This window comes from Quercus robur, chromosome 3 (genome assembly GCF_932294415.1).
Source record: "Quercus robur chromosome 3, dhQueRobu3.1, whole genome shotgun sequence".
Lineage (NCBI taxonomy): Eukaryota > Viridiplantae > Streptophyta > Magnoliopsida > Fagales > Fagaceae > Quercus > Quercus robur.
The window spans coordinates 12921395-13065045 of record NC_065536.1 but is presented as its reverse complement, the minus strand read 5'-3'; the positions used below and the strand labels follow the sequence as shown (position 1 = coordinate 13065045).

The following is a 143651-nucleotide window of genomic DNA, read 5'->3' as shown; positions in this document are numbered from 1 at the left end:
TATTCTTGAAAGAAAAAAGTGACCAAATTTTATATTAGTTATCACAATCCTTCTCTAGGCTTGAGAGTTGAGATAACCCTAGAAGACATAAGTTATTGAACATACTTTCAATTACACCTAAGGGCATTTGATTCGCTGTGATGTGTCTTTGATGTGATACACATTACGATTATATGACATTAAGATTTTTGGTAAATGTTATTTTTTCCAACATTACTATAATCTAAAATTACAAAATATATCACATCACCTTACCTTAATCCTTCCTAAATAATGTAATGTTATATTCTTATATTGAGATTGCATTAATATAAGATTACAATAATGTAATATTACGATATAATGTAACATCACGGCCCTTGATTTACTTTTAGAGCATCTTGTATTTATATGTTTTAAAAATAAAAATTAGTTGTATGTCTTTTCTAGTTTAAATCACCTTTTTTAGGTGGTTTGGGCTTATGCTTATAAACTTTAACTACCAAGATATAAGTTTCTTCTTTTCTTACACACTGTTTCATAGGTGGGTTTGGATTTATGTTTGTAAATTTCATCTACTCATCTCTTTTATTATTAGCAAAATTCATGCTGAAATGGCAAAGAGGGTGTTGTTTGCACCCAATTCATATATAACTTATTTGGCATTTCTGCCATTTGGGCTAAGAACAACCAAACAATTTATCCTTACAACCTAATATGTCAAAAGTTACCCTATTTGTTAAACGGTATATCGTTTATGATCAAAGATGTAAAAAATTGTGTTGGTTCATGTCATTTAGATCTAAGTTCAATAAACAGTATGCTGATTGCACTGTATACTTGAGTAGTAGACGTGAGACTTTGGATTGGATGCTAGATCCTAGAAGCATTAGCATTGCACTAGTTAATTAACTATGGATTGGATGTGGAATTAGTAGTAGTTGGTTGCAGGTGTGGGTAGTGACATTAGCAAAGGTGCGCGGTGCAGTGTAGCATAGTGGAGTTGAAGTGTGCATTAGCAAAGACAAAGTGAGAAAAATGTAAAGAGAAAGATTAAAAAAAACCAAGGAAATAATATTTTGATAGATGGAGAAAATAAATATTGAGTCTAGCAAATGGATATATTTGAAAATGATTAGTTAAAAACAAAAGAGCGGAGGCTAATTGGATGCTTTTAGTAAATATTAATTATGTTGCATAAAACCAGCGTTGTCCTATTCACAGTGTCCTTAATCCTTACTTTTTAGATAATGACTGGTGGCCAAGACTTCTCTTAAAATGAATAGATTATTAAATATATAGATAAAACAATGAAAAACTAATAAAGTACATTTTGGCTCTTAAAATTCGGAGTTGTTTTCATTTTGTTCCTCTACGACTCAAAATTTTATTTTGGCCTTTCATGTTTAATTCCATTTTCAAATTGGCTATTTATGTTTTAAAATTTTGTTTTGGCTCTTCATGTTTGATTCAATTTTTTGTTTGCTCTTTTTAAGTTTTGAATTTTCATTTTGACATTTTATTTTAGCTATTCATGAAAATAAAATTATATCCAAAAACTAAAGTAGCTTGTTTCTTTTGATTATGGCTTTTTGATATATATATATATATATATATATATATATATATATATATATATGTATGTATATATATATATTTTAATCCTCTCTGAAATGTGGTGTGAACAAAATCTTTCAAACACTACAAGCATAATGTTCCAAAAGTCCCGTGGAACACCCTTTTTTTTTTTTTTTTTTTTTTTTTTAATTTTTTTTATCCATTTGGAATTTGACCACTATGGCTTTGCAGAAATGGCCATATTTTTAGACAATCCATCATGTCTATGTAGGAGCTCAAACACAAAACAATCCACTTAACACGGATGGTAGTAGAAAAGGAAATACAACAAGTGTGTCCTTAGGAATGTGAAGAGAACCTAAATTTATGGCTTTTCCCTTCGTTTGGGTACCACAACGAACAGTATTGTATAATTGTAAGCGATTCTTTAAGGGAACCTTCTCATTTTTGCTTTTCAATTGCGTTTTTTGGGGGGTAAACTGTGGCTTTCTAGTTTCTAGCGACTTTAATAAACTAATGTACTTACCTTTTGGGGGGAAAAAAAAGGTACTTTACTTATTTCCTAAATTATATTTCTCTATATATTAAAAAAATTGTGAAAAAGTATATTAAAATAAATAAAATAGCTTTTATTAAAAAGAGAGTGTTAGAGCCAAAAGCCTTGTAACTGAATTGGCACCTCTCCAAGTACAAAGTACTTGGGGATCTAAGGAGGAAAGAGTTCGAGCTGCGGGGTTAGCAGCATATTATAATTATTTCTCAAAAAAAAAAAAAAAAAAGAGTGTTAGAGAGATCCAAAATTGTCAAAACATTCCATCATAAAAAAAAACAAGGGAATGTTTGAGAGAGAGTCACTCGACAAACCAACCAACCACACCACCAGATTCACCACCTTACTCCAAATCCCACTTCACCTTCGGATTCTATGCAGACTATTTTTTTTCTCATGTTCTCCATGTCTGCAAAATTTACAAAAGATCAAAATAAAAATTATATTATCAATTAAATGTTTAAATTTTAATTTTTTGTAGTATAATATTATTAAAAAAAAAGTTTATAAATCGAATAGTAAATAAAATTGATTGATATGAAATTTTATGTATGTTAAAAATATAAAGAACATGTATTCCAATGATTAAATTTTCAAAATCTGTAATCATGTTATAATTTTAAAGTAGGAGTTGTAACCTTAAATTACAATCAACTCTATACCCAAACTTCATTCTTTAACTAAAAGAAATTCATAGAATATTTACAAAATAGGACAATGTCAATATTGTTCCACGCGGATTCCTCCTGCCTTAACCTCTCGGAAGGCTTTATTTAGTATCATTGTACTAGTTTCTCAAAAAAAAAAAAAAAAAAAAATTAGTATCATTGTACTAAATATTTTTTTCTAAAACATAATGCATTGTCCAATGCCAATAGCTAAGAAAAATCGTTTTCTTTATAAGGGGACACATTTTAACCTTACTGTATGGACAAAATTTAAATACACTTTCTTAGGTACAAATAAACTCAAAAGGCAATTTCAGAGATTTTCGATATTTAACAAATGTACAGAAAATCTCTTTGACGGGTTTCTCTCTGCCTAAGAAGCTAGTGCCTTGTTCTAACTTCTTTGGCTTTGTAGAATTGGGGTGTCACTTCATTGGAGGTGTGGATTGTATCCTTGGGATAGTAAGACTATCTCTAGGTTTGTTGGGTTCTCTTTCAGGGGATTGGGAAACAGTTTGTGGGGTAAGTGATCATGGATGAGCTAGCAAATTCTTGGAACCGCCTTACCCTCTCCGAGAGAGAAGGGCCAGGGTGTAGTCTCACTCACGAGGAAACTGTCAAGGAATTCTCCATCGCTGCGAAATTCTTGACAAGGAGAGCTCTCAGTGTGGATGTAATAGCTAAAACTTTTACACCATTGTGGAGAGCCAGGAGTGGGTTCAAGATTCAGAAGTTTGAGGACCATAAAATTTTATTCACTTTTGATAACGAAGAGGATGTGGAAAGAATTATTAGTAGCGAACCATGGAGTTTTGATAAACACCTGGTAGTAATGGAGCGTTATGAAGGTGATAAACCTTTGAATGAGATCAGGTTCGAGAGGACGATCCTATGGGTGCAAGTGCATGGACTTCCTGTCAAGTACATGAGTGTGGAAGCCGGGATAAAAATATGTGAGGTTATAGGTCAGGTGTTTCGGCCAAAGGAAAATAGGGTGTTTGATGCGAGTCACTTCATCCGTCTACAGGTATCCATTGATTTATCTCTACCATTGTGTCGTGGTCGCCTTATATCACTGCATGATGGGAAAGAGATTTGGGTGTCCTTCAAATATGAAAGATTGCCCAATATTTGCTATTGGTGTGGCCGGTTAACTCATGACGATCGAGATTGCGATCTCTGGATTGAGAGTGAAGGGACGCTGAGCATTGATCAAAGAGAGTTTGGTCCACAGCTGAGAGCTCCACCATTTATTCCATCAAAGAGGAATGTTATCAAGGTTCCTGGGTATTATGCTGAAAAAAAGAAAGGCAGCACGACCACCATGGCAAGCCAAGCTTCAGGCAAGCCGCCACAGCAGGGGAGGGGAAGAGGGTTGGACCGTGCGTGCAGTGAGGATGAACGTTACGTGGGAAGCATTAACTCACCATTAAAGTGCAACGGATTCTCTGGAGTAAACACCTCGGCTGAAACTGAAAATTAGTAATCATATCCAGTTAATACCGTGATTGAAGGAGCATTTAAGGGACCTAATGAGGATCAGCCGGTGCAAAATAATATTGATGATGATCTAGCTGAAGAGTTATGTTTGGAAAAGGAGTGTGACTCAGCAGCTGAAGTAATAATGGACTCTAGCTCACGTGAATATTTAAAAGATACCAACCAGCAACTAAGCAACGCACGTGTTGATCAGGATCCATCTAGGGCTTCACCATCAATTGTGAAAACACGCAGCCCTCATTGCTGGACACGAAAAAGCAGACCGGTTAACTCAGTGGGGCAATTTACAGAGCAGAAAATCTCAGGGCAAAAAAGAACAAATGTTGAAGCAGAATGTCAGTTTGAGGTACCTTCGAAACGCATTCAAGTATCGAATACTGATGAGAAATCAACTTCTTTATTGGTGGAGGCTGATAGTCAGCCCCGCCAACAACAATGAGTTGCTTAGTATGGAACTGTCGTGGGCTTGGGAACCTACGTATAGGAAGAGAGCTCGTGGAATTAATACGGGCAAAAGATCCCTCTGTAGTGTTTTTAGCCGAAACACTTACAGACGAAGCAAGGATAGAGTTCATTCAAAATAGTATCAATTTTGATCATCGATGGGTAGTTCCAAAAGTGGGGCGCAGTGGTGGTCTGGTTCTTTACTGGAGATCATCAATTAATTTGACTATAGAAGGATCAGATAAAAATTTTATTCATGCTGTTATTGACAAAGGTTTGGAAAGTGAATGGTTTTTTACAGGATTTTATGGTGAACCTGAAACAGGAAGACGGTCTGAAGCTTGGGAGAAACTTAGGAGATTGAATTCAAGTCCAGAGAGGCCATGGTTGTGTTATGGCGATTTCAATGAAATAGTTCGTCAGGATGAAAAGTTGGGAGGAGCAATTCGGTCCCATAACCAGATGCAACAGTTCAGAGATGTGATTGATGAGTGCGGTTTTATGGATTTGGGCTTTGTAGGCCCAAAATACACTTGGAGTAGACATTTCGAGAATGGTAATTCAATATGGGAAAGATTAGATAGATGTTTGGCAACTAACAGCTGGTTTTTAAGGTTTCCGGGAACAAAAGTCTATCATCTCAGATGTGACTTTTCAGACCATATCCCTCTCCATATTGTTTTTTCGGGAATTGATCCACCTTCCCGGAAAAAATTGTTTCGATTTGAAGAGATGTGGCTGTCACACACGGGATGTGAAGAGGTGGTGCAGGCTGCATGGACTAGTGTTGGTGATTTCGGGTTCGAAGGTTCTATTCTAGCAAAGGTTGAAAAATGTGGGAAAGATTTGTGTTGGTGGAATAAAAATGTCTTTGGTAGTGTGAGGAAGGATTTGGACCGATTGAAGAAAAACTTAGCAAAAGCCGAAGTTGAAGCTATGGCTAGTGGCAACAACAATCGAGTGAGGCAGTTAAAAAGGGAGATTGAGGTGCTGTTGGAGAGAGAAGCCATTATGTGGGCCCAACGATCACGAGTACTATGGGCAAGGCAAGGGGATAGAAATACCAAATATTTCCATAGTTGTGCTACAAGGAGATATAGGAAAAATCTGATTGAAGGAATTAGAGATGAGGAGGATAGGTGGAGAGACCAACCGACTGATATCGCCACAATTCTGGTAAATTATTTCCAGAATCTTTTTACCTCAACTGAGCACAATATGCCCCAACATGTATTATCATGTGTACAACCTATCATTGATGATGAGATGAATGCCGCCCTAAGCCAAGAATTTGATGAGAAAGAAGTGGAGGAAGCACTACACCAAATGGCACCACTTAAAGCTCCTGGGCCCGATGGAATGCCACCCCTTTTTTACCAGCATTTTTGGGACACAGTAAGAGAGGATGTCACCTCCTCCATCCTGGCATGGTTGAATTCAGGTACTCTACCATCCCCCCTCAACCATACGTTTATCACTCTCATACCAAAAATAAATAAGCCTGAATATGCTCATCAATTCCGCCCTATTAGTCTTTGTAATGTACTTTACAAAGTATATTCCAAAGTATTGGCCAACCGTTTGAAAAAATTATTACCATCTATTATCACTGAACACCAATCAGCTTTTACAAAAGATAGATTAATTTCTGATAATATCCTTGTTGCATTTGAGACCCTTCATAGTTTGCAAAATTTCAAGTCTACTACTCATGGTTTTATGGCTATTAAATTGGATATGAGTAAGGCTTACGATCGGGTTGATTGGAATTTCTTGGAAAAACTGATGAGACAAATGGGTTTTAATGAAAGGTGGATCCAACTGATAATGGGGTGTGTTAAAACTGTTTCATATTCGGTGTTGGTCAATGGGGAGCCTTGTGGTATGATTCAGCCTACTCGGGGGATAAGACAAGGCGATCCTCTATCACCTTTTCTTTTCTTGCTTTGTACTGAAGGCCTAAATGGGCTAATCAAGAAAGCGGAAAATAATGGAGAAATACACGGTTTTTCACTGTGTAGGAGAGGGCCCAAACTAACCCATCTGCTTTTTGCAGATGATAGTCTTCTTTTTTGCAGGGTAACCATAGAAGAATGTGAAAAGGTGTTGGAGGTCTTGAATATGTATGAGGAGGCATCGGGGCAAAAAGTCAATAAAAACAAAACTGCATTATTTTTTAGCAAATGTACTCCAAGTGATGTGAGGCATGCAATAAAGGTGGCTTTTGGTGTTCCAGAGATCATGCAATATGAGAGGTATTTGGGGCTACCTTCCTTTGTGGGTAAAAGGAAAAAAGCAAGTTTCAACTACATCAAAGAAAAAATATGGAGGAAGTTACAAGGTTGGGAAGGTAAATTGCTCTCGCAAGCAGGTAGGGAGGTGCTACTAAAATCAATCATACAAGCTATCCCCACCTACACAATGGGTTGTTTTAAATTACCCATTGGATTGTGTCATGAAATTGAAGCTCTAATTAAAAAATTTTGGTGGGGGCAACGTGGTGATCATAGAAAGATTCATTGGATCAAGTGGGAGGAAATGACAAAATCCAAATCAGTGGGTGGAATGGGCTTCCGGGATCTAACCATGTACAATGACTCCCTACTAGCAAAGCAAGCATGGCGACTTTTGCACAATAAAACTTCTCTTTTCTACAAGGTTTTCAAGGCCCGATTTTTTCCAAATACTACAATCATGGAAGCGGTTGACTCAAGAATGGGTTCGTATGCATGGAAGAGTATTATTAGAGGAAGGGATGTTATTCAAAGGGGAGTTAGGTGGAGGGTTGGAAATGGGGAGAAAATCAACATATGGCAGCAAAGATGGTTGCCAAGGAAACATCCTCCATATCTACCGATTTGCCCCATACAGGACTTTGAAAACTCCTCGGTGTCCTGCTTGATTGATCAATCCACGCGGCAATGGAGGGCAGACTTGGTGAATGGGCTATTCAATGAAGAAGATGCTGAGCTAGTTAAGTCAATTCCACTGAGCCATGTTGAAGCAGAGGACGTCCTGTTCTGGCCGTACACAAAAAATGGGGTTTATACATGCAAATCGGGCTACCATTTCCTCAAGGAAGAAGCTGAAAGGGAAGTCTCAAACCAGGTTCCACCTCTTCGAGATAAAAATATATGGAAAGCAATTTGGTCGATGCAAGTTCCGCAGAAGGTTAAAATGTTTATATGGAGGGCCTGTCGAAATGCAATGCCGACAAAACACGCGTTGATGAAACGCACTATCACTGAAGATTCCACATGTGAACGCTGCCAAACCGATGTCGAAGACCCTCTTCATGCATTATGGACCTGCACCAAGCTTGATGTCGTCTGGGTTGATCACGCAGAATGGGATTTCAGAAACTCTACTGGTTTTCTGGACTTCACAGACCTGGTTTCTTGGTTAATCACGGAAGGGAAGAACTTGGATCTTTTTGCACTCACGGCTTGGTCAGTTTGGAATCAACGGAACCGGGCTCGGATACAAGAACCTGCCACTGATCTTCAGCAGGTAGCAGTTGCTGCAAAATCCAGTTTGGAGGATTTTCACAGGTCAATACAGAGGCGGGAATCTCAGGGGCGACGGGCTACTCATACAGCCCAAAACCACTGGCGTCCTCCTCCAAGGGAAGTGGTTAAAGTAAATTTTGATGGGGCGACTTGTTCACAGGAGAAAAAGTCTGGAGTTGGAGTGGTTGTACGGGACATGAACGGTTTGGCTCTAGCTTCATGTGCGAAGAAAATACATCAGTCCGTTAAGGCAGTGGAGATAGAGGCCATGGCAGCTGCTACGGCTCTAACATTTGCAAAAGATCTTGGCTTTCAGCGCCTTATACTGGAGGGTGACTCACTGGAAGTGATACAAGCACTACTGGAAAGAACAGAGACATTAACACCTACGGGTTTACTGCTTGAGGATGTCAGAAGTTTGTCCCAAAATTTTGATTTATTGCTATATTCTCATACAAAAAGAGATGGCAATGCTGTAGCTCATAGTCTGGCCAAATATGCTCTACGCATACCAGATTTTTTAGCTTGGATGGAGGATGTTCCATCACACATTCAATCTATTGTACAAGCTGATTTGGCTCTTTTACATCAATAAAGTTTCAGCTATTTCCCCCTCAAAAAAAAAAAAAAAAAACTTCCCTAATTAAATTCAAATTTTCCATCACCTAGTTGCATTAAATTCAATTAAAAAATGTAATAAACTTTATCTAAAAACATATTGATTTACAATGATAATAAGACTATAAAAAAATATCTCATGCAAGAGATATATATGTATGAATAAAATTTGGCTACAAATTTAGTTGTAGCCTAAGGTTACAACTTCTATTTAAAAAATTAATATTGTAATATATTTCAAAAATCTAGTCGTTGAATTACACATTTTTAATGTTCTTAACACATATAAAATTTCGTGTTAATTGGATTTAATTTTCTATTCAATTTATATACTTATATTTTATGTGTGTATATATATATATATATATTTTTTTTTTGAGAATTTATTTTATATATAATTTTAGACTACAAAAATTTGAAATTTGAATATCTATTTGATAACAAGTTATTGATTTTTGATCTTCTAAAAATTTTAAAAACATAGAGGATATGAGAAGAAAATATAATCCAAATGTGAATTTATCAAAATTCACATCCAATAAAAAAAAAATATTGAGTGAAGTTGTAGACATAGACTACTACCAAGTTTGTTGCAAAATTTTTTCCAATATGTATTTTCCATTTTGTAGTATGTATTGCAAAATTTAAAAAAAAAAAAATTTATAAATCCAACTCATAAGATAATGGAAAATTTTTGAAATTCTTAAAACTTCTTCTATATATATTTTTCTTAAATGTAAATTTTGAAAATTTAATCGTTAGATTATATGTTTTTATTATTTCCCCATGCTTGAAAAATTTCAAGAAGAATAACGTTAAAATTTCAAAATTTGTATGTTAATAACATACATTATGGACCAGTAAAATTTTCAAAATTTACATTTAATAAAAAAATAAGAAGAGTCTTTTTTTTTTTTTTTTTTTGAGAGAGTTTTAATCTTTGGCGTCCGCTCCTAATGATAGCTCTTTATCCTCAGACCAAGACACCAATCGATTTTTGGTGTAGACGGAGATTGAACCCAAGATCTTTTATACAAACCATCAGAGACTTTACCAGTTGAACTAACTGAATAGTTTTTTTTTTTTTTTTTTTTTTTTTTTTGAGAAAGAGGTAAGTAAATTTATTGAACTAAATCAGATCGGAATATAGCATCCAAATCATTGGGTAGCTCTTCTACCCGTACAAGTTTTTCTATGAACCAGTTTGGGAAAAAAACCTTTGTCCTAAGATGATTATTATGGATCAATTAAATTTTCAAAATTTACATTTAATAAAAAATAAAAATAAAAAGTAAAGAAGAGTCCGAAGCGTTTTTCTATGAACCAGTTTGGGAAAAAAATCTTGGTCCCAAGATGATTATTATGGACCACTATCACACACTTTAGCAAAAAAAAAAAAAAAATGGACCACTATCACACACATGACACATCCTTTCCTAGAGTACCGATATATCATTGAACAGGTGCAGGATATAGCTATCCAGAGAGAGGAGTATGTCTGTCAAAACATCCAAACAGCCACCACAGTGTTCTTCGTAAATCCATTCTCGCAAGTCACACCTCGAAGTTTCTCTTCTTCTTCTCTCTCTCTCTGCGATTTCTCTCCACAAATCAAAGGTACGAAACCCTAATCTCTAACTATTTCTCTATATCAGAACGCACACGCACACGCACACGCACACGCACACATACGTTACATAATAAAAGAATGGAATTAGCTTATTTTCTGTTGGTTACTGAGAAAGAGTAGGAAATGGAAAAAAAAAGAAAAAAAAAAAAGAAAAAGAAAAAAAACCCTTTGAATCTGAAATTTTTTATTTCATCTTTGTTATACTATTCGTCTAGTTCAATTTTAACTTTGCTATCGTTCCTGTTCTCTAATTAGCTTCACTTATTCTGGCTTTATTTATTTATTTTTTTTAGAATCGGAATTCGAAAATTTAAATCTAGCAGTAGATAAACGAAATACTAATAGTGCACGAATTTTGTTAATGGAATCTCTAATGTTGGAATTGTAGCTTGGATTAGTATATTCTGGGTGTATTTGCTTCATGTGATCAGCTAATTAGAGTTGTAGTGTTGTGATTTTTTACATGCTAGAGAGGGTTAGTGCTAGAATTTTAGTTAATCTCTTTATTTGATTGAACTAATTAGGATTTTAAGTTGTAATTGGAAGTAATCTTGCAATTTTGGATTGGTACGTTTTTGGTGTATTCGCTTATTTGATAGACTAATTGGAGTTGTAAATTGTAGTCTTATAATGTAGGGTGAATTCCATTAACCCACCCTAAGGTTTGGTTCATCATTCCTCATTGCTTAATGTGGTGTCTTTGGAGGGAGAGAAATAGTAGATGTTTTGAAGATATTGAGAGATCTATTCCGGACCTCAAACTTCTCTTTTTTAGAACTTTAAGGGATTGGTTGTTTGCTTTGCAAAGACAATCATTCCCTTCTTTTATTGATTTCCTAGACTCTTGCAATTTTTGTATTTGATTTCTTTTCCCTTGTTCACTCCCTGTGTACTAGGGTGTTCCTTTTCTTTATCAATATAATCTTATTACTTATCAAAAAAATATTTCAAAATTGACCAATTTGGTCCCTAAGAGAGAAGAGAAAAATGACTAATGAACCTAACAATGTTTATTGTTTACGCACCAAATTGGTTAGTTTTGAAATGTCTTGGACCCGGTTAACATTTACTCAAACCTCAGGGTAAGTTAATGAAATTTACCCTATAATATATTTGAAATTGATATTTGAAACCAAATGTTAGAGAGGGTTTAGTGTTTTGAATATTAGCTTGGATTAGTGTGTTTTTAGTGTATTTTCTTCATTTAATCAACTAAGTAGTATTTAAATTGCGAAAACACTAAAGCTACTGCTAAATTTACTATAAAGGCTTGCAAATGGACACGATAATGAATGTGTTTAGTGCCACAACAACATAATAAATGAATTTATGAACTTTTGTGTGTGTGTGTGTTTAAAAGGTGACATATCCATTTGTAAGACTTATGTTGTAAAATTTGTAGCATCACTCATTTAAAATGTACTCTTGATTTTTGAAAGAGTTAAGCATGTTGAAATAGTGTGCAGACCTTTGGCATACTTGGTTTGGAATTTTGGTTAACTCATCCTTTTGTGTACCACATATAATTGAATATTTTCCCCCTCTTTCATTTTCTATCGGTTTTCTCGAGAATTAAACAAGGTGTTAGTATGTATAATTTGAGCTGGAATTTTACGGTAGTATCTCTTTATTATCTTCATTTTGATAGTTGATTTGGGTTTGAATTTTTATTTTGCAATTATAGAGTTCCTAAAATATTTTACATTCATTTTTAAATGAGTAGATTAGATTCTATGATGTAAATTTTAAGAAAATATTGACTATCACCATTTTGGTATCTATTTAAATTATTGATGATGTGTCATAAGCAATTCACTCAATTCAGAACAAATAGGTAAGATTTTAGGAATTCCATGATGAAGTTAGCCTAAGAACTCTGGAGGATCCTAAACATTGGTATAATCAGTGTGTTAGCTTCAATGATCACTAGTTTGAGTTTGAATTGTTAAACGAATTGAAACAGGTGTGCAATCTTATTTATGGGTTTCAGATATTTCTGGTGAATTTGAATTTTCCACCTCTACAGCTAAGGACTAGGTTGACTTATTGTTTATGCATTGGAAGCATAGCATGTAAAAGGACTCTTATCACTAGAATGATAGTCTCAATGTTGTAGGGGAAGAAATGGGCATCCAAATGCCTGCATGTAGTGATCGGACAAGGACAAACTGGACACCAGCGATGGAGTGCTATTTTATTGATCTTTTATTAGATCAGGTGCATAGGGGGAATAGGATGGGCCATACATTCAACAAACAAGCTTGGACTGATATGCTGACCATGTTCAATGCCTATTTTGGATCTCCATATGATGAAAAGGTCTTGAAAAGTCATTACACTAATTTGTGGACTCAATTCAATGATGTAAAGAGTCTACTTGATCAGAATGGATTTTCATGGGATGATACTAAACAAATGGTGGTCGCCAGTCATCATGTTTGGGATGCTTACATCAAGGTGCATTAGTTTTGTTAATGTTTTGATTTGATCTACACCTTTGGTGTCATAGTGAGTGGTGACTTGACATTATATACATGCAGGCTCACCCAGAGGCACAGTTTTATAGAAACAAAGCCTTGATGAACTTCAATGATTTGTGCTTGATATATGCACATACAACAGCAGATGGAAGATACAGCCTATCAAGTCGTGATATAGACTTTGATGATGACATTCAAGGAGTGAATACTGGTGTGTTTTTATATCCTGACATGGATCAGCAGAAATGATGCATATGCCATTGGCATTGGAATGTATGCTATTGGGTTTTTTTGCTTAAATTACCATTTTTCATTGTGATTGATTTGGTTATACTATCTAATTCTTTATTATTTATTATTACTACTATTTTATTCTAGAGAGTATGCATAAAACAAGAAAGGGCCATAAGCAACAACCCCCTCCCCCTTTTTCTCTTGAGTCTATCCAGAGATAGATTGGACTCTATGCCCCTTAGAATTTAATAAATTTTGAAGTAATAATGGCCTTTTACCATCTTTGAAATTTGTACACTGCAATCTCTCTTTTAGCCAATCTTTGGGCATTCAACCATGGTATGCTTTCCACAAGAATCAGAATTGTGGTTACTGCTGATTCTGAACTTAGCCAATTATGACCTAAGTAGTACCTAATTATAAGACTTGTAGTTGCTGTTGTTTTGCAAACCGGTCTGTATTATGGGAGAAACAAGCACCTTTATTCCCATCCATGGAAAAGAGAAAAAAATGTTGCAGAGAAATGAGCACATTGTTCTTGGCTTTGTGTGAACACTTGACTGAACTGGTCCTGATGGTTTATTTTTTTGGATTTTGCATATCTTACTTTATTTGATAGCTAGGAATTGGGTGCAGCAAGATTGATTGAAATTACATATGTTCTATGTTAGCTTACAGTAATGAGTATTTCAAGAAGAATAATCTATTTTTGATGAATAAATACTACTTTTACTGATTAGGTGTTGCAATGAATAGCCTTGTACTGGCAAGTAAAGAGCATTCAAAAATAGATTGGACACCAGCCATGGACCGATATTTTGTCAAGCTTTTGCTGGACCAACTTAAAAAAGGCAATAAGATCTGTAATACATTCAAGAAACAAGCATGGAATGATATGCTCTCCTCGTTCAATGGAAAATTTGGCTCTAAATATGGAAAGAGTTTCTTAAAACACCGTTTTAAGAAATTATTGAAATATTATATTGATGTGAAGAGTCTACTTGAGGTGAAGGGATTTTCTTGGGATGAAATTCAACAAAAGATATCAGCAGATGATTATCTATGGGATAATTACATCAAGGTACACTATCATATATATTTGGTTATTGGTATTCATTTTTACTGTATTTCATTCGTACAATTGCTGATGTAGGCACACCCAGATGCGCATTTGTATCGTAGGAAGACCTTGCTAAACTATTGCGATTTGAAATTGATATTTGGAAATGCAGTAAGCAATGGACATTGCAGTCATTTATTGCAAGGGAGAAACTTTGAAGATGATATCATACAGATCAAGACAGGTGAGGTTCATTTCTTGTATTAAAAGGAGGACCTTTAGACGGAACCTGTATTCTTGAGGATACTCCTCTCCAATTTATTAGTATAATTCAGTTTACCTATCAAAATAAAAAATCTGGTTTCGTTTTTATACATGCCACTTGGGATTTATTGATAATCACAATTAAGACTTTGGTTAATATTCGGGTGTCCAGTAGGTCTTTAAGCTTCACAAAATGGAATTTGATCAGATATGTTTAATTGGAGAGATTTGTATACTGTATAACAGTTATTATTTTCTCATGTTTGCAATCCTTAAATGGAAATTTGATTTATAGGTTCTAGTTTTTTCATTATGTGCTTGTAGGGATGCCCAGTTCATTTAAGATCCATGAGATTTTAATTCATTTTAATAATTTCTTTAAATTTTCTCTTAGGGTTAGGACAGATTTACGGGGCTGTGGATATTGTCTGTACCCCATCTTATTGCTATCCAATGATGTTAAAGTATATGAATTACTGTTTGTCAATTAATGGCAAGTATAATGTTCTTCTAGCTTAATTTATGTTTAAAAGTCTGAAACGTTTTGATGAATGAGAAGTTGTCTATTATCCTCATAAATCAGTCAGTTTTACCTATCCTGTAGCTGAAGAAAAGGAGGGCCATACCTCTTCTGATAGTGAATGTCGGAGAACAAATTGGACATCAACAATGGATCGTTTCCTTATTGAATTGTTACAAGACCAGGTGCTTAGAGGGAATAAAATTGGTCATGGATTTGTGGCTGAGGCATGGATCGAAATGCTTAGACTGTTCAATGCAAAATTTGGATCTCACCATGACAAAGATGGTCTGAGGAATAGATACAAACATTTAAGGGGACAGTATAATGATATAAAGGTTCTTCTTGATCACAGTGGGTTTTCTTGGGATGAAACAGGAGAAATGGTAACTGCTGAGGACTATGTCTGGGATTCTTATACCAAGGTGAATTTTATTTACTCATTCTTGTATCCTTTAGATATTTGTAGTTTTATTATGTGGCTTATGTATAAAATATGCAGGTGCATCCTGATGCTCAGTCATATAGAAATAAATCTGTTCCCAGCTATCACAAATTATGTGTTATATATGGTGAAGAAGTTTGTAATGGAAGATACAGCATTTCAACGTGCAATGCAGATCTTGACAGTGAAGAACCAGATTTGAGAATTGGTAGGTTTCTTGTTTCAGCAGCGAGAGCTTCCCAAATAATTTAAGGAAGTTATTATCTGCTTATTTATTGTCTTATTTTCTTTGTTGTGTTCTTAACCTACTATATCAGTCTTCCTTCAGTTGCATTATTTCCTTTTCTTTCATTGCTATCCTAATTCTGATGTACCAGAACCCATGCAGTTATCATTCTAAATATTTCTACATGGTTGTTGACTGGGGTTGACAATGCTGATCTATCTAACTTTGGCTAAAACGAGAGTGTTACCCCTGCATTTAATTAAAAAAAAAAAAAAGTATAAGTTGTCTCATTGGACTTATCATCTTTGAAATACATATTTCTTATTGCATGAATTAACAAAATCTTTGGTTTGTAATAGGGGAGGATATCCAATGCTATGCAAACAGTGGTTGTTCAACAACAGATTGGACACCTTCAATGGACCGTTATCTCATAGATGTAATGCTAGAGGAAGTGCATAAGGGGAAGAAGATTGATTTCACTTTCAACAATCAAGCATGGATAGATATGTTTATGTTGTTCAGGGAATGATTCTCATTACAACATGACAAAGATTTTCTGAAAAGTCGTTATAGAAGTTTGGAAAAGCAGTACTTTGATATGAAAAATCTTCTTGAACAGAGACAATTTTCATGGGATGAAACACAGCAAATGGTCACAGCTTTTGATGATGTTTGGGATGCATATGTGAAGGTGCCTTGTCAACTTATTTTAGTCTTAAATGTCAGTTCGAGTATACATAGCTATTGGCTAAAACTTTGTTTATGTAGGAACACCCAGATGCAAAACCATACCGAATCATGCCGATGCCAAATTATAATGACTTGTGCTTGATTTATAGAAATCCAGCTTCTGATGAACGGTGTAATGAAGCGCGTCAAGATCTAGGATGTAACGGTTTTGGTGAGATTTTGGTTCAACAAGCTTATAAGCAATCTCAGCATTTGCCTGTGTTTTCCCTATTTAAGTATTTGGTCTTTAGTCAATGAGCAATTAGATATATGTGTTCAATGTGTCTGGATATATATACCTGTGCTATTTCATATTGCATTGATTGCAATAGCATTTTGTCAAGATATGTTTAAATGCTTTCTTGAACCAAGGGAAAAAAACAGAAAGAGAACAAGTCCCTACTCCCTCTTTAATATGAAACATAGTGATCATTGAAGTCAAAAGAAGAATCTTTTTTTTTTTTTAATGAGCAAATAAAGATTACCTTTCCCCATATTTACGTTATTTATAATTCTCTGAAGGTGCCAGACTTAACAATAGCTATCACCAAAGAACTGATTGGACACCATCGATGGACCGATATTTTATTGATCTAATGTTAGAGCAAGTTCGCAATGGAAGTATGGTTGATAAAAAATTCAACAAGCTAGCCTGGAGTGATATGATTGCAAAGTTTAGTGCAGAATTTGGGTCTCAGCATGACAAAGATGTCCTAAAAAGTCATTTTGTGAACTTGAGGAAGCGGTTCAATGATATGAAAACTCTACTTGATCAGAGTGGTTTTTCTTGGAATGAAATGCAACAGATTATACGTGCTGAAGATGATGTCTGGGATGCTTATGTTAAGGTGATATTTTCTTCTGAATTTCCATTACATAAATATTCTTTTTGGTCCCAACAACTTATAGATAATTTCTATAGGTACATCCTGATGCAAGAACATACCGCAATAGAACTCTCCCAAATGTCAACGATTTGTTTTTGATATATGGAAATGACAACACTGAGCAAAGGCAAAATTACTCTGGTCACTCTATGGATGCTGAGGACTATTAGCTGGGAGTAAATATTGGTCTCTCTCTCTCTCTCTCTCTCTCTCTCTTATTGCAATATTACCTTTAGGTAGACAAGATTGGTACAATCAGTTAAGGACTTCTCAGAAAATGTTTGAATTACAGGTGTGATATTAGGGGAGGACCATCTGAAAACTGCACTAGCATGTTTAATTTACAGGTGCAATAGTTGTCCATTTGCTAGAATAATTACTATAAATAAATTGTCAACTTTGTTGTTGTAATTAATTTGTCACTATCCATGCAAAAAGGAAGTTTTAATTTGATGCTAATACATCTACTTGACTCAGTTTTCCTGAAAGTTTGATACAAAAGAACTGAAATTTGTCCATTTCAAGTAATGTTTGAAGCTATTAAATTTTGTCAAACAGTATGAAACAACATTATTATTACTTTTTTTTTTTTTTTTTTTGTACTGTATGGCTCCAGAATAAATCCTCTCATGTAATGACAGTTATTTTTAAAGTTGTAGGTGAAGAGAATTACCAGTCCCCTGCTAATAATGATTCTCTGAGGATAAATTGGACAAGGGAAATGGACCGTTATTTTATTGACCTTATGTTAGAACAGTTGCACAGAGGGAATAAGATTGGTCGTACGTACGATGCTCAAGCTTGGACCTGGATGAATGCAACATTTAGTAAAAAATTTGGATTCCTTTGTGATAAAGATGTACTAGAAGATCGGTATTGGAGTTTGAGGAAAGAGTATACGGACATCACAGATACCCTGAATCATAATGGCTTTGCTTGGGATGGAATTCACCAAACAATGACAGCTGATGATGATGTTTGGGAAGCTTATATCAAGGTGCTATTTTTTCTTATTTGTAATCTTGCTAGGATAAAGTGTTATCTCCTTTTGTTTCCTTTGGTTATCACTAAAGAGCACTGAGCATGCCACAGTATGGTAAACATGTGTGCGTGCACACATATTCTTTCTTTCTCTCCCCCTTGATGAAATGATTAACAGTATTCATGAAGTAAACTATATGTTGGTGCATAATGTAGGGTGCAGAACATAATCTTATTGATAGTTGAACATTGAACTCTATAATTTTGATCAGCTTTTATTTAAAAATGGCATTTTGCAGGATCATCCAGATGCAGTTACATACAGATATAAGATCTTGGATGATTATTGTGATTTGTGCTTGATTTATGGTAATGAAAGTCAGCATAGTAGATCAAGTTATTTCGATGTAAAAATGGAGATCAACACCAACACCCTGGGGATGGGGATTGACGATATAATTGGAGATACACAATCTCCAATTATGGAGTTAGAAATATCTCATCTGAGAAGAAAGCGAAAATCTGCTTCTTCATCAACCTCAGGATGTATCCAAAAAGTTCGGAGAACCATCAAGAAAGAGACACAAGAGGCAGTTGAGGGGAAGCCATGTGTAGTAAAAACATATTTGGGTACTGAGGAAGACAAAGACTACAGCTCAATAGAATGTATAGTTGCAGCACTTCAAACCGTTCCTGACATGGATGATGAGATCTTCTTGGAGGCTTGTGAACTTTTAGAAGATGAGAGAAAGGCCAAGATGTTCGTGGCCATGGATGTCACAGCACGGAGGAAGTGGTTATTGAAAAAGCTTAGACGGTAGCATCTATTTTTCTTGTTAATGTCAGATATAATTTTGGTACTTTTTTATTGGGGAGTTTTTCCAATGTAAATCAGATCCTATATTAATGTAAAGGCATTTTTCAATGCAATTTCCTGTTTGATTTCCTTATTGAAATTGGGAAAAAAAAGGGAATTGAATTTGTTTTTGCTGGGAGGTCCTGCGCATGTTGTAGCTGGATTTATGGTTGATTGCCTTGAAAGTTGATGAAAAATACATTCTCAATTGATATTTTTCCCAAAACAAAAATAGATTGAAGCTTTAACATGTGTTGCGCGTTTATATCTTTTAATGCTTATATGACAGTAAATGGACTTATTTGTGTCCATGTTTTAGGGCATAACATTTTATCTACAAGTGAAAAGGATTTTTAGCTATTTAGCTAGCATATTGATATACAATAAATCTATATGCACTATATCTTTTAGTGGACTTTTCATACATCCCCTTTCCCCGTTTGAGTGTGAGATTTTTGATAAAAAATTATTGTGGTGAGTGGATTCTACTTTCTTCACTTTTTCATTTTTCTCCTCTCCTAATAACCAAACAAAGGAAAGTTTAATATTTCCCTTCCCTTCTTTCTTCTTTACACCATCAGTGTCATGGAAAAAGAGGGGAATCTGTAGGAAAATGAGAAACTTCACTTTTTATAAAGAAATCTTACCTGACATGGTGCTAGACTAAAGATAGCTACTTTTCCAGAAAGTCATAAACGTGTGGACCTCTCTTTCAACTTTGTTGGATTGCATGGAAGAGGGATATCTACTTTTATTAACATTTCCCTTTGTTTATTACATCTCACTTTCGAATGACTAATAAGATAGGAAATTACCATTTTGTTTGACCACAATTACCGGTATGGTGCTTAGAAAGTTCCAAAATTTATTTTAGGTTTCACATGGAAACTTGCATGATATTGCAATAAAAAAAGCATCTATGGTTGTTGGAAAGTTCAAAGAGTTACTGGTCACACCAAAAGCAATGTAAAAAGCATCAATATGGCACTTTAAAGTTCAAAGAGTTGCTGGACACACAGAAAGCAAGCCACCTTTAAAGGCTCCTCTTGCTTGCATTCACTCCTTCCTAATTTGTCATTCACTTTCCTGAGTTATATTGCAATCCTTTCACAGTTTTCTTTCTCCTCATTTCAGATCTTTACAACTGTTTGCTCATAAATCTCGATGGCTCTTGTGACCTGCAAAGGAGCCTCATCTTCTTCTTTCACCCACCAACTCAAGAAGTTTGATGTCTTCTTGAGTTTTAGAGGTGAAGATACCCGTTTTGGTTTTATAAGCCATTTGTATGACGCTTTGCGTTTGAGGGGTATTCACACTTTCATTGATGATAAGCTTCCAAGGGGAGAAGAAATTTCTATAGAGCTTCTCCAAACCATTGAGAACTCAATGATGTCAATAATTGTATTTTCTGAAAACTATGCATCTTCCACTTGGTGTTTGGATGAGCTTGCCAAGATTGTTGAGTGCAAAAAGAATGACCAGTTGGTGCGACCGGTTTTTTACAAGGTGGATCCATCAGAAATTCGTAACCAAAATGAAAAGTTCGGGGAAGCCCTAGCTAAACATGAAAGAAAACTTAAGGATAGCAAGAAAGTAGAAAGATGGAGAAAAGCTCTCCATGAAGCCGCTAATATATCTGGTTGGCATTACAAGCATAGGTATGTATTTAATGACAACTATTGTACTTTTTATAATTGTCAATGGTCTGATCATTAATTTTATTGTTAAACAACAATTACCACTAATTTATCAATGTTAGTCTTTTGGCCAAATTATGTATGTATTTTTTTTTTCTTCATATCTATGACTGTAGAGGTTAATTAGCTAGCAATATTGAAATAGAAGGATTAAAAAAAAAAAAAAAAGTTACTAATTAAATTGGAGTGTCACAACAAATCATAGATGGTTAGTTGTTATTGGTTCAAATTTGAATCTAACACTAAGATTACTTTTTTTCCATAACAATAACAACCAGTAATAACCTGCCACTTAGGATTTGTTGTAAAAATGTTATGGACATAGCATCTTATATATATATATATATATATATATAAGATGCTATGTCCACAACATTTTTACAATATTTTCAAAACAAATTATAGGTGGTTAGTTATTACTGGTTTAAATTTGAACCTAACACTAAGATTACTTTTTTGCCCCAACAATAACAACTAGTAACAACCTGCCACTTATGATTTGTTGTAAAAATGTTATAAAAATGTTTTGAACATATCATTTCTATATATATATATATATATATATATAGGAGTTTCCTTCTCCCACATATTATTTATTTAAAAATTTTCCCAAAAATATCCTTAATGATTTAGTTCTAGTATTTTTTTTTTTTTTTGAGAAACATTTAGTTCTAGTATTAAAACTGAGCTTTTCCATGCAACTTCATTCTAGACATATTAGTAGTACGCAGAATTGCACTGAATCAAGGGTTGAACCGTCAAAATGGTAAACCATATGAAAATCCGGATTGTACTGACAGAAACTTTAGCTTTAGTTTCACAACTAAAAAAATGTTTCACAACCAAAAAAAAAAAAAAAACCTGATTAAATCATGAAAATTTGACTTTAAAAAAAAACAAAACACATTGGCTTTACTCAAACGGTTTTGTTTTTAATGTTAAGTCATTTTGATCAAATAACCATACTTTCCTTCAATTTTACACTTTTATTTATTGTCTTTTAAGTCTTTAACTTTCAAACTTGAAATAAGTAGGCAAATGATCAATTCAAGTATCTTATTATTTAGTCTTTTTTTTTTTTTTTTTAATATAAACACATATAAATTCTATATATAAATAAATTTTCTAAACAATAATATCCTATTAATTTCAAATTATGTTATGCCTGCATATTTATGTTTAAATTGAATGTCATATATATGGGAATTAATACAAGCCACTTACTTTAATTGTCAATATTTAAAATTTTTATGCACAAGCGGAGCATCTTAAATTTAGTTGATCTTCACATTTCTATTTTCTAGTCTAACTCATTATATATATTTTTTAATGTTATGCGAATGACAGTTGCAACGAGTTCAAATTTATCCAAGGAATTGTTGAAGAGATTTCAAATTCTAAATTTAATAGAACACCATTATTTGTCACACGATACCCAGTTGGAATAGATTATCGTGTAAAGACCATACTTTCAGATATTAAGTCAAATGATGGTCATATAATAGGTATCTATGGCCCTGGTGGAATTGGGAAGACAACAATCGCAAAAGCTATTTTTAATAGAATTTGTGATGAATTTGATGGATTTTGTTATCTAGAAAATTTAAGAGAAAGATCGGGGACAAATGCTGGTGTAATCGAACTACAAGAGACACTTCTTTTTGAGATCTTAAGGAATACAAATTTAAAGGTGGGTAACAAATCGAGAGGAATCAATATGATAAAGGAAAGACTTTCATTTATGAGGATCCTTTTAGCTCTTGATGATGTGGATAAACGGATCCAAATAGAAAATTTGCTTGGAAGATGTGATTGGTTTGCTTCTGGAAGCAAAATCATTATAACAACAAGAGACAAACACTTGGCAGCTACTCTTGGAAATTGTCGTTCAACCTACTCGGTTAAGGAATTAGATCAAGATGAAGCTCTCGAACTTTTTAGTATGCACGCCTTCCAAAGCAACAAACCCAAAGATGATTATTTGAAACTTGCAGACAGAGTTATACAATATGCCAAGGGATTGCCGTTGGCTCTAGTAATAATTGGTGCTGATTTGTATGGAAGAACTAAACCTGAATGGAGAAGTGCAGTAGATAAGTATGAAAGAATTCCTAATGAAGAAATTCAAAAAATTCTCGAAATAAGCTATGGAGGATTGGATGAAATTGAAAAAGATATTTTCCTTGATATCGCATGCTTCTTTAAGGGATATTTTAAGGAGTATGTCATGGATATATTGAATGCTTGCGATTTACATCCAATTTGTGGAATTCAAAAACTTTTCGATAAGTGCCTAATAACTGTTGATCACTATGATAGATTGTTGATGCATGACTTGCTCCAACAAATGGGTAGGGACATTATTCGACGGGAATCGCCACAAATGCCCGGAGAGCGTAGTAGGCTATGGTGTTATGAGGATGTTTATAAAGTACTAACACAAAATACGGTATGCATTATCTTGGTTCATTTTCTACCTTTTTTTCAAATGGCAAATGTAGTGATTATTTTTCATTTAAATGTTGAAGAAAATTTAAGTTTATTAGTTTAGTTCTTGTTTAAATTAATCGTCATTACACTTTAGTGAATTTTATTGTATAGTGTGATTGACTTGATGCTTTGTCTAATTAGGGATCAGAAAAAATTCGAGGCATAAGGATATGCTCACCTGAATCATCAAAGATGAAATTAGAACCTAAATGTCTTGAAAAGATGAAAAATCTCAAGTTCCTCATAGTTAGTAATGTAGATATTTGTAGAGGTCTCAAATATCTTCCTAACGAATTAAGGGTTCTTGATTGGTCCGGATTTCCTTTATCTTCCTTACCACCTAATTTTGATCCTCAAAATCTCATTGCACTGAACATGCCAGAAAGTCGAGTTACATTGGACAAGCTTTTCAAGGTATAATCATTTTTATTTATTTATAATTATTATTACTTTATTAAACTATATTTTAATAACGTTTGTTGGAGTTAAAAATTTTGATTTTCTTTTTTCTACAGAGGATACAATGCAAAAACTTGACATATATGAATTTCAATTCCAATCAATACATTAGGGAATTACCCGACTTATTGAGTGCCACCCCAAATGTAAAGAAATTGGATCTCCAAAGGTGTAAAAAATTAGTCAAGATTCATGACTCTGTTGGATATCTTGATAAGCTTGAAAGCTGGGACCTCTGGAACTGCAGTGAACTTCAAATTCTTCCAAGTTGTATCGTGATGAAATCTCTTAAATATTTACGTCTTTTTAATTGCAAAAGGGTTAAGAGGTTCCCTGATATTCCACAAGAAATGGAAAATTTAAAGCTTCTAAGTCTGGGACACACTGCTATTAGAGAGCTTCCTCCATCAATTGGGAATCTCACTGGACTTGAGCGATTAGATATAGGTTCCACTTTCTATTTGTGTCATCTTCCAAGTAGTATTTATAAATTGCAACAACTTCGCACACTCCACCTTTATGGTAATGTCAAATTTCCAAAGGACGTGGGGATTGGTAGACAAGCAGCAGCGTGCAATTCTTACAGTGGATTTTCAAAATATTGTTTTCCAAAGTTGAATTTTCTAAAAAAGTTGACTTCTTGCTTCACCCACTCAGAGAAATGTTTATTATCAGGGAGTAAAGATTTGAACTTCAGAGAAAGCATTATCAGATTCAATAGATTAAATTGGCTTCTAATTAAGAATTCCAAGTTCCTTAAGAAAATTCCAAAGCTTCCAGAAAGTATAAGACAAGTAGATGCAACAAACTGCATCTCGTTGAATTCAGAATCATTAAGAAAATTAATCCTTCAGGTACCCATCTCTCTCTCTCTCTTAAAGTAATAATAGAAACAATTTTGGTTACCTTTGCAAATACATTTACTAGATTTGCTAAACTTCAATTTCTTAAAATTCCTAATTTCATGCAGTTTGGAAGAAATTTAGGGCTTTCACCAAATATGAAATGTTCAGGTGTGAAACACAGAGTATTAATGGATTCGCATTCACATCGCAATTTATCAAATCAGATTGATTGCTCTTCCCGGGTCTCCCTCTCTAAGCTCAACGCAATTCAAGATGAGTCCTTTCCCACTCTAGATACGTATCTGGTTGATTATGGAGAGACATATAATATTACAGTACCAGGAAAGAAGATTCCGAATTGGATCAATCATCAAAGCATTGAAAGTTCCATATCATTCTGGGTTGGTCCTGAGTTTCCATCAATTGCTGTCTGTGTTGCTTTTCATCTAATTCCGTTGAAGGACAGTTACGCTAATAATGATAAGTACGGTTCTATTCGTGATGATATAATCGATTGTTATTTCGATATCCACATTTCTACCGATAGTCGTAAGCGACGTCACATGGTTGGGTGGCGTTTATATGAATTGAAGTGTGATCATCTGTGGTTTCACGGTGAACCTCATAGCCGATTACAGAGGAGTTTCGGAGACTTGATGCAAGGTGATCGGAATCATGTTGAGATTTCATGTAAAATCGCTCACTGGGTAAGTACAAACGGAAAATACGCTCCTGTGATTGCAAGGATGGGAGTACATGTGGAATGCGTATGTCCTCCTCAGAATTCCGTTATCATCCAACACAATTCTCAAAATGTTGCTGACGACACAGAGCTGCTCGCACCTTTACTATCTCCAAATGGTTCACATATGGACTCAGACGCGGGAGACCTTTCGAGCTCCTCTAGTCCCTGAAGACATCTGATTCAAGGCGTTCAGTGGGTATAGCAAATGGTAATGGGTTTGATTTGGGTTCTTCTTCAATAGCCAATCCCTTTATAAAAAGATGACTCCATTTTCAATCTGTATCCACCGTCAAAGAAACCGAGTTCGATGCGAAGAAATATGCCCAGGTATTATTTTTACATTGAAACTATTTTCCACTAGAAGACTTAATTCAAAACAATGCACTGTTAAATTTTAGAAGTTGGAGTAGGAGTGGATCGCTGAGTTGAAATTTTAGAATTATATAGTTTGCTCATAAAGTCATTGCCCTGTTAAATTTGGTACAATTTCAAAGTCATTTGAGGGTTAAGCATTTGGTAGAACTAACTCTGCATAAGTTGTTAGCCTTAGAGCTCATTCCTAGGTCTTTTCTTTCCATTAAAACTTTTTAGACTTTGAACTAACAATTTTTTCCTCTGTTTTAGTGTGGAGTGTGGATTGTCATTATGATGGAGGAGGGGTGTTGAGGCAAGTTTCATCAGGGGAAGGTGAGGTGGAGAGAGGTTTGGTTGAACAAGACTGCTAGATTAGAGAGGTTTCAGGAAATTTGGAGGAAGTGAAACCTGATTTAGGTCCTGTCGAGCTCTTGGAATGGTATGTTTGAGATGTGACTTTTGTTTTTGTTTGAATGTTTTTAGAGTTTATGTATATATCTGGTGCTCTTTGTGTTCTACTACTTTATTTTCTATGAGAATGAGCTTAATTTAGTAATGACGTATCCTTTGGAAACTGGCTTTGGGGAATTAGATGGGAGTTACATGATTACATTACTTGGTAACCCGGCTATTGGAGTGGAAAAAAGTTTGGAGATGGGGTCTATGTTAAATGATATCTTGCTAAATATATTCAATCGTTACAAACTCGACAGTCTGATTCCCTCTCTCTTTTTCACACACACAAACATGCATACATGTACGTATTTCTATGTATATCTGCCTTTTTGTTTTGGTATATAGGTGAATGTTATTTTCTTAAAGGCAGTTCCATAATAAGGCTTTTAAAACCTCTGAATTATAGTAAAATTAAGACTATCAAATGCAGGATGTTGAGTAGTAGAGAAATTAGGAACATCAAGTTGACTATGTAAATGATGCTAATGCAGGGGAAAAAAAGAAGGTTCTTCTTTGACTAAAGAAAATATGAACAAGGGCATATGTGATTCTTTGGAGCCAAAGCATGAAAGATAATTCAATTTTTAGGTCTCTCTGTATACGAGGGTCATGGAAACAATACAATGTTATTCAATATATTATTTGAGGTAAAACATCGTTAAAGTACCTGGTGTGCGATATAAATTGAAGGCTTATTCTTTAGATGGATTCAAGAAGAGGCAGTTCTATGGTGAAAATATTTTTCTTAATTTTTGAGATTTAGGGTTTGAAGAAAGAATGCAGCTGTAAGGTGATTTTGAAAGGTGTACCTTGATATTTTCTTGCTCCTAGATATGCCCAGCTTGACTAAGTAGATAGAATAAACGTTAATAAGAGAATTTTCACTTGAAATATTAGTAGGCCTCATGCACTGGATCATGTGGAACATTGTTAATCTGCTTTGATGCTGATTCAGCAGAAACTATTTCGGAATTTTGGTTTTTTGTGTACTGAGTCTGTGAAAATTGGAATGACATTATGAAGAAGTGTGGAAGGCATTGTGAAATTAATTCAATGGAAGATAAAGGGTAGAATTAAATTTGATAATGGAGGCTACTGTAATTCCATTTAAAACAAGGTCCTTTGTAGCCTGTGGGATATCTCCTGTTCTGTTCTCACATTCAGCTTGTGACTGGTTATGTGTTGCAGTTTGGCATAACTGCTAAGACTTTAGTCCTACTTTAGTTGTTAACTATAGCTTCTGCTATACCTTGTTACTCATTTATCAGAAGAAGAAAAAACAGATGTAACTCTGTTGTTTGTTGATAATGATCAACAAAGCTAGATGCCTATTTGGAACTGCTGGTAGAATACGTGTATGCATCAAATAAACTTCTTGAAATGTTCCTTAAGTGCTTGGTCAATGTATTGGCCTTGAAATGTCAATGGGGTCTCCTGATTAGTAACTTCGCTTACTTTGTTTGAGTCAATAAATTTTATTACGTGCCTGCTTTTGAGTTTGTATATGGGAGCTTGTGGTGATGCATAGACTTATATTAATGAAATGAAGGTTAACAAAACAATAATTTTTTAAAATTTTATTTTATTATCTTGATATATTTCACCCTCAGCTAGCAATCCCTTCCAAATTCCACCCTAATATTCCCCAAATCAAGCAAGCAATAGAAAAGTGATAAAGGAAAATGCTAGCAATTTTGGAACTGTAACTTTATATATTATTAGTACTTCTCTTCTAATCTCCTTGCATAGGGACGTACCATGAAACTCATGTTCAGGTTCAGAATGTTTTATATTTAGAGGAATCAACTGGAAGTAGCTTTCTTCAAATGATTTGGGTAATTTTTTTCTTTAAATTGCATATTCAGATCTTAAAACTTTGGTGGCTTCTTTTCTCATTTCTTTTAAAGCTCACAATTCCTCAAGCTGCACCTTCAGAATGAAGCAAGTTATTTATATCAGCCAATATTGCTCTTTGGCCCTTATCCCTTCCATATTCTTGCAAATAATTTGATCATCCTATTGTTGTCCTCCTTTAATGCACCTGTTTTCCTCTCTGATCTAGGGTAGTCTTTTGCCAGCTCCTCTTGAAGTTGTTCACTTTAGCCCCTAAAAACTGAGCAGATGCTAGTACTGTTCAGAGCATGTGTTATGAGTTTGTTATGGGCAAATTGGATCAGGATTTTTGTTGCTGATATGACCATTGCAAAAGCAGGTCAGCCAACAGTGGCCATGGCTAGCTGCTTTGCTGAGCCATGTTTGACATGCTTGCTGGGCTTGGAACAGCTTTGATAATACAAAACCCAATGTTTATCCAAATGCTTACGGGAATGGTGACTGCATTGTCTTCCTGTTATTGGGCTTGATGGGGTCTATACTGATTTCGAGTTCAATGTTTATCCAAATACAAACAATGGCCATTGCCAAAGCAGGTCTAAATCTGTATTTTGTTTATACTGAAAAGGTCATAGGTAGAAGGTTGAATATGTAAGACTGGAAGTGGGCTTAAGGAAGAAGATGTGTATTGGTTAGTCTACAGATAAGATAACTACAGCACATTAGCTCCACCAAATAACTCCAGACTATATAACCACATCAAGCGGTAAAAATTATCAACATGAATTGAAGATCGCAAGTGATGTAAAGAGTGTAAACTATTCATAAAGTATAAAAATAAAGTGTATAAACATATTCTTTTCATTTGTTTGTAGGGCTGGGCATTAAGTGGAAAAGGCTTTTATACAGATAAATATGTGCTTAAAGTTCCATGCATCAAATCAAGATGTAGTTGCTTTGTTTCTGCTGGAAATTGAAAATAAATCTTATTCTTTTGCACTGTCATTGTGAGTTGCTCTTCTTAGCACTTTGCTATTAGGCTATAACTGCTATGCAATACTCAAATTAAAAGGAGGGGGTTTTTGGATGCTAATGACCTTTGATTATCTGCATCCAGATTGACTGGTGTCTATGTTTCGATTAATTCTGGGGTTTGCAGATTCCATTATAATGGTATTTGTGCAACATCAAGAATGTGTCTGATTTTGCTTTAGTGCAGGCAACGCTTATTAGCAAACCACTTACCATAAAACGAAAAGAAAAAGTAGCTTCTTAGCAAATGACAAGATTGTCAGAGGTACCAATAATATTCTTGTGGCTTTTGTTATTCAGATGGCACTAAGACTGAAAGACTATTGCTTTGACATATGTACGCATGCATGGGCAATTATATGATTAGCTTGTTATATAGATGAAATTTATTAAAACATATTTTGGGCTTTTATTGAATATTTTGCAAAATGATCTTAACCTGTCACGTCACTAATATAAAAAAAGAAAAGAAAAGACGTGAAGTATGTTAGATTTAGGACATAAAATGATGCCATTGGAGAGAGAGAGAGGATGGGGGGGGGGGGGTGGTGGAATTTAGGACAAAGGATGAGACATGATGTAGGACGGTAGAAAATTAGGGATAAACAGAAAGAATCATCCTTAGTCAAAATGGATTTTCTTGGGATGATACTAAACAAATGGTCATAGCAAGTGATTGTTACACTAGTTTTTTGTTCACATTTTGATTTGATCTTTGCCTTTGGGGTGATAGTGAACTGATATAACATACATGTAGGATCACTTGGAGGTGCAGTTGTACTGAATAAAGCCTTTATGATCTTCAATGAATTGTGCTTGATACATGCAAATACAACAGCAGATGAAAGAAACTGCCAATCAAGTCATGATATAGACCTTGATGATGAGTCAAGAAGTAAATATGGGTATGTTTTTATATACTGTCATGGATCTGCAGAAATGTTGCATTTGTCATTTGCATTTTAATGTATGCTACTGGTATTTTGCTTATATTGAGCTTGTTTTCAGTAGTGATTATCTTGTTTACGCAAAGATCTAATTACTTATTTACTATTCTAGGTAGTGCATAAAACAGGAAAGAGTTATAGGCAACCAAACTTCCCCCTCCCCCCTTTTCCTTCTTATTAGTCTATGCAAAGATAGCTGGAGCTCTGTCCCCACTAGAATTTCATAAATTTTTGTAGAAAAATAACCCTTTACTATCACCAACATTTATATACCCCTATCTTACTTTTAGCCACTCTTTGGATCACCAACCATTTGCTGCCTTCTACAAGAATCAGTAAAATGGTTTCTGCTGAATGTAAGCAAAGCCCGTTATGACTTAAGTAGATCTTGTTGATGAGACATGTTTGCAAACTTGTTCATATTAGAGGAGAAATAAGCACTTAACACACTCCACACCACCCCCCCCCCCCCCCCCCCCCCCCCCAAATAGACACACAGATACAATATAAATAAATGTTGCAGAGAAATGAGCACAAGCTACATGGCCTTGTGAATACTTACTTGGACTGGCTTGATGGTTTATTTTTCTGTAAGTGATTGTAGTTCATTTCACTTCTTACTTCATTAATTAACTAGGAAGTAAATGCAGTAAGGCTGATATAAATTACATATGTTCTATTTTATCTTATAGCAATATTTATTTCAGGAAGTATCATCTGTTTTTATTAAAGTATCATGTATATTTGAGATTGTTTTATTTTTACAGAAATAAGTACATTTGTGTAATTGATAGGTGCTGATGTTCTCTTTTAATTGCATATGCAATCTCAAGTATGGGTGGTTCCTCTCATTTCTTTTAAAGCTCACAATTGTGCAGACGACACTTTCAGAATGGAGAAAATTGTATGCATGAACCAATATTGCTCTATGCCCCCTAGGCTATTTAAATACTTGCAACTGGTTCATGCCATTTGATCATCCCCTTGATTTTCCCCTTCCACACACCCACTTCTCTCACTAGTTGATACTAATCTTGGCCAGCTCCTCTCTTGCAGTTCTTCACTTTATAATAGAAGAAGAGGCCCCCCAAAACTGAGCAGATGCCTGTACTGCTCATGGCATTTGTTATGATTGTGTCATGGATATCCACTACTTCTGGGGAACTGCTTAACTGACTATCATCGCTTGGAGCACTTCTGGAATTGCTGCCTACACTTGTTGGGCTCACAACACTTAAAATTGGGAACTTCAGTGAGGGATCTAATTGCTGATATGGAAGTTGCCAAAGCAGGTCAGCAGGAATGTCCATGGCTGACTACTTGGCTAGGGCAATGTTTAACGTGCCTGTTGGCATTCAAACTGCTTTGGTCTTACAAACATTTAGTTTTTGTCCAAATTCTTATGAACTATAGGAAAAGAAAAAATCCTTTTTTTTCTTCATGTGTGTATAACTCACTGACATGAACATTTAAACGTGAAAAAGAGGAACCTGTTTGCCGACAATTAGAAGGCCGGGGTTATTGACCTAGACAAGTGCCTTGAAAAGACCAAAGAGACCTGTTAGGGGTTATTGCCAACATTGCAAAAGAAGTATTAATTTGATGCGAAAACAACTACTAGACTCAGTTTTTTTTTAAAGTTTAATACAAAAGAACTGAATTTACCCATTTCCTGTAATGTTTTAATTTAATGTATTTGTTAAATAATAAGAAGAAACATTATTATTTTGTTTTTTTCTTTGTAACATATGTCTCTAGAACACATTCTCTCATGTAATGGCAGTTTAGTTTTGAGGTTTTAAGTGTAGAGGATTACCAGTGCCCTGCCAATATTGATCATTTGAGGATAAATTGGACTAGGGAAATGGATTGTTCTTTTATTGATCTTATGTTAGAACAGTTGCACAGAGGGAATAAGATCGGTCATAGATACAATGCTTTAGCTTGGACCCGGATGAATGCATCATTCAGGAAAAAAAAAGGACTCCTCTGTGACAAAGATGTACTAAAAGATCAATATTGGAGCTTGATCAAGGTGCTATTTTTTCTCATTAGTAATGTTGCTAGGTTAAAAGTGAGCCAAAGACTATAGGCTATACATAGCTCAATATAATGTATATAGTCGAGCCAATGTTTGACTGACATGCCTGTTGGGCTTGGAGTTGGAAAAATTTTAGCGATATAGAACAACCAACATTTATGGAAATGATTATGGGAATGGTGACTGCATTTGTTTTCTTTGTATTGAGCCTGATGGGGTCTATAGTGCTGAGTGAGATGCGAAAAAGTGAATATAAGCATTAACTTGTTGAAGATAGATCATCGAGCATTCTCAACTCTCATTCCGATCTCAGTGAGGAAAGGTGACGGCAAAATGCTGTCGTTTTATTCCAAAGATCCTCACTTAAATGAAACGTCGTCGTTCAACTTTTAAAGAATATAAAAGGAACAAGTACAAAACGGTGCCGTTTTTGTTTTATGCAATACACGCCAAAGTAAGAAACTAATATAATTTTCTGTTATAATAAAGCCTGATTATTTGTCATTGTCTTCTAGAGGTTAAGTTGCTTTTTTTCTGTTACAGCTATTTTCTTCCCCGTACTTCTTCATTTTTTCCTTTTCTTTCTTATTCTACTCCGTTTCACTATATATATATATATATATATAGAGAGAGAGAGAGAGAGAGAGAGAGAGAGAGAGAGAGAGAGAGAGAGAGAGAGAGAGAGAGAGAGAGGTGTAACCTATTGAGCATTGATTGTACATTTTCTGTCTCATTTTATTTTCTCATTCAATGAAATAGAGCAGTTCTATTTAGTGAGATGATAGGAATTTGATAAAAATATATATTAATGAAACAAAATAAATAAATAATGTGTATAAATTTTTTTGTTGTTTTTTATTTTTTAAAAAGAGTTTCAATAATGATTGCTCTCTGTTATCATATTAAGACAACAATAACTTGGTGTAGTCGATGAACAAACCTCAAAAGTCCAATCTTTTATGTTTCTGGTCTTAATGGGAAAAAAATTATTAATTATCTATTTCAAAAGAAATATTATTATTAATATAATATATCAAAACCATCAGTTGGGTCGGCAGCCCCATTCCCTTCATTGTACTTACTAATCAGAAATTTTTTATTATTCTCAAAACATCATTCACGATAAGGTCAAAGGGAGAAATTACACTTTAGTCTAAAAGAGCCGCAGGTTAAGCGTGAGGAAATTTCTTAAAATATTTTACATATTTTTTAATTTTTTTTATTGGTTTTATATAGAAACATCCAAGATCCCGCAATGTGAAAAGAAAAAAGGAAAAAAAAATTATTTGCTTTTTCATTCACACAAACTACTAGGAAATTGCTATCTATATTAGTTTATAAACTGTATATCAAATCCATTCTCTTTTATTGAAGTTGACATGCTTGTCCAGGCGTTACTTGGTCCAGGTGTAAGTTGCGTATTAACTTTCCTCACCCAAACAACTGAAGACTCCTTATGGCCCATTTGCATTGAGGGGGAATGAAGGGGAGTAGAGTAGATTTGACCCCAAATTAACCTATTTTTAGCCAATTCTACTCTACTCCCCTCCATTCCCCGTTTTTCTTCCCTCAATCCAAACAAGCGCTAGGGTCTCTTCCAAATCCCATTTCATCAATATATTTCTTTTTCTGCTCTTCTCAACCATCTACACCTAAATCTTCATGGCTCTTGTCATTGAAGCCTCATCTTCCTCCTTCACCCATCAACCCAAGAACTTTGATGTCTTCTTAAGTTTCAGAGGTGAAGATACTCGTCTTGGTTTTATAGGCCATTTGTATAATGCTTTGAGTCAACAGGGTATTAACACCTTTATTGATGATAACCTTCAAAAGGGAGAAGAAATTTCTGCAAGACTTATCAAAATCATTGAAAGTTCAAGGATTTCAATAATTGTGTTTTCTGAAAACTATGCATCCTCCACATGATGCTTGGATGAACTTGCCAAGATTGTTGAGTGTAAGAAGAATGACCAATTAGTGCAACCAGTTTTTTACAACATAGATCCATCAGAAGTTCGTAATCAAAAAGGAAAGTTTGGAGATGCATTGTCTAAGCATGAAGAAAAATTAAAAGATAACAAGAAGGTGCAAAGCTGGAGGGAAACTTTACATGAAGCTGCCAATATATCTGGTTGGCATTATAAGCATGAGTATGTTCCTATATTTAATGACTACTTTTATGCACTTGACAGGTTTATGCTCTTACAAGTTCTGATGGTTTTTCTCATTAAAAAAAAAGTTCTAATGAGATAACAAAATGAAAAAAAAAAAAGAAAAAAAAAGAAAAAAAAAAAGGAGGTTCTAATATGCATGAGTATGTTCCTATATTTAATGACTACTATGGATTTTTTTGGTCATATTTTCTACTAAGGCAATTATAAGCATGAGTATGTTCCTATATTTAATGACAAATTTTATGCACATAACAAGTTTATGCTCTTACAAGTTCTAATGGTTTTTCTCATTAAAAAAAAAAAGTTCTAATGAGATAACAAAAAGAAAAAAGAAAAAAGGTTCTAATATGCATGAGTATGTTCCTATATTTAATGACTACTATAGATTTTAGTCATATTTTCTACGAAGGCAATTAGCTATTGGTCAATAGTAAAAATAAGATAACAAAATATTAGATTATCTTATCAAATAATTAGGAGTTTCTCTAACATATGGTTTAAAATTTTTTTAGAAGAGATTCTTAATAATTTTGTTCAAGTATTAAGTGGGGATTCAATAAGTTTGTGCCCCTCATCTAACTGGATTATCCATGCAATTTCTTTGCAAAAACCTAAAACTAATTTCCTAGAAAACAATAATTAGAAAAAATCCTAATCAAATTATAGTTCTTAGATCTATAAATTACATTAGGCTTACTTTAAAAAATAAAAATAAAAAACTTTAGTTGTAATGCCCAAACTGAACATCTTGAATTTAGTTCAAGTTCATATTTCAATTTTATAGTCTAATTATTTATATGTCTTATAGGGAAAAGAGGGTTGTCTGAAATTAATGTTTGGGAAATGCTATGGACTTATCATGCTCACAGCTCATATATGTAGCATAAATATGTGCTTTTAAAAAAAAAAAAATTTGTAAGTATATATGGAGTATAAATATGAGGTTCTGGCTAAGATGTTTGGTTTCCAAAACTCCAGGTGTCTGATTAGGTATGTTTTAAAGATTGGTAATTTGATATATTTGCACTGGGTTTTAGAATTTCTTAAAAGTGCTATTTTCTATTGATGCTAATTCTAAAGTATTCATATGTGTATCTTTGAATAAGAGTTTGGGATCCATCATTCTAGATATCCTGTTTAGAATATCTTAAAGATTGATTTAATTGCACAGAAATTTTTCATATTTCTTTCTTTCCCTCTGTTTTGTTTGGTTGGTGTTATTTTCCTATGATTTTCAGGAAAATTGAAAATCTTTATAAAACACTGCATGCCAATTCATATTAATGGATTTGCTTGAATATAATTGACTCTTCACCGAAGTTCCTGCCAATTATTCTTTTATTAGTTTTATATTAATATTAGTCGCTAACCCGTGCTATGCACGGGAACCTACCTATTTATGTGATAAACTAAAATGATTTTATAAAATTTTAAATTGATTAAGAAACTACATTATTGCATGAATTTCTCTTGTATAACTTCAATTTGTGTTACAATTTGATAAAGAAGTCATTGTTTGAACCTATAAAGTAATAAGTTTTAAATTTTAATGGGTCTAAACTTTAAACAATGAAAAAAAATCACATGTTAGGTTGTGTTCCTAGCAACCTTGAAAGAAAAAGTAAAGGGGAAAAAAACCATGAAATACCATCAAGTAATAAGTTTTAATGGGTTTAAACTACAAACAATGAACAAAAATAATCATAAACAATCATAGGTGCAGGGTTTAGTTACCAAGATCAGATGGTTGTAAAACACAACCTTTCAACATTGATTTAGGGTTATGCAAAAGGCAACATAAATAACAGAAAATTGTTTTTACGTTGTCTGCTATGCCAACCATCTAAATATATTAATTCCAAAAAATATTAAATAAAATAATTCCTAGAATTATATGAGATAATTAAGAAGAACATCAGGCCCTTGCGTGGATGTTATTTGTGGACGGTTGTCCATCACTGCAATTCATAGACTTTGTTGTTAATAAGACAATTGAGTTCAAAACTAAAAGCGATTAGGTGGCCTTTGTACTTCAGGATTTGTTCTCGTTGAAGAATCAACTTGCTTCCTACTATGGCTTTAATTTGATATGTGTGTTTTCTTTGTAAAAATTTAAGTGAGTATGAAGGGTTTCAACCTTGGCAGAAATTTATATTTGTGAAAATTTTTGTTATAGAATTTTAGTTGAAATAGAATTTTCAAGCTTTTGAAACATACATCTAATAGAGTTTTATTTAAAGAAGTTTATATTTGTGAAAATTTTTGTTATAGAATTTTAGTTGAAATAGGATTTTCAAGCTTTTGAAACAGAATTTTCAAACTTTTGAAACATATATCTAATAGAGTTTTATTTAAACTAAACTATTGTAATACTTGATAAGATATAAAACCAAAAATAAAAAGAATCTAAAATAAAAAGAAAAAGAAAAAGAAAATAGTGATGACGTGGAAAATTGTAGGAGCTTTAAAAGCTTCGGTTTTATATATACTAGTTATAGGCCCGTGCATTGCACTATTTTATGAAAAAGCTTATAAAATAAATGTATAAATAATTATATATTTTAATAGATTCAATATATATAAAAAAAAAATTATCAAGTGTAAATAATTGTCTCACTAAAATAAGGGGTAAGATTTCTTCCTAAAACTAAATTAAATTGATAATTTCAAATTGAATTTTAAATTGATAATTATTGAAAAAAAGCACTAAACAATTGATAAATCTAAAATTAATATAATTTTGATAATATTATAAATTAAAATTTAAGTTGATAATTCAAGAATACACGTGTAGAACATCTTGATAATTTGATGTAACATTAAAATCAAATAAGAAAATTGTTAAAATTAATCTATTAATTCTAACCATATTTATTCATTAATTCTAAGACCCTAACCCTAAGCATATAAATTAGATCAAAGCTAAGAAAATTAATTTAAACAAAAGGCAACCAATACACAAAACCTAATCAATTTAATAAAAACAAAATACAAAAATGAAGAAGGAGCCTTTAGAAACTTAACAATGTTTTCGAATGTTTTGAATTCATTAATTAAAATCACATGAAGACAAAAAACCAATAATAACACTAAAGAAAATAAACAAAATGAAAATAATAACAATAAAAGAAGAAAGAATGCATACCTGCATTGCCATAAGATTTATGCATTCACATATTGAAATAAGTTTCACTCCAAAAAGGATATATAGGGTTATATATATTGGTGGAGTTCCATTTGAAATATAATTCATTTAAATCTAATTGAAATTAAAGATATCTAATCAATGTGTTTGTTTTTATCCCATAAAAATTGGAATTAAAAAAAGGTCATATGAATAGAATAAAAAAAAAAAAAAAAGTTGATTCAACATAACGTAACATATAAAATTTTTTTTTTTAGAAAAAAAAAAGAGAGAGAAAGAGAACGTGGTTGATAGCTATAAGGAATTTTGATATATATATATACATATATATATATATATATATATATATATATATTTTAAATGTTATTAATGTAGAAATTATCAAATTAATGGAGATATATACTGTTTTTTAGAATAGATAGAGATTATCAAATTATTGGAGATATATACTATTTCTTGGGATAGATTTATATTAATTACCTCTTGAAGAATTTGGATTGTGCTTATCCCTTAATAATCAAGTTTTGTAGCTTGATATTTTGATCAAATAATGTTAATTTAATAATATTAAAATTTAGAAAATTTAGATGATAAATATTATCTAAATTAAGTTTTTGAATGTTAAATATTATCCCCTAATTTAATAAATATATCCTAACAAATAAAACAATGTTAATTAGATGATAAATATTATCTAAATTAAATTTTTGTATGTTCAATATTATCCTTTAATTTAAGAAATATATCCTAACAAATAAAAAAAATAATGTTAATCTAATTTAATTTAATGATAAAAATAAATTAGAATCCTGATAGTATACTATTCCTTTTTAGTTCTTTAAAAATCTAAAAATTTAATAAAATTTCTGCAATTTGGTGAAGCCACATGGTATTTTGATAATAATTAAATTGAATAACAATTAAAATGAATATTGTAGGGACACGATTATTTAACGGCCTAATAATGATGTTGGGCTCGAACATGAAAGATCCCTCACAATATGATTTGTAGAGAGTGGGCTTGAAAGGCTAGCGTTTGGTCACGGGGCGTTGATCCATACCGGATTTTAGGGGAATTCAGGTAAGAAAGGGTTTCAATCTGGACGTCCAAGCCCTACAATTTCGTAGCCTGAGGAATTTGACTCCTCGGACTCGGTCCGAGGAGCACTAAGTTCCTTTCCCGGTTACCTGGCGGTGGGCTTTTGTGATGTTGTGCATATATTGTCAAGATATTCTCATCCTTGAAGTTTTTCTCCTGGAGGTGAGATGTGATCCCCCCCCCCCCCCTCTGCTTTATTACTTTACGCTTTCTTTTATACTATCCCACGTTTGCTGTCCTTCGTCCACGTGTAGGGTCAACCTTTCCAAGACTGATATTTGTCCTGTCAGTCTAATCCCAGAATTGTTAGGGATGGTTGATAAAGCTGAAGAATACTGCTCTGTTAGGTGCAGAGTCTTATCTAGGAAGGGTAGTAAGGGTAACTTTCCCAAGATATTTTAGATCTCCTTACAGATTTGTTCCTATAGCTCTTTTTTACCCCCCTTTTCAAGGGAGCTTTGGGTCTGCCGAGGACTAAACTGTCCTCGGCTGCATCTTTGGGCCATTTTTTGCCTTACATTTTTGAGCTTGGGCCATAACCTTTTTCGGCTTGGGCCTTTGGACTCCCCATGAGCAAGTGGGCCTGGCCCATAAATTATTGGGCCCCACAATAGCCCCTCAAAACCCTACTGTCCAACATCTTGGTTGGAGAGGGGGGTTTTGGTAATACCGAGCCTTTATTACGGCTCATTTAATTCAACCCTTGACTGACGCTGGCGACTCTTCACCTGCCCAGGGAGTGTACCGGTCTACAAGATATTCCCCTTAATTTGCGCACGATGCTCTTATGCCGTTTGGTCATCCGAAGCGCGTCTTTAATATCTTCCCTTTACGAGACCTCCCAGATTTAACGGTTATTGATGGCGTGGGGAAACGGAACGGGCGTATTCTTGTTTGCAGATTTCCTTAGAGATCTGAACGCATTAAGTACCCTCTTCTTCGTCCCCTATATAAAGAGAAAAAACAAGAGTTGTTTCTCCCACAGATGAATCCCTTTAATCCCTCCAAAATTTGGAACCCTTAGATTCCTTCCGGAGTTTACTTTTGCTCTCTGGTTATACCTTAACCTGAAATATACTCACCATAGTAATAAGCAATGGAAAAACCATTCCCCTCCCAGAAACGCCATGTTCTAACGAAACTCGATATGGCTCGGTCAGGGCAAGGATGGCGGAGGCTCAAGATTTGCCTCGCCTTCCTTTCAGCCAAAATCCGAAGCAGGGACTCGTCACGTCACACTTTCGGCGTGACTGAGCCGAGGACACACACCATCAGTACCACCCGCTCTTTTACGAGCATATCTAACATGGCACCAGTGTGTTAGGAGTCAGGACTGGGGCAGGGACTAAGTGCCCCTGCTTCTTCCTCTCTTCGTTCACTGGCGCCTCCCTTTGCCTCTCTTTCTTCTTCTTTCCACCACCAAATCCATCCTGGTGCCTTTCCTTCTCCCTCTTTTGCTCATTTCTCTTTCTTTTCATTTCTTCCCTCTTCTCCTCCTCCTTCTTTTACTCATGTCCTCCATCTTCCTCATTCATCTCCTCCATCTTCCTCATTCATCTCCTCCATCCTCTTCTTCCTTCTCCTTCATCTTCTTCTTCCTTCTTCCTTCTCCTTCATCTTTTTCTTAAGAAGGTTCTTCTCTCTATATGAGCAATACTGAGGCAGAGATTGGAGAGACTTTGAAGACGAGTTTAAAAGACACCTGACTGTTTACTTATTTGTATTGCGGATGTTGTCGTTGCTTCGGCAGTTCATCTTTTGTATAGGCTTGTTTAAGCCCCTCTTTGTACGTTGTAATAATTTTTCATATTAATAAAAATTGTTGTTATTTTACTTCACATGTTGTCTCTATGTTTTTACAAATTTGCAAGCGCTGCTCGGCACAATAGTATAGCATTTGAATCAATGACAACTAAGGACAAAATACTTGCTAATAAAAAGATGTCACCATAATTTTAATAGAATTGCTTGACACAGTAATGCCTACCTGTGAATAACGATACTTACTCAAAACAATGCCGAGATTAGAATTGGATGCTCTATGCGGTGTAGGAAGTAATCATCCGAAGACATATCACCCGCAAAAATGAACAGCCCCCTTAGGCTACCGAATAGTGGGGCGTCCCGCCATCATCCTAACACTTTTATTGGCCTTAACATTTTACTGTATTTGAGCCGAGGACTTTCCCCATCCGAGTAGTTGGCGTCCCAATAGGCTTGAGTCCGAGGACCATGCTAGGCCTTGGTTCTGTCCAAAACTTTTTTTTTTGAGTGCTTGGTTTCCCCATAGGCTTGAGTCCGAGGACCATGCAAAGCCTTGATTTTGTCCAAAACTTTTTTGAGTACTTGGTTTCCCCATAGGCTTGAGTCCGAGGACCATGCAAGGCCTTGGTTCTATCCAAAACTTTTTTGAGTACTTGGTTTCCCTATAGGCTTGAGTCCGAGGACCATGCAAGGCCTTAGTTCTGTCCAAAACTTTGAGTTCAGTTTCTCCCTTTCCTCTGGTATTTCACGAGGTGCCGAGCAGGAGGTTGTCCTCGGCAACGGCCTTTCCTCGGCGTGGGCCGTAGTCCCTGGGCCCTCATGCAAAACGGGCATGGGCCGCGAATTCACTAGGCCCACGAATTAAGAGGTATTTCTGTAGTCTTTGGCCACGCGGTATTCTTTGACGTCCTAGTGTTCGAGGTGCGCCTTTACGAGGCTCCTTTAATCTCGTGGTTGCAGTTGGCGTTGGAAATTGAGTCAGAGCCATTTTATCGGTAGCGTCCCTTGGGATGCTGCGTGAATTAAATGCCACCACCTTATCTTTTTAAATAAATGGGAGAGACAGTTGCTTTACCTACACACAAATCCTTCAGCTTCCTCCCAAATCACAACTCATATATTCAGTGCTATCCTCCCTTAGCATAACATGTTTGAGGCGAGGGTTGGGGAGAAGGAACTCTCTTCGCCACAGAGGCGCCGTGTCCTCCTGAGACTCAAAATAGTGAGGTACGGGCAAGGGAAGCATAAATTTAAGAGGATACTCCGTTTCGACCGAGGGGAAAGGGTGTCTCTCACTTTTTTAGTCAAAATCCGAAGCAGGTTCTGTTCATGCCAGAATTTTGGTGTGTCAGAAGAAAGATTCTCCGCCATCAGCGCCACTGCCTTGTTGCAGGTAAATTTTTGGTGAAGGCTCCTCAACTTCCGGCTCCCTGCACCTTTCCTTCAGCGGTGTGAGGCTCAAGTTGGGTTCTCTCTGCACCTTTTCTTCGAGGTTGCAGGCCCCAGGCTGGGCTCTTTTGCTGCCTGAGTTATGGGCATGTAAAAGCATTGAGGAAGAACGAGGTCTTGAAGCAGTAGCCAACCTCTCTTCTGTGCCACCTCCTTGGCTTTATCTTATTCTCTTGTATCTTTCTTTTTGATTATGTGGTTAGCTTTAGAAGCCAACCTCTCGTCTATACTGCTCCTCGGCTTTGTTTTATTTTCTTGTATCTTCCTTTTCAATTATGTAGTGAGCTTTGACATAAGCTGATTCCAGCTTTTCATTGTACGCTGTACTATTTCTTTGTTTTAGTAAAAATATAAATTTATTTACATGTTTTGAATACTGATCTTTTGGCAACACTACTTTGTGAATGGATGTGCTCCATGTGTGTGTTTCTTCAAGGATATTTAGAGCAGGAAAACTTGAAACATAATCCAACTAATTCTGATTTACCAATACTACCAGGCATTATGACGATAATTCATAGTAAATCAAACTTAGGAAACTAACCGAGGTAACAGTTGAATATTCTGTGATAAGCGCGTGAATACCGTCCGAGAATGATAATCTCTAAATAATCCATCCGAGCAGTTGACTGAGAAGTAGGGAACTCCGATTGTGTTTCCGGCGACATATTGCTCTATATTGCATCGATCCCCTTAGTGCTAAAGATCCGAAAGCAGACTTAAGAATCCTCACAATTTAGGAATTAACCCAATTGTTAGTGGAGAGTTTTCCTCGGATAAATCCTAAAGTCCATGTAATGTAGTTTTTCCTTATAAGTAGTTGGTTTCCCCATAGGCTTGAGTCCGAGGACCATGCAAGGCCTTGGTTCTGTCCAAAACTTTTTTGAGTACTTGGTTTCCCCATAGGCTTGAGTCCGAAGACCATGCAAGACCTTGGTTCTGTCCAAAACTTTTTTGAGTACTTGGTTTCCCTATAGGCTTGAATCCGAAGACCATGCAAGGCCTTGGTTCTGTCCAAAACTTTTTTGAGTACTTGGTTTCCCCATAGGCTTGAGTCCGAGGACCATGCAAGGCCTTGGTTCTGTCCAAAACTTTTTTGAGCACTTGGTTTCCCCATAGGCTTGAGTCTGAGGACCATGCAAGGCCTTGGTTCTGTCCAAAACTTTTTTGAGCACTTGGTTTCCCCATAGGCTTGAGTCCGAGGACCATGCAAGGCCTTGGTTCTGTCCAAAACTTTTTTGAGCACTTGGTTTCCCCATAGGCTTGAGTCCGAGGACCATGCAAGGCCTTGGTTCTGTCCAAAACTTTTTTGAGCACTTGGTTTCCCCATAGGCTTGAGTCCGAGGACCATGCAAAGCCTTGGTTCTGTCCAAAACTTTTTTGAGCACTTGGTTTCCCCATAGGCTTGAGTCCGAGGACCATGCAAGGCCTTGGTTCTGTCCAAAACTTTTTTGAGCACTTGGTTTTCCCATAGGCTTGAGTCCGAGGACCATGCAAGGCCTTGGTTCTGTCCAAAACTTTTTTGAGCACTTGGTTTCCCCATAGGCTTGAGTCCGAGGACCATGCAAGGCCTTGGTTCTGTCCAAAACTTTTTTGAGTACTTGGTTTCCCCATAGGCTTGAGTCCGAGGACCATGCAAGGCCTTGGTTCTGTCCAAAACTTTTTTGAGTACTTGGTTTCCCCATAGGCTTGAGTCCGAGGACCATGCAAGGCCTTGGTTCTGTCCAAAACTTTTTTGAGTACTTGGTTTCCCTATAGGCTTGAGTCCGAGGACCATGCAAGGCCTTGGTTTTTGTACTTATTTTGTTTTTTCGCAGGTCAGCCCCTTGACCATGGCGGGGAGAGCTGACTTGAGGTCGGAAGCCCCTAGAGCTGCCCGTGCCGTTGGCACTACAGGATGTAAGCCCTGGCACAAGTTTATATCGGAGCAACAACTGTAGGTCACTAGAGATGGGGGAAAACCCGCGAATCTCTGCTTGCTAGAGAGTTGACTCATGCGCCACCTGTGCCAACGCGCAAGCCTTCCCATAGACGGCGCCAATTGTAGGGACACGATTATTTAACGGCCCAATAATGATGTTGGGCTCGAACATGAAAGATCCCTCACAATATGATTTGTAGAGAGTGGGCTTGAAAGGCTAGCGTTTGGTCACGGGGCGTTGATCCATACCAGATTTTAGGGGAATTTAGGTAAGAAAGGGTTTCAATCTGGACATCCAAGCCCTACAACTTCGTAGCCTGAGGAATTTGACTCCTCAGACTCGGTCCGAGGAGCATTAAGTTCCTTTCCCGGTTACCCGGCGGTGGGCTTTTGTGATGTTGTGCATATATTGTCAAGATATTCTCATCCTTGAAGTTTTTCTCCTGGAGGTGAGATGGGATCCCCCCCCCCTCTGCTTTATTACTTTACGCTTTCTTTTATACTATCCCACGTTTGCTGTCCTTCGTCCACGTGTAGGGTCAACCTTTCCAAGACTGATATTTGTCCTGTCAGTCTAATCCCAGAATTGTTGGGGATGGTTGATAAAGCTGAAGAATATTGCTCTGTTAGGTGCAGAGTCTTATCTAGGAAAGGTAGTAAGGGTAACTTTCCCAAGATATTTTAGATCTCCTTATAGATTTGTTCCTATAACTCTTTTTTACCCCTCTTCTCAAGGGAGCTTTGGGTCTGCCGAGGACTAAACTGTCCTCGGCTGCATCTTTGGGCCATTTTTTGCCTTACATTTTTGAGCTTGGGCCATAACCTTTTTCGGCTTGGGCCTTTGGACTCCCCATGAGCAAGTGGGCCTGGCCCATAAATTATTGGGCCCCACAAATATTATGTAAGTTCAAGTTGGGCTTTAAAAAAAAAAAAACAAATATTTTAAAATATTTTAAAAACTATGGCAAATTGTAAAAATAGTATAACAATTATTAATGAAATCTCTCTCTCTGTATATAAGATAAAAAATATATATCTATTTTTTTAAAATCTAAAAAATAATTGAATTTTGTATAATTAAAAAATAAGAGAGTTGTGTGATCCTTTACCTCTTGAAACCTTGCTTCCAATTAAGAAATCTCAGCAAGAAGTCTTGTGTAATATTCATCAAAATCCTTCCTTCTTTTTAGCACATTTTTTTATGAAAGAAAATTAGTAACACATTTGTTAAAAAAAGAGTGCAACACCGAAAACATGTACAATAAACTAAGTCAACCTATCCGAAATAAAATCTATTAACTGAATTAGCGTATATACAATAGCTTAAAAGTAAATTTTTCCAAACTCAAATCATTCTAAAATGAAAACAATCTAAAACTCTAAATATGAAATTAGTCTTTCATTTAAATATTTTATATGTTCTCTAATCGTCTAACACTTCTATTTGGTCCTCCACTTTCTCTTTTTTTATTTCTTTGCAAAACAGAAAAAATACAAAAGTTATTTTCTTCTTAAGGAAAATAAAAATAGTGTGAAGTTTTAAAAAAGAACCAAATAATTTTTATTTGTGCAATTGTACTTACTTCTTCACAATCTTTCTTTTCTTTACTTCGGCACAGATTTTTTCTTCAATTGCTTCATTTCCATTGTTAGCCCCTCTTTTTGTTGTTTCCTATAATCAATTTGATGAAATATGTCATTATGTACTAATATATTTTTTCTTCAATATATTTTTTTGTTCTTATCTTCTAAAAAAAAAATCATGCAATTTAAGAAGATAAGAACAAAAAAAATATATATATATATCTATAAAAATTTATGAAAGTGTGAAGCTTAAGAATATATATTTTTTTTCCTTAATGGATGAGAAGAGGTTAAGTTGATATTAAATTATCAAGTTTTTGTGTCTATCAAACTTTATCTAAAGAAGTGATTTCAAATTAAAATTTTTATCAACTTAGAAATTATAGGAAAAAAAGATAAGAACAAAAAGAAATTATATTTATTTTTCAAAAATCTATTAAAATTTCTACGATTTGGTGAAGACACATGGCGCAACCACGGCGTCTAAGCCCAACTTTTATTATATATAATATGATAATATGATATAATATATATAATATAATATATAATATATAATATATCTAAATTAAATTTTTGTATGTTAAATATTATCTCTTAATTTAACAAATATATCCTAACAAATAAAAAAATAATTTTAATCTAATTTTATTTAATAATAAGAATGAATTAGAGTCCTGGTACTATACTATTCATTTTTAGTTCTTTAAAAATCTAAAAATTTAATAAAATTTCTGCAATTTGGTGTAGTCACGTGGCGCAACCATGGCGTCTAAGCTCAACTTTTATTATATATAATATAATATAATATGGTATATAGATTAATAAAGTTCAAAGCTGATTTAGAATTTTTATCCACTGTATCTTTTCAGGTTTTCGTATTTCTAGCTGCCGAGTATGAAACCCCAAAGAATTCCTTAAGTCAGGTAAGCTTTGGCATTTGACTGCAATTTTATTTTTGAGTCCTCTGTATCTTGTCGTGTTGAGTATTTACGGTTTAGTACTTCATTTCTAGAGATGTATTGAACTAGAAATTGTTGGTCTTTTACATGTTCCCAATTGCCTATGTCAGTGCCACAACAGCCTGTATGGCATGCCCACTTGACTATTGTCATATATTTCATGTTTTGCTGCACAAATACCATGTCCATTGCATGATTTGTTTTGAAATTTCATTTTGCAGATTTCACTTTGGGATGGCATTATAGCTTCTAAAGAGCATGCAAAGTTTTGGACACATACCTCTAACAAGTATCGTTTTATTGATCAGGTATGCTGCCTTTATGTAGTGGTCTTATTTAATTCTCTCACACACTTTCTTGGCTTATGAGAAAATTACTTTCTCCTTTTATTTGTGCAGGGAAGCAACCTTCGTGGTAAAGAGTTTAACTTGGCATTGCATTGGCATGTCATGCCCAAGACTGGCAAGATGTTTGCTGACAAACTAGTCATGTCCGGATACTGCTTGCCGAAGGAATATAGATGAGGTTTCTTGTGTATGTTGTTGCTGTAACTTCAGCCTTTTTGATATGGGGATACAAAAGGTCAACCGAATTAGGTCACAAACAGGCAAAGTTACATGTTTTAGAGACAGAAAATGAATATTGCTTACAATTTTAGACCCACAAAATATTGTTGCCAGTTATCTGTTTCTTGCTCCTGCCCCACATCCTTTTGCCCCATTCTCACATAAGGCATACCCATAAAACTCAGTTACTGAACAGACTTACCTATCAAAACACACTTTTTTATTTTTATAGGCCTTTCTAGTTTCTAGGCTGACTAGTCAAAGCATGGAATTAATTGCCAATACTTTTGTTTTGTATATGCATTTCATCGTGAGTGGGATTTTCATGATGGCTTGTTTTGCCTCATAGGCTTCTTTCTCACGTATGAGATGGAGCATAGACGAGGTTGCAATTCAATGGGAGATACATGCTACGATTGGAACATGGATTTTATTCTGACAAAATTTTGCAACAATGTTATCCTAATGATTGATTGGTGGTTTAAAATTCTGAAATTGGGTTCAAGTAATAGGCAATAGCCCAATAGCAACTTTTGTAACATTCCATGTCTGTGGTTCAAATCCTATCTTTCACTTCTTTACTATGTCTATCTACCTTTCTTTTTTCTACCTATTAAGATAGGAATTATAAAATTGGAGCATGGGGTCCTCTAAAATCAAATTAACAAATTTTATGTGGACAAATTTTCAAGTATAACTTATTCTTTTAAGTTTGATTCTTTCACAATTTGGTCCCATATATATATATATATATATATTTAAATGCTACATTTTTAACTTCTAAAGTTTTGGATTAAAATAAAATTATTAATAAATCTTTAAATGATAGCATAACAATTTCATTTAAATTCAAATCTTGGGGGTTGAAATGTACCAATCAAGCCAAGAGCTGTGTAGCATGGTAGCATAACAATTTGGATTCAAATCCTCTTCCCATGAAAGCAAAAAGAAAAAAAAAAGTTTAAAATTAAAGCTTGTGAACAAAAACAATTAAAGCTTCTGAACAAAATTTTCATAAGCAAACATGAGGTGAATTTTGTTTTCCCTGGATAAATCAGCAACTTTATTTAATTTAAGGATAAAGTTTGGGTATAAACTTTGTTGTAGCCCAAGTCTACAATTCCTTTCAAAATCTTTTTATGGACAAAATTTAGCTACAACTCCATTCAATATCTTTTTATTGGATGTGAATTTTGACAAATTTACTATTAAATTATATTTTCTTTTTATATCTTTTTCTGCTTGCAAAATTTCTAAAAGATAAAAAATTAATAATTATGTCATCAATCAAATGTTTAAATTTTAAGTTTTTGTAGTCTAAAATTATGCATAAAAAATAAGTTTTTTTTTTATTTTTTTGGGTAGCTTTTAGATCTTTTTTTCTCTTGATTTTTTAGTTTTTTTTTTATTTTTTTATTTTTATGTTTTGAGAGGAGAGAGGCATAAAAGGGTAGTAAATACACAAATTTACTCATGTTTTTAACCAAGGTTGGTAACTAGAGACAAACAGAGTATACTTGAGGTGTGTAAAGTGCCAATTTTTAAACCATGAATAGGCAAAGTGATTTTAGACCAAACCATAGGTAGGTAAAGTGTAATTTCCCCTAAGTTTATATATTGAATAGTAAATAACATCCGATTAACACAAAATTTGACATGTGTGTTAAGAATATAAAGAAAATGCAATTCAAAAAATTTTCAAAATATATAATCATGTTAATTTTTTTTAGTGGAATTTGTAGTTTTTTATACTACTATTTAAGGAGCTTTTCTATTTGGACCATTTTTTTTAAATTCCAAAATACTCTTTCAGTCTACATTTAAGTAGGGGCAAAACTTAAGGATAACACAGTAAAAATAAATCTCTAACTCTTACCTAAAACATTTCCTACAAAATAGGATTACTCTCCCACTAACCCACTTCTTCAAAGCAACTATAGGTTTGTTGTTGTTGTTGTTTTTTTTTTTTTTTTTTTTTTTTTTTTTCCTTTAAGAAAATAAATCATCCTCACGTTATCTTCAAATCAATTTTTTTTTTTTTTAAATCCTCAAGTTTATCCAAAAAAAAAAAAAAGATATATATTACAATTTATTTAAATTGTTTTTAACTTATTTTAAAAATTAAAAACAAAAAACCTAATGAAAAAAAAAAAAAAAAAAAAAACCCACGTTTCTATAAAAAAAAAAAAAGTAAAAAAAATCCACGTTTGTTGCTGGTTTTTTTTTTTTTTTTCCTTTAAAAAAAATCATCCTCACGTTTGTCTTCAAATCAAATTTTTTTTTTTTAATCCTCAAGTTTATCCAAAAAAAAAAAAAAAAAAAATCCTCAAGGCTCCCCAGTTAATTGCTCCGTTCCTTGAAAATAGGTCACACAAATCCATTGTAAAATTCAAAACGCACTAGTTTCTCCAAAAAAAAAAAAAAAAAGAAGGCACTATTATCCATATTGGCAAATGGCAACCCACGTTTGATAGTATTTTTCATTTTAAAAGAACAAACAACCACACAAACACGTTTAATTAGTCTCCCACTCCAAAACAAAAACCTACCTCTAACATAACCTCCTACAACTCTTAACTGGTTATGCTTATCAATTATCACACCACATCTAAATGTTTCCATCATGAGTCTCTTAAGCAAAAGCTTGTTTCCAGAACTATTTTCGTATTTCAATTTGGTGAATGTGCTGCCCGAACCAAAGCAAAACAAAAACCAGCAAATGGAGCAGTTGTTTGTAGTGGAAGCACTTAACAAGTGTAGCAATAAAAAGTTGTTCAAGAATGGAGGTTGAAACCTAAGTGAGTAACGCTAAATTTTCTTGATGAATTCTTTTTTCTTTTTCTTTTTTTGTCTTCAAGGGAGTGTTAATCAAACCTAGAAAGTTGTACTGTGTGATTAGTAGTTTAGCACCGGTGTTAATTGGATGTAATTTTAGATGTTGAAATCTTTGGTTAAAAATTCTTCTTTCTGAAACCAAATTCAATAAGCTGTTGAAACCATCTTAATTTATAGACCACAAATCTATTTGGAAAAATGATTTTGTAAATATTACAATTTTTATTAAAAGTTAGTACCATGATTTATGTAATTTTCATTTATATTTTTTATATGTCCAATTAGCTTTTTGACTTGAATGGCCAAATTTTGATGAATTTTCACTTGGCAACAAGTTTTTTTAATCAGAAAACATTAAAAAATTAATATGAAATTACTAATTTGCTGCAGTCATAAATTTGTAGTGTAAGAATCCTTCACCTAAGGCTATACATTTTTTTTTTTTTTGGGTGAAGACATCTAAGGCTATACATGTTTTGTAGGGATCGACTTACTTATGGGGGGTGTCTACAAAAGAATTTATCATGAATTTATTCATTATAATAATTCATTGTCCTAATATTATATTTGATTTTTTTTTCCCCTTAGGAAATTCCATATCTGATTGTGGTTCTTTTTCCCATTATTATGGTGGTGACTGGTGAGGGAGATTTAAGGGAGATGGAGGACATCGTACACAGGTTCGGCTAAAAGGATTTGAGGCATGTAATAATATTTTAATTTTGCGAGTGTGTAGTAAGTAGTGAATAAGTATGTTGCCCTTCAAGATGCATGTACATGTTGTCTACTAAGGCAAAATTATCCCTTGCTTCATGATATAGAAGTTAATTGCAGATGTACATTTTTTTTATTTGATAAAAAGTAAGAAACATGTGAGTTAAATTAGAAATAGAAATTTATATAGAAGGTGTTTAATTCAGACAAAAAAAATTATATAGAAGATGTTTAATATGATGGAGACTACCTTTCAATATACTAGCCTCTGAGCACGGGCATGACTCTTCTATTTTTTGGGTAAAAATTAATTTAGAGCATTTATTATAATTTGGGATTACTTTATCTTCCAATCACAAAAAAAGCCTTTCATCACACCCCTAGGTTTTTTTTTTTTTTTTTTTTTTTTTTTTTTTTTTTTTTGTGATTGAAAGATATAGTAATCCCAAATTATAATAAATGCTCTAAATTAACTCTTACCCAAAAAATAGAAGAGCCTTTGAGTACGCGCGTGCTTAAAGGCTAGTAAGCTATAACTAAGATTGTAGTCAAATATTGTTATATTTTTATTGGATGTAAATTTTGATAAATCCACCGTTAGATTACATTTTCTTCTTATATCTTCCATGTTTGTAAAATTTACAAAAGATCAAAAATCAATAATTATGTCATCAATTAAATGTTTAAATTTCAAATTTTTGTAATCTAAAATTATTCAAAAAAAATTTTATAAATCAAATAGTAAATAAAATCCGATTAATATGAAAATATTTTACATGTATTAAAAACATAAAGAACATTTTCTTCTTATATCCTCCATGTTTGCAAAATTTACAAAAGATCAAAAATCAATAATTATGTCATCAATTAAATGTTTAAATTTCAAATTTTTGTAATCTAAAATTATTCAAAAAAAAGTTTATAAATCAAATAGTAAATAAAATCCGATTAATATGAAAATATTTTACATGTATTAAAAACATAAAGAACATGTATTCTAATGAAATTTTTTTCAAAATATGTAATCATATTAATTTTTAAAGTAGGAGTTATAATCTTTTTTTTTCCTTTTTTTTTATAAGGTGGAGTTGTAATCTTAAATTACAATCAAGTCTATAGCCAAACTTTCTTTTTAACTAAAAGAAATTCATAAAATATTTACAAACATAGGACAATGTCAATATTCTTCCAAGCGTATTCCTCCTGCCATAACCTCTCGGAAGGCTATAGTATTATTGTATAAAATATTGTTTTGTAAAACATAATGCATTGACCAAGGCCAATTGCTAAGAAAAATCGTTTTCTTTATAAAGAGGAGACATTTTAAACTTACTGTATGGACAAAATTTAAATACACATTCTTAGGTTCAAATGCAGTATACTAACTTCCTTAATTAAATTCAAATTTTCCACCACCTAGTTGCATTAAATTTAATTAAAAAGTGTAATATACTATATCTAAGGACATATTGATTTACAATTGATAATAAGACTATAAAAAAAAAATCTCATGCACGAGATATATATGTATGAACAAAGTTTGTCTACAAACTTGGTTATAGCCTAAGGTTACAACTCCTATTTAAAAAATTAACATGGTAATATGTCAAGAATCTAATTGTTAAATTGCAAGTTCTTAATATTCTTAACACATATAAAATTTCATGTCAATCAGATTTTATTTTCTATTTAATCTATAAACTTATATTTTATGTATAATTTTAGATTACAAAAACTTGAAATTTAAGTATTTGATTGATAATATAGTTATTGATTTTTGATCTTCTAAAATTTTTGCAAACATAGAGAATATGAAAAGAAAATATAATTCAAATGTGGATTTATCAAAATTTGCATCTAATAAAAAGATATTAAGTGGAGTAGTAGACTTAAACTACTACCAAGTTTGTTGCAAAATTTTTTCATATATATATTATTATTCTTATTCTCCATTTCGCAGCATGTGTTGTGAAATAAAAAAAAAAAATTATAAATCTTAAATGCGACTCATAAGATAATGGAAAAAGTTTGAAACTCTTCAAACTTCTTTTATATATATATATATATATATATATATATATATTATTTATTTATTAAATGTGAATCTTAAAAATCTAATCATTACATTATATGTTCTTATTATTCTCCCATACTTGCAAAATTTCAAGAAGATTAAATTTTTTAATTTCTAAAATTTGTATATTAATAACATAAATGTTAGGACATATGTGTTACACATGTTAGGAACATATGTCACTATTTTATGTAATTGGATAATCTTTTGACAAAACGTATTTTACTTGTATTTGGATAGATCTACAATGTGTTTAATATTTCAAGAAACAAGATTTCAAGTTCAAGTGTTAAAGCCATACAAGTCTGTTCAAGATTCAAATGTGAAAAGTGCTGTTCATTAAAGCTCGACAGCTAGCATCTATTGAGCCTTGAAGAGCTGTTCCAACCCGTGACTCGATAGTAGCTCAACAAATAGGGTATTTATCGAGGTTTATGAAGTTCAGTTTTTCAGGACTATTTTTCATTCAATCCATAAATATATATTTGAGTTTTCTTTTCTCACAGCCCTAGACATATATAATGATTTTTTTAAGGGCCTTCAAAGGTAACACAAGTTGCACAAGTGCAAAGTTTGTTCATGCAAATTGTGACCGGAGATAGAATTTGCTCTAGTTCATATTTCTTGTGAAGAAGCAGTTGTGTTTGTGCACTATAGGATTTTGTAATCAAGGAACTTCTTAATCTTCATCGTGTGATGATCTGAAGAATTTTGTAGTCAACAAACTTCTTTAGTTGGTGATTGAAGTCGCGTACTGGGATCTGCGAAATTTGTTAGTCACGTACTGGAAGCCGTGCATTAAAAGGAGAGATTGTCACTACAGAACAAGTCCAATTGGATATTGAGGTAAGGATTCAACTGTAGGTTGGTATAAGGTACTAAGATTCCTTTGCTTGTAACCGCTTGTTGTGATAATAGTGGATTATCGGGAGTGGTGACCTTAAAATTACCCGGTAAGGTTTTTGCCGTGTAGATTTTCCCCATTCATAAACAAATAGCCGTGTCAATTTATTTTCTGCTGCATACTTGTTTAATTGGTGATTTATTTGTGTTACTACGCATCTTGCATGTTAATTTGATTAATTAATAAACTTGACTAATTAATCAATTAATTCATCATAAGGGGTCAATACGTTTTTCGGCCTATCAATAAAGAACATACAATCTAATGCTCAAATTTTAAAAATTCACATTTAATAAAAAAAAAAAAGAATTTGAAGAGTTTTCCTTAGAATTAGTTTGAAAAAAAAAAAAAAAAAAAAAAAAAAAAAAAAAAAAAAAAACCTTTGTAAACCACTCTCACACATGTGACACATCCTTTCCTAGAGTACTAATATATCATTGAACAGGTGCAGGATATAGCTATCCACGGAGAGGAGTATGTCTGTGAAAACATCCAAACAGCCGCCACAGTGTTCTTCGTAAATCCTTTCTAACAAGTCACACCTCGAAGTTTCGCTTCTTCACTCTCTCTCTCTCTCTGCGATTTCTCTCCACAAATCAAAGGTACCAAACCCTAATCTCTAACTATCTCTCCATATCAACACACACGCACATATATGTTACATAATAAAAGTATGGAATTAGCTTATGATCTGTTTGGTTACTGAGAAACAAATGAAAAAAAAAAAAAAAAAACTTAAAAAGAAAAAATAAAAAAGAAAAAAAAACTTTGAATCTGAAATTTTTATTTCATCTTCGTTATACTATTCGTCTAGTTCTCTAAATAGCTTCACTTATTCTGGCTTTATTTATTTATTTATTTTTAGAATCGGAATTCGAAAATTTTAATCTAGCAGTAGGTAAACGAAACAGTTCACGAATTTTGTTAATGGAATCTCTATTTTTTTTTTTTTGTGTAAAATTATATTTAAAAAAAAAATTTTTGTTTTCGTTTTGGTTTTCTTGGCTACCAAACAGAGGGCTAATGTTGGAATTGTAGCTTGGATTAGTATATTCTGGGTGTATCTGCTTCATTTGATCGGCTAATCAGAGTTGTAGTGTTGTGATTTTTTACATGCTAGAGAGGGTTAGTGCTAGAATTTTAGTTAATCTCTTTATTTGACTGAACTAATTAGGATTTTAAGTTGTAATTAGATGTAATCTTGCAATTTTGGATTGGTACGTTTTCGGTGTATTCGCTTATTTGATAGACTAATTGGAGTTGTAAATTGTAGTCTTATAATATAGGGTGAATTCCATTAACCCACCCTGGGGTTTGGGCTAAATACTAAACAGGTCCAAGACATTTCAAACTAACTAATTTGGTCCCTAAGAGAGAAGGGAAAAATGACAAATGAACCTAACAATGTTTATTGTTTAGGCACCAAATTGGTCAGTTTTGAAATGTCTTGGACCCGATTGACATTAACTCAAACCTCAGGGTAAGTTAATGAAATTTACTCTATAATATATTTGAAACCAAATGTTAGAGAGGGTTTAGTGTTTTGAATATTAGCTTGGATTAGTGCGTTTTTTTAGTGTAGTTCTTCATTTAATCAACTAAGTAATATTTAAACTGGGAAAACACTAATGGTCCGTTTGGATTGAGGGAGAGGGAGGGGGAGTAGAGTAGAGTAGATTTCGCACAAAATTAGCTTATTTTTAGCCAACTCTACTCTATTCCCCTCCACTCCCCCTCATTCTCCCTTCCATCCAAACAGGACATAAAGCTATTGCTAAATTTTTTTTTTTTTTTTGATAAGTAAGAATGTTATATATACGAATGGCTGCTCTATGCATAAAAAACATAGAGCAAACCCAAAAAGTACAAGGAGGAAACAACGAAAAAGCAAAAAAGAAAGCCAAATCACAAATTAATTACAAAGAGAGAGAGAGATAATGAAAGAAGGGAGAGAATCACTAGTCGTGAGTCCCCAAGCCCGAGACCAATCAAAAAGAGTCCCACTGAAAGAAGCCAGCATCTGATCACCGGAGCTAATCAAATCCTCAAAAGTCCGCCGATTCCGTTCCTTCCAAATACACCAAAAGATGCACAACGGAACTAAATTCCATATCTGAGACGAGTGTTTCCCCAACCAATTCCACCAGCCAAAAAGCAAGTCTGGGATCGAACTAGGTACAACCCAATACAAGCCAAAAGTTATAAAGACAAAACTCCATAACCGATAAGCCATCTCACAATGAAGAAGTAAATGATCTACCGACTCTCCACAATGTCTACACATAATGCACCAATCCACAAAATACACCAGTCTCCTCAATCTTAGGTTATCACCCGTTAGGATCTTATTCCAAGCTACACACCAAACAAAAAAGGAGACTCGCGTAGGGGCCTTTACTTTCCAAATAGCTTTCCACGGAAAGACTATTGAAGGAGAATTCCTTAATTTGTTATAATATGACCGGATATCAAAATCCCCATTAACCTTCAACTTCCACCTCATCCGGTCTCCCACATCCATAGGAGGAGTATTAGCTCCCAACATACAAAGAAAATGTAGCCCTTCCTCCATCTCCCAATCATTAAATTCTCGAGTAAAACGAACCTCCCAAGTTCGTCTATCCTCCTCCCCTTGCCTTGACAAGGAGGCTTCAACAGATATCTCCTTATCAATAGCAATACCATACAACCTTGGGAAGGCCAAGTAAAAAGGTTGACCCCCACACCACCCATCCTGCCAAAACCTCACTCTATTCCCCAACCCAACAACAAATTGACAATTCTTACTAAAATCCTCCCAACCCATGCGAATGCCTCTCCACAAACCACACCCATGAACTCCCCTACCCAGTTTTGAGGTCCACCCCCCCCACTCTTCCCCATATTTTAAAGCCACCACCCTCCTCCACTATTGCTAAATTTACTATAAAGGCTTGCAAATGGACACGATAATGAATGTGTTTAGTGCCACAACAACATAATAAATGTTCTGAACTTTTTGTTTGTGTGTGTTTGTAAGACTTATGTTATAAAATTTGTAGCATCACTCATTTAAAATGTACTCTTGATTTTTGAAAGAGTTAAGCATGTTGAAACAGCGTGCAGACCTTTGGCATACTTGTATTGGAAATTTGGCTTAATTCATCCTTTTGTGGACCACATATAATTGAATATTTTCCCCCTCTTTCATTTTCTATCAGTTTTCTTGAGAATTAAACAAGGTGTTATTATGTATAATTTGAGCTGGAATTTTACAGTAGTATCTCTTTATTATCTTCATTTTGATAGCTGATTTGGGTTTGAATTTTTATTTTGCAATTATAGAGTTCCTAAAATATTTTACATTCATTTTTAAATGAGTGGATTAGATTTATGATGTACATTTTAAAAAAATATTGACTATCACCATTTTGGTATCTATTTAAATTATTGATGATGTGCCATTAGCAATCCACTCAATTCAGAACAAATAGATAAGATTTTAGGAATTCCATGATGAAGTTAGCCTAAGAACTCTGGAGGATTCTAAACATTGGTATAATCAGTGTGTTAGCTTCAATGATCAATAGTTTGTGTTTGAATTGTTAAATGAATTGAAACAGGTATGCAATCTTATTAATGGGTTTCAGATATTTCTGGTGAATTTCAATTTTCCACCTCTATAGCTAAGGACTAGGTTGACTTATTGTTTATGTATTGGAAGCTTAGCATGTAAAAGGACTCTATCACTAGAATGATAGTCTCAATGTTGTAGGGGAAGAAATGGGCACCCAAATGCCTGCATGTAGTGATCGTACAAGGACAAACTGTACACCAGCAATGGAGTGCTATTTTATTGATCTTTTATTAGATCAGGTGCATAGGGGGAATAGGATGGGCCATACATTCAACAAACAAGCTTGGACTGATATGCTGACCATGTTCAATGCCTATTTTGGATCCCCATATGATGAAAAGGTCTTGAAAAGTCATTACACTAATTTGTGGACTCAATTCAATGATGTAAAGAGTCTACTTGATCAGAATGGATTTTCATGGGACGATACTAAACAAATGGTGGTTGCCAGTCATCATGTTTGGGATGCTTACATCAAGGTGCATTAGTTTTGTCAATGTTTAAATTTGATCTACACCTTTGGTGTCATAGTGAGTGGTTACTTGACATTATATACATGCAGGCTCACCCAGAGGCACAGTTTTATAGAAACAAAGCCTTGATGAATTTCAATGATTTGTGCTTGGTATATGCACATACAACAGCAGATGGAAGATACAGCCTATCAAGCCGTGATATAGACTTTGATGATGACATTCAAGGAGTGAATACTGGTGTGTTTTTATATCCTGTCATGGATCAGCAGAAATGATGCATATGCCATTGGCATTGGAATGTATGCTATTGGGTTTTTTTGCTTAAATTACTATTTTTCATTGTGATTGATTTGGTTATACTATCTAATTCTTTATTATTTATTATTAGTACTATTTTATTCTAGAGAGTATGCATAAAACAAGAAACGGCCATAAGCAACAACCCCCTCCCCCTTTTTTTCATGAGTCTATCCAGAGATAGATGGGACTCTGTGCCCCTTAGAATTTAATGAATTTTGAAGTAATAATGGCCTTTTACCATCTTTGAAATTTGTACACTGCAATCTCTCTTTTAGCCAATCTTTGGGCAGTCAACCATGGTCTGCTTTCCACAAGAATCAGAATTGTGGTTACTGCTGATTCTGAGCTTAGCCAATTATGACCTAAGTAGTACCTAATTATAAGACTTGTAGTTGCTGTTGTTTTGCAAACCTGTCAGTATTATGGGAGAAACAAGCACCTTTATTCCCATCCACGGAAAAGAGAAAAAAATGTTGCAGTGAAATGAGCACATTGTGCTTGGCTTTGTGTGAACACTTGATTGAACTGGTCCTGGTGGTTTATTTTTTGGGAAGTTGCATATCTTACTTCATTTGATAGCTAGGAACTGGGTGCAGCAAGATTGATTGAAATTACATATGTTCTATGTTAGCTTATAGTAATGAGTATTCAAGAAGTATAATCTGTTTTTAATGAATAAAAACTGCTTTTACTGATTAGGTGTAGCAATGAATAGCTTTGTACCGGCAAGTAAAGAGCATTCAAAAATAGATTGGACACCAGCCATGGACCGATATTTTGTCAAACTTTTGCTGGAGCAACTTAAAAAAGGCAATAAGATCTGTAATACATTCAAGAAACAAGCATGGAATGATATGCTCACCTTGTTCAATGGAAAATTTGGCTCTAAATATGGAAAGAGTTTCTTAAAACACCGTTTTAAGAAATTATTGAAATATTATACTGATGTGAAGAGTCTACTTGAGGTAAAGGGATTTTCTTGGGATGAAATTCAACAAAAGATATCAGCAGATGATTATGTATGGGATAATTACATCAAGGTACACTATCATATATATTTGGTTATTGGTATTCATTTTTTCTGTATTTCATGCGTACAATTGCTGATGTAGGCACACCCAGATGCACATTCGTATTGTAGAAAGACCTTGCTAAACTATTGCAATTTGAGATTGATATTTGGAAATGCAGTAAGCAATGGACATTGCAGTCATTTATTGCAAGGGAGAAACTTTGAAGATGATATCATACAGATCAAGATGGGTGAGGTTCATTTCTTGAATTAAAAGGAGGACCTTTAGAGGGAGCCTGTATTCTTGAGGACACTTCTCTCCAATTTATTAGTATAATTCTGTTTACTTATCGAAATAAAAAATCTGGTTTCGTCTTTATACATGCCAGTTGGGATTTATTGATAATCACAGTTAAGACTTTGGTTAATATTCGGATGTCCAGTAGGTCTTTAAGCTTCACAAAATGGAATTTTATCAGATATGTTTAATTAGAGAGATTCGTATTCTGTATTACAGTTATTTTTTTCTCATGTTTGCATTCCTTAAATGGAAAATTGATTTATAGGTTCTAGTTTTTTAATTACGTGCCTGTAGGCATGCCCAGTTCATTAAGATCCATGAGATTTTAATTCATTTTAATAATTTCTTTAAATTTTCTCTTAGGGTTAGGACAGATTTACTGGGCTGTGGATATTGTTCTCTACCCCATCTTATTGCTATTCGATGATGTTGAATTATATGAATTACCGTTTGTGAAGGGATGGCAAGTATAATGTTCTTCTAGCTTAATTTATGTTTAAAAGTCTGAAACGTTTTGATTAATAGAAGTTATCTATTATCCTTATAAATCAGTCAGTTTTACCTATCCTGTAGCTGAAGAAAAGGAGGGCCATGCCTCTTCTGATAGAGAATGTTGGAGAACAAATTGGACATCAACAATGGATCGTTACCTTATTGAATTGTTACAAGACCAGGTGCTTAGAGGGAATAAAATTGGTCATGGATTTGTGGCCGAGGCATGGATTGAAATGGTTAGACTGTTCAATGCAAAATTTGGATCTCACCATGACAAAGATGGTCTGAGGAATAGATACAAACATTTAAGGGGACAATATAATGATATAAAGGTTCTTCTTGATCACAGTGGGTTTTCTTGGGATGAAACAGGAGAAATGGTAACTGCTGAGGATTATGTCTGGGATTCTTATACCAAGGTGAATTTCTATTTACTCATTCTTGTATCCTTTAGATATTTGTAGTTTTATTATGTGACTTATGTGTAAAATATGCAGGTGCATCCCGATGCTCAGTCATATAGAAATAAATCTGTTCCCAGCTATCACAAATTATGTGTTATATATGGTGAAGAAGTTTGTAATGGAAGATACAACATTTCGACATGCAATGCAGATCTTGGCAGTGAAGAACCAGATTTGAGAATTGGTAGGTTTCTTGTTTCTGCAGCAAGAGCTTCCCAAATAATTTAAGGAAGTTATTACCTGCTTATTTATTGTCTTATTTTCTTTGTTTTGTTCTTAACCTACTATATCAGTCTCCTTTCAGTTGCATTATTTCCTTTTCTTTCATTGCTATCATAATTCTGATGTACCAGAACCCATGCAATTATCATTCTAAATGTTTCTAAATGGTTGTTGACTGGGGTTGACAATGCTGATATATCTAACTTTGGCTAAAACGAGTGTTACCACAGCATTTAATTAAAAAAAATAAAGCATATGTTGTCTCATTGGACTTATCATCTTTGAAATACATATTTCTTATTGCATGAATTAACAAAATCTTTGCTTTGTAATAGGGGAGGATATGAATATCCAATGCTATGCAAACAGTGGTTGTTTGACCACAGATTGGACACCTTCAATGGACCGTTACCTCATAGATGTAATGCTAGAGGAAGTGCATAAGGGGAAGAAGATTGACTACGCCTTCAACAATCAAGCATGGATAGATATGTTTATGTTGTTCAAGGAACGATTCTCATTACAACATGACAGATTTTCTGAAAAGTCGTTATAGAAGTTTGGAAAAGCAGTACTTTGATATGAAAAATCTTCTTGAACAGAGACAATTTTCATGGGATGAAATACAGCAAATGGCCACAGCTTTTGATGATGTTTGGGATGCATATGTGAAGGTGCTTTGTCAACTTATTTTAGTCTTAAATGTCAGTTCGAGTATACATAACTATTGGCTAAGACTTTGTTTATGTAGGAACACCCAGATGCAAAACCATACCGAATCATGCCGATGCCAAATTATAATGACTTGTGCTTGATTTATGGAAATCCAGCTTCTGATGAACGATGTAATGAAGCGCATCAAGATCTAGGATGTAATGGTTTTGGTGAGATTTTGGTTCGACAAGCTTATAAGCAATCTCAGCATTTGCCTATTTTTTCCCTCTTCAAGTATTTGGTCTTTAGTCAATGAGCAATTAGATATATGTGTTCAATGTGTCTGGATACATATACCTTTGCTCTTTCATATTGCATTGATTGCAATAGCATTTTGTCAAGATATGTTTAAATATTTTTTTTGAACCTAGGGAAAAAAACAGAAAGAGAACAAGTCCCTACTCCCTCTTTAATATGAAACATAGTGATCATTGAAGTTAAAAGAAAATTTTTGTTTTTTTGTTTTTTTAAAAATGAGCAAATAAAGATTACTTTTCCCCATATTTACATTATTTTGGAATTTTCTGAAGGTGCCAGACTTAACAATAGCTATCACCAAAGAACTGATTGGACACCATCGATGGACCGATATTTTATTGATCTAATGTTAGAGCAAGTTCATAATGGAAGTATGGTTGATCAAAAATTCAACAAGCTAGCCTGGAGTGATATGATTGCAAAGTTTGGTGCAGAATTTGGGTCTCAGCATGACAAAGATGTCCTAAAAAGTCGTTTTATGAATTTGAGGAAGCGGTTTAATGATATGAAAACTCTACTTGACCAGAGTGGTTTTTCTTGGAATGAAATGCAACAAATGATACGTGCTGAAGATGATGTCTGGGATGCTTATGTCAAGGTGATATTTTCTTCTGAATTTCCATTACATAAATATTCTTTTTGGTCCCAACAACTTATAGATAATTTTTGTAGGTACATCCTGATGCAAGAACATACCGCAATAGAACTCTTCCAAATGTCATGATTTGTTTTTGATATATGGAAATGACAACACTGAGCAAAGGCAAAATTACTCTGATCACTTTATGAATGTTGAGGACTATGAGCTGGGAGTAAATATTGGTCTCTCTCTCTCTCTCTCTCTCTCTCTCTCTCTTGTATTGCAATATTACCTTTAGGTAGACAAGATTGGTACAATCAGTTAAGGACTTCTCAGAAAATGTTTGAACTACACGTGTGATATTAGAGGAGGACCATCTGAAAACTGCACTAGCATGTTTAATTTACAGGTGCAATAGTTGTCCATTTGCTAGTATAATTACTAAAAATAATTTGTCAACTTTGTTGTTGTAATAAGTATTTATTTGTCACTATCCATGCAAAAAGGAAGTTTTAATTTGATGCTAATACAACTACTTGACTCAGTTTTCCTGAAAGTTTAATACAAAAGAACTGAAATTTGCCCATTTCAAGTAATGTTTGAAGCTATTAATTTTGTCAAACAGTATGAAACAACATTATTATTACTTTTTTTTTGGTACTGTATGCCTCCAGAATAAATCCTCTCATGTAATGACAGTTATTTTTAAAGTTGTAGGTGAAGAGGATTACCAGTCCCCTGGTAATAATGATCCTCTGAGGATAAATTGGACAAGGGAAATGGACCGTTATTTTATTGTCCTTATGTTAGAACAGTTGCACAGAGGGAATAAGATTGGTCGTACATACAATGCTCAAGCTTGGACCTGGATGAATGCATCATTTAGTAAAAAATTTGGATTCCTTTGTGACAAAGATTTACTATAAGATCGTTATTGGAGCTTGAGGAAAGAGTATACGGACATCACAGATATCCTCAATCATAATGGCTTTGCTTGGGATGGAATTCGCCAAACAATGACAGCTGATGATGATGTTTGGGAAGCTTATATCAAGGTTCTATTTTTTCTTATTTGTAATGTTGTTAGGATAAAGGGTTATCTCTCTTTGTTTCCCTTGGTTATGACTAAAGAGCACTGAGCATGCCACAGTATGGTAAACATGTGTGCGTGCACACACATTCTTTCTTTCTCTCCCGCTTGATGAAATGATAAACAGTCTTCATGAAGTAAACTATATGTTGGTGCATAATGTAGGGTGCAGAACATAATCTTATCGATAGTTGAACATTGAACTGTATAGTTTTGATCAGCTTTTGTTTAAAAATGGCATTTTGCAGGATCATCCAGATGCAGTTACATACAGAGATGAGATATTGGGTGATTATTGTGATTTGTGCTTGATTTATGGTAATGAAAGTCAGCATAGTAGATCAAGTTATTTCGACGTAAAAATGGAGATCAACACCAACACCTTGGGGATGGGGATTGACGATATAATTGGAGAGGCGCTATCTCCCGCTACTGAGTTTGAAATATTTCATCAGAAAAGAAAGCGAAAATCTGCTCCTTTGTCAACCTCAGCATGTATCCAAAAGGTTAGGAGAACCATCAAGAAAGCGACCCAAGAGGCAGTTGAGGGGAAGCCATGTGTAGTAAAAACATATTTGGGTACTGAGGAAGACAAAGACTACAGCTCAATAGAATGTATAGTTGCAGCACTTCAAACCGTTCCTGACATGGATGATGAGATCTTCTTGGAACTTTTAGAAGATGAGAGAGGCCAAGATGTTCGTGGCCATGGATGTTACAGCACGGAGGAAGTGGTTATTGAAAAAGATTCGACGGTAGCATCTATTTTTCTTGTTAATGTCAGATATAATTTTGGTACTTTTTTATTGGGGAGTTTTTCCAATGTAAATCAGATCCTATATTAATGTAAAGGCATTTTTCAATGCAATTTCCTGTATGATTTCCTTATTGAAATTGGAAAAAAAAGGGAATTGAATTTGCTTTTGCTGGGAGGTCCTGCGCATGGTGATGGTTGATTGTAGCTGGATTTATGGTTGATTGCCTGGAATGTTGATGAAAAATACATTCTCAATCGATATTTTTCCCAAAAACAAAAATAGATTGAAGCTTCAACATTTGTTGCACGTTTATATCTTTTAATGCATATATGACGGTAAATGGACTTATTTCTGTTCATGTTAGGGCATAAAATTTTATCTACAAGTGAAAAGGACTTTTTGCCATTTAGCATATTGATATGCAATAAATCTATATGCACTAAATCTTTTAATTGGACTTTTCAAACATCCCCTTTCCCTTTTTGAGTGAGATTTTTGATAAAAAATTATTGTGCTGAGTGGATTATACTTTCTTCACTTTTTCATTTTTCTCCTCTCCGAATAACCAAACAAAGGAAAGTTTAATATCAGTGTCATGGAAAAAGGGTCAATTTGTAGGAAAATGAGAAACCTGTGGACCTCTCTTTGAACTTGTTAAATTGAATGGAAGGTGGCTACCTACTTTTATTACCATTTGTTTGTTACATCTCATTTTCGAATGACTAATAAGATAGGAAATTACCATTTTGTTTGACCACAATGACCAGTATGTTGCTTAGAAAGTTCCAAGATTTATTTTAGGTTTCACACGGAAACTTGCATGATATTTCAATAAAAAAAGCATCTGTGGTTCTTGGAAAGTTCAGAGAGTCACACCAAGAGCAATGTAAAAAGCATCAATATGGGACTTTAAAGTTCAAAGAGTTGCTGGACACACCGAAAGCAATCCACCTTTAAAGGCTCCTCTTGCTTGCATTCACCTTCTTCCTAATTTGTCTCACTTTCCGGGGTTATATTGCAATCCCTTCACAGTTTTCTTTCTCCTCCTTTCAGATCTTTACAGCTGTTTGCTCATAAATCTTGATGGCTCTTGTGACCTGCAAAGAAGCCTCATCTTCTTCTTTCACCCACCAACCCAAGAAATTTGATGTCTTCTTGAGTTTTAGAGGTGAAGATACCCGTCTTGGTTTTGTAGGTCATTTGTATAATGCCTTGTGTCAACGGGGTATTAACACTTTTATTGATAATAACCTTCAAAGGGGGGAAGAAATTTCTGTAGGACTTTTCAAAGTCATTGGAAGTTCAAGGATTTCAATAATTGTATTCTCTGAAAACTATGCATCCTCCAAATGGTGCTTGGATGAACTTGCCAAGATTGTTGAGTGTAAGAAAAAAGACCAGTTAGTGCTACCGATTTTTTACAACATAGATCCATCAGAGGTTCGTAACCAAAAAGGAAAGTTTGGAGAAGCACTATCTAAACATGAAGAAAAATTAAAGGATTACAAGGTGCAGAGCTGGAGGGAAGCTTTATTTGAAGTTGCAAATATATCTGGTTGGCATTACCAACATAGGTATGAATTTAATGACAACTATTGTACTTTTTATGAGTTTCACTAGTTTGTTATGATAACTGATTTTATTGTTAAACAACAATTACCACTAATTTATCAGTGTTAGTTTTTTGGCCAAATTATGAATGAATTTTTTTTTCTTCATATCTACACCTATAGAAGGATTTTTTTTTTTTTTTTTTTTTTTTTTTTGTTTTTTTTGAGAAAACACTAGTATAGAAGTTAGTAGGCAATGTAGAAATAGAAAGATTTTAAAAATAAAATAAAAAATTACCTTACCAATTAAATAGGTGTTTCTCCCACATATTATTTATTTAAAAAATGTTTCCTCCTTAATAATTTAGTTCTATTATTAAAAATGAGTTGTAAGTTGTAACAAGTTTCAATTATCAGTAACTAGATTTTCATTGCAACTCACACTCAAAAAAAAGAAAAAGATTTTCATTGCAACTTTTTGCTAAATGTATAGTTATCATAATCGTACCAAAACAATGGTTTTTTTTTTTTTTTTTGGTTGTTGTTGAGTCAAACAATGGTTGAACCCTCAAATTGGTAAACAATATGAAAATCTGGATGTTATGACAGAAACGTTAGTTTCACAACCAAAAAGTTGATTAAATCATGAAAATTGATGGTTTTTTTTTTTAAAAAAAAAAAAGAAAAAAGAAAGAAAGAAAGAGAAAAATACTAAATCACATGGTTTTTTTCAAATCGTTTGGTCTTTAATGTTAATTTTTTTTATCAAATTAGTTACTATACTTTCCTTCAATTATGCACTTTTATTTATGGTCTTTTAAGTCTTTAGCTTTTAAACTTTGAAATGAGTAGTCAAATGATCAATTCAAGTATCTTATTATTTAGTAATTATTTATATAAACATATATAAATTCAATATATGAACAATAATATCCTATTAATTTCAATCTATGTAATGCCTATATATTTATGTTTAAAGTGAATGTAAGTTCATCTTTTTATAATTTATATTCTTTTTGTATTTTTTAATTTATTTTAATTTGTTCATATTTAAAATAAATTTATCATTAGTACAACGGTTGAGTCAATCATCTAATGGTTGAACCAATGAACTACCATACCACCTTGATGATTGAATGCTCAATACGTCATGACAACTATGTCTAGATCCCTGAAACTAATATATATTGTAAGCACACGATTTGCGTTGAACCACAGTTGAGTTGGGTTCGCACGTAAATGGGCCCATACAATATCATTTGTAGAGAGTGGGATCGAAAGACTAAGTTGTGTTTTTCCGGCAGTGGTTTTGTTCAGATATTTATGCATGGATCCAGTGTATTTTCCTCTGAAACCCTTTCCCCTCTTTCTCTGGGACTGGAGGAGCCCCCTCTTTAGGTTACATATTTTTTCTTTTATATTCGCATGCGTTCAATTTCCTTCGTCCACGTGTAGGGTCGACCCTTTTAAGACTGATACTTGTCCCATCAGTCTCAGACCTAAGTCGTCGAGAGTTGTTGATAAAGTTCATGGATAAGGCTCTGTTAGGCGCAGAGGTAGGCATGGGAAAGGTGGCCAAGGAAGCCTCTCTTAGATATTTTAGATTTCCCTTTCGGGCACTCCCCTTCGGGCACTCCCCTTTACCTTTCTACCCTTTTTCTTGGGTCAGCCGAGGACTGCACTGTCCTCGGCCGCTTCTCTGGGCCAGTTGGGCCACCTTATTCTTGAACTCTGACCATGACCCTTCTAGGCTTGGGCCTTTGGACCCTTCATCAGCAAATGGGCCTGGTCTGTCTATTACTGGACCCCACATATATATATATATATATATATATATATATATATGCTAACATAATGATAGTTATAGATTTATGAATTTTTACATGCCACTTACTTTATTTGATAATTATTCAAATTTAATTCACAAGCTGAACATCTTAAATTTAGTTCATTTTCAATTTTCTTTTCTAAATTTTGTGTGTGTGTATATATTATAAAAATCTAAATCATATATTGTTTTCATATTCTGTGAATGACAGTTGTAGCGAGTTTGAATTTATCCAAGGAATTGTTGAAAGGATCTCAAATTTTAAATTAAACTGCTCACCGTTATTTGTCGCACGATACCTAGTTGGAATAAATTATCATGTAATGACCATACTTTCAGATATTAAGTCAAATGATGGTCATATAATAGGTATCTATGGCCCTAGTGGACTTGGTAAGACAACAATCGCAAAAGCTATTTTTAATAGAATTTGTGATGAATTTGATGGATTTTGTTATCTAGAAAATTTAAGAGAAAGATCGGGGACAAATGCTGGTGTAATCGAACTACAAGAGACACTTCTTTTTGAGATCTTAAGGAATACAAATTTAAAGGTGGGTAACAAATCGAGAGGAATCAATATGATAAAGGAAAGACTTTCATTTATGAGGATCCTTTTAGTTCTTGATGATGTGGATAAACGGATCCAAATAGAAAATTTGCTTGGAAGATGTGATTGGTTTGCTTCTGGAAGCAAAATCATTATAACAACAAGAGACAAACACTTGGCAGCTACTCTTGGAAATTGTTGTTCAACCTACTCGGTTAAGGAATTAGATCAAGATGAAGCTCTTGAACTTTTTAGTATGCACGCCTTCCAAAGCAACAAACCCAAAGATGATTATTTGGAACTTGCAGACAGAGTTATACAATATGCCAAGGGATTGCCGTTGGCTCTAGTAATAATTGGTGCTGATTTGTATGGAAGAACTAAACCTGAATGGAGAAGTGCAGTAGAAAAGTATGAAAGAATTCCTAATGAAGAAATAAAAAAAATACTTGAAATAAGTTATGAAGGATTGGATAAAACTGAAAAAGATATTTTCCTTGATATTGCATGCTTCTTTGAGGGATTTCCTAAGGAGTATGTCATTGATATACTGGATGCTTGCAATTTATATCCAATTCATGGAATTCAAAGACTTATCGATAAGTGCCTAATAACCGTTGGTCAATATGATAAATTGTTGATGCATGACTTGCTACAACAAATGGGTAGGGACATTGTTCAACGGGAATCACCAGACTTGCCTGGAGAATGCAGTAGGCTATGGTGTTATGAGGATGTTCATAAAGTACTAACACAAAATATGGTATGCATTATCTTGGTTCATTTTCTACCTTTTTTTCTAATGGCAAATGTAGTGATTATTTTTCATTTAAATGTTGAAGAAAATTTAACTTTATTAGTTTAGTTCTTATTTAAATTAACCGTCATTACGCTTTAGTGAATTTTATTGTATAGCGTGATTGACTTGATGCTTTGTCTAATTAGGGATCAGAAAAAATTCGAGGCATAAGGATATGCTCACCTGAATCATCAAAGATGAAATTAGAACCTAAATGTCTTGAAAAGATGAAAAATCTCAAGTTCCTCATAGTTAGTAATGTAGATATTTGTAGAGTTCTCAAATATCTTCCTAACGAATTAAGGGTTCTTGATTGGTCCGGATTTCCTTTATCTTCCTTACCACCTAATTTTGATCCTCAAAATCTCATTGCATTGAACATGCCAGAAAGTCGAGTTACATTGGACAAGCTTTTCAAGGTATAATCATTTTTATTTATTTATAATTATTATTACTTTATTAAACTATATTTTAATAACGTTTGTTGGGGTTAAAAATTTTGATTTTCTTTTTTCTACAGAGGATACAATGCAAAAACTTGACATATATGAATTTCAATTCCAATCAATACATTAGGGAATTACCCGATTTATTGAGTGCCACCCCAAATGTAAAGAAATTGGATCTCCGAAATTGTAGAAAATTAGTCAAGATTCATGACTCTATTGGATGTCTTGATAAGCTTGAAAGCTGGGACCTCTTTAGTTGCGATGAACTTCAAATTCTCCCAAGTTGTATTGTGATGAAATCTCTTAAATATTTATATCTTTTTAATTGCAAAAGGATTAAAAGGTTACCCGATATTCCCCAAGAAATGGAAAATTTAAAGTTTTTAAGTCTAGGACACACTGCTATTAGAGAGCTTCCTCCGTCAATTGAGAATCTCACTGGGCTTGAGCGATTAGAAATAGGTTCCAGTTTCTATTCGTGTCAACTTCCTAGTTGCATTTATAAATTGCAGCAAATTCGCGAACTCTTGCTTTTTGGTAATGTCAAATTTCTAAAGGACGTGGGGATTGGTAGACAAGCAGCAACGTGCAATTCTTACGGTGGCTTTTCAAAATATTGTTTTCCAAAGTTGAATTTTCTAAAAAAGTTGACTTCTTGCTTCACCCACTCAGAGAAATATCTATTATCAGGGAGTAAAGATTTGAACCTCAGAGAAAGCATTATCAGATTCAATAGATTAAATTGGCTTGTAATTCGAGATTCCAAGTTCCTTAAGAAAATTCCAAAGCTTCCAGAAAGTATAAGACTTGTAGATGCAACAAACTGCATATCGTTGAATTCAGAATCATTAAGAAAATTAATCCTTCAGGTACCCCTCTCTCTCTCTCTCTCTCTTAAAGTAATAATAGAAACAATTTTGGTTACCTTTGCAAATACATTTACTAGATTTGCTAAACTTCAATTTCTTAAAATTCCTAATTTCATGCAGTTTGGAAGAATTTTAGGGCTTTCACCAAATATGAAATGTTCAGGTGTGAAACACAAAGTATTAATGGATTCGCATTCATATCGCAAATTATCAAATCAGATTGATTGCTCTTCCCGGGTCTCCCTCTCCAAGTTCATCGCAATTCATAATGAGTTCTTTCCCACTCTAAATATGTATCTGTTTGATTATGAAGAGATATATGATATTACAGTACCAGGAAAGAAGATTCCGAATTGGATCAATCATCAAAGCATTGAAAGTTCCATATCATTCTGGGTTGGTCCTGAGTTTCCATCAATTGCTGTTTGTGTTGCTCTTCATCTAATTCCGTTGAAGGATAGTTACGCTAATAATGATAAACACGGTTCTATTCGTGATGATGATATCAATTGTCTTTTTCATATCCACATTTCTACCGATAGTCGTAAGCGACGTCTCATGGTTACGCGGCGTTTTTATGGATTGAAGTGTGATCATCTGTGGTTTCGCGGAGAACCTCACGGCCGATTACAGAGGAGATTCGGAGACTTGATGCAAGGTGATCGGAATCATGTTGAGATTTCATGTAAAATCGATCACTGGGTAAGTGAAAACGGAAAATGTGCTCCTGTGATTGCAAGGATGGGAGTACATGTGGAATGCGTATGTCCTCCTCAGAATTCCGTTATCATCCAACACAATTCTCAAAATGTTGCTGACGACACAGAACTGCTCGCACCTTTACTATCACAAAATGGTTCACATACGGACTCAGACGCAGGAGACACTTCAAGCTCCTCTAGTCCCTGAAGACATCTGATTCAAGGCGTCCAGTGGATATAGCAAATGGGCTTGACTTATGGTAATGGGTTTGATTTGGGTTCTTCTTCAATAGCCAATCCCTTTATAAAAAATGACTCCATTTTCAATCTATATCCACCGTCAAAGAAACCGTGTCCGATGCGAAGAAATATGCCCAGGTATTATTTTTAATGGAATTAGTAATATGATCTGTTGTTGAGTTGCATTCCTTTTAATGGAAAAGAAGTTTTCAAAATTCTTTTAGAAAAAGTACAAAGTTCTGCATTGATGAAGATCAATGGACAAGTAAAGCCAAAAAAAAAAAAAAAATTTATATTGATGAAGATCAACATTGCTTGATCATACTCAAGAGATTACTTGTACTGAATTAGAAATATTGGTTTAATTAGTTAAGCATATTTTCTTACGAGATTTGATGGGGCAGAGTGTCACTTGCCAACTGAGGCCTGCTAGATTTGGCAGAAGTAAGCATTTAACTAGGAGTTGCTTAAAATCTTAGGAAGGATACAATTAGCAGTAAAGCAGTTATTGACACATAAGCCATTTTTTCAAAGTTAATGAGGGAAGAGGGAATTGTGTATTTGTGTTTGGAGTTAATGAAACAAGAACTGTATTAGGGATTCTAAAATTTACTACAACACATAAACTCATTTACATACATACCCTTACAGGTTTTAACAGCTGGTTGAAAAATATTATAAGCATATGACTTAGATTTCTGATGTGCACTATGCACAAGTCTTGCACCTTTTTTTATTTTTTTTTCGATAATCTGGATGTCTTAGATTCATACAAACAAAATTTAAGTAACATTGGGAACCTAAGAAAATGATGAGGTAAAGTAAATAATATAATTAATTAATAAAATTCATGCAATGCTCCAACCTAGGAGTAATGGATCTACAAAATTAGGTGATAAGTAAGAAACAGTTTAGTATCATAAAATGGTGTAAACCTTTTGGTTTTTTGGAATATATTAGTATGGATTAGAAATCTCTGTCATTTGCTTTAAATTTGGTGGGGATTAAATGTGGTTGGAGGAGATTCCATCCAACATACAAAGCTTAAATGCCACCAATGTACTACTATTTGTAATTATTAATATTTTTTCTCTATATTAAAAAAAGAAAAAGAAAAAAAAAAGAATGAGAAGAAGCTTTTGGAAAGTTTAGGAAAGAAAATTATTTCAAAAATTAGCTTTTCTCTTTATTTTTTTTTTAAATTGTTTTTGGAATAAGAACACAATGGTAGCTAGTAATATGGGTCTATAAAGAAGAATGGCAACGTGGAACTTGTGATACATGAACATTGTTTTAGATTGCATTGTAGATTCTCTGTTTTGTTTTTGTTTTTTGTTTACTGGTGTGACACTCGTCAAATTTCTTTGTTTTTGACAGATATCATTACAGGGCAAGATGGACTTCAGCTTATGTCTCCACTCTGCATTGTGAAATTCTCAGTTCTTTTGAACAGATCCCCAACTGGCATTTTCAGCATTACAGGTTATTCACACTTCTCTATGGACCTATCATCATCTTGTGGGGATGTACAACTGAGCTAAGCTATCTTAGTTGTCTGCTTCTTTGCTTTGAGGCTCCCATATTAAAAATGAAAATGGGTTCAAGTGACCTCGTTTTGGTGGGAGAGTACTGGGTGGTCTTCAAGGCTATAAGGTAGGTTCTCTTCTCATTCCAAAATAAGTTTGTGGTTGCTGCTAGAACCTATGTTTTAGGCAGTTTGGAATGTGCTGATTGAATAAATGTGGACATTGTAATTGGCAGAAATTATATTTGACAAAAGGATGCTGGATTGCTCTTTTTAGAGTACTTTAGAGTTTGCCTATTTTCCTTATCTCTTCAGTGTGCTGATCCATGTAGCAAATATGTAAGATAAACTGAAGTTCAATTTCCATTTTTTTTGATTGGTTCATTTGATAATTATATTTTGTTCCTTTCTAAGAATCATATCAAATAGTTATAAAATCGAATTTTTTAAAAAGATAGAAGATTTTCTCCAATAGTTTTCCTTTCATTAGCTACTACTTTGTTCACATGTATTTTTTTTTCATTTTAGTTAGTCAGTGATTGAAAATTCTTTTACCAATTAAGTGTCACATGGAATAGCCCTATCCCAACAAGTGCATTCTCAAATGATTTGTTAAATGAATTGTTATCCCCCCATAAATAAATTTTATCATTCCTGTTGGTGCATAAAATAAGGCCATTCCTGTGCTGATGGTGAATGTCCAAGAATAAATCTGACATAAAAAATGGATCATTACCTCTTTGGATTGTTACAATACCAAATGCTTAATGGGAATAAAGTTAGTGATGGATTCATGGTCAAGGCTTGGATTGAAATGGTCAAACTTTTCAATGGGAAATTTGGTCTCACCTTCACAAAGATGCTCAGCATAGATACAAACATTTGAGGAAGCAATGTAATGATACAAAGGTTCTTCTTGTACATAATGGGTTGTCTTGAGATTGGGAGAAATAGTAACCTCTGAGATTATGTCTAGGACTATTATACCTAGGTTAATTTCCATTTATCCATTCTAGTATCTTTAGACAATTATTTGCTCTATTTTGTTGCTTATATATAAAATATCAGTCATATAGAAATAAATATGTGCCGAGCTGTTTGAAATGATATGTTATAGATGGCAAAGAGGTTACTAACAGAGAAAACATTTTTGTATGCAGTGCATATTTCAACATTAAAGACCCAGATCTGATGATTGGTATGTTTGTTCAGCATTGAGTGCTTTCAAAATAATTCATTAATGTATTGTCGGCTTATATTGTTGTATTTTCATGGTAGTGTTTCTTGACCTACAATATTAGAGTCCTTTCATTTGCATTATCTCAGTTTTTGTCATCCAAAATCTCATGTTGTAGAACCCACAATTTTCAGTCTAAATTAACTTTATTTGTGCTTGATTTATGGAAATCCAAATTCTGATAAGAGGGTATAACCAAGTGAGTCAAGATATCGGCTTTAATGGTGTTTGTGTGAGTTTCTTTTGTCAGGCCTTCCGCCCTGCCAAAAAAAATTAATTATTTGGATTCTAGTCAAAAAAATTAATTAGATGTGACAAGTGGGTCTGACTTTGATATGGGATTTGCTTTAACTGTTGGACATGGGTTTATTTTGGGTTCCTCATCACTGGCCTATCCCTCTGTGAACTATGATTCCAATTTCAATTCATAGCCACAGTGAAAGAAAATTACAACCTCTTGATCAAATTTCAAGGAAACAAGGCAAGGTACTATTGTTACTTTGAAACTGTTTTCCTTTGCATCATCTTTGTTTGATTTCTTTTGAGTTGTTGAATGCCAGAGTATGTCTCCCTCTTTAGTTGTATTGTTTGATTTTCATCTTTGTCATTTCGCACTTTCTTTCATTATATTAACATGCTCATCATTAAAGGGGTATTAAGCCAATTTGAAAGGATATAGTAATGCAAACAAAAGAACAGAACTAATGAAAGAAATTAGTAATATGATTTGTTGCTGAGTTGCATTCCTTTTAATGGAAAAGAAGTTTTTAAAATTCTTTTAGTGAAAAGCATAAAGTTGTGCAATGGACAAGAAAAGCCAAAATGAAAATAATATTTTATATTGATGAAGATCAACATTGCTTAGACATACTCAAGAGATTACTTATACTGAATTGGAATTTTTGGTTTCATTAGTTGAGCATAGTTTCTTATGGGATTTGAAGGGGTAGAGTGGTAGTTGCCAAATGAGGCCTGCTGGATTTGGCAATAGTAAGCGTTTAGCTAGGAAGGATACAATAACCGGTTAAGCAGTTATCGTCTTGTCCTCTTCTAAGATACGATAAGAATAATATTTAAAAAGTTAAAAAAAAATTATTTTCAATATTTTATATATATGGATTTATGGGTAGAAAGCTGGATATTTGAGATAGGAAATGGCTTATGGAAGAAAAATCCTACTTTGGAGATGGTGAAAGGAGTTGCACATAAGCCATTTTCCAAGGTTAATGAGGGAAAAGGGAGATGTGTATTTGTATTTGGTGTTAACGAAACAAGAGCTGTATTAGGAATTCTTAAATTTACTACAGCACATCAACCCATTTACATACCCTTATAGGTTTTCATAGCTTGCTGAAAAGATATTATTATGGAATACTCTTTTAAGCGTATGACTTAGATTTTTGATGTGCACTCTGCACAAGTCTTGCACTTTTTTTTTTCTTTTTTGATAATCTGCACAAGTCTTACATTAATGCCAACAAAATATAAGCAATATTGGGAACTTAAGAAAATGACAAGGTAAAATAAATAATAGAATTAATTATTAAAATTCATGCAACGCTCAAACCTAGGAGTAATGGGTTTACAAAATTTGGTGTTAAGGAAGAAATAGTATAGTATCATAAAATGGTGTAATCCTTTTCTCCTTTTTTTTGGAATATATTAGTATGGATTAGAAATCTGTCATTTCCTTTAAATTTGGTGGGGATTATATGTGGTTGGAGGAGATTCCAGCCTCCAATGTACAGTTATTTGTAATTATTACTAATTTTCTATTATCTCTATATTAAAAAAGAATAAGAATGAGAAGAAGCTTTTGTAAAATTTTACACTTATACAAATTACTTCAATACTGTGTGAAACTAACTTATCTTACCTTTGAAAGTTTGGAACAATAATTCTTTCATAAATTACCCTTTTTCTTTATTTTTTTTTTTTATAAATTATTTTTGGAAATAAGAACACAATGGTAGCCAGAGATATGGGTGTATTGAGAAGAATGGCAAAGTGGAACTTATGATACATGAATGCTGATTTGGATTGCATTCTGGATGCTCTCTTTTGTTTTTATTTTTTGTGTACTGTTGTGACACTTATCAAAATTCTTTGTTTTTAACAGATATGGTTACAAGGCAAGATGGACTTCTGCTTATGTCAACACTTTCCACTGAGAAATTCTCAGTTCTTGTGAACAGACCCCCAACTGGCATCTTCAGCATGATAGGGGTTTGACTTAAGGGGATTGTAGGAGCAACATGAGGCATCTAATTCAGATTCCAGGTGGGAGAGGGAATGGAGATTCTCTATGAACCTATTATCATCTTGTGGGGATGTACAACTGGGCTAAGCTATCTTAGTTGTCTGCTTATTTGCTTTAAGACTCCCAAATTACAAAATGAAAATGGGTTCAACTGACTTCGTTTTGGTGGGAGAGTACTGTGAAGTGTTCAAGGCTATAAGGTTGGTTCTCTTCTCATGCTAAAATAAGGCAGTTTGCAATGTGCTGATTGAACAAATATGGACATTGTGATTGGCAGAAATTATATTTGACAAAAGGATGGTGGATTGCTCCTTTTAGAGTATTTTAGAGTTTGCCGACCCATTTTCCTTATCTCTTCAGTGTGCTGATCCATGTGGCAAATATTTAAGATAAACTGAATTGCAATTTCCTTTTTTTTTTTTTTTTTTTTTTTGATTGTTTCATTTGATAATTATATTTTCTTCCTTTCTAAGAATCATATCAAATAGTTGTAAAATCGAATTCAAAAAAAGAAAAGAAAAAGCTTTTCTCTAATAGTTTTCCTGTCTTTCCCTGACATAGACTTGGAGAAGGAGATTCCTTTTCTCAGATCCACTTGTCATCCCTAGTAAATTTGATGCTTTATCCATTGCTTTGTTCACATGTATTTTTTATCATTTTGGTTAGTCTGTGATAAAGCTACTTTTACCAATTAGGTGTTGCAATGAATAGCCCTGCCCCGGCAAGTGCATTCTCAAATGCTTTGTTAAATGAATTTTTATCCCCCCATAAATAAATTTTATCATTCCTGTTGGTGCATAAAAGAACGCCATTCCTGTGCTGATTGGTGATTGTCCAAGAATAAATCAGACATAAAAAATGGATCATTTGCTTAACAGGAATAAAGTTGGTGATGGATTCGTGGCCGAGGCTTAGATTGAAATGGTCAGACTGTTCAATGGGAAATTTGGTCTCACCATCACAAAGATACTCTGAGGCATAGATACAAACATTTGAGGAGGCAATGTAATGATACAAAGGTTCTTCTTGAACAGATAGGGTTGTCTTGAGATCAGGAGAAATGGTGACCTCTGAGATTATGTCTAAGATTCTTATATCTAGGTGAATTGCCATTTATCCATTCTAGTATATTTAGAAAATTATTTGCTCTATTTGTTGCTTATATTATAAAATATCTAGGTGCATCCTAATATTTTGTTACACAAAATTGGAGTTCAACAATAATGTCCTCTGGATGGAGATTGATGATAATTGGGAGTTTGAAAATCTTATGAGAGAAAGAACAAAAATCTGCTACTTTGTAAGCACCGTATTTGTGTATTGTGGAGAGGCCATCATGGAGTACTTCGGAGTTGGGAAGCTTGCTAGTTGGTATAACCCTAGAAGGCAGAAAGTTGTTGACCTTCGCACTGTCTAAAAAGTGATTTACTTAAGCACTACGTACTTATAAATTGTAAAAAAGCAGATGGAAAGCTCTGTGCAATCTGTCCTAATGCTCTCTATGTCTCTGTTTTGTAGGTACTCAAGTGCTTATGAAACAACTCAGGCTTTGCAATCTCAAGACCAGAGAGGCCTGTTAGAGTGTGCACACCTCCTGATAGTTGCCAGTTGATGATTACCACTAAACAGTTTTGTGGTCAAATCACAAGAAGGGGGGAAAAAAAGACTGCTAAGATGTTTGGCAGTCAAAAAAATTATATTGGAAGAAGCCTAAAGGATTTTCTCACCTTGTCCTCTTGATTTCAAGTCATATATTGGAAGACTAGGAGTGATTGTGGAAGACACTTCTGACTAGCTTAAGCAGGGGGTATAAGTGTTTTTCTGTTCATAACAAGGTATTTACTGAGTCGTTTTACCAGCCCCTTTCGTTGTATTAATGCAAAAATTATTTGTATGCCCATTGTCCATTCAATTTTAATGTACATTTTTTAGGTGGGTTGGGCTTATGCTTCTAAACTTCAACCCAAGAAGAAAAAAGCCCACGAATCTCCCTTGAAAGACACTGTTTGACACTAATTTACTTTGATAACACTCTAAAGTTGTAAATGGTCAAAAGGTTCGTATCAAATTACTCATTTCAAGGTTGATTTTGACTTTTGACTTTAATAGCTCTATCTATGTAAAATGAGGTATAAGCATATTATGATACATCATTATACACTTGATAGAAATTTTGTTTTTAATTTTTACATGGCAAATTTTTTGTTAATGACTCGAATTTAGCAACAGTTTAAGTTGGGCTGATCAGGCCTCTGCCTATTTTGTAGACCATTTGAAACCTTCGTATGGTCCTAATTTCCCTTAGTAATATTAAAAAAAAAAAAAAAAAAATCTAGGAAAACTTTATGGACATATTATCCTTTTTCACACCCAAATCCCACAACAGACTAGTATCAGCCTGTGATTGGTGCACCCAAATCCATTTTTTCATCAAGTTCCGTGATAGTCTCATGCCATGTATTAGTGTTGTAATCTAATCATAAGTTAACAACCTAGCAAGTTGTGAAAATTAGTGCGAATTTGGGTGTGTCCGTATATGGAAGTTTTTCCATATGATTGGGTTGGTTTTTCACAAGGAAAATGCTAAAACTACAATATATTTTACAAACTACTGATGAGATAAGTGGTTATTAGGAAGTAAAAAAGTAATGTCAATAGTGGGCTAGATGAGAATCAGTAAAAATTTGTCCCATTAGTAATTGCAACAATATTGTAAAAAGTTTGTGTTTAAAACATTACTCATTTCACAATATGGCTAATAAATAGATTTCAGTTAAATAATGAAGGATCCGGTTAATTGGTGCCCTTAGGGCATTTGTTTGTGGAAAATTTTATGAAAGTTTTAATACCATTTTGACGGAAAATATAAAATGCTGTAAAAAAAATTAGTTTTTCTTTTTCTTTTCTCATAACAAATTTCTAAAATATTTTCTAAACCAATGCACTTATAACATCCGTTAACTTTTCCCAATGAATACCTCAATGAAAATTAATGGTGGGTCACTAATTGGTACGCTATTTTTAGATTATAATTCATTTGTAAGTATGTGTAATAAGATTTATTTACTGCGGTGGGTTCTAGTTAGTTCAATTGGTAAAAATTTTTATGGTTAAATAAGAGATCTGGAGTTCAATTCCTGCCTACACCAAAAACTGATTAGTGTCTTGGTTTGATGATAAAGAACTATCATCAGGAGCGGACGCCATAGTTGAAATTCTCTAAAAAAAAAAAAAAGGAATTATCTATTGTGGTTTTTTAATTCATTTCAGCTTGTTTCATCCTAGAGTACGTGTCAATAACCTCTTAACTTGTTTCATTATGGAAAACTCCATTTATTGATGCTAATGGTTGCCCTTGTCCATTGTTTAAATGATAAAAGGATTTTTTTTTTTTTTTAATGAACATATATTAGGGAAACTTCTAATACTGACTAGTTTGAAAAGCCAACCACGGTAAGTTCAGATAAGAATAAAAAGATATAATAAATGTTGATGAGAAGAAGAAAATGTTAATGAAGAAATAATTTTGCAAAATGATGAACATTATTATAACATTGAGTCTCTTTTATTTTTTTGAGGGAAAATTATGACATTAATTTTGATGAAATTGGTTAGACAAGATGATGAATAAGATGAAAAAGAACCGTTATTTTGGTTCATTATTATGCTTTATTACTTTTGAGTTTAATCAATTTGTATATATATGTCATAAACACGTATTAATTTGATTTATTTAGTTAGTTTTATTAAATATTACTATATTATATAAGTAATAATTAGGAATTTACTACTTTTTTTTAACTTGAGTTTCACATACTCGAGTTTCATGAAAAATAGCCATCAATTTTTTATGTAACTTGAGTTTTAAAAAATAACACGGCAAATTTGAAGGCTATTTTTTCAAAGAACTCGAGTTCCTAAAACTCGAGTTATATGGCAATTTCGAGTTTCACAAACTCGAGTTCTAAAAAATTGGTACACCTATATATATTTTGAAAACAACGGTAGGTTCTTACATATTTTGCCAAATAATATTATTTGGCCCTTTTGCCCTCGATCCTTTCATTCTTCCTACATTTATCAACACGCTCTTAACGACCGTGAAAAGAAAAAAACCCCGTAAGCTGATTAACGGGAAGACAAATGCAGTCACCATTCCCACATGGAAAATGGTGCTCATAGTCATAGGCATTCATTTGGTTAAACATTGACAGTTTGGTCAATTTTTCTGTTATGGAGTGGTGCAGGAGTACGATATAGCAGTCCACGGAGAGGAGTATGTCTCTCAAACCAGCCAAACGGCAACCACAGTGTTTCTTTCTCACTCTCTCTCTCTCTCTCTGCGATTTCTCTCCACAATTCAAAGGTATCAAACACACTTTCTCTCTAAATCATAACACACACACACATGTTTGGACTTCTGGCTTGACTCATCCTTTTGTGTGTTGGAAGCATAATTAAAAGGAACTGTGGTTGGAATGATATTCTGTTTTGATTTTTTTATGAAAACCCAATACAGTGTACCACATATAATTGAATATTTTCCCCTTATCCTTCATTTTCTATTAGTTTTCTCAAGAATTAGACAAGGTGTTAGTATGTATAATTTGAGCTCGACCTTTATAGTATTTTCTCTTTAATATCTTCATTTTGACAGCTGATTTAGGTTTGAATTTTTATTTTGCAATTATAGAATTCTTAATTTAGCTATAGATAAGCAAAAAGTTCAGAAACTCTGTTAATGAAACTCTGGGTTTTCGTTTTCCGAGAGACCCCAATGATCTTTTAATATCTAGGATTTAAAATCGTCCACCTTTCTCTTTAGCTTTCTAAGCAGCTAAAAAAATGGGTAACATGTAGAACTTAAGCTCAGAATAATATATGTATTAAGATATCCGGGAAACTCTACTGCAGAGTTCCTAAAATCTTATCCATTCATTTTTAAAGGAGTGGATTATATTTTACGATGTATCGACGTTTTATAAAATATTGACTATCACCATTTTGGTATCTATTTAAATTATTGATGATGTGTCATAAGCAATCCATTCATTCCAAAACAAATAGATAAGATTTTAGGAATTCCATGATGAAGTCAGCTTAAAAACTCTGGAGGATCCTAATTCTTTGGTATAATCAGTGTGTTTGCTATAAGTGTTCATTAGTTTGAGTTTGAATTGTTAAACGAAATGAAACAAGAATGCAAATCTTATTAATGGGTTTCAGATATTTCTGGCGAATTTGAATTTTCCACCTCTATAGCTAAGGACTAGGTTGACTTGTTGTTTATGGATTGGAAGCATAGCATAGGAAGGGACCTTATCACTAGAATGATAGTCTGAATGTTTTAGGGGGAAGAAATGGGCACCCAAACGCCTGCAAGTAGCAATCGTACAAGGACAAACTGGACACCAGCAATGGAGTGCTATTTTATTGATCTTTTGTTAGATCAGGTGCATAGGGGGAATAGGATGGGCCATACATTAAAAAAACAAGCTTGGACTGATATGCTGACCGTTCAATGCCATTTTGGATCCCCATATGATAAAAAGGTCTTGAAAAGTCACTACACTAATTTGTGGACTCAATTCAATGAGTTGGTCAGAATGGATTTTCATGGGATGATACTAAACAAATGGTGGTTGCCAGTCATCATGTTTGGGATGCTTACATCAAGGTGCTTTAGTTTTGTTAATGTTTTGATTTGATCTATACATTTGGTGTCATAGTGAGTGCTGACTTGACATTATATACATGCAGGCTCACCCAGAGGCACAATTCTATAGAAACAAAGCCTTGATGAACTACAATGATTTGTGTTTGATATATGCACATACAACAGGAGATGGAAGATACAGCCTATCAAGTCATGATATAGACTTTGATGATGACATTCAAGGAGTGAATACTGGTGTGTTTTTATATCCTGTCATGGATCAGCAGAAATGATGCATGTGCGAGTGGCATTGGAATGTATGCTATTGGGTTTTTTTTTTTTTTTTTTTCTTAAATTACCATTTTTCATTGTAATTGATTTGGTTATACTATCTAATTCTTTATTATTACTACTATTTTATTCTAGAGAGTGTGCATAATACAAGAAAGTGACATAAGCAACAATCCCCTCCCCCTTTTTCTCATGAGTCTATCCAGAGATAGATGGGACTCTATGCCCCATAGAATTTAATAAATTTTGAAGTAAAAATGGCCTTTTACCATCTTTGAAATTTGTACACTGCAATCTCTCTTTTAGCTAGTCTTTGGGCAGTGATCTCTGGTCTGCTTTCCACAAGAATCAGTAATGTGCTTACTGCTGATTCTGTGCTTAGCCAATTACGCCCTAAGTAGTACCTAATGATAAGACTTGTAGTTGCGTTTCTTTGCAAACCTTTTTGTATTATAGGAGAAATAAGCACCTTTATTTACATCCACATAAAAGAGGAAAAAATGTTGCAGAGAAATGAGCACATCGTGCTTGGCTTTGTGAACACTTGATTGAACTGGCCTTGATGGGTGTTTTTTTGGAAGCGATAGTAATTAATTTCATATCTTACTTCATTTGGTAGCTAGGAACTGGATGCAGTAAGATTGATTGAAATTACATATGTTCTATGTTAGCTTATTGTAATCTGTATTTCAAGATAATCTATTTTGAATGAATAAAAACTACTTTTACTGATTAGGTGTTGCAATGAATAGCCTTGTACCGACAAGTAAAGAGCATTCAAAAACAGATTGGACATGGACCAATATTTTGTCAAGCTTTTGCTGGACCAACTTAAAAAAGGCAATAAGATCTGTAATCAATTCAAGAAACAAGCATGGAATGATACCTATCAAAAAAAAAAAAAAAAAAGAAACAAGCATGGAATGATATGCTCACGTTGTTCAATGGAAAATTTGGCTCTAAATATGAAAAGAGTTACTGTTTGTCTACTTGGTTATTGGTATTCATTTTTACTGGATTTTCATGTGTACAATTGCTGATGTAGGCACACCCAGATGTGCACTCATATAGGAAGGCCTTGCTAAGCTATGGAGATTTGAATTGATATTTGGAAATGCAATCAGCAACGGACATGTTGTTGAATGCAATCTGATTGCTATCCGATTATGTTGTTGAATTATATGAGTTACTGTTTGTCAATGATGGCAAGTATAATGTGCTTCTAGCATAATTTATGTTTAAAAGTCTGAAATGTTTTGTTGAATGAAAAGTTATTTATTACCCTCATAAATTAGTTAGTTTTGCCTTTCTTGTAGTTGAAGAAAAGGAGGGCTGTACCTCTTCTAATAGTGAATGTCTTTAAACAAATTGGACATCAACAATGGATCGTTACCTCATTGAATTGTTACCAGACCAGGTGCTTAGAGGGAATAAAATTGGTCATGGATTTGTGTCTGAGGCATGGATTGAAATGGTTGGACTGTTCAATGCAAAATTTGAATGTCACATGACAAAGATGGTCTGAGGAAAAGATACAAACATTTGAGGGGACAATATAATGATATAAAGGTTCTTCTTGACCAGGGCTGGTTTTCTTGTGATGAAACGGGAGAAATGGTAACTGCTGAGGATTACGTTTGGGATTCTTATACCAATGTGAATTGCCATTTACTCTTTCTTGTATCCTTTAGATATTTGTAGTTTTTTTATGTGGCTTATGTATAAAAAATGCAATTGCATCCTGATGCTCAGTCATAGAGAAATAAATTTGTTCCCAGCTGTCACAAATTATGTGTTTTATATGGTGAAGAAATTTGTAATGGAAGATACAGCATTTCGACGTGTAATGCAGATCTTGACAGTGAAGAACCAGATTTGAGGATTGGAAGGTTTCTTGTTTCAGCTACAAGAACTTCACAAATAATTTAAGGAAGTTATTATCTGCTTATTTATTGTCTTATTTTCTTTGTTGTGTTCTCAACCTACTGTTTGATTGTTGAATGCCAGAGTATGTCTCCCTGTTTTGCGGTGTTTGATTTGCATCTTTGGGGGTTTTTGTCACTTCCCATTCTCTTTCTCTAAATTAATGGGTTCTTTCATGCGGAATACTAATTTAATTTGAAAGGACATTTATGCAAAGTAAAAGTATAATTGATGGTCATATTATTTGTTTTTGAATTCAATATCTTGTAAATTCGTAATGGTTAAAAAGCCTTCAAAATTATTCGAGAAATAAACATTAAATTATCTAGTTAATGGACCAGTAAAGTCAGAAGCCCTATGCTTTTTCAGACTCACTAAGATACACATCTAATTGTCCATTGTCAAGAGATTTCTTGAAATGATTAGAATTACTGGTTTTAATTAGTTTAGCATATTGTCATGGTGTTTTGAAAAGGCTCAGTGGTATTTGTTTTGAAACAGATAGCTTAAATGAATGTTGCTAGGAATTTAAGGTTTGATTAATGGAATTGTCATGGTGCCATAAATTTTCAGATAGAAGACTCAGTTCAACCAAAATGCACTGTGTATTATGGAAAATAAATAAATATACAAATTCAACCAACCAAAAAGAAAAATTTAGAAGTCGGAGTAAGAGTGAATCCTTGAGCTTAAATTTTTGGGTTATATAGTCTACTGATAAAGTCATTGCTTGTTAAATTTGGTGCATTTTAAATTCATTTGAGAGTAAAACAATATTACAAAGTGATTAGGTTTGGTGGATTAGTATTTAAAAAAGAGTGACTTAAACTCAGGAATAGATTTTGCTCCCTTCAAAAAATGGGGAAAATAATGGTTTTTATTTTATTTGAATAGTTTATGATCTTAATGGTCTTAAAATGCAGTTGAATTGGATGATTGTGATAAAAGATGGGTTTGAATTTGATTTGGTATCTGAGGCCTTAATGCTATGATCACCTGCCTAGACTTTGGCATTGTAGGAAGCAATTTCCCAATGCTGATTTCCCTCCAGGTGTTTGTGTGAAGTTGACCAGTAGTTATGTTTATCTAGGTTGTACTTTTTGAACAACAACTTGTTGGGACATAATAATTCAATACCATCATCTTTGTTTGAGGAAAATCCTATATCATGATCTGTTAGACGAATTGTGTTCTTGCATTTACATGATAAATATTAAATAACTGTGCAATAATGCTTCTACCTAGTGAGACATCTTATGCATGGATTGGTCTTTTGGTAGTTGACAATGGGCATGTTTCTACAACATTTCTGCATAAGATGTTTGCCTTAGAACTCCTGGCTGCACCCTTTTATTTTATTCAAACTTTGCAGTCTTGGAACTAGCTATTTTTTTCATCACTGTGTTTTGATATATCCTTTTCTACTATGCTCACCTGCTATTGTTCTTTTGTAGGGATTTATATGTTCTCCTGGCTCTTGACTTTTAATGTAAAAATCTTTCTCGGTGTTTTCATGCTGAGGACTTGAAATTAAATTTTAAGGTCCGAGGGAAAATTTTATTGGCTTGATCTGGTCAAACAAGATAAACAAAAAAAAAAAGGGGTGGGGGGGGGGGGGGGGGTGGGGGGACAAGCATTTGTGCAGTTGGTGAGTTCTTTCTACTCAATATTTATGTTTTTGCTGCTTAGTAATTAGATTTTTGAGAAATTCAAAAGTTTTCAATTTAGCACAGTTTAAAGAATCTGATTTAGATACCAAAAGATATTTACTATTGTTTATTTAAGTACTAATGTATGATTGTATATGCTGAAATATAATTGTGGGGCATCATATTACATTAGGTTATCTGTCTCATACACACCTGTTTATGTATCAACCGTTCTATTTTATAACCCCTAAAACAAGACAAATTCTTGATGAGAACATAGCATATATGTAAGCACAACTATAACAAAAACAAAGAGGCAATTGTATTGATTTGTTTTTATTAGTCATCGGTCCCTGCATAAAGAGTAGTAACGTTTCAATTCAAGAATGGAAGAAAAACATAAAATACATTGGCAATGCTTGGCGTATGTTCTTGCAATTCAGAAGTCATGAAGTCATCCCAAAAAATGTGCTTCTAAACAAAAGATGACGTGTAGTGATAATATTGAATAGATTTAAAAACCGGAAGCGTCAATCACATAATTTTAGAACATTTGGAAGCCTGTGACTAGAACTAGATAAAAAATTCACTTTTGTCCATGAGACGGATTGCATCCCCGATACCATTAATTACTTGTTAGACCAAAAATTTTCTTTGATCTTTGCTTTGAGAGATTTCTGAATTGAACATGAATATGGGTTCAAGTGAATTGGTTTGAGCAGAAGTTGAATTGGCAGGTGTTCTAGGCCGTAAGGCAGGTTTTCTTTCCATGTTAATAAGGGTTTTATTAACGTATGCCCTTATGGCATATGTTTGTAAACTATTTTAGGAAATTATTTTATGGAAAAGCAAAAAAGTGATTAAATTTTTCGACAACTTTTTTAATTTCTCATAAAAATTTCCTCAAATAGATGATTAATGTGTGCCTTAAGGGCATACATTAACCTGATCTATGAAGAAATTGTACTTGTCAAAAGAGGATAGGATCACCTTTTAAGGAGCACTATTTTGAGTTTAATAAGCTATTGTCTTTGTCTCTTCAGTATGCAATTCCATGTGGCTCATTCATAAGATAAATTGAAGTGCATTTTCTGTTTTTGTGTTGGATTTCATTTGATAATTATATGTTTCCTTTCTTAGTATTAGATCAAAAATTTTCAAATTTGGAACTCAAAAAAAAAACCTTATTTTATTTAATAGATTTTCTTGTCCTCTTTAGGAAGAGGTGCCCTGTCTCAGATCCAACTTTTTTCATCCTAAATTATTCCCTTTTAAATGTTTTTGTTATGAGGCTCTAATTATTGTTATTTGCGAATGAATTTGTAATCATGTTAGCAAGTCAGTGGTAAGGTGGTGGAGCCCTATCTCAGATCCATTTGTAATAGTGCATTAAGTTAACATGTAGTTGTATCTGCTTCTATTTGAAGTTGAAAAGAAATGGGTCAAATATAGTTAACACCCTTGTGGTTTGGGCTAATGTCAGCCAAGTCCAAGACTTTTCAAAACGGACCAACTTGGTCCATAAACTGTTACTTATTTTCTTCTCTTTCTCACAGTGATTAGGGACAAAGTTGGTTAATTTTGAAAAGTCTTAGACCTGGCTGGCATTAGCCCAAACCTTATGAGTGTTAGCTGTATTTTGCCCAAAACAAATCTTTGTTCTTTTGGAATAGATATGTGATATCTTCTTCATTTCTATATCTTGTAGTTCAATATTAGGCTAGACATGCTCATAATTAAAAGATCTTTTTGTATGCCAATTACCTTTGATTCTATACCCAAATGGGGTGTATCTTTTTTGGGTTAAGTTATATTTGGGTTTTAAGCAGTTCTTAATATAATGGTGTTTTTGCAGCATTGAGTCTGATTTCCATTCACTTTAGGCAAGGATTGTTAGCACATGACTTACTGAATTTTTTTTTAAAAGGCTTATTTGCTAAGGAGGATATCATCAAAGTTGCATACAATATTCTTGTACTTTTGTCATTCTGGTATCACTAAGAATGAAAGGCAGCTGTTGTGACATTAAGTGCACAAATATAGGCAATTGTTTCATTTATTTGTTAATAGATGATATTTGAGCAAAGATAGATAGCAGTTATTTGAAGACTTTGCAAAATGATTTTAAACTGTTTGGGAATTTTTTTTGATTTATATGATATGGTGTGGTTGTAGAAGAGGGGGTGGGGTTCAAGATGGAGGAGGAGAAAGCAACTCAAAGTTCAAGTCATTAAACTAACTTGTATATATTGGTGAGGTTATTGTAGGTGAAGAGGATGACCTCTGTTGCCAATAGTGAGCTTGATGAAAGAGTAATGGGCATCATGGATCTCCTCAATTAGAATGGCTTTGGTTGGGATGAAATTTGCAAAATAGTGGCAGCTGATGTTGAGCTTTGGGAAGCTTGTATAAAGGTGCCATTCTATCTCATTAGTAATGTTGAGCTTTGGGAAGCTTTCATTTCCCAAAGCATGGTGCATGCACAATTGTATTTTTTTTTTACCCTTCGATGAAATGACATTACTACTTTCTTCATCAAGTAAATTGAGTGTTTTTGGGTAATATGGAATGAAGCACGATCATATTAATTCTATACTAATTAATGAATTGTATAATTTTGAGTAGCTTTCATTCATTTAAAAGTGACATTTTGCAGGATCATCTGGATGCAATTGCATATAGACATAGGATCTCATATTTGTGAATTGTGCTTGATTAATGTTAATGAAAGTCAAAATGGAAGATCAAGTTGTTTGGACATGAAAATGGAGATCAACAATATTGCCCTTCCAATGGGGTCAATGATATAACTTGGGATATGCAATGTCCAACTAGGGAGTTTGAAATATCTTATCAGTGGAAATAATAGAAAGTTTGTAACTTCTTAAGCCTTTGCATGATCTCAAAAAGTTCAGAGGACATCTAGGAAAAGATACAAGAAGCAGTTGAGCAAATGCCATGAGTAGTCAAAATTGTTCCTAACATAGATGAGAAGCTCTTTTTGGAGGCTTGTGAACTTTCAAAAGATGAGAGAATGGCCAAGAAAGATTTTTGGGAATTCATTCTTCAAATGTTTGGAATATAGTACCGGCGTGTTTTATGTGGTTAACTTGGAAGGAACCCAATGCCCAAACATTTTGTGGAAATTGAGAGACATATAGATCGGTTGAAGTCTTTGCTACTTAGGACTTTGAGTGGCCTCATATTTGGGGTTTTATGCATTGTATTTCTTTGTTTGATTTCCTTAATTCTGTTAGCTTATCCTTTTGATTATTTTGTATTTCATTTCTTTGCAGTGGTTTACTATTGTACACTCATTGTACTTTTCTTATCAATAAAGAATTTATTACCTATCCAAAAAAAAAAAAAAGGGCCAAGAAATTTGCAGTAGTAAATGGTTATCAAGAAAGCTTTGACGGTACATATATTTTGTTTGTCAATTTGGAGTTAAATTTAGCTATGGTTCATTTCATTAAAATTAAAAAAAAAAAAAAATAGATATGGTTCCAAAGTTTTGTCAGTGTAAATAAGATCTAAATTTAATTTGATGTATTTTATCAGTACTATTTTCTACTTGATTTCATTTTATATACTCCAATTATTTTAAGTGTTGAACGCTTTGATGGAAGTCAATTTGATTTTGTTGGGAGCACCTGCATGGTGATGTTTACTTTCTCTATTCTTGAAAGAAAAAAGTGACCAAATTTTATATGAGTTATCACAATCCTTCTCTAGGCTTGAGAGTTGAGATAACCCTAGAAGACATAAGTTATTGAACATACTTTCAATTACACCTAAGGGCATTTGATTCGCTGTGATATGTCTTTGATGTGATGCACATTACGATTATATGACATTAAGATTTTTGGTATATGTAATTTTTTTCAACATTACTATAATCTAAAATTATAAAATATATCACATCACCTTACCTTAATCCTTCCTGAATAATGTAATGTTGCATTCTTGTATTGAGATTACATTAATATAAGAATACAATAATGTAATATTACGATATAATGTAACATCACGGTGAACCAAATGCCTTGATTTACTTTTAGAGCATCTTGTATTTATATATTTTAAAAATAAAAATGAGTTGTATGTCTTTTCTAGTTTAAATCACCTTTTTTAGGTGGTTTGGGCTTATGCTCATAAACTTTAACTACCAAGATATAAGTTTCTTCTTTTCTTACACACTGTTTCATAGGTGGGTTTGGATTTATGTTTGTAAACTTCATCTACTCATCTCTTTTATTATTAGCAAAATTCATGCTGAAATGGCAAAGAGGGTGTTATTTGCACCCAATACATATATAACCTGTGGGGTCAGAGAATTTATGACCCCGGCCCATTTCATGTTAAGGCCCAAGGCCTGTGCCGAGGAGAGATAATGCCGAGGATGTACCATGGAAGTCCAGGACGGCCTAAGGAAATGGCCGAGGACGACCTTGTGCTCGGCATCCCATAATGCCCCTAAAAGGAAGAGTGAGCACAGTGTAGAAACAGCCCAAGTAAAAGGCTGCTAGGACTGCAGTAAAGCATTCTACACCTGACAGAACCATACTCTTCAGCTTTTACAACCACCTCCCAACCACTCTAGGTATGGGCTGACAGGACAAGTCTTAAACCCTAGAAAATTGAGCTTACATGTGGACGCTGGTGAGAGGGTAAATGCCAGTATAAAAGGTTAAGAGAGGTAGTATGAGAGGGGGGGGGGGGGGGACAACCAGTCTCCCAAGCCATGGTGTCCTAGAAAAAAGGAGGATAACAAGAGCGCTAAGCTCCCCAGACTCCTCGGATGAGATTCACTGACCGGAGCCACCCCAAACCACTGTCCGGTGACCAAAGCCTAGCCTTTCAAACCCACGCTCTACAAATGATATTGTTTGGGCCCTCTTTACGTACAAGCCCAATATCATCTTGGGGTCGTTACGAATTGAGTCCCTACAATTGGCGCCGTCTGTGGGAAAGGCTTGCGCGTTGGCCCAAGAGGTGGAACGAGAAGTCCTTCCGTCATTTCCAGCAGACCGTTGTCGTGTCTTAACATAAAGTTCCACTAGGGGCTGCGCGTCGAAACGTTAGGAACGCGGACGGTTCTAGGGGCTTTCAACGTTGGATCAATATCCTACGCCTTGACTGAGGGGCTAATCCCCCAAAGGGCTAACCCCTTCCATACTTAAAAAAGCTAAGTTTTGGATAGAACCAAGGTATTGCATGGTCCTCGGACTCAAACCTATGAGGAAACCAACTACTTAAAAAAAGCTAAGTTTTGGACAGAACCAAGGTATTACATGGTCCTCGGACTCAAACGTATGGGGAAATCAACTACTTAAGGAGAATTCTAAGTTACTCAGACCTACGGGAAGATTATTTACTAAAAGTCGGATTAAGTCCTAGACATAATGAAGATCCCGACCTGTCCTCAGATCCTCAGCTGTAAGGGAACTGATGCAAACGAGCGTTTAAGTTCGGCACGATCGTACCTCGGTCCTCGGATTGGATGCCAAAAAAAGACTAAGGCTATGAAAGTCATCAGGAAGGCGGCAAAACACTCTAGTACTTGACGACCTGCATGGACAGTTCATTTTGGGTTACCCATCCTCAGATGATTACCACCAACACCGCACCTAGCATTCAGCTGTCATCTCGGCTAGTTTGGGGTATGTACCGCTTTTTCAGATCGACATTATTGAGCCGAATAGTTCAATAAGTTCAGAATAATATCTTTTTCTTAGCAAGGGTTTCGACCCTAAGTATCGTTCTTTTTCAGGTCGGCATTTATGAGCCGAATAGTTCAATAAGTTCAGAATAATATCTTTTTCTTAGTAAGGGTTTCGACCCTAAGTATCGTTCTTTTTCAGGTCGGCATTATTGTGCCGGATAGTTTCAATAAGTGCAGAGTAATGTCTTTTTATTAACAGGGGTTTCGGCCCTAAGTATTGTTCAAAAAAAAAAAAAAAGTCATATGATAGCACATCTATTCACAGCATAATCATTGCAGGAAAGAAAGAATACATAGAATAAAACAATGGCAACTTTTATTAATATAAATAAGCAGTACAGCGTACAATGTGGGGCTTAAACAAGCCTACACAGGAAGCAAATTTAAAAAAAAAAAAAAACAAAAAAAAAAAAGACAAAAAAAAAGGACAATAAGAAGTCTTTCTAAACCCTGCTCCAGTAGCAATCATATTGAGAGGAGGACCCCCTTTGACGGAAGAGGAGAAGAAGAGGAAGAAGTAAAAGCACTAGGATGGATCTGGTGATGGGAAAGAAGCAGAAGGGGAGGTAAAAGGAGGCACCAGTGAAGGAAGAGAGGAAGAAGCAGGGACACTTTGTCCCTGCATCAGCCCTAACTCCTAGCACACTGGTGCCATATTAGCTATGCTCATAGGAGAGCAGCTGGTACTGATAATAGGTAACCCCAGCTCAATCGTACCAAAAGCTTGATGCGACGAGCACCTGCTTCAGATTTTGGCTGAAGAAGGGTGAGAAGTATCTTGAGTCTCTGCCAACTCTGCCCTGACCGAGCCATCTTAAGCTCCGGAGGGACATAACTCTTCTGGGAAGGATATAGTCTCTTCATCCCCACTTCTACCTCAGACATATAACAATCCAAGGTTTGAGTGTGCAGATAAGGGAAACTCTGGGCGAAGCTAGAGGTTTAAGACTTTAGAGGGGCTAAGGGGTCTCTGTGTGAAGGAAGTAACCTCTTGCCTTGCTTCTTATATGGAAGGCAAGTTGGGTGGCATTTAATCTATGCAAATTTCCAAGAAAAGCTGTAAACGAGAATATACCCACTCTACTTACCAACGCCGTCAATAACCGTCGGATTTGAGTGGTCTCGTAAAGGGAAATCATTAAAGATGTGTCTCAAACACTGAAATGGCAGGAGCGCATCGTGGGTGAATCTAGAAGAATGTCTCGTAATCCGGTGCATTTCCTAGGCAGATGAAGAGACATCCACATTGATGAAAGGCAGAGCTAAGCAGACCGTAATAAAGACTTGGCATCACCAAAACCCTCCTCTCCGACCAAGAGGTCGGACAGTAGGATTTTGAGGGGCTATTGTGGGGTCAGAGAATTTATGACCCCGGTCCATTTCATGTTAAGGCCCAAGGCCTGTGCCGAGGAGAGATAATGACGAGGACGCACCATGGAAGTCCAGGACGGCCTAAGGAAATGGCCGAGGACGACCTTGTGCTCGGCATCCCATAATGCCCCTAAAAGGAAGAGAGCACAGTGCAGAAACAGCCCAAGTAAAAGGTTGCCAGTACTGCAATAAAGCATTCTGCACCTGACAGGACCATATTTTTTAGCTTTTGCAACCACCCCCCAACCACTCTAGGTATGGGCTGCCAGGACAAGTCTTAAACCCTAGAAAATTGAGCTTACACGTGGATGCTGGCGAGAGGGTAAATGCCAGTATAAAAGGTTAAGAGAGGCAGTATAAGAGGGGGGGGGGGGGGGGGGGACAACCAGTCTCCCAAGCCATGGTGTCCTAGAAAAAAGGAGGATAACAAGAGCGCTAAGCTCCCCAGACTCTTCGGACGAGATTCACTGACCGGAGCCACCCCAAACCACTGTCCAGTGACCAAAGCCTAGCCTTTCAAACCCACGCTCTACAAATGATATTGTTTAGGCCCTCTTTACGTACAAGCCCAATATCATCTTGGGGTCGTTACGAATTGAGTCCCTACATAACCTATTTGGCATTTTCTGCCATTTGGGCTAAGAACAACCAAACAATTTATCCTTACGACCTAATATGTCAAAAGTTACCCTATTTGTTAAACGGTATATCGTTTATGATCAAAGATGTAAAAAATTGTGTTGGTTCATGTCATTTAGATCTAAGTTCAATAAACAGTATGCTGATTGCAATGTATACTCGAGTAGTAGACGTGAGACTTTGGATTGGATGCTAGATCCTAGAAGCATTAGCATTGCACTAGTTAATTAACTATGGATTGGATATGGAATTAGTAGTAGTTGGTTGCAGGTGTGGGTAGTGACATTAGCAAAGGTGCGCGGTGCAGTGTAGCATAGTGGAGTTGAAGTGTGCATTAGCAAAGACAAAGTGAGAGAAAAATGTATAGAGAAAGATTAAAAAAAACCAAGGAAATAATATTTTGATAGATGGAGAAAATAAATATTGAGTCTAGCAAATGGATATATTTGAAAATGATTAGTTAAAAACAAAAGAGCGGAGGCTAATTGGATGCTTTTAGTAAATATTAATTACGTTGCATAAAGCCAGCGTTGTCCTATTCACAGTGTCCTTAGTCCTTACTTTTTAGATAATGACTGGTGGCCAAGACTTCTCTCAAAATGAATAGATTATTAAATATATAGATAAAACAATGAAAAATTAATAAAGTACATTTTGGCTCTTAAAATTCGGAGTTGTTTTCATTTTGTTCCTCTACGACTCAAAATTTTATTTTGGGCTTTCATGTTTAATTCCGTTTTCAAATTGGCCATTTATGTTTTAAAATTTTGTTTTGGCTCTTCATGTTTGATTCAATTTTTTGTTTGCTCTTTTTAAGTTTTGAATTTTCATTTTGACATTTTAGTTTAGCTATTCATGAAAATGAAATTATATCCAAAGACTTAAGTAGCTCGTTTCTTTTGATTATCACTTTCTGTTATATATATATATATATATATATATTTTAATCCTCTCTGAAATGTGGCGTTAACAAAATCTTTCAAACACTACAAGCATAATGTTCCAAAAGTCCCGTGGAACACCCTTTTTTTTTTTTTTTTTTATCCATTTGGAATTTGACAACTATGGCTTTGCAAAAATGGCTATATTTGTAGACAATCCATCATGTCTATGCAGGAGCTCAAACACAAAACAATCCACTTAACACGGATGGTAGTAGAATAGGAAATCCAACAAGTGTGTCCTTAGGAATGTGAAGAGAACCTAAATTTATGGCTTTTCCCTTCGTTTGGGTACCACAACGAACAGTATTGTGTAATTGTAAGCGATTCTTTAAGGGAACCTTTTCATTTTTGCTTTTCAATTGTGTTTTTTGGGGGGTAAACTGTGGCTTTCTAGTTTCTAGCGACTTTAATAAACTAATGTACTTACCTTTTGGGGGAAAAAAAGGTAATTTACTTATTTCCTAAATTATATTTCTCTATATATTAAAAAAATTGTGAAAAAGTATATTAAAATAAATAAAATAGCTTTTATTAAAAAGAGAGTGTTAGAGCCGAAGGCCTTGTAGCTGAATTGGCACCTCTCCATGTACAAAGTACTTGGGGTTCTAAAGAGGAAAGGGTTCGAGCTTAGCAGCATGTTGTAATTATTTCTCAAAAAAAAAAAAAAGTGTTAGAGAGATCCAAAATTGTCAAAACATTCCATCATAAAAAAAACAAGGGAATGTCTGAGAGAGAGAGAGAGAGAGAGAGAGAGAGTCACTCGACAAACCAACCAACCACACCACCAGATTCACCACCTTACTCCAAATCCCACTTCACCTTCAGATTCTATGCAGACTAATTTTTTTCTCATGTCCTCCATGTCTGCAAAATTTACAAAAGATCAAAATAAAAATTATATTATCAATTAAATGTTTAAATTTTAATTTTTTGTAGTATAATATTATTAAAAAAAAGAGTTTATAAATCCAATAGTAAATAAAATTGATTGACATGAAATTTTATGTATGTTGAAAATATAAAGAACATGTATTCCAATGATTAAATTTTCAAAATCTATAATCATGTTATAATTTTAAAGTAGGAGTTGTAACCTTAAATTACAATCAACTCTATACCCAAACTTCATTCTTTAACTAAAAGAAATTCATAGAATATTTACAAAATAGGACAATGTCAATATTGTTCCACGCGGATTCCTCCCGCCTTAACCTCTTGGGAGGCTTTATTTAGTATCATTGTACTAAATATTTTTTTCTAAAACATAATGCATTGTCCAATGCCAATCGCTAAGAAAAATCGTTTTCTTTATAAGGGGACACATTTTAACCTTACTGTATGGACAAAATTTAAATACGCTTTCTTAGGTGCAAATGCAATATATTAACTTCCCTAATTAAATTCAAATTTTCCATCACCTAGTTGCATTAAATTCAATTAAAAAATGTAATAAACTTTATCTAAAAACATATTGATTTACAATGATAATAAGACTATAAAAAAATATCTCATGCAAGAGATATATATATGTATGAATAAAATTTAGCTACAAATTTAGTTGTAGCCTATTGTTACAACTTCTATTTAAAAAATTAACATTGTAATATATTTCAAAAATCTAGCCGTTGAATTACACATTCTTAATATTCTTAACACATATAAAATTTCGTGTCAATTGGATTTAATTTTCTATTCAAGTTATATACTTATATTTTATGTGTATATATATATATATATTTTTTTTTTTTGAGAATTTATTTTATATATAATTTTAGACTACAAAAATTTGAAATTTAAATATCTATTTGATAACAAGTTATTGATTTTTGATCTTCTAAAATTTTTATAAACATAGAGGATATGAGAAGAAAATATAATCCAAATGTAAATTTATCAAAATTCACATCCAATAAAAAAAATATTGAGTGGAGTTGTAGACATAGACTACTACCAAGTTTGTTGCAAAAAATTTTCCAATATGTATTTTCCATTTCACAGCATGTATTGCAAAATTAAAAAAAAAAAATTATAAATCCAACTCATAAGATAATGGAAAAAGTTTGAAACTCTTAAAACTTCTTCTATATATATTTTTATTAAATGTGAATTTTGAAAATTTAATCGTTAGATTATATGTTCTTATTATTTCCCCATGCTTGAAAATTTTCAAGAAGAATAACGTTAAAATTTCAAAATTTGTATGTTAATAACATACATTATGGACCAGTAAAATTTTCAAAATTTACATTTAATAAAAAAATAAGAAGAGTCTTTTTTTTTTTTTTGAGAGAGTTTTAATCTACGGTGTTCGCTCCTAATAATAGGTCTTTATCATCAGAACAAGACACCAATCAGTTTTTCAAAATTTGTATGTTAATAACATACATTATGGACCAGTAAAATTTTCAAAATTTACATTTAATAAAAAAATAAGAAGAGTCTTTTTTTTTTTTTTGAGAGAGTTTTAATCTACGGTGTCCGCTTCTAATAATAGGTCTTTATCATCAGAACAAGACACCAATCAGTTTTTTGTGTAGGCAGAGATTGAACCCCAGATTTCTTATACAACCATCCGAGACTTTACCAGTTGAGCTAACTGAAGAGTTTTTCTATGAACCAGTTTGAAAAAAAAAAAAAAACCTTTGTCCCTAAGATGATTATTATGGACCAGTTAAATTTTCAAAATTTATATTTAATTAAAAAAAAAAAAAAGAGTCTGAAGCGTTTTTCTATGAACTAGTTTGGGAAAAAAAACTTTGTCCCAAGATGATTATTATGGACCACTATCACACACATGACATCCTTTCCTAGAGTACTGATATATCATTGAACAGGTGCAGGATATAGCTATCCAGAGAGAGGAGTATGTCGGGATTTTTTAGAAAATAACAACAAAACCCAAACAATATCATTAGTTAGGAAACGTTTTAAACTATTTTGGTTTCTAGCAATTCGAGTGAAGAGGGGTCGATTTCTGGGTTTTGCTCTCAGTTAGTGGAGTGGCCACGTAGGCAAAAATCGAGTTCAAAACTGTCGGTTTGTAAGCTTAGAAAACGAGTTCAAAGGACTCGATTTCCAGGCTTGAAAAACGAGTTCAAACGACTCGGTTTACAGGCTTGAAAACCGAGTCCTTTGAACTCGTTTTTCAAGCCTGGAAACCGACAGCTGAACTCGGTTTCTTTGTGTGCAATGTCGTTCCAACTCAATAAAAACAAGAAAAAATGAATGCAATTGGATCAGAAGGTGCAGGGAAAAGGACGGAGTTGCAGAGAGGCGACGGCGACGGAGAAGGACGGAGTTGCAGAGACGGAATGAGTGAGAGAGACGGAACGGCGACGGAGAAGGACGGAGTGAGAGAGACGGAACGGCGACGGAGAAGGACGGAGCTGCAGAGAGGGCGACAGCGACGGAGAAGGACGGAGTTGCAGAGAGGAACCGGATCAGAGAGTGGACCTCCGTCGCCGTTCCATCTCTGCAGCTCCGTCCTTCTCCGTCGCCGTCGCCTCTCTGCAGCTCCGTCCTTTTCCCTGCACCTTCTGATACAATTGCATTCATTTTTTCTTGTTTTTATTGAGTTGGAACGACATTTGCACACAAAGAAACCGAGTTCAGCTGTCGGTTTCCAGGCTTGAAAAACGAGTTCAAAGGACTCGGTTTTCAAGCCTGTAAACCGAGTCATTTGAACTCGTTTTTCAAGCCTGGAAATCGAGTCCTTTGAACTCGTTTTCTAAGCTTACAAACCGACAGCTTTGAACTCGATTTCTGCCTACGTGGCCACTCCACTAACTGAGAGCAAAACCCAGAAATCGACCCCTCTTCACTCGAATTGCTAGAAATCAAAATAGTTTAAAACGTTTCCTAACTAATGATATTGTTTGGGTTTTGTTGTTATTTTCTAAAAAATCCCGAGTATGTCTGTCAAAACATCCAAACAGCCACCACAGTGTTCTTCGTAAATCCATTCTCGCAAGTCACACCTCGAAGTTTCTTTTCTTCTCTCTCTCTCTCTCTCTCTCTCTCTGTGCGATTTCTCTCCACAAATCAAAGGTACGAAACCCTAATCTCTAACTATTTCTCTATATCAAAACTCACACGCACACGCACACATATGTTACATAATAAAAGTATGGAATTAGCTTATTTTCTCTTTGGTTACTGAGAAAGAGTAGGAAATGGAAAAAAAAAAAACCTTTGAATCTGAAATTTTTTATTTCATTATTTGTTATACTATTCGTCTAGTTCAATTTTAACTCTGCTATCGTTCCTGTTCTCTAATTAGCTTCACTTATTCTGGCTTTATTTATTTATTTATTTTTTTAGAATCGGAATTCGAAAATTTAAATCTAGCAGTAGATAAACGAAATACTAATAGTGCACGAATTTTGTTAATGGAATCTTTAATGTTGGAATTGTAGCTTGGATTAGTATATTCTGGGTGTATTTGCTTCATGTGATCAGCTAATTAGAGTTGTAGTGTTGTGATTTTTTACATGCTAGAGAGGGTTAGTGCTAGAATTTTAGTTAATCTCTTTATTTGATTGAACTAATTAGGATTTTAAGTTGTAATTGGAAGTAATCTTGCAATTTTGGATTGGTACGTTTTCGGTGTATTCGCTTATTTGATAGACTAATTGGAGTTGTAAATTGTAGTCTTATAATATAGGGTGAATTCCATTAACCCACCCTAAGGTTTGGTCCATCATTCCTCATTGCTTAATGTGGTGTCTTTGGAGGGAGAGAAATAGTAGATGTTTTGAAGATATTGAGAGATCTATTCCGGACCTCATACTTCTCTTTTTTAGAACTTTAAGGGATTGGTTGTTTGCTTTGCAAAGACAATCATTCCCTTCTTTTATTGATTTCCTAGACTCTTGCAATTTTTGTATTTGATTTCTTTTCCCTTGTTCACTCCCTGTGTTCTAGGGTGTCCCTTTTCTTTATCAATATAATCTTATTACTTATCAAAAAAATATTTCAAAACTGACCAATTTGGTCCCTAAGAGAGAAGAGAAAAATGACTAATGAACCTAACAATGTTTACTGTTTAGGCACCAAATTGGTTAGTTTTGAAATGTCTTGGACTCGGTTAACATTTACTCAAACCTCAGGGTAAGTTAATGAAATTTACCCTATAATATATTTGAAATTGATATTTGAAACCAAATGTTAGAGAGGGTTTAGTGTTTTGAATATTAGCTTGGATTAGTGTGTTTTTAGTGTATTTTCTTCATTTAATCAACTAAGTAGTATTTAAATTGCGAAAACACTAAAGCTACTGCTAAATTTACTATAAAGGCTTGCAAATGGACACGATAATGAATGTGTTTAGTGCCACAACAACATAATAAATGAATTTATGAACTTTTGTGTGTGTGTGTGTGTTTAAAAGGTGACATATCCATTTGTAAGACTTATGTTGTAAAATTTGTAGCATCACTCATTTAAAATGTACTCTTGATTTTTGAAAGTGTTAAGCATGTTGAAACAGTGTGCAGACCTTTGGCATACTTGGTTTGGAATTTTGGTTAACTCATCCTTTTGTGTACCGCATATAATTGAATATTTTCCCCCTTTCATTTTCTATCGGTTTTCTCGAGAATTAAACAAGGTGTTAGTATGTATAATTTGAGCTGGAATTTTACGGTAGTATCTCTTTATTATCTTCATTTTGATAGTTGATTTGGGTTTGAATTTTTATTTTGCAATTATAGAGTTCCTAAAATATTTTACATTCATTTTTAAATGAGTAGATTAGATTCTATGATGTAAATTTTAAAAAAATATTGACTATCACCATTTTGGTATCTATTTTAATTATTGATGATGTGTCATAAGCAATTCACTCAATTCAGAACAAATAGATAAGATTTTAGGAATTCCATGATGAAGTTAGCCTAAGAACTCTGGAGGATCCTAAACATTGGTATAATCAGTGTGTTAGCTTCAGTGATCACTAGTTTGAGTTTGAATTGTTAAACGAATTGAAACAGGTGTGCAATCTTATTTATGGGTTTCAGATATTTCTGGTGAATTTGAATTTTCCACCTCTATAGCTAAGGACTAGGTTGACTTATTGTTTATGTATTGGAAGCATAGCATGTAAAAGGACTCTTATCACTAGAATGATAGTCTCAATGTTGTAGGGGAAGAAATGGGCACCCAAATGCCTGCATGTAGCGATCGGACAAGGACAAACTGGACACCAGCGATGGAGTGCTATTTTATTGATCTTTTATTAGATCAGGTGCATAGGGGGAATAGGATGGGCCATACATTCAACAAACAAGCTTGGACTGATATGCTGACCATGTTCAATGCCTATTTTGGATCTCCATATGATGAAAAGGTCTTGAAAAGTCATTACACTAATTTGTGGACTCAATTCAATGATGTAAAGAGTCTACTTGATCAGAATGGATTTTCATGGGACGATACTAAACAAATGGCGGTTGCCAGTCATCATGTTTGGGATCCTTACATCAAGGTGCATTAGTTTTGTTAATGTTTTGATTTGATCTACACCTTTGGTGTCATTGTGAGTGGTGACTTGACATTATATACATGCAGGCACACCCAGAGGCACAGTTTTATAGGAACAAAGCCTTGATGAACTTCAATGATTTGTGCTTGATATATGCACATACAACAGCAGATGGAAGATACAGCCTATCAAGTCGTGATATAGACTTTGATGGTGACATTCAAGGAGTGAATACTGGTGTGTTTTTATATCCTGACATGGATCAGCAGAAATGCTGCATATGCCATTGGCATTGGAATGTATGCTATTGGGTTCTTTTGCTTAAATTACCATTTTTCATTGTGATTGATTTGGTTATACTATCTAATTCTTTATTATTTATTATTACTACTATTTTATTCTAGAGAGTATGCATAAAACAAGAAAGGGCCATAAGCAACAGCCCCCTCCCCCTTTTTCTCTTGAGTCTATCCAGAGATAGAGAAATGAGCACATTGTTCTTGGCTTTGTGCGAACACTTGACTGAACTGGTCCTGATGGTTTATTTTTTGGGATTTTGCATATCTTACTTTATTTGATAGCTAGGAAGTGGGTGCAGCAAGATTGATTGAAATTACATATGTTCTATTTTAGCTTATAGTAATGAGTATTTCAAGAAGAATAATCTATTTTTGATGAATAAATACTACTTTTACTGATTAGGTGTTGCAATGAATAGCCTTGTACCGGCAAGTAAAGAGCATAGATTGGACACCAGCCATGGACCGATATTTTGTCAAGCTTTTGCTGGACCAACTTAAAAAAGGCAATAAGATCTGTAATACATTCAAGAAACAACCATGGAATGATATGCTCTCCTTGTTCAATGGAAAATTTGGCTCTAAATATGGAAAGAGTTTCTTAAAACACCGTTTTAAGAAATTATTGAAATATTATATTGATGTGAAGAGTCTACTTGAGGTGAAGGGATTTTCTTGGGATGAAATTCAACAAAAGATATTAGCAGATGATTATCTATTGGATAATTACATCAAGGTACACTATCATATATATTTGGTTATTGGTATTCATTTTTACTGTATATCATTCGTACAATTGCTGATGTAGGCACACCCAGATGCGCATTTGTATCGTAGGAAGACCTTGTTAAACTATTGCGATTTGAAATTGATATTTGGAAATGCAGTAAGCAATGGACATTGCAGTCATTTATTGCAAGGGAGAAACTTTGAAGATGATATCATACAGATCAAGACGGGTGAGGTTCATTTCTTGTATTAAAAGGAGGACCTTTAGAGGGAACCTGTATTCTTGAGGACACTCCTCTCCAATTTATTATTGTAATTCTGTTTACCTATCAAAATAAAAAATCTGGTTTTGTCTTTATACATGCCACTTGGGATTTATTGATGATCACAATTAAGACTTTGGTTAATATTCGGGTGTCCAGTAGGTCTTTAAGCTTCACAAAATGGAATTTGATCAGATATGTTTAATTGGAGAGATTCGTATACTGTATAACAGTTATTATTTTCTCATGTTTGCATTCCTTAAATGGAAATTTGATTTATAGGTTCTAGTTTTTTCATTATGTGCTTGTAAGGATGCCCAGTTCATTAAGATCCATGAGATTTTAATTCATTTTAATAATTTCTTTAAATTTTCTCTTAGGGTTAGGACAGATTTACTGGGCTGTGGATATTGTTTGTACCCCATCTTATTGCTATCCAATGATGTTGAAGTATATGAATTACTGTTTGTCAATTAATGGCAAGTATAATGTTCTTCTAGCTTAATTTATGTTTAAAAGTCTGAAACGTTTTGATGAATGAGAAGTTGTCTATTATCCTCATAAATCAGTCAGTTTTACCTATCCTGTAGCTGAAGAAAAGGAGGGCCGTACCTCTTCTGATAGTGAATGTTGGAGAACAAATTGGACATCAACAATGGATCGTTTCCCTATTGAATTGTTACAAGACCAGGTGCTTAGAGGGAATAAAATTGGTCATGGATTTGTGGCCGAGGCATGGATTGAAATGGTTAGACTGTTCAATGCAAAATTTGGATCTCACCATGACAAAGATGGTCTGAGGAATAGATACAAACATTTAAAGGGACAATATAATGATATAAAGGTTCTTCTTGATCAGAGTGGGTTTTCTTGGGATGAAACAGGAGAAATGGTAACTGCTGAGGACTAAGTCTGGGATTCTTATACCAAGGTGAATTTATATTTACTCATTCTTGTATCCTTTAGATATTTGTAGTTTTATTATGTGGCTTATGTATAAAATATGCAGGTGCATCCTGATGCTCAGTCATATAGAAATAAATCGGTTCCAAGCTAGCACAAATTATGTGTTATATATGGTGAAGAAGTTTGTAATGGAAGATACAGAATTTCAACGTGCAATGCAGATCTTGACAGTGAAGAACCAGATTTGAGAATTGGTAGGTTTCTTGTTTCAGCAGTGAGAGCTTCCCAAATAATTTAAGGAAGTTATTATCTGCTTATTTATTGTCTTATTTTCTTTGTTGTGTTCTTAACCTACTATATCAGTCTCCTTTCAGTTGCATTATTTCCTTTTCTTTCATTGCTATCCTAATTCTGATGTACCACAACCCATGCAGTTATCATTCTAAATATTTCTACATGGTTGTTGACTGGGGTTGACAATGCTGATCTATATAACTTTAGCTAAAATGAGAGTGTTACCGCAACATTTAATTAAAAAAAAAAAAAATGAAGTATAAGTTGTCTCATTGGACTTATCATCTTTTAAATACATATTTTTTATTGCATGAATTAACAAAATCTTTGGTTTGAAGTAGGGGTGGATATCCAATGCTATGCAAACAGTGGTTGTTCAACAACAGATTGGACACTTTCAATGGACCGTTATCTCATAGATGTAATGCTAGAGGAAGTGCATAAGGGGAAGAAGATTGATTACACTTTCAACAATCAAGCATGGATAGATATGTTTATGTTGTTCAGGGAACGATTCTCATTACAACATGACAAAGATTTTCTGAAAAGTCGTTATAGAAGTTTGGAAAAGCAGTACTTTGATATGAAAAATCTTCTTGAACAGAGACGATTTTCATGGGATGAAACACAGCAAATGGTCACAGCTTTTGATGATGTTTGGGATGCATATGTGAAGGTGCTTTGTCAACTTATTTTAGTCTTAAATCTCAGTTTGAGTATACATAGCTATTGGCTAAGACTTTGTTTATGTAGGAACACCCAGATGCAAAACCATACCGAATTATGCCGATATCAAATTATAATGACTTGTGCTTGATTTATGGAAATCCAGCTTCTGATGAATGGTGTAATGAAGCGCGTCAAGATCTAGGATGTAACGGTTTTGGTGAGATTTTGGTTCAACAAGCTTATAAGCAATCTCAGCATTTGCCTATGTTTTCCCTCTTTAAGTATTTGGTCTTTAGTCAATGAGCAATTAGATATATGTGTTCAATGTGTCTGGATATATATATACCTGTGCTATTTCATATTGCATTGATTGCAATAGCATTTTGTCAAGATATGTTTAAATGCTTTCTTGAACCAAGGGAAAAAAACAGAAAGAGAACAAGTCCCTACTCCCTCTTTAATATGAAACATAGTGATCATTGAAGTGAAAAGAAGAATTTTTTTTTTTTTTTAAATGAGCAAATAAAGATTACCTTTCCCCATATTTACGTTATTTTAGAATTCTTTGAAGGTGCCAGACTTAACAATAACTATCACCAAAGAACTGATTGGACACCATCGATGGACCGATATTTTATTGATCTAATGTTAGAGCAAGTTCGCAATGGAAGTATGGTTGATCAAAAATTCAACAAGCTAGCCTGGAGTGATATGATTGCAAAGTTTAGTGCAGAATTTGGGTCTCAGCATGACAAAGATGTCCTAAAAAGTCGTTTTATGAACTTGAGGAAGCGGTTCAATGATATGAAAACTCTACTTGACCAGAGTGGTTTTTCTTGGAATGAAATGCAACAGATTATATGTGCTGAAGATGATGTCTGGGATGCTTATGTTAAGGTGATATTTTCTTCTGAATTTCCATTACATAAATATTCTTTTTGGTCCCAACAACTTATAGATAATTTCTATAGGTACATCCTGATGCAAGAACATACCGCAATAGAACTCTCCCAAATGTCAACAATTTGTTTTTGATATATGGAAATGACAACACTGAGCAAAGGCAAAATTACTCTGGTCACTCTATGGATGCTGAGGACTATGAGCTGGGAGTAAATATTGGTCTCTCTCTCTCTCTCTCTCTCTCTCTCTCTTATTGCAATATTACCTTAGGTAGACAAGATTGGTACAATCAGTTAAGGACTTCTCAGAAAATGTTTGAATTACACGTGTGATATTAGAGGAGGACCATCTGAAAACTGCACTAGCATGTTTAATTTACAGGTGCAATAGTTGTCCATTTGCTAGAATAATTACTATAAGTAAATTGTCAACTTTGTTGTTGTAATCAATGTCACTATCCATGCAAAAAGGAAGTTTTAATTTGATGCTAATACAACTACTTGACTCAGTTTTCCTGAAAGTTTGATACAAAAGAACTGAAATTTGTCCATTTCAAGTAATGTTTGAAGCTATTAAATTTTGTCAAACAGTATGAAACGACATTATTATTCCTTTTTTTTTTTTTGGTACTATATGCCTCCAGAATAAATCCTCTCATGTAATGACAGTTATTTTTAAAGTTGTAGGTGAAGAGAATTACCAGTCCCCTGCTAATAATGATCCTCTGAGGATAAATTGGACAAGGGAAATGGACCGTTATTTTATTGACCTTATGTTAGAACAGTTGCACAGAGGGAATAAGATTGGTCGTACGTACAATGCTCAAGCTTGGACCTGGATGAATGCAACATTTAGTAAAAAATTTGGATTCCTTTGTGGTAAAGATGTACTAGAAGATCAGTATTGGAGCTTGAGGAAAGAGTATACGGACATCACAGATACCCTCAATCATAATGGCTTTGCTTGGGATGGAATTCACCAAACAATGACAGCTGATGATGATGTTTGGGAAGCTTATATCAAGGTGCTATTTTTTCTTATTTGTAATGTTGCTAGGATAAAGTGTTATCTCCTTTTGTTTCCTTTGGTTATCACTAAAGAGCACTGAGCATGCCACGGTATGGTAAACATGTGTGTGCGCACACATATTCTTTCTTTCTCTCCCCCTTGATGAATTGATTAACAGTATTCATGAAGTAAACTATATGTTGGTGCATAATGTAGGGTGCAGAACATAATCTTATTGATAGTTGAACATTGAACTCTATAATTTTGATCAGCTTTTATTTAAAAATGGCATTTTGCAGGATCATCCAGATGCAGTTACATACAGAGATAAGATCTTGGGTGATTATTGTGATTTGTGCTTGATTTATGGTAATGAAAGTCAGCATGGTAGATCAAGTTATTTCGATGTAAAAATGGAGATCAACACCGACACCCTGGGGATGGGGATTTACGATATATTTGGAGATACACAATCTCCAATTACGGAGTTTGAAATATCTCATCTGAGAAGAAAGCGAAAATCTGCTTCTTCATCAACCTCAGGATGTATCCAAAAAGTTCGGATAACCATCAAGAAAGAGACACAAGAGGCAGTTGAGGGGAAGCCATGTGTAGTAAAAACATATTTGGGTACTGAGGAAGACAAAGACTACAGCTCAATAGAATGTATAGTTGCAGCACTTCAAACCGTTCCTGACATGGATGATGAGATCTTCTTGGAGGCTTGTGAACTTTTAGAAGATGAGAGAAAGGCCAAGATGTTCGTGGCCATGGATGTCACAGCACGGAGGAAGTGGTAATTGAAAAAGCTTCGATGGTAGCATCTATTTTTCTTGTTAATGTCAGATATAATTTTGGTACTTTCTTATTGGGGAGTTTTTCCAATGTAAATCAGATCCTATATTAATGTAAAGGCATTTTTCAATGCAATTTCCTGTTTGATTTTTTTATTGAAATTGGGAAAAAAAAAGGGAATTGAATTTGTTTTTGCTGGGAGGTCCTGCGCATGGTGATGGTTGATTGTAGCTGGATTTATGGTTGATTGCCTTGAAGGTTGATGAAAAATACATTCTCAATCGATATTTTTCCCAAAACAAAAATTGATTGAAGCTTTAACATGTGTTGCGCGTTTATATCTTTTAATGCATATATGACAGTAAATGGACTTAAATCCATGTTTTTGGGCATAAAATTTTATCTACAAGTGAAAAGGATTTTTAGCTATTTAGCTAGCATATTGATATACAATAAATCTATATGCACTATATCTTTTAGTGGATTTTTCACACATCCCCTTTCCCTGTTTGAGTGTGAGATTTTTGATAAAAAATTATTGTGCTGAGTGGATTCTACTTTCTTCACTTTTTCATTTTTCTCCTCTCCTAGTCCTAATAACCAAACAAAGGAAAGTTTAATATTTCCCTCCCTTTCTTTCTTCTTTACACCGTCAGTGTCATGGAAAAAGAGGGGAATCTGTAGGGAAATGAGAAACTTTACTTTTTATAAAGAAATCTTACCTGACATGGTGCTAGACTAAGATAGCTACTTTTCCAGAAAGTCATAAACGTGTGGACCTCTCTTTCAACTTTGTTGGATTGCATGGAAGAGGGATATCTACTTTTATTAACATTTCCCTTTGTTTATTACATCTCACTTTCGAATGACTAATAAGATAAGAAATTACCATTTTGTTTGACCACAATTACCGGTATGGTGCTTAGAAAGTTCCAAAATTTATTTTAGGTTTCACATGGAAACTTGCATGATATTGCAATAAAAAAAGCATCTATGGTTCTTGGAAAGTTCAAAGAGTTACTGGTCACACCGAAAGCAATGTAAAAAGCAGCAATATGGCACTTTAAAGTTCAGAGTTGCTGGACACACAGAAAGCAAGCCACCTTTAAAGGCTCCTCTTGCTTGCTTTCACTCCTTCCTAATTTGTCATTCACTTTCCTGAGTTATATTGCAATCCTTTCACAGTTTTCTTTCTCCTCATTTCAGATCTTTACAACTGTTTGCTCATAAATCTCGATGGCTCTTGTGACCTGCAAAGGAGCCTCATCTTCTTCTTTTACCCACCAACTCAAGAAGTTTGATGTCTTCTTGAGTTTTAGAGGTGAAGATACCCGTTTCAGTTTTATAAGCCATTTGTATGATGCTTTGTGTTCGAGGGGTATTCACACTTTCATTGATGATAAGCTTCCAAGGGGAGAAGAAATTTCTACAGAGCTTCTCAAAACCATTGAGAACTCAATGATATCAATAATTGTATTTTCTGAAAATTATGCATCTTCCGCTTGGTGTTTGGATGAGCTTGCCAAGATTGTTGAGTGCAAAAAGAATGACCAATTGGTGCGACCGGTTTTTTACAAGGTGGATCCATCAGAAATTCGTAACCAAAATGGAAAGTTCGGAGAAGCCCTAGCCAAACATGAAAGAAAACTTAAGGATAGCAAGAAAGTAGAAAGATGGAGAAAAGCTCTCCATGAAACTGCTAATATATCTGGTTGGCATTACAGGCACAGGTATGTATTTAATGACAACTATTGTACTTTTTATAACTTTCAGTGGTCTGATCACTAATTTTATTGTTAAACAACAATTACCACTAATTTAACAATGTTAGTCTTTTGGCCAAATTATGTATGTATTTTTTTTTCTTCATATCTATGACTGTAGAGGTTAATTAGCTAGCAATGTTGAAATAGAAGGATTTAAAATAAAAAAAATAAATAAATAAAACTTACTAATTAAATTGGAGTGTCACAACAAATCATAGGTGGTTAGTTGTTATTGGTTCAAATTTGAATCTAACACTAAAATTACTTTTTTTGCCCTAATAATAATAATCAAAAATAACCTGCCACTTAGAATTTGTTGTAAAAATATTGTAGACATATAATTTCGCTTTTATATATTTTTTTTTTGCTGAAAATTTCTCTTTTATATATATATATAGAAGTTTCCTTCTCCCACATATTATTTATTTAAAAATTTTCCCTAAAACATCCTTAATAATTTAGTTCTAGTATTAAAAGTGACTTTTAACAACTTTCAATTATCAGTAACTTTAGCTTTTCCATGCAACTTTATTCCAGACATATTAGTACTCAGAATTGCACCGAATCAAGGGTTGAACCGTCAAACTGGTAAACCATATGAAAATCCGGATTAAACCATATTAGTACTCAGAAACTTTAGCTTTAGTTTCACAACTAAAAAAAATGTTTCACAACCCAAAAAAAAAAAACACCTGATTAAATCATGAAAATTTGACTTTAAAAAAAAATCAAAACACATGGCTTTACTCAAACGGTTTTGTTTTTAATGTTAAGTCATTTTGATCAAATAACCATAATTTCCTTCAATTTTACACTTTTATTTATTGTCTTTTAAGTCTTTTAACTTTCAAACTTGAAATAAGTAGGCAAATGATCAATTCAAGTATCTTATTATTTAGTCTTTTTAAAAAAAAAATATATAAACACATATAAATTCTATATATGAATAAATTTTCTAAACAATAATATCCTATTAATTTCAAATTATGTTACGCCTGCATATTTATGTTTAAATTGAATGTCATATATATGGGAATTAATACAAGCCACTTACTTTAATTGTCAATATTTAAAGTTTTTATGCACAAGCGGAGCATCTTAAATTCAGTTGATCTTCACATTTCTATTGTCTAGTCTAACTCATTATATATATTTTTTAATGTTATGTGAATGGCAGTTGCAACGAGTCCAAATTTATCCAACGAATTGTTGAAGAGATCTCAAATTCTAAATTTAATCGAACACCATTATTTGTTGCACGATACCCTGTTGGAATAAATTATCGTGTAAAGACCATTCTTTTAGATATTGAGTCAAATGATGGTCATATAATATGTATCAATGGCACTGGTGGAATAGGTAAGACAACAATCGCAAAAGCTATTTTTAATAGAATTTGTGATCATTTTGATGGATTTTGTTGTCTAGAAAATTTAAGAGAAAGATCGGGGACAAATGCTGGTGTAATTGAATTACAAGAGACACTTCTTTGTGAAATTTTAGGGGATAGAAATTTAAAGGTGGGTAGCAAATCTAAAGGTGTCAATATGATAAAGGAAAGACTTTCATCTATGAGGATTCTTTTAGTTCTTGATGATGTGGATAAATGGATCCAAATAGAAAATTTGCTTGGAAGATGTGATTGGTTTGCTTCTGGAAGCAAAATCATTATAACAACAAGAGACAAACACTTGACAGCTACACTTGGAAATTGTTGTTCAACCCACTCGATTAAGGAATTAGATCAAGATGAAGCCCTTGAACTTTTTAGTATGCACGCCTTCCAAAGCAACAAACCCAAAGATGATTATTTGGAACTTGCAGACAAAGTTATACAACATGTCAAGGGATTGCCATTGGCTCTAGTAATAATTGGTGCTGATTTGTATGGAAGAACAAAACCCGAATGGAGAAGTGCAGTAGAAAAGTATGAAAGAATTCCTAATGAAGACATTACAAAAATACTCGAAATAAGTTATGAAGGATTGGATAAAAGTGAAAAAGATATTTTCCTTGATATTGCATGCTTCTTTGAGGGATTTCTTAGGGAGTATGTCATTGATATACTGAATGCTTGCAATTTATATCCAATTTATGGAATTCGAAGACTTATCGATAAGTGCCTAATAACAGTTGGTCAATATGATAAATTGTTGATGCATAACTTGCTACAACAAATGGGTAGGGACATTGTTCAACGGGAATCGCCGGACTTGCCTGGAAATCGCAGTAGGCTATGGTGTTATAAGGATGTTCATAAAGTACTAACACAAAATACGGTATGCATTATCTTGGTTCATTTTCTACCTTTTTTCAAATGGAAAATGTAGTGATTATTTTTCATTTAAATGTTGAAGAAAATTTAAGTTTATTAGTTTAGTTCTTGTTTAAATTAACCGTCATTACACTTTAGTGAATTTTATTGTATAGTGTGATTGACTTGATGCTTTGTCTAATTAGGGATCGGAAAAAATTCGAGGCATAAGGATATGCTCACCTAAGCCATCAAAGATGAAATTGGAACCTACATGTCTTGAAAAGATGAAAAATCTCAAATTCCTCATAGTTAGTAATGTAGATATTTGTAGAGGTCTCAAATATCTTCCTAACGAATTAAGGGTTCTTGATTGGTCCGGATTTCCTTTATTTTCCTTACCACCTAATTTTGATCCTCAAAATCTCATTGCACTGAACATGCCAGAAAGTCGAGTTACATTGGACAAGCTTTTCAAGGTATAATCATTTTTATTTATTTATAATTATTATTACTTTATTAAACTATATTTTAATAACATTTGTTGGAGTTAAAAGTTTTGATTTTCTTTTTTCTACAGAGGATACAATGCAAAAGCTTGACATATATGAATTTCAATTTCAATCAATACATTAGGGAATTACCCGACTTATTGAGTGCCACCCCAAATGTAAAGAAATTGGATCTCCAAAGTTGTGAAAAATTAGTCAAGATTCATGACTCTGTTGGATATCTTGATAAACTGGAAAGTTTGGACCTCTGGGGTTGCGATGAACTTGAAATTCTTCCAAGTTGTATCGTGATGAAATCTCTTAAATATTTACATCTTTTAGATTGCAAAAGGGTCAAGAGGTTCCCTGATATTCCACAAGAAATGGAAAATTTAAAGTTTCTTAGTCTGAGAGACACTGCCATTAGAGAGCTTCCTCCATCAATTGGGAATCTCACTGGGCTTGAGCGATTAGACATAGGTTCCAGTTTCTATTCGTGTCAGCTTCCTAGTAGCATTTATAAATTGCAACAACTTCGCCAGCTCTTGCTTTATGGTAATGTCAAATTTCCAAAGGACATGGGGTTTGGTAGAAAAGCTACAGCATGCAATTCTTACGGTGGCTTTTCAAAATATTGTTTTCCAAAGTTGAATTTTCTAAAAAAGTTGACTTCTTGCTTCACCCACTCAGAGAAATGTTTATTATCAGGGAGTAAAGATTTGAACCTCAGAGAAAGCATTATCAGATTCAATAGATTAAATTATCTTGTAATTCAGGATTCCAAGTTCCTTAAGAAAATTCCAAAGCTTCCAGAAAGTATAAGAGCAGTAGATGCAACAAACTGCATCTCGTTGAATTCAGAATCATTAAGAAAATTAATCCTTCAGGTACCCCTCTCTCTCTCTCTCTCACTCTTAAAGTAATAATAGAAACAATTTTGGTTACCTTTGCAAATACATTTACTAGATTTGCTAAACTTCAATTTCTTAAAATTCCTAATTTCATGCAGTTTGGAAGAATTTTAGGGCTTTCACCAAATATGAAATGTTCAGGTGTGAAACACAAAGTATTAATGGATTCGCATTCACATCGCAATTTATCGAATCAGATTGATTGCTCTTCCCGGGTCTCCCTCTCCAAGCTCAACGCAATTCAAGATGAGTCCTTTCCCACTCTAGATGCGTATCTGGGTGATTATGGAGAGATATATGATATTACAGTACCAGGAAAGAAGATTCCGAATTGGATCAATCATCAAAGCATTGAAAGTTCCATATCATTCTGGGTTGGTCCTGAGTTTCCATCAATTGTTGTTTGTGTTGCTCTTCATCTAATTCCGTTGAAGGACAGTTACGCTAATAACGATAAGTATGGTTCTATTCGTGATGATTTAATTGATTGTGTTTGTAATATCCACATTTCTACCAATAGTCGTAAGCGACGTCTCGTGACTTGGGAGCGTCTTTATGCTTTGAAGTGTGATCATCTGTGGTTTCGCGGAGAACCTCACAGCCGATTACAGAGGAGATTCGGAGACTTGATGCAAGGTGATCGGAATCATGTTGAGATTTCATGTAAAATCGCTCACTGGGTAAGTAGAAACGGAAAATACGCTCCTGTGATTGCAAGGATGGGAGTACATGTGGAATGCGTATGTCCTCCTCAGAATTCCGTTATCATCCAACACAATTCTCAAAATATTGATGACGACACAGAGCTGCTCGCACCTTTACTATCTCAAAATGGTTCACATACGGACTCAGACGCAGGTGACACTTCAAGCTCCTCTAGTCCCTGAAGACATCTGATTCAAGGCGTCCAGTGGATATAGCAAATGGGCTTGACTTATGTTTGGGTATTGACTCAGCAGATGGTAATGGGTTTGATTTGGGTTCTTCTTCAATAGCCAATCCCTTTATAAAAAGATGACTCCATTTTCAATCTGTATCCACCGTCAAAGAAACCGAGTCCGATGCGAAGAAATATGCCCAGGTATTATTTTTAATGGAATTAGTAATATGATCTGTTGCTGAGTTGCATTCCTTTTAAAGGAAAAGAAGTTTTCAAAATTCTTTTAGAAAAAGTACAAAGTTCTGCATTGATGAAGATCAATGGACAAGTAAAGCCAAAAAAAAAAGAAAAAAAAAATTATATTGATGAAGATCAACATTGCTTGATCATACTCAAGAGATTACTTGTACTGAATTGGAAATATTGGTTTAATTAGTTAAGCATATTTTCTTATGAGATTTGATGGGACAGAGTGTCACTTGCCAACTGAGGCCTGCTAGATTTGGCAGAAGTAAGCATTTAACTAGGAGTTGCTTAAAATCTTAGGAAGGATACAATTAGTAATAAAGCAGTTATTGATACATAAGCCATTTTTTCAAAGTTAATGAGGGAAGAGGGAATTGTGTATTTGTGTTTGGAGTTAATGAAACAAGAACTGTATTAGGGATTCTAAAATTTACTACAGCACATAAACTCATTTACATACATACCCTTATAGGTTTTAATAGCTGGTTGAAAAATATTATAAGCATATGACTTAGATTTCTGATGTGCACTCTGCACAAGTCTTGCACCTTTTTTTTTATTTTTTTTCGATAATCTGGATGTCTTAGATTCATACAAACAAAATTTAAGTAACATTGGGAACCTAAGAAAATGATGAGGTAAAGTAAATAATATAATTAATTAATAAAATTCGTGCAATGCTCCAACCTAGGAGTAATGGATCTACAAAATTAGGTGATACGTAAGAAAAAGTATAGTATCATAAAATGGTGTAAACCTTTTGGTTTTTTGGAATATATTAGTATGGATTAGAAATCTCTGTCATTTGCTTTAAATTTGGTGGGGATTAAATGTGGTTGGAGGAGATTCCATCCAACATACAAAGCTTAAATGCCACCAATGTACTACTATTTGTAATTATTAATATTTTTTCTCTATATTAAAAAAAAAAGAATGAGAAGAAGCTTTTGGAAAGTTTAGGAAAGAAAATTATTTCAAAAATTAGCTTTTCTCTTTATTTTTTTTTTAAATTGTTTTTGGAATAAGAACACAATGGTAGCTAGTAATATGGGTCTATAGAGAAGAATGGCAACGTGGAACTTGTGATACATGAACATTGTTTTGGATTGCATTGTAGATTCTCTGGTTTGTTTTTATTTTTTGTGCACTGGTGTGACACTCGTCAAATTTCTTTGTTTTTGACAGATATCATTACAGGGCAAGATGGACTTCAGCTTATGTCTCCACTCTGCACTGTGAAATTCTCAGTTCTTTTGAACAGATCCCCAACTTTCATTTTCAGCATTACAGGTTATTCACACTTCTCTACGGACCTATCATCATCTTGTGGGGATGTACAACTGAGCTAAGCTATCTTAGTTGTCTGCTTCTTTGCTTTGAGGCTCCCATATTAAAAATGAAAATGGGTTCAAGTGACTTCGTTTTGGTGGGAGAGTACTGGGTGGTCTTCAAGGCTATAAGGTAGGATCTCTTCTCATGCCAAAATAAGTTTGTGGTTGCTGCTAGAAACTATGTTTTAGGCAGTTTGGAATGTGCTGATTGAATAAATGTGGACATTGTAATTGGCAGAAATTATATTTGACAAAAGGATGCTGGATTGCTCTTTTTATAGTACTTTAGAGTTTGCCTATTTTCCTTATCTCTTCAGTGTGCTGATCCATGTGGCAAATATGTAAGATAAACTGAAGTTCAATTTCCATTTTTTTTGATTGGTTCATTTGATAATTATATTTTGTTCCTTTCTAATAATCATATCAAATAGTTGTAAAATCGAATTTTTTAAAAAGATAGAAGATTTTCTCCAATAGTTTTCCTTTCATTAGCTACTGCTTTGTTCACATGTTTTTTTTTCATTTTAGTTAGTCAGTGATTAAAAATTCTTTTACCAATTAGGTGTCACATTGAATAGCCCTGTCCCAGCAAGTGCATTCTCAAATGATTTGTTAAATGAATTGTTATCCCCCCATAAATAAATTTTATCATTCCTGTTGGTGCATAAAATAAGGCCATTCCTATGCTGATGGTGAATGTCCAAGAATAAATCTGACATAAAAAATGGATCATTACCTCTTTGGATTGTTACAATACCAAATGCTTAATGGGAATAAAGTTAGTGATGGATTCATGGTCAAGGCTTGGATTGAAATGGTCAGACTTTTCAATGGGAAATTTGGTCTCACCTTCCCAAAGATGCTCAGCATAGATACAAACATTTGAGGAAGCAATGTAATGATACAAAGGTTCTTCTTGTACATAATGGGTTGTCTTGAGATTGGGAGAAATAGTAACCTCTGAGATTATGTCTAGGATTCTTATACCTAGGTTAATTTCCATTTATCCATTCTAGTATCTTTAGACAATTATTTGCTCTATTTTGTTGCTTATATATAAAATATCAGTCTTATAGAAATAAATATGTGCCAAGCTGTTTGAAATGATTTGTTATAGATGGCAAAGAGGTTACTAACAGTGAAAACATTTTTGTATGCAGCGCATATTTCAACATTGAAGACCCAGATCTGATGATTGGTATGTTTGTTCAGCATTGAGTGCTTTCAAAATAATTCATTAATGTATTGTCGGCTTATATTGTTGTATTTTCATGGTAGTGTTTCTTGACCTACAATATTAGAGTCCTTTCAGTTGCATTATCTCAGTTTTTGTCATCCAAAATCTCATGTTGTAGAACCCACAATTTTCAGTCTAAATTAACTTTATTTGTGCTTGATTTATGGAAATCCAAATTCTGATAAGAGGGTATAACCAAGTGAGTCAAGATATTGGCTTTAATGGTGTTTGTGTGAGTTTCTTTTGTCAGGCCTTCCACCCTGCCAAAAAAAATTAATTATTTGGATTGTAGTCAAAAAAATTAATTAGATGTGACAAGTGGGTCTGACTTTGATATGGGATTTGCTTTAACTGTTGGACATGGGTTTATTTTGGGTTCCTAATCACTGGCCTATCCCTTTGTGAACTATGATTCCAATTTCAATTCATAGCCACAGTGAAAGAAAATTACAACCTCTTGATCAAATTTCAAGGAAACAAGGCAAGTTACTATTGTTACTTTGAAACTGTTTTCCTTTGCATCATATTTGTTTGATTTCTTTTGAGTTGTTGAATGCCAGAGTATGTCTCCCTCTTTAGTTGTATTGTTTTATTTTCATCTTTGTCACTTCGCACTCTCTTCCATTATATTAACATGCTCATCATTAAAGGGGTATTAAGCCAATTTGAAAGGATATAGTAATGCAAACAAAAGAATAGAACTAATGAAAGAAATTAGTAATATGATTTGTTGCTGAGTTGCATTCCTTTTAATGGAAAAGAAGTTTTTAAAATTCTTTTAGTGAAAAGCATAAAGTTGTGCAATGGACAAGTAAAGCCAAAATGAAAATAATATTTTATATTGATGAAGATCAACATTGCTTAGACATACTCAAGAGATTACTTATACTGAATTGGAATTATTGGTTTCATTAGTTGAGCATAGTTTCTTATGGGATTTGAAGGGGCAGAGTGGTAGTTGCCAAATGAGGCCTGCTGGATTTGGCAATCGTAAGCATTTAGCTAGGAAGGATACAATAACCGGTTAAGCAGTTATCGTCTTGTCCTCTTCTAAGATACAATAAGAACAATATTTAAAAAGTTAAAAAAAAAATTTATTTTCAATATTTTATATATATGGATTTATGGGTAGAAAGCTGGATATTTGAGATAGGAAATGGCTTATGGAAGAAAAATCCTACTTTGGAGATGGTGAAAGGAGTTGCACATAAGCCATTTTCCAAGGTTAATGAGGGAAGAGGGAGATGCGTATTTGTATTTGGTGTTAACGAAACAAGAGCTGTATTAGGAATTCTTAAATTTACTACAGCACATCAACCCATTTACATACCCTTATAGGTTTTCATAGCTTGCTGAAAAGATATTATTATGGAATACTCTTTTAAGCGTATGACTTAGATTTCTGATGTGCACTCTGCACAAGTCTTGCACTTTTTTTTTTCTTTTTTGATAATCTGCACAAGTCTTTCATTAATGCCAACAAAATAAATAATAGAATTAATTATTAAAATTCATGCAACGCTCAAACCTAGGAGTAATGGGTTTACAAAATTTGGTGTTAAGGAAGAAATAGTATAGTATCATAAAATGGTGTAATCCTTTTCTCCTTTTTTTTTGGAATATATTAGTATGGATTAGAAATCTGTCATTTCCTTTAAATTTGGTGGGGATTATATGTGGTTGGAGGAGATTCCAGCCTCCAATGTACAGTTATTTGTAATTATTACTAATTTTCTATTATCTCTATATTAAAAAAGAATAAGAATGAAAAGAAGCTTTTGTAAAATTTTACACTTATACAAATTACTTCACTACTGTGTGAAACTAACTTATCTTACCTTTGAAAGTTTGGAACAATAATTCTTTCATAAATTACCCTTTTTCTTTATTTTTTTTTTATAAATTATTTTTGGAAATAAGAACACAATGGTAGCCAGAGATATGGGTGTATTGAGAAGAATGGCAAAGTGGAACTTATGATACATGAATGCTGATTTGGATTGCATTCTGGATGCTCTCTTTTGTTTTTATTTTTTGTGTACTATTGTGACACTTATCAAAATTCTTTGTTTTTAACAGATATGGTTACAGGGCAAGATGGACTTCTGCTTATGTCAACACTTTCCACTGAGAAATTCTTAGTTCTTGTGAACAGACCCCCAACTGGCATCTTCAGCATGATAGGGGTTTGAGTAAAGGGGATTGTAGGAGCAACATGAGGCATCTAATTCAGATTCCAGGTGGGAAAGGGAATGGAGATTCTCTATGGACCTATTATCATCTTGTGGGGATGTACAACTGGGCTAAGCTATCTTAGTTGTCTACTTATTTGCTTTAAGACTCCCAAATTACAAAATGAAAATGGGTTCAACTGACTTCGTTTTGGTGGGAGAGTACTGGGAAGTGTTCAAGGCTATAAGGTTGGTTCTCTTCTCATGCTAAAATAAGGCAGTTTGGAATGTGCTGATTGAACAAATGTGGACATTGTGATTGGCAGAAATTATATTTGACAAAAGGATGGTGGATTGCTCTTTTTAGAGTATTTTAGAGTTTGCCGACCCATTTTCCTTATCTCTTCAGTTTGCTGATCCATGTGGCAAATATTTAAGATAAACTGAATTGCAATTTCCTTTTCTTTTTTTTTTTGATCGTTTCACTTGATAATTTTATTTTCTTCCTTTCTAAGAATCATATCAAATAGTTGTAAAATCGAATTCAAAAAAAGAAAAGAAAAAGCTTTTCTCTAATAGTTTTCCTGTCTTTCCCTGACATAGGCTTGGAGAAGGAGATTCCTTTTCTCAGATCCACTTGTCATCCCTAGTAAATTTGATGCTTTATCCATTGCTTTGTTCACATGTATTTTTGATCATTTTGGTTAGTCTGTGATAAAAACTACTTTTACCAATTAGGTGTTGCAATGAATAGCCCTGTCCTGGCAAGTGCATTCTCAAATGCTTTGTTAAATGAATTTTTATCCCTCCATAAATAAATTTTATCATTCCTGTTGGTGCATAAAAGAACGCCATTCCTGTGCTGATTGGTGAATGTCCAAGAATAAATCAGACATAAAAAATGGATCATTTGCTTAACAGGAATAAAGTTGGTGATGGATTCGTGGCCGAGGCTTAGATTGAAATGGTCAGACTGTTCAATGGGAAATTTGGTCTCACCATCACAAAGATACTCTGAGGCATAGATACAAACATTTGAGGAGGCAATGTAATGATACAAAGGTTCTTCTTGAACAGATAGGGTTGTCTTGAGATCAAGAGAAATGGTGACCTCTGAGATTATGTCTAAGATTCTTATACCTAGGTGAATTGCCATTTATCCATTCTAGTATATTTAGACAATTATTTGCTCTATTTGTTGCTTATATTATAAAATATCTAGGTGCATCCTAATATTTTGTTACACAAAATTGGAGTTCAACAATAATGTCCTCTGGATGGAGATTGATGATAATTGGGAGTTTGAAAATCTTATGAGCGAAAGAACAAAAATCTGCTACTTTGTAAGCCCCGTATTTGTGTATTGTGGAGAGGCCATCATGGAGTAGTTCGGAGTTGGGAAGCTTGCTAGTTGGTATAACCCTAGAAGGCAGAAAGTTGTTGACCTTACTTTCTAATGCACTGTCTAAAAAGTGATTTACTTAAGCACTACGTACTTGTAAATTGTAAAAAAGCAGATGGAAAGCTCTGCGCAATCTATCCTAATGCTCTCTATGTCTCTGTTTTGTAGGTACTCAAGTGCTTATGAAACAACTCAGGCTTTGCAATCTCAAGACCAGAGAGGCCTGTTAGAGTGTGCACACCTCTTGATAGTTGCCAGTTGATGATTACCACTAAACAGTTTTGTGGTCAAATCACAAGAAGGGGGGAAAAAAAGACTGCTAAGATGTTTGGCAATCAAAAAAATTATATTGGAAGAAGCCTAAAGGATTGTCTCACCTTGTCCTCTTGATTTCAAGTCATATATTGGAAGACTAGGAGTGATTGTGGAAGACACTTCTGACTAGCTTAAGCAGGGGGTATAAGTGTTTTTCTGTTCATAACAACGTATTTACTGAGTCGTTTTACCAGCCCCTTTCGTTGTATTAATGCAAAAATTATTTGTATGCCCATTGTCCATTCTAGTTCAATGTACTTTTTTTTGGTGGGTTGGGCTTATGCTTATAAACTTCAACCCAAGAAGAAAAAAGCCCACGAATCTCCCTTGAAAGACACTGTTTGACACTAATTTACTTTTATAACACTCTAAAGTTGTAAATGGTCAAAAGATTCGTATCAAATTACTCATTTCAAGGTTGATTTTGACTTTTGACTTTAATAGCTTTATCTATGTAAAATGAGGTATAAGCATATTATGATATATCATTATACACTTGATAGAAATTTTGTTTTTAATTTTTACATGGCAAATTTTTTGTTAATGACTCGAATTTAGCAACAGTTTAAGTTGGGCTGATCAGGCCTCTACCTATTTTGTAGACCATTTGAAACCTTCGTATGGTCCTAATTTCCCTTAGTAATATTTAAAAAAAAAAAAAAAAATCTAGGAAAACTTTATGGACATATTATCCATTTTCACACCCAAATCCCACAACAGACTAGTATCAGCCTGTGATTGGTGCACCCAAATCCATTTTTTCACCAAGTTCCGTGAAAGTCTCATGCCATGTATTAGTGTTGTAATCTAATCATAAGTTAACAACCTAGCAAGTTGTGAAAATTAGTGCGAAGTTGGGTGTGTCCGTATATGGAAGTTTTTCCATATGATTGGGTTGGTTTTTCACAAGGAAAATGCTAAAACTACAATATATTTTACAAACTAATGATGAGGTAAGTGGTTATTAGGAAGTAAAAAAGTAATGTCAATGGTGGGCCTAGATGAGAATCAGTAAAAATTTGTTACATTAGTAATTGGAACAATATTGTAAAAAGTTTGTGTTTATAACATTACTCATTTCACAATATGGCTAATAAATAGATTTCAATTGAATAATGAAGGATCCGGTTAATTGGTGCCCTTAGGGCATTTGTTAATGGAAATTTTTATGAAAGTTTTAATACCATTTTGACGGGAAATATAAAATGCTGTAAAAAAAATTAGTTTTTCTTTTCTTTTCTCATAACAAATTTCTAAAATATTTTCTAAACCAATGCACTTATAACATCCGTTAACTTTTCCCAATGAATACCTCAATGAAAATGAATGGTGGGTCACTAATTGGTACGCTATTTTTAGATTACAATTCATTTGTAAGTATGTGTAATAAGATTTATCTACTGCTGTGGGTTCCAGTTAGTTCAATTAGTAAAAATTTTTATGGTTAAATAAGAGATCTGGGGTTCAATTCCTGCCTACACCAAAAACTGATTAGTGTCTTGGTTTGATGATAAAGAACTTTCATCAGGAGCGGACGCCATAGTTGAAATTCTCTAAAAAAAAGGAATTATCTACTGTGGTTTTTTAATTCATTTCAGCTTGTTTCATCCTAGAGGACGTGTCAATAACCTCTTAACTTGTTTCATTAAGGAAAACTCCATTTATTGATGCTAATGGCTGCCCTTGTCCATTGTTTAAATGATAAAAGGATTTTTATTTATTTTTTATTTTTTAATGAACATATATTAGGGAAACTTCTAATACTGACTAGTTTGAAAAGCCAACCACGGTAAGTTCAGATAAGAATAAAAAGATATAATAAATGCTGATGAGAAGAAGAAAATGTTAATGAAGAAATTTTTTTTCAAAATGATGAACATTATTATAACATTGGGTCTCTTTTATTTTTTTGAGGGAAAATTATAACATTAATTTTGATGAAATTGATTAGACAAAATGATGAATAAGATGAAAAAGAACCGTTATTTTGGTTCATTATTATGCTTTATTACTTTTGAGTTTAATCAATTTGTATATGTATGCCATAAACACGTATTAATTTGATTTATTTAGTTAGTTTTATTAAATATTACTATATTATATAAGTAATAATTAGGAATTTACTACTTTTTTTTAACTTGAGTTTCACATACTCGAGTTTCATGAAAAATAGCCATCAATTTTTTATGTAACTTGAGTTCTAAAAAATAACACGACAAATTTGAAAGTTATTTTTTCAAAGAACGAACTCGAGTTATATGACAATCTCGAATTTCACAAACTCTAGTTCTAAAAAGTTGGTACACCTATATATATTTTCAAAACAATGGCAGGTTCTTACATATTTTGCCAAATAATATTATTTGGCCCTTTTGCCCTCGATCCTTTCATTCTTCCCACATGGAAAATGGTGCTCATAGTCATAGGCATTCATTTGGTTAAACATTGACAGTTTGGTCAATTTTTCTGTTATGGAGTGGTGCAGGAGTACGATATAGCAGTCCACGGAGAGGAGTATGTCTCTCAAACCAGCCAAACGGCAACCACAGTGTTTCTTTCTCACTCTCTCTCTCTCTCTCTGCGATTTCTCTCCACAATTCAAAGGTATCAAACACACTTTCTCTCTAAATCATAACACACACACACATGTTTGGACTTCTGGCTTGACTCATCCTTTTGTGTGTTGGAAGCATAATTAAAAGGAACTGTGGTTGGAATGATATTCTGTTTTGATTTTTTTATGAAAACCCAATACAGTGTACCACATATAATTGAATATTTTCCCCCTATCCTTCATTTGCTATTAGTTTTCTCAAGAATTAGACAAGGTGTTAGTATGTATAATTTGAGCTCGAATTTTATAGTAGTTTCTCTTTAATATCTTCATTTTGACAGCTGATTTAGGTTTGAATTTTTATTTTGCAATTATAGAATTCTTAATTTAGCTATAGATAAGCAAAAAGTTCAGAAACTCTGTTAATGAAACTCTGGGTTTTCGTTTTCCGAGAGACCCCAATGATCTTTTAATATCTAGGATTTAAAATCGTCCACCTTTCTCTTTAGCTTTCTAAGCAGCTAAAAAAATGGGTAACATGTAGAACTTAAGCTCAGAATAATATATGTATTAAGATATCCGGGTAACTCTACTGCAGAGTTCCTAAAATCTTATCCATTCATTTTTAAAGGAGTGGATTATATTTTACGACGTATCAACGTTTTATAAAATATTGACTATCACCATTTTGGTATCTATTTAAATTATTGATGATGTGCCAAAAGCAATCCACTCATTCCAAAACAAATAGATAGGATTTTAGGAATTCCATGATGAAGTCAGCCTAAAAACTCTGGAGGATCCTAATTCTTTGGTATAATCAGTGTGTTTGCTATAAGTGTTCATTAGTTTGAGTTTGAATTGTTAAACGAAATGAAACAAGAATGCAAATCTTATTAATGGGTTTCAGATATTTCTGGCGAATTTGAATTTTCCACCTCTATAGCTAAGGACTAGGTTGACTTGTTGTTTATGGATTGGAAGCATAGCATAGGAAGGGACCTTATCACTAGAATGATAGTCTGAATGTTTTAGGGGGAAGAAATGGGCACCCAAACGCCTGCAAGTAGCAATCGTACAAGGACAAACTGGACACCAGCAATGGAGTGCTATTTTATTGATCTTTTGTTAGATCAGGTGCATAGGGGGAATAGGATGGGCCATACATTAAAAAAAAAAGCTTGGACTGATATGCTTACCGTTCAATGCCATTTTGGATCCCCATATGATAAAAAGGTCTTGAAAAGTCACTACACTAATTTGTGGACTCAATTCAATGAGTTGGTCAGAATGGATTTTCATGGGATGATACTAAACAAATGGTGGTTGCCAGTCATCATGTTTGGGATGCTTACATAAAGGTGCTTTAGTTTTGTTAATGTTTTGATTTGATCTATACCTTTGGTGTCATAGTGAGTGCTGACTTGACATTATATACATGCAGGCTCACCCAGAGGCACAATTCTATAGAAACAAAGCCTTGATGAACTACAATGATTTGTGTTTGATATATGCACATACAACAGGAGATGGAAGATACAGCCTATCAAGTCATGATATAGACTTTGATGATGACATTCAAGGAGTGAATACTGGTGTGTTTTTATATCCTGTCATGGATCAGCAGAAATGATGCATATGCGAGTGGCATTGGAATGTATGCTATTGGGTTTTTTTTTTTTTTTTTTTGGCTTAAATTACCATTTTTCATTGTAATTGATTTGGTTATACTATCTAATTCTTTATTATTACTACTATTTTATTCTAGAGAGTGTGCATAATGCAAGAAAGTGACATAAGCAACAATCCCCTCCCCCTTTTTCTCATGAGTCTATCCAGAGATAGATGGGACTCTATGCCCCATAGAATTTAATAAATTTTGAAGTAAAAATGGCTTTTACCATCTTTGAAATTTGTACACTGCAATCTCTCTTTTAGCTAGTCTTTGGGCAGTGATCTCTGGTCTGCTTTCCACAAGAATCAGTAATGTGCTTACTGCTGATTCTGTGCTTAGCCAATTACTGATAAGACTTGTAGTTGTGTTTCTTTGCAAACCTTTTTGTATTATAGGAGAAATAAGCACCTTTATTTACATCCACATAAAAGAGGAAAAAATGTTGCAGAGAAATGAGCACATCGTGCTTAGCTTTGTGAACACTTGATTGAACTGGCCTTGATGGGTTTTTTTTTGGAAGCGATAGTAATTAATTTCATATCTTACTTCATTTGGTAGCTAGGAACTGGATGCAGTAAGATTGATTGAAATTACATATGTTCTATGTTGGCTTATTGTAATGTGTATTTCAAGATAATCTATTTTGAATGAATAAAAACTACTTTCACTGATTAGGTGTTGCAATGAATAGCCTTGTACTGACAAGTAAGGAGCATTCAAAAACAGATTGGACATGGACCAATATTTTGTCAAGCTTTTGCTGGACCAACTTAAAAAAGGCAATAAGATCTGTAATCCATTCAAGAAACAAGCATGGAATGATATGCTCACGTTGTTCAATGGAAAATTTGGCTCTAAATATGAAAAGAGTTACTGTTTGTCTATTTGGTTATTGGTATTCATTTTTACTGTATTTTCATGTGTACAATTGCTAATGTAGGCGCACCCAAATGCACACTCATATCATAGGAAGGCCTTGCTAAGCTATGGAGATTTGAATTGATATTTGGAAATGCAATCAGCAACGGACATTGCAGTCATTTATGGCAAGGGAGAAACTTTGAAGATGATATAATACATATCAAGACGGGTTAGGTTCATTTCTTGAATGTGTAGGAGGACCTTTATAGGGAACTTGTATTCTTGAGGACATCCTCTTCAATTTATTAATATAGTCCTGTTTACTTATCGAAATAAAAATGCTGGTTTCATCTTTATACATGCAACTTGGGATTTATTGATTGTCACAATTAGGACTCTAGTTAATATTAGGGTGTCCAGTAGGTCTTTAACCTTCACAAATGGAATTTTATCAGATATGTTTAATTACAGAGATTCGTATACTGTATGACAGTTTTTTTTTCTTGATGTATGCTATCCTTAAATGGAAGTTCAATTTATAGGTTCTAGTTTTTTCATTACATGCCTGTAGGCATGCCCAGTTCATTAAGATCCATGAGATTTTAATTCATTTTAATAATTTCTTTAAATTTTCTCTTAGGGTTGGGACAGATTTACTGGGCTGTGGGTATTGTTCTGTAGTCTGTACCCATCTTATTGCTATCCGATTATGTTGTTGAATTATATGAGTTACTGTTTGTCAATGATGGCAAGTATAATGTGCTTCTAGCATAATTTATGTTTAAAAGTCTGAAATGTTTTGTTGAATGAAAAGTTATTTATTACCCTCATAAATCAGTTAGTTTTGTCTTTCTTGTAGTTGAAGAAAAGGAGGGCTGTACCTCTTCTAATAGTGAATGTCTTTAAACAAAGTGGACATCAACAATGGATCGTTACCTCATTGAATTGTTACCAGACCAGGTGCTTAGAGGGAATAAAATTGGTCATGGATTTGTGTCTGAGGCATGGATTGAAATGGTTGGACTGTTCAATGCAAAATTTGGATGTCACATGACAAAGATGGTCTGAGGAAAAGATACAAACATTTGAGGGGACAATATAATGATATAAAGGTTCTTCTTGACCAGGGCGGGTTTTCTTGTGATGAAACGGGAGAAATGGTAACTGCTGAGGATTATGTCTGGGATTCTTATACCAATGTGAATTGCCATTTACTCTTTCTTGTATCCTTTAGATATTTGTAGTTTTTTTACGTGGCTTATGTATAAAAAATGTAGGTGCATCCTGATGCTCAGTCATATAGAAATAAATCTGTTCCCAGCTGTCACAAATTATGTGTTTTATATGGTGAAGAAATTTGTAATGGAAGATACAGCATTTCGACGTGCAATGCAGATCTTGACAGTGAAGAACCAGATTTGAGGATTGGAAGGTTTCTTGTTTCAGCTACAAGAACTTCCCAAATAATTTAAGGAAGTTATTATCTGCTTATTTATTGTCTTATTTTCTTTGTTGTGTTCTCAACCTACTGTTTGATTGTTGAATGCCAGAGTATGTCTCCCTGTTTTGCAGTGTTTGATTTGCATCTTTGGGGGTTTTTGTCACTTCCTATTCTCTTTCTCTAAATTAATGGGTTCTTTCATGCGAGATACTAATTTAATTTGAAAGGACATTTATGCAAAGTAAAAGTATAATTGATGGTCATATTATTTGTTTTTGAATTCAATATCTTGTAAATTCGTAATGGTTAAAAAGCCTTCAAAATTATTCGAGAAAAAAACATTAAATTATCTAGTTAATGGACCAGTAAAGTCAGAAGCCCTATGCTTTTTCAGACTCACTAAGATACACATCTAATTGGCCATTGTCAAGAGATTTCTTGAAATGATTAGAATTACTGGTTTTAATTAGTTTAGCATATTGTCATGGTGTTTTGAAAAGGCTCAGTGGTATTTGTTTTGAAACAGATAGCTTAAATGAATGTTGCTAGGAATTTAAGGTTTGATTAATGGAATTGTCATGGTGCCAAAAATTTTCAGATAGAAGACTCAGTTCAACCAAAATGCCCTGTGTATTATGGAAAATAAATAAATATACAGATTCAACCAACCAAAAAGAAAAATTTAGAAGTCGGAGTAAGAGTGAATCCTTGAGCTTAAATTTTTGGGTTATATAGTCTACTGATAAAGTCATTGCTTGTTAAATTTGGTGCATTTTAAATTCATTTGAGAGTAAAACAATTTTACAAAGTGATTAGGTTTGGTGGATTAGTATTTAAAAAAGAGTGACTTAAACTCAGGAATAGATTTTGCTCCCTTCAAAAAATGGGGGAAAATAATGGTTTTTATTTTATTTGAATAGTTTATGATCTTAATGGTCTTAAAATGCAGTTGAATTGGATGATTGTGATAAAAGATAGGTTTGAATTTGATTTGGTATCTGAGGCCTTAATGCTATGATCACCTGCCTAGACTTTGGCATTGTAGAAAGCCATTTCCCAATGCTGATTTCCCTCCAGGTGTTTGTGTGAAGTTGACTAGTAGTTATGTTTATCTAGGTTGTACTTTTTGAACAACAACTTGTTGGGACATAATAATTCAATACCATCATCTTTGTTTGAGGAAAATCCTATATCATGATCTGTTAGACGAATTGTGTTCTTGCATTTACATGATAAATATTAAATAACTGTGCAATAATGCTTCTACCTAGTGAGGCATCTTATGCATGGATTGGTCTTTTTGTAGTTGACATGGGCATGTTTCTACAACATTTCTGCATAAGATGTTTGCCTTAGAACTCCTGGCTGCACCCTTTCATTTTATTCAAACTTTGCAGTCTCGGAACTAGCTATTTTTTTCATCACTGTGTTTTGATATATCCTTTTCTACTATGCTCACCTGCTGTTGTTCTTTTGTTGGGAATTATATGTTCTCCTGGCTCTTGACTTTTAATGTAAAAATCTTTCTCAGTGTTTTCATGCTGAGGACTTGAAATTAAATTTTAAGGTCCGAGGGACAATTTTATTGGCTTGATCTGGTCAAACAAGATAACCAATAAAAGGGGGGGGACAAGCATTTGTGCAGTTGATGAGTTCTTTCTACTCAATATTTATGTTTTTGCTTCTTAGTAATTAGATTTTTGAGAAATTCAAAAGTTTTCAATTTAGCACAGTTTAAAGAATCTGATTTAGATACCAAAAGATATTTACTATTGTTTATTTAAGTACTAATGTATGATTGTATATGCTGAAATATAATTGTGGGGCATCATATTACATTAGGTTATCTGTCTCATACACACCTGTTTATGTATCAACCGTTCTATTTTATAACCCCTAAAACAAGACAAATTCTTGATGAGAACACAGTATATATGTAAGCACAACTATAAAAAAAAAACAAAGAGGCAATTGTATTGATTTGTTTTTATTAGTCATCGGTCCCTGCATAATGAGTAGTAACGTTTCAATTCAAGAATGGAAGAAAAACATAAAATACATTGGCAATGCTTGGCGTATGTTCTTGCAATTCAGAAGTCATGAAGTCATCCCAAAAAATGTGCTTCTAAACAAAAGATGACGTGTAGTGATAATATTGAATAGATCTAAAAACTGGAAGCGTCAATCACATAATTTTAGAACATTTGGAAGCCTGTGACTAGAACTAGATAAAAAATTCACTTTTGTCCATGAGACGGATTGCATCCCCGATACCTTTAATTACTTGTTAGACCAAAAATTTTCTTCGATCTTTGCTTTGAGAGATTTCTGAATTGAACATGAATATGGGTTCAAGTGAATTGGTTTGAGCAGAAGTTGAATTGGCAGGTGTTCTAGGCTGTAAGGCAGGTTTTCTTTCCATGTTAATAAGGGTTTTATTAACGTATGCCCTTAGGGCATATGTTTGTAAACTATTTTAGGAAATTATTTTATGGAAAAGCAAAAAAGTGATTAAATTTTTTGACAACTTTTTTAATTTCTCATAAAAATTTCCTCAAATAGATGATTAATGTGTGCCTTAAGGGCATACAGTAACCTGATCCTTGAAGAAATTGTACTTGTCAGAAGAGGATAGGATCGCCTTTTAAGGAGCACTATTTTGAGTTTAATAACCTATTGTCTTTGTCTCTTCAGTATGCAATTCCATGCGGCTCATTCATAAGATAAATTGAAGTGCATTTTCTGTTTTTGTGTTGGATTTCATTTGATAATTATATTTTTCCTTTCTTAGAATTAGATCAAAAATTTTCAAATTTGGAACACAAAAAAAAAACCTTATTTTATTTAATTGATTTTGTTGTCCTCTTTAGGAAGAGGTGCCCTGTCTCAGACCCAACTTTTTTCATCCTAAATTATTCCCTTTTAAATGTTTTTGTTATGAGGCTCTAATTATTGTTATTTGCGAATGAATTTGTAATCATGTTAGCAAGTCAGTGGTAAGGTGGTGGAGCCCTATCTCAGATCCATTTGTAATCGTGCATTAAGTTAACATGTAGTTGTATCTGCTTCTATTTGAAGTTGAAAAGAAATGGGTAAAATATAGTTAACACCCTTGTGGTTTGGGCTAATGTCAGCCAAGTCCAAGACTTTTCAAAACGGACCAACTTGGTCCATAAACTGTTACTTATTTTCTCCTCTTTCTCACAATGATTAGGGACAAAGTTGGTCAATTTTGAAAAGTCTCAAACCTGGCTGGCATTAGCCCAAACCTTAGGAGTGTTAGCTATATTTTGCCCAAAACAAATCTTTGTTCTTTTGGAATAGATATGTGATATCTTCTTCATTTCTATATCTTGTAGTTCAATATTAGGCTAGACATGCTCATAATTAAAAGATCTTTTTGTATGCCAATTACCTTTGATTCTATACCCAAATTGAGTGTATCTTTTTTGGGTTAAGTTATATTTGGGTTTTAAGCAGTTCTTAATATAATGGTGTTTTTGCAACATTGAGTCTGATTTCCATTCACTTTAGGCAAGGATTGTTAGCACATGACTTACTGAATTTTTTTTAAAAGGCTTATTTGCTAATGAGGATATCATCAAAGTTGCATACAATATTCTTGTACTTTTGTCATTCTGGTATCACTAAGAATGAAAGGCAGCTGTTGTGACATTAAGTGCACAAATATAGGCAATTGTTTCATTTATTTGTTAATAGATGATATTTGAGCAAAGATAGATAGCAGTTATTTGAAAACTTTGCAAAATGATTTTAAACTGTTTGGGAATTTTTTTAGATTTATATGATATGGTGTGGTTGTAGAAGAGGGGATGGGGTTCAAGATGGAGGAGGAGAAAGCAACTCAAAGTTCAAGTCATTAAACTAACTTGTATATATTGGTGAGGTTATTTTAGGTGAAGAGGATGACCTCTGTTGCCAATAGTGAGCTTGATGAAAGAGTAATGGGCATCATGGTTCTCCTCAATTAGAATGGCTTTGCTTGGGATGAAATTTGCAAAATAGTGGCAGCTGATGTTGAGCTTTGGGAAGCTTGTATGAAGGTGCCATTCTATCTCATTAGTAATGTTGAGCTTTGGGAAGCTTTCATTTCCCAAAGCATGGCGCATGCACAATTGTATTTTTTTTTTTTACCCTTCAATGAAATGACATTATTGCTTTCTTCATCAAGTAAATTGAGTGTTTTTGGGTAATATGGAATGAAGCACGATCATATTAATTCTTTACTAATTAATGAATTGTATAATTTTGAGTAGCTTTCCTTCATTTAAAAGTGACATTTTGCAGGATCATCTGGATGCAATTGCATATAGAGATAGGATCTCATATTTGTGAATTGTGCTTGATTAATGTTAATGAAAGTCAAAATGGAAGATCAAGTTGTTTGGACATGAAAATGGAGATCAACAATATTGCCCTTCCAATGGGGTCAATGATATAACTTGGGATATGCAATATCCAACTACGGAGTTTGAAATATCTTATCAGTGGAAATAATAGAAAGTTTGTAACTTCTTAAGCCTTTGCATGATCTCAAAAAGTTCAGAGGACATCTAGGAAAAGATACAAGAAGCAGTTGAGCAAATGCCATGAGTAGTCAAAATTGTTCCTAACATGGATGAGAAGCTCTTTTTGGAGGCTTGTGAACTTTTAAAAGATGAGAGAATGGCCAAGAAAGATTTTTGGGAATTCATTCTTCAAATGTTTGGAATATAGTACCGGCGTGTCTTAAGTGGTTAACTTGGAAGGAACCCAATGCCCAAACATTTTGTGGAAATTGAGAGACATATAGATCGGTTGAAGTCTTTGCTACTTAGGACTTTGAGTGGCCTCGTATTTGGGGTTTTATGCATTGTATTTCTTTGTTTGATTTCCTTAATTCTGTTAGCTTATCCTTTTGATTATTTTGTATTTCATTTCTTTGCAGTGGTTTACTATTGTACACTCATTGTACTTTTCTTATCAATAAAGATTTTATTACCCATCAAAAAAAAAAATGGCCAAGAAATTTGCAGTAGTAAATGGTTATCAAGAAAGCTTTGACGGTACATATATTTTGTTTGCCAATTTGGAGTTAAATTTAGCTATGGTTCATTTCATAAAAATTAAAAAAAAAAAAAAATAGATATGGTTCCAAAGTTTTGTCAGTGTAAATAAGATCTAATTTTAATTTGAAGTATTTTATCAGTACTATTTTCTACTTGATTTCATTTTATATACTCCAATTATTTTAAGTGTTGAACGCTTTGATGGAAGTCAATTTGATTTTGTTGGGAGCACCAGCATGGTGATGTTTACTTTCTCTATTCTTGAAAGAAAAGAATGACCAAATTTTATATTAGTTATCACAATCCTTCTCTAGGCTTGAGAGTTGAGATAACCCTAGAAGACATAAGTTATTGAACATACTTTCAATTACACCTAAGGGCATTTGATTCGCTGTGATGTGTCTTTGATGTGATGCACATTACGATTATATGACATTAAAATTTTTGGTATATGTTATTTTTTCTAACATTACTATAATCTAAAATTACAAAATATATCACATCACCTTACCTTAATCCTTCCTGAATAATGTAATGTTGCATTCTTGTATTGAGATTGCATTAATATAAGATTACAATAATGTAATATTACGATATAATGTAACATCACAGCAAACTAAATGCCTTGATTTACTTTTAGAGCATCTTGTATTTATATATTTTAAAAATAAAAATTAGTTGTATGTCTTTTCTAGTTTAAATCACCTTTTTTAGGTGGTTTGGGCTTATGCTCATAAACTTTAACTACCAAGATATAAGTTTCTTCTTTTCTTACACACTGTTTCATAGGTGGGTTTGGATTTATGTTTGTAAATTTCATCTACTCATCTCTTTTATTATTAGCAAAATTCATGCTGAAATGGCAAAGAGGGTGTTGTTTGCACCCAATACATATATAACCTATTTGGCATTTCTACCATTTGGGCTAAGAACAACCAAACAATTTATCCTTACGACCTAATATGTCAAAAGTTACCCTATTTGTTAAACGGTATATCGTTTATGATCAAAGATGTAAAAAATTGTGTTGGTTCATGTCGTTTAGATCTAAGTTCAATAAACAGTATGCTGATTGCACTGTATACTTGAGTAGTAGACGTGAGACTTTGGATTGGATGCTAGATCCTAGAAGCATTAGCATTGCACTAGTTAATTAACTATGGATTGGATATGGAATTAGTAGTAGTTGGTTGCAGGTGTGGGTAGTGACATTAGCAAAGGTGCGCGGTGCAGTGTAGCATAGTGGAGTTGAAGTGTGCATTAGCAAAGACAAAGTGAGAGAAAAATGTAAAGAGAAAGATTAAAAAAAAAAACCAAGGAAATAATATTTTGATAGATGGAGAAAATAAATATTGAGTCTAGCAAATGGATATATTTGAAAATGATTAGTTAAAAACAAAAGAGCGGAGGCTAATTGGATGCTTTTAGTAAATATTAATTATGTTGCATAAAACCAGCGTTGTCCTAGTCACAGTGTCCTTAATCCTTACTTTTTAGATAATGACTAGTGGCCAACACTTCTCTCAAAATGAATAGATTATTAAATATATAGATAAAACAATGAAAAACTAATAAAGTACATTTTGGCTCTTAAAATTCGGAGTTGTTTTCATTTTGTTCCTCTACGACTCAAAATTTTATTTTGAGCTTTCATGTTTAATTCCATTTTCAAATTGGCCATTTATGTTTTAAAATTTTGTTTTGGCTCTTCATGCTTGATTCAATTTTTTGTTTGCTCTTTTAAGTTTTGAATTTTCATTTTGACATTTTATTTTAGCTATTCATGAAAATGAAATTATATCCTAAGACTAAAGTAGCTCGTTTCTTTTGATTATCGCTTTCTGTTATATATATATATATATATATATATATATATATATATATATATATTTTTTTTTTTAATCCTCTCTGAAATGTGCCGTTAACAAAATCTTTCAAACGCTACAAGCATAATGTTCCAAAAGTCCCGTGGAACACCTTTCTTTTTTTAAAAAATTTTTTTTTTATCCATTTGGAATTTGACAACTATGACTTTGCAGAAATGGCTATATTTTTAGACAATCCATCATGTCTATGCAGGAGCTCACACACAAAACAATCCACTTATCACGGATGGTAGTAGAATAGGAAATCCAAGAAGAGTGTCCTTAGGAATGTGAAGAGAACCCAAATTTGTGGCTTTTCCCTTTGTTTGGGTACCACAACGAACAGTATTGTGTAATTGTAAGCGATTCTTTAAGGGAACCTTTTCATTTTTGCTTTTCAATTGCGTTTTTTGGGGGTAAACTGTGGCTTTCTAGTTTCTAGGGACTTTAATAAACTAATGTACTTACCTTTTGGGGAAAAAAAAAGGTACTTTACTTATTTCCTAAATTATATTTCTCTATATATTAAAAAAATTGTGAAAAAGTATATTAAAATAAATAAAATAGCTTTTATTAAAAAGAGAGTGCTAGAGACATCCAAAATTGTTAAAACATTCCATCATAAAAAAAAAAAAGGAATGTTTGAGAGAGAGAGAGAGAGAGAGTCACTCGACAAACCAACCAACCACACCACTATATTCACCACCTTACTCCAAATCCCACTTCACCTTCGGATTTTATGCCGACTAAAAGCTCACAACCAATTTTCTTCATTTTTAGCTTTTCAAAAAAAAAATCTTAATTTTTAAATGAGATTTTTTTTTTTTTTTGGTTAAGAAATTTGAAAAATAGATTTTGATAACACTTAAATAAAAAACTTAACTTTCCTTTAAAAAAAAAAAAAAAAAAAAAAAAAAAACTCAACAATTTTTCTTCTCGGAGGATAAGAAGAGCAATTTTTAAACCAGCAAAAAAAAATGTACTCCAATATAAAATGTTAAAAAATTTATTTAATTACTATTTTAAGTATTTTAAAAAGGATGACAAGATGTATAGATGTATTTTTTTATAAGTCAAAGGAGCAAATTACATAACAATTTGAATAATAAAATATAAAATGACTGACATTTGTACTTCTTAACAAATTTTGGCGGGTATTAAGGTCAATTTAGTTTGGGTTTGGATACAAAATAAATAGGTAAATTTTTTTTTTCTCCCATCTTACAAAAGACTAACGGAAATAAAGTGCTTATTACAAAAAATTAAAAGGAGTGCATGATTATCTTTTAAAATAAAGCAGAAACATTAGAACTGTCTTATATTCTAATGGGTTTTTGCAATTTAGGCCCACCAAAAAAACAATGTTAAGAGAAAGCCTAAATAGAATGTGGAGATAAGGCCCAAAATGGTCGCAGCACATTGCACAGTCAAAAAAACAGAGAGAGAGAGAGAGATGAGTGTGGCATGTTGAACAGTTATAACAGATATATGAAACTGAATCAGCTTTTAACTTACTCTACTAATATCAGAACAAATACTAATCTCTATATGCAAGAGACACGCATCATATAGGAAGTGATGAGTGTGGCATGTAGCTTGATAATAACACCTTGGAGATATTGGGGACTGATTATATAATAACTGGAGATATCACAAACCTCATTTCTTCAGGCTTGGGACATGTTTTTCATAAAATATAGGATACTAAGTTTATAGCATAGTCAGGGTTGATTGTAGCGGGATTTATGGTTTACATTGTTGACGAAATGCATTTTCAATCTATATTTTGCCAAAACAAAACTAGATTGAAGCTATAACATTGCACTTCATGTGTTGTACCCTTACATCTTTCAACGCATATATGACAGTAAGTGGACTTATTTGTGTCTATGTTAGGAAGTATAAGATTTTGAGTAATGCTACCAAAATTTTAACAATAAATTTTAGAACCGTTGAGTTGATAGAATATTATTATTTCTCATGTAAGTCTATTATTCATGCTATTTTATTATTTATTATTAATAACTTGTTATTTCGATATTTGTGAAATTTATTTTAAAATATTTTGTGACTCTAAACTTATTGTAAAATTTATTTACAAAGGGAAAAAAAAGGATCAAAGTTTACTTTTTCTTTTATCCAGCATATTGATATACAATAAATTAATAGACACCAAATTTGTCAACAATGTTTTCACACATTCTCTTCTTCCTTTTAAGATTGTAAATGAGCTGAGCCAAGTGTTTAAAATTCAAGCTTTGTTCATTCAAATTTTTTTGTTTTTTTTGAACACAAGCCGAGCTCGAGGTCATCACCAAAAAAAAATTATATGTTCAAGCTTGACTCATTTTCTTGTTGAGCAAGATTGAGCTTGTTCACGAGCTCAGGCCCAGCCCAACAAAATTTTATATGTAATCATTAATTAAATAAAATTATATAATAATAATTATTAAATTAATACTAATTTGATGTAAATACAAAAATTGATGAATAATACTAACTAAACTAAGGTTAATTTCATATAGAAGATTAAATATCATTGTTGAACCATAAATTTAAACAAAAAAGAACTAAAAAAAAATATTTTTTAAAAAAAGAAACTTACTTTAACTTGAATATATGACTATGCATAGTTAAGTAAAGTTGTAATATACATTTTAATTTTGTATATACTTTTTAAGAGAAAGAGATAAATATATATTATTTGGTGTGTGGCTTAGTAGGAGATTGGTTTACAAAAATTAAGCTCCCAAACTATTAGAGGAGATTATCATCATTGATGATTTATCATATTTGTAGCATTTTTTTTTTTTTGAAACATTTTTGGGTTTCAATTGGTTTAAATTTTTATTGGTCTCTTATTTTGGAAGCCTTGTTAGAAATGAAAAAGAAAAATACTAAAGATGCTACAAAATGTTCACAATATAATATGATAATGACTGTAATTGATAAATTTCAAAAACTTAATATTTTGTATTTGAATTAATTTTTTATGTGATTGGTGACATGTCAATTAAACCTATAGTAAAATTTGTGGTATTTTTAACATCACTCTTAAAAAAAAGTACCAATTATTTAAAAAAATGTTATATTTTAAAAAACTTTTGGGCTTTTTACAGAGGAAAAATGGGGCTTTTTTTTGGTAGAGAAATTTTATTTTGGTTGTGGGGCCTTAGGCCTAGGCCTTGGGCCGGCCCTGCACAAGCTACTTGATTAACTTATTATTTACTTTTATATATATATATATATATATATATATATATATTATGAAACCATGACTAAAGTGTTTTTATCTCTTCATAATTCTATGAATTTTTAATATGAATAGACCATTTATAATCAATAAGTTACAAATAATAGTGTATGTCATATGAACTTATTGACAAACATATACAATTCAATTTAAAGTCTATAAAAATATATTTTTGGACTAGTGTGTATATAAAATTATAATATTATATATAATTAAATTGAGTCCTTATGTTCACGTGTTTGTTCATGAACATATTATTATATTTGAACTTTGTTTGTTTTATAATCGAACTTAAACTTAAGGCTTGAACTTGACTTATTTTAAACAAACAAACATAAACAAATTTTTTATCAAGCTATACTCAAATTGATTATAAACAACTTGGTTTATTTACAGCTTTATTTCATTTTTTGTTATGGTAGGCTCAATTGAGTTGAAAGATAATAAAAATTCTTATTACTCAAACTTGTTGAGATGAAAAATTATAATTGATGTGCCATAAAAAGTGATAATAATAGTGGTGTAGATGAAAATAATGTCGGCAACAATTATATTTTGTTGACTGAGCAAATTATATATAAAAAAAATAAAAAAATAAAAGTTGTGAAAATTCGATGTCTCTAGCATTGCTAGAAAGTCGAAAGAGAGTGGACTTTTGGACAAAAAGTACTATGCACGCCTGTCGCGGAATTGTTTTTAGGGGAATCACAGCCACAGGAAAGGGAAAAGAGAGGAAATTGGTAGGAAAAAGAAAAAGTTAAGGGAATGGTGAAACAATAAAGATTACTGCTTTCAAGAAAACGCGTGGGCTTTTTCTGAACTTTGTAGGAGTGCGTGGAGCGGTGGAGGGTCGATTCAGAAGGCATATCATCAGAAGTCACGTGTGGGATGTAGCTAGAGCTGCGGTGGAGGGTGGACTTAGAAGGCATATCACAGGAAAGGGAAAAGAGACACGGAGCTCTCTCAAGCAGGAGTCACGTGTGGGATCTAGCTAGAGTTGCAATTGTCATAAAATAATTTTTATTTACATTTATTACTTTGATCTATTACATGTCAGCAATTACAAAAAATATTAATTAATTAATTTTGTCATTAATTTTGTTATATTTTGGTACTGGAGCTTTGAGAAAAGAATATATATACAGACATCCTCACAGATCTGCTCAATCATAATGGCTATATAAATAACTTGGTTCAGCTTTACTTATTACTTTTTGTTGTGGTAGGCCTAATTGAGTTGAAATATAGTAGAAATTCTAAGTACACAGGCTTGTTAAGATGACAATTTATAATTGGTGTGCCATTAAGTAATGATAGTTATAGTTCACATGAAAATAATGCCACCAATTATATTTTGCCAAGTCAACAAATTGTTAAGAAAATTATGAAAATTCAACATCTTTAACATTGCTAGGTAGAAAGTGGAGATTATTTGGTAAGAGATTTTTAATAATATTATTTAAGTATGGTAGAAATATATATAAATAAAAAAATATTATAAAAATATATATTGTGTTATTTAAATAATGAAAATAATTGTTCAAACATTGTTAACGCCCTGAAATTTTGGACAAAAAGTATCATGCCTGTAGCAGAATTGTTTTTTGGGAGTCAAAGGAAAGGGGAGAAGAAATTGGTAGGAAAAAGAAAAAGTTGATATCTTTGGGAACAGTGAAAGACTTAGATTGTGTTTGGTATATATGTTTTGTTGTTTAAAAATATATGTAGAAATATGTGTAGATAAAAAAATATATAAAAATACATATAATATTGTTTAAAAATTAAAAATATGTGTTTAAATGGGTGTATCAAAAACCCCCTAAAGATGAGTATGCATGCCTGTAGCTGAATTCTTTCCCATCTTTTTTTTTTTTTTTTTTTCCTTTCCACCACTTTAATCTTTTCTACTCTTCCTTTCCTTCCAACCTAACGTAGCACTAATCGAATGACTAATAAATTATAAATTACCTTTTCCACAAAAGTAAAAAACGTGTGGAACTTTGTAGGATTGCAGGCGAGAGGGTATCTCATCCTCACTGATCATCTACTTTTGTTTGATAATTGGAAAAATTATAATGATGTCCTTGGGAAGAAGAGTGATGACACATCCTTATTAATTATAACTCGACATGTGGCGAATAATGACACAAAATTGTGTCAAAATTAGTGTCTCCAACATTACTCTAAAAAGAACCGCAAAATCTATAAGAAAAAACTAAAAGGTTTCTTACTTCATATCTGAGTCAATGGTGGAAGACTAGAGAAAAGCTAATTTTCCACAAAAGTAAAAAACGTGTGGACCTCACATTGAACTCTGTAGAATTGCGTGAAAGAGGGTATACCTTGGACGCTGCTTAATTTTGTAGATAAATTTTAAATTCTTGCCATGCATTTTAGTTTATTTGATCTTGGGAGAATAAACATTTAGAAATTATTTTTCTACCCAATATATATATATATATATATATATATATTAATACATAAATCTGTTACCAATTAAAAAAAAAAAAATAGTTCAAACATTCATGTTTGAAGCATAATTTTTTATTTTTTATTTTTATTGATTCGTTTAGTTTATGGTTAATTTTAAACCTAACATTACTATGAGTCTATGATCTTTGTATAAGTTGGATTCTATGGTTTATATCTTTAAAAATAATAATATTTTTTCTTACAAGTAAATGCATGATCACCTTTGATAGATATTACAACTCATCTTCAATTGATGAATAAAGTTCTAATAAGAGCGTTCGTAATAGGTGTGCCAAATGCCAAATATTTGGCATTTGGCATACCAAACACCAAAAATGGAGTATTATGAAATGTTTCAAATCTCAAAAAATATGTCACACCACTATAGTATCGTCTCAAATATGAGACGGTATGGACAACAATTGCAAAAATAAATATTATTATTTTATTACATTTTTTCTCTCTCCTCTTCCACAAATATCTCTCTCTTCGTCTTCTCTCTTTGTCACTCTCAGACTCTATCTCATTTCTTCTCTCTCTATCACTCTCTATCTCTTCCCTCTCCTCCCTACTCAAGAAAGTTGCTCAAGATCACTCTCCAGTCCTCGCTGCGATCTCGCCGCCTTATTCTTCACAACTTGCCACCGATCTCACTGCCTCATTCTCCAACCCTCGCCGTCGACATCCATATCCCTCACCGCCGACCTTCAGATCTCTCTTAATCGAGTTGTGGGTGTGAGATTTGGGATGGTTTCAATGTGAGTTTTGGGTCGGCGTTTTGGATCGGCGTTGTGTGGGTTGTGGGTCGAGGTTTTGGGTCGGTTGGGCTAGGGTTTTAGGCCGATCGTTGGTTGAGTATGGTTGGTTGGTTGAGTTCAGGTTGGCGTTTTATTCTCTGGTTTGTTGGTTAGTTGAGGTTTTTTTTTTTTTTTTTTTTTTTTTTTTTTTTTTTTTTTTTAAAGGTGGCGTTGGTGGATGTAGGTTTGTATTGGTAGTGGCTGTCAGTGTCGTTGCGACAGTGAATATTGGTGACTAGTGGTTGTGTCGTTGATGTTGTTGCTGTTGTTGATGATAATGGGAAGGAGATAATATATTATTTTAATGTATAGTAAATATTATTTTAATGTATAGAATTGAATGATAAAACATCTGTGGGTTCCAGTTAGCTCAATTGGTAAAGTCTCTAATGGTTGTATAAGAGATCTGGGGTTCAATCTCCGCCTGCACCAAAAACTGATTGGTGTCTTAGTCTCAGTGGCGGCGCCACATAGAGGTCAGGGTGGTCCCAGGACCACCCTGACCTTAAAAAAAAAAAAAAAAAAAAAAAAATTATATGTAATAATTAAACATTTTTTATTTATCTACCCTTAAAAAAAAAAATAGGAACACCCTCAAAAAAATTAGGAACACTCTCAAAATTTTTTTATGCCAATAAAATTAAAGAGAGATGCTATATCCACAACATTTTTACAATATTTTCATAACAAATCACAGATGGTTAGTTATTATTAGTTCAAATTTGAACCTAGCACTAAGATTATTTTTTTATGACAACAATAATAACCAGTAACAACCTACCACTTAGGATTTGTTGTAAAAATGTTGTGAAAATGCCATGGACATATCATTTCTCAAAATTAAATTTTGGTGGATTATTTGTTACATTTCGGCCGGTACCAGTTTTTAGAAGAAAAAAAGAAAAATCCCTAAACGGACAAACTCGTCAGCACAGCATGTCATTACCTGCGTCGAATGCCTAAAAAACAAATCCAGCCATCGCAAAGGTCGCCCCTACTTCTTCTTCTTCTTATTGTACTATTTTTGGTTGTTGTTTTTTATTATTTAATTACATATTTATGTTTTAATATTATAAAATAGTAATTGTTATGTAATAACTAAATGAACTGAGTGTCAAAAAAGAAAAACTAAACGATTTGTTTTATTTGAGGTTTACTTATTTGGATCAATAATTTTATGTTGTATAAGAAAATATAAATATAAATATATATTATTTTTAATTTTTAATTTTTTTTAAAAACCCCGAAATACCCTGAAATGGTACGTCGAAATAGATCAGTACCGAAATATTCTGTTCCACTAAACAAATCGAAACAATGTCCAAAACAGTATTCATAACATTGCTTTCAAGCAAAAAGAAAAAGCTAAAAAAAAATTGAACTAAAATCTAAAAAAGAAAAAATTGTAATAGAGAATCTAAAGAAAAAAAAAATTGTAACAGAGTAAGCCCACCCAAGAACACCCTGAAAAATATTCTTGGAGTCGCCACTGCTTAGTCTGATGATAAAGAGCAATCATCAGGAGTGGACGCCATAAGTTAAAACTCTCTAAAAAAAATGATAAAACATTTGATAAATAAAATATTATAAAATAATATGATAAAATAATAAAATAGACTTTGAATGTATCAAAATGACATTTTTTATGATATTGCAACGTAAAAACTTCCATGATATTGCAACGTATTATTTTGGATTATTTTGGATTTCACATAAAAACTTCCATGATATTGCAACGTAAAATTAGGACAATTATGGATTTATGGTACCTAGGCTAGAAGCCTAGAAAGTCAAAAAAGTTACTTGTCACGCAGAAAGGTCGACTACGTTAATTGAAGTCTCATCTTGTTTGCATGCAATTGATGTACAAAATACTTTTTCTTAATACGTTCTTTTTTTCACATAGAAAAACTTTGGATACAAATTATTTTATAATATTTTATAAATTATTATATGATTTTAATATTTTTTAAATAATTATTGATAAATAAAAATATGATATTAGTGATAAATTTAAATTAAAATTAATAAAAATTTGTCACGTTAATAACTTATAAAAATATTATAAAATAATTTATGTTTTTAGCATTATTCATTTTCAAATATAGACTTAAAAAGAAAATACATTTTAGTTATCGAGGAGCTAAGTGGCCCCACTTTTAAAATTAGTGATAAATTTAAATTAAAATTAATAAATATTTGTCACGTCAATAATTTATAAAAATATTATAAAATAATTTGTGTTTTTAGCATTATTCATTTTCAAATATAGACTTAAAAAGAAAATACATTTTAGTTATCGAGGAGCTGAGTGGCCCCACTTTTAAAATGCTAACTTAGAAAATGTACTATTGTGGTGGGTTGATTTGTTTGTGAGAGAAGCAATAAAAAAATAAAAATTTGTGTGAGAAATTAGGGAAAAAAATTATTTTAATATGATGAACCTAAGTGAAGAACAGATTTATGGTACATTGTAAAATTTGTTATTTAAAATAGATAAAATAGTTTTTTGATGATGCAATATACTTTTTTTTTCCTTTAATAATTGAACGTGAATGCTAAGAAGCATATAATTTTATAATTTTATATACAAGAAAAATAGATCAAAGTTTTTTTTTTTTTTTTTTTTTGCCTTTTTAGCTGGCAAAGTTGTCAGTTGGACTCCTTCTCTATCCCAGATGAACGATCAAATGGATCCTGTGACAAAAGAATAAAAATGTAGAACAAAGACACAGATGTGGAGTGAGATAGTAAGGAAAATTAAAAGTATTATAGTGTAGTGATAAGTGTTTTTACCTTTGTCTTTGGAAGTTTGGTTTTATAGAATTCTGTCTCACTTAGCCATTAGAGGTATAATTGATGTGTCTGTCTGGTTTTATAAATAATGCGCCTGTAGCAGAATTGCTTTTGGGGAATCAAAGGAAAATTAAAAGAGAGGAAATGGGTAGGAAGAAAAAGTTGATATATAGGGAATGGTGAAAGACTAATACAGATGACAGCTTTCAAGAAAACGCGTGGGCTTCTTTTTGGACTTTTGAAGATGAGTGCGTGGAGCGGTGGAGGGTAGATTCGGAAGGCACCTTTCTCATCAGAGTCGAGACACGGAGCTCTGTCAAGTGGGAGTCACGTGTATTGTCATAATGGCTTTGATCTATTACTTACTTTTTGTTGTGGTAGGCCCAATTGAGTTGAAATATAGTAGCAATTTAAGTACTCACACTTTTTAAGATGACCATTTATAATTGGTGTGCCATTAAGTAATGTAGCAGAATTATTTTTGGGAATCGATGGAAAGGGAAAGGAAAAGGGAAAGAGAAGAAATTGGTAGGAAAAAGAAAAAGTTTTTTTTGGTTAACAGGCTTGAAAATAATATAAAAACAGAACAAGCAGAACAAAAGTTACAAACTGGCCACAGAGGCCAATGTCGTGGCTACAAACTTATAGTAAGACCGACCATTAAGATGACTATCTTCAAGAAAACCCTACACCTCTTATTGAATTTTGTAGAATTGTGTGAAAGAGAATATTTTGGGTTCGTTTGGATTGAACTTATTGTTGTTAAAACTGAAAATTTGAAAACACTGTAGTAAAATAATTTTTAAATGTGTGAATAGTATTGTGGGACCTATTTTTAATATTTTTTTAATGTATAAACAGTGCTGCTATAGTGATGAACAGTGCGTAAACAGTGACAGAACAATGTGTAAACAGTAAAATTTGTCTTATGAACAGTAAATTTTGCTCCCTAAACGCGTGAAAGCAAAAAAAAAGAAAAAAAAAAAGAAAAAGGAAAACATGAGACGCGGGATTCAGCAGAAACGCTGAATCCAAACGCTCACTTTGTAGATAAAGTTTTAAGGGTAATGTTAACTAGTGCCCTTAGGGCACTTGTTAATAATCCATTTAAAGAAAAATTTTATAGGAAATGAAAAAAAGTAATTAATATTTTGACAGCTTTTTTTATTTTTCATAAAAGTGGTATCAAAATTTTCCTAAAATAGATTATTAATGAGTGCCCTAAGAGCACTCGTTAGCAGTACCCAAGTTGAAATTCTTGTTGGGCATTTCAGTTTTTTGTTGGGCATTGGTAATGCGTACATCCACTCAAATACATATTTTTAATTTTTAAAAAATGTTATACGTATTTTTATATAATCCACACATATTAACATATATTTTCAAACAATAAAATATATGTTTTCAAACACATGTACCAAACACCTCTAAACAGTTAAAAATTAATTTTATAACCTATATATATTAGTACATAAATCTGTTACCAATAATAAAAAATAGTTCAAACATTCACGTTTGAAGCATAAATTTTTTTTGATTGATTCGTTTAGGTTAATGGTTAATTTTAACCCAGACATTACTATGATCTTAGGTTGGATTCTATGGTTTTTATCTTTAAAAATAATATTATTTTTTCTCATGGGTAAATGCATGATCACCTTGGATAGTAATTACAACTCACCTTTTAATAAGTAGTGCCAAGAGCCTTATAATTTAATTGACATTTTTTTTATGCACAAAGTGTTTGAGATTCCAAAGTTCGATTATTGTAACTATC

At 33.5% G+C, this 143651-nt stretch overlaps 9 protein-coding genes and 2 long non-coding RNA genes across 39 annotated transcripts; all 11 read left to right on the top strand.

The window, feature by feature from the left end:
• The first annotated feature begins 4710 nt into the window (after window positions 1-4710).
• On the top strand, window positions 4711-8823 carry LOC126719277 (uncharacterized). The gene has a single exon (XM_050421848.1). It carries the CDS (start codon window positions 4711-4713, stop codon window positions 8821-8823), a length of 4113 nt encoding a protein of 1370 aa, XP_050277805.1.
• A 1478-nt stretch (window positions 8824-10301) lies between these two features.
• Window positions 10302-16402, top strand: LOC126717119 (L10-interacting MYB domain-containing protein-like). The gene is made up of 8 exons (XM_050418494.1): window positions 10302-10463; window positions 12593-12933; window positions 13017-13167; window positions 13931-14271; window positions 14344-14494; window positions 15098-15459; window positions 15537-15687; window positions 16065-16402. Exons 2-8 carry the CDS (start codon window positions 12601-12603, stop codon window positions 16235-16237), a joined length of 1662 nt encoding a protein of 553 aa, XP_050274451.1. The 5' UTR covers window positions 10302-10463; window positions 12593-12600; the 3' UTR covers window positions 16238-16402.
• On the top strand, window positions 16238-19235 carry LOC126717125 (L10-interacting MYB domain-containing protein-like). Its single transcript, XM_050418510.1, has 6 exons — window positions 16238-16399; window positions 16477-16609; window positions 16960-17285; window positions 17360-17510; window positions 17978-18321; window positions 18605-19235. The coding sequence occupies exons 1-4, from the start codon at window positions 16307-16309 to the stop codon at window positions 17492-17494; spliced, it is 687 nt and encodes a 228-aa protein (XP_050274467.1). The 5' UTR covers window positions 16238-16306; the 3' UTR covers window positions 17495-17510; window positions 17978-18321; window positions 18605-19235.
• On the top strand, window positions 17959-19126 carry LOC126719276 (uncharacterized protein At2g29880-like). Its single transcript, XM_050421847.1, has 2 exons — window positions 17959-18321; window positions 18605-19126. The coding sequence occupies exons 1-2, from the start codon at window positions 17959-17961 to the stop codon at window positions 19124-19126; spliced, it is 885 nt and encodes a 294-aa protein (XP_050277804.1).
• An 881-nt stretch (window positions 19236-20116) lies between the features above and the next one.
• On the top strand, window positions 20117-25127 carry LOC126719274 (disease resistance protein RUN1-like). The gene is made up of 6 exons (XM_050421846.1): window positions 20117-20819; window positions 22206-23307; window positions 23490-23762; window positions 23864-24661; window positions 24778-25053; window positions 25119-25127. Exons 1-6 carry the CDS (start codon window positions 20326-20328, stop codon window positions 25125-25127), a joined length of 2952 nt encoding a protein of 983 aa, XP_050277803.1. The 5' UTR covers window positions 20117-20325.
• A 21117-nt stretch (window positions 25128-46244) lies between these two features.
• On the top strand, window positions 46245-47003 carry LOC126717130 (uncharacterized). Its single transcript, XR_007652439.1, has 2 exons — window positions 46245-46463; window positions 46554-47003. It is a non-coding gene; the product is annotated as an uncharacterized LOC126717130 (long non-coding RNA).
• A 6722-nt stretch (window positions 47004-53725) lies between these two features.
• Window positions 53726-63644, top strand: LOC126717117 (L10-interacting MYB domain-containing protein-like). 7 transcript variants are annotated; one of them, XM_050418493.1, is made up of 13 exons: window positions 53726-53850; window positions 57003-57343; window positions 57427-57577; window positions 58340-58680; window positions 58753-58903; window positions 59527-59867; window positions 59946-60096; window positions 60470-60808; window positions 60886-61018; window positions 61379-61704; window positions 61779-61928; window positions 62398-62741; window positions 63025-63644. In XM_050418493.1, the coding sequence occupies exons 2-8, from the start codon at window positions 57011-57013 to the stop codon at window positions 60688-60690; spliced, it is 1689 nt and encodes a 562-aa protein (XP_050274450.1). In that variant the 5' UTR covers window positions 53726-53850; window positions 57003-57010; the 3' UTR covers window positions 60691-60808; window positions 60886-61018; window positions 61379-61704; window positions 61779-61928; window positions 62398-62741; window positions 63025-63644. The 7 variants fall into 7 exon arrangements, with proteins under 7 accessions (XP_050274450.1, XP_050274445.1, XP_050274446.1 ...); XM_050418488.1 differs by having other exon boundaries at window positions 59506-59867; window positions 60896-61018; XM_050418489.1 differs by having other exon boundaries at window positions 59506-59867; window positions 62404-62741.
• A 615-nt stretch (window positions 63645-64259) lies between these two features.
• Window positions 64260-125785, top strand: LOC126717108 (disease resistance protein RUN1-like). Of its 15 annotated transcripts, none has more exons than XM_050418437.1 (13): window positions 64260-65108; window positions 67124-68225; window positions 68408-68680; window positions 68782-69579; window positions 69700-70658; window positions 71898-72173; window positions 75820-76643; window positions 77061-77377; window positions 80894-81219; window positions 123090-123240; window positions 124261-124410; window positions 125041-125380; window positions 125459-125785. In XM_050418437.1, the coding sequence occupies exons 1-5, from the start codon at window positions 64618-64620 to the stop codon at window positions 70486-70488; spliced, it is 3453 nt and encodes a 1150-aa protein (XP_050274394.1). In that variant the 5' UTR covers window positions 64260-64617; the 3' UTR covers window positions 70489-70658; window positions 71898-72173; window positions 75820-76643; window positions 77061-77377; window positions 80894-81219; window positions 123090-123240; window positions 124261-124410; window positions 125041-125380; window positions 125459-125785. The 15 variants fall into 15 exon arrangements, with proteins under 15 accessions (XP_050274394.1, XP_050274391.1, XP_050274390.1 ...); XM_050418434.1 differs by having other exon boundaries at window positions 123090-123302; XM_050418433.1 differs by lacking the exon at window positions 123090-123240 and adding an exon at window positions 81303-81453 and having other exon boundaries at window positions 125041-125341.
• On the top strand, window positions 102124-106288 carry LOC126717116 (L10-interacting MYB domain-containing protein-like). 3 transcript variants are annotated; one of them, XM_050418484.1, is made up of 8 exons: window positions 102124-102443; window positions 102522-102672; window positions 103051-103388; window positions 103466-103598; window positions 103941-104278; window positions 104353-104503; window positions 104965-105308; window positions 105592-106288. In XM_050418484.1, exons 3-8 carry the CDS (start codon window positions 103113-103115, stop codon window positions 106090-106092), a joined length of 1743 nt encoding a protein of 580 aa, XP_050274441.1. In that variant the 5' UTR covers window positions 102124-102443; window positions 102522-102672; window positions 103051-103112; the 3' UTR covers window positions 106093-106288. The 3 variants fall into 3 exon arrangements, with proteins under 3 accessions (XP_050274441.1, XP_050274443.1, XP_050274442.1); XM_050418486.1 differs by lacking the exons at window positions 102124-102443; window positions 102522-102672 and having other exon boundaries at window positions 103244-103388; window positions 103476-103598; window positions 103953-104278; XM_050418485.1 differs by lacking the exons at window positions 102124-102443; window positions 102522-102672 and having other exon boundaries at window positions 103244-103388; window positions 103476-103598.
• Window positions 107137-119519, top strand: LOC126717104 (disease resistance protein RUN1-like). Of its 7 annotated transcripts, XM_050418376.1 has the most exons (10): window positions 107137-107817; window positions 109031-110132; window positions 110314-110586; window positions 110688-111485; window positions 111608-112590; window positions 113821-114096; window positions 115127-115164; window positions 117283-117623; window positions 118296-118518; window positions 118945-119519. In XM_050418376.1, exons 1-5 carry the CDS (start codon window positions 107324-107326, stop codon window positions 112394-112396), a joined length of 3456 nt encoding a protein of 1151 aa, XP_050274333.1. In that variant the 5' UTR covers window positions 107137-107323; the 3' UTR covers window positions 112397-112590; window positions 113821-114096; window positions 115127-115164; window positions 117283-117623; window positions 118296-118518; window positions 118945-119519. The 7 variants fall into 7 exon arrangements, with proteins under 7 accessions (XP_050274333.1, XP_050274332.1, XP_050274334.1 ...); XM_050418375.1 differs by lacking the exon at window positions 118296-118518; XM_050418377.1 differs by lacking the exons at window positions 115127-115164; window positions 117283-117623 and adding an exon at window positions 114205-114307.
• Window positions 125786-128497: 2712 nt separating the features above from the next.
• Window positions 128498-130547, top strand: LOC126717132 (uncharacterized). Its single transcript, XR_007652441.1, has 2 exons — window positions 128498-129686; window positions 129931-130547. It is a non-coding gene; the product is annotated as an uncharacterized LOC126717132 (long non-coding RNA).
• The last annotated feature ends 13104 nt before the right edge of the window (window positions 130548-143651 follow it).

What these genes read in the sequence shown, in the direction of transcription:
- LOC126717108 (XM_050418437.1), top strand. Translation starts at nt 64,618, where the DNA reads ATGGCTCTTGTGACCTGCAAAGAAGCCTCATCTTCTTCTTTCACCCAC. An exon ending in GGTTGGCATTACCAACATAG is followed by an intron (nt 65,109 to 67,123) that starts GTATGAATTTAA and finishes TGTGAATGACAG; the next exon opens with TTGTAGCGAGTTTGAATTTA. An exon ending in AAGTACTAACACAAAATATG is followed by an intron (nt 68,226 to 68,407) that starts GTATGCATTATC and finishes TTGTCTAATTAG; the next exon opens with GGATCAGAAAAAATTCGAGG.
- LOC126719277 (XM_050421848.1), top strand. Translation starts at nt 4,711, where the DNA reads ATGAGTTGCTTAGTATGGAACTGTCGTGGGCTTGGGAACCTACGTATA.
- LOC126717116 (XM_050418484.1), top strand. Translation starts at nt 103,113, where the DNA reads ATGGACCGTTATCTCATAGATGTAATGCTAGAGGAAGTGCATAAGGGG. An exon ending in TCTGGGATGCTTATGTTAAG is followed by an intron (nt 104,279 to 104,352) that starts GTGATATTTTCT and finishes TAATTTCTATAG; the next exon opens with GTACATCCTGATGCAAGAAC. An exon ending in TGAGCTGGGAGTAAATATTG is followed by an intron (nt 104,504 to 104,964) that starts GTCTCTCTCTCT and finishes TTATTTTTAAAG; the next exon opens with TTGTAGGTGAAGAGAATTAC.
- LOC126717104 (XM_050418375.1), top strand. Translation starts at nt 107,324, where the DNA reads ATGGCTCTTGTGACCTGCAAAGGAGCCTCATCTTCTTCTTTTACCCAC. An exon ending in AAGTACTAACACAAAATACG is followed by an intron (nt 110,133 to 110,313) that starts GTATGCATTATC and finishes TTGTCTAATTAG; the next exon opens with GGATCGGAAAAAATTCGAGG. An exon ending in TAAGAAAATTAATCCTTCAG is followed by an intron (nt 111,486 to 111,607) that starts GTACCCCTCTCT and finishes AATTTCATGCAG; the next exon opens with TTTGGAAGAATTTTAGGGCT.
- LOC126719274 (XM_050421846.1), top strand. Translation starts at nt 20,326, where the DNA reads ATGGCTCTTGTGACCTGCAAAGGAGCCTCATCTTCTTCTTTCACCCAC. An exon ending in GGTTGGCATTACAAGCATAG is followed by an intron (nt 20,820 to 22,205) that starts GTATGTATTTAA and finishes TGCGAATGACAG; the next exon opens with TTGCAACGAGTTCAAATTTA. An exon ending in CATTGGACAAGCTTTTCAAG is followed by an intron (nt 23,763 to 23,863) that starts GTATAATCATTT and finishes TTTTTTCTACAG; the next exon opens with AGGATACAATGCAAAAACTT.
- LOC126717117 (XM_050418488.1), top strand. Translation starts at nt 57,011, where the DNA reads ATGGGCACCCAAATGCCTGCATGTAGTGATCGTACAAGGACAAACTGT. An exon ending in TTTGGGATGCTTACATCAAG is followed by an intron (nt 57,344 to 57,426) that starts GTGCATTAGTTT and finishes ATATACATGCAG; the next exon opens with GCTCACCCAGAGGCACAGTT. An exon ending in TCTGGGATTCTTATACCAAG is followed by an intron (nt 59,868 to 59,945) that starts GTGAATTTCTAT and finishes TAAAATATGCAG; the next exon opens with GTGCATCCCGATGCTCAGTC.
- LOC126717125 (XM_050418510.1), top strand. Translation starts at nt 16,307, where the DNA reads ATGAAAAATCTTCTTGAACAGAGACAATTTTCATGGGATGAAACACAG. An exon ending in TCTAGGATGTAACGGTTTTG is followed by an intron (nt 16,610 to 16,959) that starts GTGAGATTTTGG and finishes AATTCTCTGAAG; the next exon opens with GTGCCAGACTTAACAATAGC. An exon ending in TCTGGGATGCTTATGTTAAG is followed by an intron (nt 17,286 to 17,359) that starts GTGATATTTTCT and finishes TAATTTCTATAG; the next exon opens with GTACATCCTGATGCAAGAAC.
- LOC126719276 (XM_050421847.1), top strand. Translation starts at nt 17,959, where the DNA reads ATGACAGTTATTTTTAAAGTTGTAGGTGAAGAGAATTACCAGTCCCCT. An exon ending in TTTGGGAAGCTTATATCAAG is followed by an intron (nt 18,322 to 18,604) that starts GTGCTATTTTTT and finishes GGCATTTTGCAG; the next exon opens with GATCATCCAGATGCAGTTAC.
- LOC126717119 (XM_050418494.1), top strand. Translation starts at nt 12,601, where the DNA reads ATGGGCATCCAAATGCCTGCATGTAGTGATCGGACAAGGACAAACTGG. An exon ending in CATTCAAGGAGTGAATACTG is followed by an intron (nt 13,168 to 13,930) that starts GTGTGTTTTTAT and finishes TTTACTGATTAG; the next exon opens with GTGTTGCAATGAATAGCCTT. An exon ending in TCTGGGATTCTTATACCAAG is followed by an intron (nt 15,460 to 15,536) that starts GTGAATTTTATT and finishes TAAAATATGCAG; the next exon opens with GTGCATCCTGATGCTCAGTC.